The 127,971-nt window shown below is 37.8% G+C and overlaps 3 protein-coding genes across 8 annotated transcripts; all 3 read left to right on the top strand.

The window, feature by feature from the left end:
* The first annotated feature begins 5,351 nt into the window (after window positions 1-5,351).
* On the top strand, window positions 5,352-16,875 carry LOC148867302 (sugar transporter ERD6-like 16). The gene is made up of 19 exons (XM_088979684.1): window positions 5,352-5,549; window positions 6,474-6,575; window positions 7,380-7,395; window positions 8,960-8,997; window positions 9,082-9,141; window positions 9,248-9,313; window positions 9,393-9,458; window positions 14,995-15,068; window positions 15,144-15,210; window positions 15,298-15,390; window positions 15,469-15,549; window positions 15,665-15,749; window positions 15,845-15,884; window positions 15,960-16,026; window positions 16,119-16,178; window positions 16,276-16,329; window positions 16,376-16,435; window positions 16,584-16,698; window positions 16,760-16,875. The coding sequence occupies exons 1-19, from the start codon at window positions 5,352-5,354 to the stop codon at window positions 16,873-16,875; spliced, it is 1,458 nt and encodes a 485-aa protein (XP_088835810.1).
* A 22,582-nt stretch (window positions 16,876-39,457) lies between these two features.
* On the top strand, window positions 39,458-41,979 carry LOC148867301 (gibberellin receptor GID1C-like). Its single transcript, XM_088979185.1, has 2 exons — window positions 39,458-39,857; window positions 40,371-41,979. Exons 1-2 carry the CDS (start codon window positions 39,819-39,821, stop codon window positions 41,370-41,372), a joined length of 1,041 nt encoding a protein of 346 aa, XP_088835311.1. The 5' UTR covers window positions 39,458-39,818; the 3' UTR covers window positions 41,373-41,979.
* Window positions 41,980-57,414: 15,435 nt separating this feature from the next.
* Window positions 57,415-111,746, top strand: LOC148867300 (LEC14B homolog). Of its 6 annotated transcripts, none has more exons than XM_088978868.1 (10): window positions 57,415-57,656; window positions 58,156-58,693; window positions 58,834-58,953; window positions 82,336-82,413; window positions 83,131-83,307; window positions 89,897-89,974; window positions 91,981-92,156; window positions 110,351-110,509; window positions 110,806-110,866; window positions 111,299-111,746. In XM_088978868.1, the coding sequence occupies exons 2-10, from the start codon at window positions 58,283-58,285 to the stop codon at window positions 111,485-111,487; spliced, it is 1,449 nt and encodes a 482-aa protein (XP_088834994.1). In that variant the 5' UTR covers window positions 57,415-57,656; window positions 58,156-58,282; the 3' UTR covers window positions 111,488-111,746. The 6 variants fall into 6 exon arrangements, with proteins under 6 accessions (XP_088834994.1, XP_088834998.1, XP_088834996.1 ...); XM_088978872.1 differs by having other exon boundaries at window positions 57,418-57,656; window positions 110,351-110,415; XM_088978873.1 differs by having other exon boundaries at window positions 57,607-57,727; window positions 110,351-110,415.
* The last annotated feature ends 16,225 nt before the right edge of the window (window positions 111,747-127,971 follow it).

Below are 127,971 nucleotides of genomic sequence, written 5' to 3'. Positions count from 1 at the left end.
CGACCCATGCAGTTTTTATCTATGGTTTCTATTAAATTTTCGCAAGAGTGAATTACATATACTTATAGGTTCCATGGACGTTTATAGATGGACAATTTATTGCTTTAAATGTTTATTTGTACAATTTTAACTAATTCAAACGTTTATTGTTTTTATTGTTTGGTTGGAGGTTACTTTAAATTTTTTACTTTCCACCCATAAAAGTGTCACATAAGCATTTTGTTTAAATTTGACATTTCCCCATATATGGATAATGCATAAAAATCCAAACATTTATGATTTTTAGTATTATTTAATAAACTATAAAATCAAACATTGGTTTCATGCACAATAAATACTAACACCTATGTAACCACGTTTTTTTCATACACAATAATGTGGCTGAGTTTTTTCAATAGACGCTTACGGAACCAAACAACCTCGAAGTGGTTATGGGTCATATGCCACAACCCGCACAGGCATCAATGTTAACGTAAACCATCAAGATTCTCTGAAATTTTCTATGTAAGCGTCTATTGAATAAATAGACGTTGGCAAAAGTCTATTTTGTGAAGTTGGAACTCTAATAGAAAATTTCAGAGAATCTTGATAGTTTACGTTAACTTTGGTTATATTTTGTGAAGTTGATTGTAGATCGAACCGAAAAGCAACAATTGATTTGATGAGGAGGTTATTAAAGGCTCTAGAGAGAGAAAAGACAAAAGTCTTACATTTTGTGAAATTGTTGGCCTAATAAATTTTTGTTTGACTTGAGCGAAAATATTCCTTCAACTTCAAACGCAGATGATGGGGACTGTTTTACATTTTGATTGATGTAATACTGTAATGGTTCGGGGCGGGGATCCCCGACTTCGATTCTGAGATTAACTTTATCTCTGTTTTCGATCCCGTGGAGGATAAAATGTGTTCTCCATTCCTGATTCTCGATGGGGATGGATTCTTAGTGGGGACTTGAATTCTTAAAATATTTTTAGATAATAGTAATTTCTTTAAATAAATTTATTTAAAATAAATAAAAAACTTAAATTATAAATAATATTTAAATATGTTTTGATATATAAAAATAATATAATAACATATATTTAATATAAATAACATTATATATATATATTCCTATTAATCTTTGTCCCCGTCCTCACCCTGCCAATATAATCCCCATCCCCAACCCCATCAGGTCGGGGAAGTTGGGTCCTTGTCGGAAATGGGGAAAATTGCCAACCCTACCTTGGACTAGTGCTTATAACCCGATAATGGTTGGCTGTTTGAAAAAAATATACAGAAGAGTTGATTAGATATATAACAAATTAGATTTTATGCAAAATCTATGATCACACGTGATTGATTGAATGCAAAGGTAATACATGTTGTTAAATGCAAAGTTATACTTTGGCCCTGTTCATTTGTGAGTATCTCGGTAAATTGGTCAACTGGGTAATTGACCCCACACCGCTATAATGGATTTCATGAAAAACGAAGTTTTCAAAGAGTATCGATTACTCTCCTAGAGGTTGGGTAAATTGTTTTATCTATCTGCTGAAAATGTTAATCCTCTCCCACTTCCATTTTTATCTGGATAAGTGAAAACGCAACCAAACACTGGCACCAAAAGTTATTCGACCAACTTTTGCCCGGATATCACTTGTTTGGATAAATATATTATCCAACTACCAATAAACAAACGGAGCCTTTGTAAAATGTCAATAAAAAAAAGGGATAAATAGACTGCAATCCACCTCATAAATCTGAATTGCAGCCCCCTCCTAATGTACTACTAGCCTCCGTATAAACTGCATAATCAATCCATAGGTAAAAATCCTAACTCACCCTAGGGGTGGACTGAACTATAAAAACTCCTAAAAAAATAAAAACACTGGAGTTAACGTGCAATCATATTAGTAAATGTATATAATAATTGAACCCACAAAAGCTAAAGGGATACAAGAACCATCCAAGGATTTATCAAAGTCACTGAACTAATTCATGCCTTGATAGAGATGGTTGTAAGCCAGGTTCCGAAAGCATTAGTTAAAGTCTCAAAACAGCTAATGCATCCAAAATGGAAGCTGTGGCGTCCAAGCTATTGCTATTAGAACCTCCCCACCAAAATCATAAATGAGACAAACAAAGGCTGAGTCATCCACAGCAAGTTGTGCAACTTGAATGATTAATCACTTATTAGGTTTTGTCTTAATCTCCTTTCAAGTCTTGATTGTCTGTTTCTTCAGCCAAAAAGGGTTCAATCTACACTGAGATTTTTATATGTTCTATATATATTCACAATCGACTTGTTTATTCAGAACGGACAACAGATGTGAATCTGTCACTTTGTGAAACTTATTTATTCGGAACGGACAATCAATGTAGCTCTGTCACTTTGTGAAGTGCATGTTTCAATCTACATGGAAGATTCAAATTTTAGTGATAATAATGGATTGATTGATTGATTTTTTCTTCTTCTGATATATATGATATTAGATGACCACATTACTTGGGGATTCAGGCAGGCAGTGTGCTGTTAGGTCGGTCCATTGATCTCAAATCCATTAAATCAAAATTTTGCAACTTATCGGTCCATCAGTGACCCACTGATATGTTATTATAGGGACTGTTTCAGGGTTTGACTTGTTTCAAAGGGTAAATCATAGACAGCCCTTATATCAACCCTCATAAAAATTTAGATCGGATTCATAATGGATATTGAATACCATTAATAAATTAAACTTAGCTAATCAAAATGTTACATAGCATTTAATAAGGCTGCATTTGAAACAATGCAAATGGAGTGTAAATCCCAGTTCAGGGTAAAATTGCACTCTGGTTCATTTTGCCTATGTTTGGCAACATTACATTTATTCATTGATAAATGATAGATCAGTGCATATTTACATTGATAATAAGATGTAAAAGTACATCAATAAAAAAAAGTAAATTTGCATTCAAGTAGGCTTTTGATAAAAAAAAAAAAACAGCACATGCTTTATTGGAATTCATGTTTGCATCCATTACAATTAAAAGTCTGTTTGGTAGCAAAACTAACCCAATTTTACAATTTATATGAACCTTTTTACACTCTACATATTTGCATTCACATTTATTTGCATCATTTCCAAACACAGCTTAAGGGCCATTTACTAGAACATAGTTCTTATAATTTTACAGATTTACTTAAACCTATTCCATACTTTTCATTTTACTAAAGCACCCTCTATAGTTTCAACATATGTACTTAATCGACCTTTCAATAAAAGTGTTCGCTTTGCCATCTAAAAATAGTAACATGATCACCTAAAGAGAGTGGTGAAAATGTTCTAAGTGCAGGTGTTCATAATTGTTTATTCCAAGAGTACCCGTAACTAGACCTGTTCATGGGCCGGGCCGGGCCAGGCTTTGACTCTTTATTAATAGAAAAATGTTAGGCCCGAGCCCAAGCCCGGCCCGACCAACAGGCCTACAACTTGGGCCCGAGACTGGCCCTGATAAAAAGCCCGAAGCCCGACCTAATAAAAGAAATTCGGAATTTTCCCTATTCAAATGGACATTTTATATTTTAATTTAGATGTTTTTCCCCTATTTAAATGAACAATGGGCTTACAAGTGAATCAACAACATTCTCAAACCAAAAGATTTATTCAAATGGACATCACATAGGGTTTTTACTTACGTTTAACTATAGGTTGGGCCAGGTTTACTTAGGTTTAACTATAGGTAGGGTCGGGCCGGGCTTGGGCCGGGCTATTTTGGCAAAGCCCGAGTCCGACTCGAATTTTATGCGGGCCGGGCTTTTTGTCCCGAGGTTAAGCCCGCGGGCCAAAAAGCCTGTTCAAGCCCGTCTAGGGGTCAGGCCGGGCCGGGCCGGCCCGTCGGACCACCTGGCCCATGAACAGGTCTACCCGTAACACTTTTTTATACAAAAAACAAAATTGACCAAATAGAGCCAAATAGAATGGTTGCTTGTATCTTATTAAGGGAAAAATGGTATTTTTATTATTTCTTGATAAAATTTATTCAAATGGACATTATGGTCATTTTCATTGTCTTCTAGACCTGTTCATTGACTGGGCAGCCCAATGGGATAGCTCGACCTGTTAATTATCGGGCATGGACAAAACTTCAGGCCCGTGGGCTCATGCTCAGACTTTAAATACTTGGCTTGACTATTTTTCAGGCTAGGCTTGGACTTTTTCAAATAACTCCGGCTTGATACTATTACGTATAATAAAAACATACATAAATTATATATGTAAGGCTCGAACCTGGACATTTTATGTTGATATAGAGGCAATGTGTGGCTTGTGAATTGTATTCTAATGGAAGGTTGATTAAGTAAACCGATTTCAAGTTATAGGGGTATTTTAGTAAAATGCAAACTATAGGATAAATTTAGTAAATTCATGAAACTATAGAGGTGTTTTAGTAAAATGAATTAAAATAACTATGATATTCATATTACATATTTGAACAAAATGAATTGAAATAACTTTCGGGGTACATTATTGAAACTTCCCCTGATGTTTTTGACTGTTGTTGAAACCTCCCATAAAATTTGGTAATTGCAATCCTCCCCTGAACTTTTTGACATAGTTGCAAGTAGATCCCCTTTGTTAGAATTTGATAATAAGAGGCACAAAAATGTCCAAAAATACCCATACAATTACTATTGAGGCTGGTTTCTACAGAAAAACAATAACAAAGAAAAGAAAAGAGAGAATTTGAAGATTTTAACAAAAGAGGTCTACTGTTCGCAGCTAGTTATTCATATGAAGAGAAATTTTGAAAAATAAACTTTTTGTTAAAAAGTAACGGAATGGGTATTTTGAACATTTTCATACTTTTTTTTTTGAAAATTTTAACAATAGGGATCTACTTGCAACTATATCACAAAGTTGAGGAGAATTATCAATAAATGGAATTCAGATCACCCTTAACCGTTCCCATCATTTAAGGCCTCATCAGATAATTAAGCAAGGTTCACCATCATAGTTCATAGATCCAATTAACAAACGCAATTTAAGTAATGTCTCCACTTACAATTCTTGTATAAACTTACAAATATCTATAGTCAGATTCCTTCCTTGCTTGTTATGAACTTCAACGTTTTCTCCAAATGAAAAGTGATCTTCTGTTTTGTTTTACATTACTGTTATCCAATTAATGGGTTTAGTCAAGATTCCAAAAAAATATCTCATCAAGATATACCCTCTCTTCTATATGAATACCTTCACTTGGATTGCTAGCTAGCTCCACACCACTGAACAACTGTCCTTCTCTTTTTCTTTACATAGACACATACCCCTCTTCATCTTCTTCTTCTTCTCTCTCATAGATACAGATATTTAGGTATATAGATAGAGATGACAATTGAAGAGGACGTCGAAAAAGGTGAAAACAGAGGGCTTGAAGAGCTGAGAGAACCATTCATCCCGCAACAGAAGGTTGTTGCTTATGAAGAAGATGACTCTGCTAAGAAGAGTGGCAATAGAGGAACCATAGGAATGGTTTTGCTTAGTACATTGGTTGTGGTTTGTGGTTCTTTTGAGTTCAGGTCCTGTGTAAGTACTTAAGTAGCTAGAAGACTAGAAGTATAGTTGCTTCTTAGATCCCTCAACTTACACTTCCTCCTCTTACCTAAACCTCTTCCATTATCAAATGTTATAGTTCATGGACATGGACTAAGGACTTTGCTTGCAGAGACTAAACCGCAACAAATAAACCGAAATTAGTGATTTGGTCTGGTCTAGCTTTAAAATTGTTTGACTTGGTCTAAGAATTTCTCAGACTTTTTATTTTTTAATTTTTTATGGTTTGATCTGGTTTTCTAAATTTTAGAAACCAGAAACAGAGTTATTAATAATATATTTAGTAATTTAATGCCCAAGGAACTATTTATGACTGAGAAAGTGTGAATGTAAATTATATAATAATAGTATGTTGCACTTGTTAATGTTACATTTTCATATTTGAATTATATTTGTTATTTATGTAGGTGCATGTTATTTGGGCTTTCTAATTGGGTAAAGCCCAATAGGATGACCCAAACCGTATTAAAAACCAGACCAAACCGTAATAAAACAGTTTGGTCTGGTTTGGTTTCTACATTAAAATGGTTTGATTTGAGAATTTCTCAAACCGTGATTTATTGATTTGGTTTGACATCTTCTTTAAACCGAACCAAACCGGACCATGAATTAATGAATACCCCTAACCACAGTGGTTGCACTCCATGAATTTACCTCCACATAGTGATATAAAATTTCTAGCGAAACTCAGGTTTTAAGTCAAGTGGCAAATAAGATCAAGCAAAGTTTGCGTATCCAACTTGACAAGCACAATGTTTCAAGTTCAAAGTTTCTCAGCCTACAAGGGAAAACCAGTAACGATCGTTGAATTACTCTACACATAATCATTTCATATGCGATTATTGAGTTGTTAATAAAAAAATTGTAGTTGTGCTGAGCTCAAATTGTTGGTTGCAGGTGGGCTATTCGGCACCCACTCAATCTGCCACCAGGGATGATCTTGATCTATCTTTGGTTGAGGTTAATTCATACTTTTTCTTTATTAGTACTAGTAAGAGTGTACATGTTTTGTACGTGGCAATTCTAGATATTAATCGGATGCATATTGTAAAATTCAAATCTGATTACATAAATACCTCATCCAAATAAGTGATAATCGGATCAAGTTATGAAGTTTCAAGTATCATTGATAGGCTTACTTGCTTGGCTAGATTCTTCTTTTTATAATGTTGTATCTTTTTTATTAGAGAGAATTGAATGAGGTGAAAAGTAGTAGTTAAATTTGTAATTTAAACCTCATAATTAAATAGGGATTAATTCAAAAAATGAGCATTTTAGTCAAAAGAAAGTTTCACAATCTCATTCATATTTTTAATAGTAATGTAAATATAGAATTATAGATGTGCTCAATTTTTTATGTAATTTTTTTTGTATTTTTATGTGTAAAAATAATTCTAATATGTCACACTTACTTTTTATTTAATATGATAAATATATGGTATTATACATGTACCTAACTTTTTTTGCAAAATTTATGTATTTTTTATTTTTGTTTTTTATATTTTATTAACTTTTATTATTTATTTATGACATTAAAGGTTAATATGTTTGACCCAAAATTTGAACTATTGATCTTTGCCACACAGTAAAATAATTTCATTTTTCTTCAGTTTTAAATTATGTATTTTATTTTCATTACAATAAAAATATTTTTTGTTTATTACACTATTTTTTTAATTTGATTAATAAAAATATCACAAACGTGTCTAATTTTTTACATTTTTTGTAAGTTTCTATATTTATTTATATTTTAAAAATTTTATAATCTAATTATGACCTCAATGGTTCATCAATTTGATTAAGATGATTGAATTGCTTAGTCACCATTTGGATTAAAAGTTGTTTTTATTTTTGAATCTAATTTAAAATATATTATTTATATTATTAAAAATATTGACACAAATCTAATTTAATAAGAGAAAATGGGAGTTAATAATTTTAATTATAAAACATAACAAGAGGGGATTAAATGATGTGGGAAGTAATAATTAAAGTTACATTTCCAACCCTCACCATTAGAAATGGAGTAAATACACAATTATGTGCATTTTAGTAGCCATTAAAACTGTAATAAAATGGCTTTTATACTCTTTCTCAAACAAAGAATTAGAGGGCATTTTTAATCCAAATACACCAACAGCACTGCTTTTTCATTTTTTTTCAAGTTATGGTTTTTGGTGGAAGGGCACCTGAACCAAAAGCATCTCATTAGTAGTGCAAATTTTTGTATCTGTTTTATACCTATTTGTTTTGTGCCAAGTATTTTGTATCTGTTTGTTTGGACTCCTACTTGATACAAACATTGTCCCTTTTGTCTCAGTTGCACTCATTGGCAGTGCAAATTTTGCATCCCAAAAACTGATGCAAAAATTGCACCACCTTCCTCTTATGTCAATTGACTCAATTCTCTCTCATTTGAAAGTAGGAATCACATCATCATAGTTCTTACCTCATTCCCAAACGAATAAGCTTCCTCTTACCTCCATTCTCTTTCATATAAGGTGGGGGTTACATCATTTTACTTCTCTACAAATAAGAAAAAGTAAAATCAGATAAACCAGAATTTACACCTAATCTATTTGCACTTCCATGCATTTACTTTATTAAACAAACTAATAAACCTTTGTTCACTCTCTCAAACAAACTAATAAGCCTTAATTGACCCTAGACCTATTCATGGGCCGGGTAGTCTCACAGGAATTCAATCTGCACCCCACAACGTCCCACGGCACATCCCCGCCATGTATTGAGAACATCTTCAGAATCAATGATGTTGTCATCAGGAGATGTTCACAATACACAGCAGAAATGTGCTGTGGGACATTGTGGGGCGCCCCCTTGTTGGGTGCAGATCTGAACTCGTCTCACAGACTGGCCCGGTTTGGCCTGTTCTATATCGGACTTGGACATAATTTTAGGCCCGGCGCTGGCTCAGGCTCAGGCTTGGGGCATTGGGCCTGAGCTATGGGCTTTATATAAGGGCAAGGCTTGGACTCAATGACGACTAGACAACTTTCCACGTGCATCACTTACTGAGATATTGGAGAATGATTGAACTTAATGCTGCAATTCTAAGAGAAGGGTTGACAATAATCGGTTTCCTTGTGCACCTCCTTAAAAAGATTTCTCATTTCAACATTACCTTCCACCCCTTTTGTTTAAAAAGTTCTGCAATTCCTTTAACAGACTAAATATGAATAACTATGGGGGAACCCCATTACTTGTTTTTACGATCCAGGCAGATAAGCTGTAATATACTTAAACAAATTTATATCTAGATCACAGAACTAAGATTGTTCAATCAATAATATGTGATCTTGGGTTCTTGGTGAGTTGGTGTTCACATCAAATGCTGCTATCTTTGAATTGTAACATTAATGAAGCCACCACTCGTATTGCAGATTTCATTGGTCGGAAGGGAGTAAGTAAAGAGACAATCTAATAATGTGGTTAAGCTTAGTGTTCCTCCATGTTACTGACCATGTCTGCTTATTCATGGAAACAGGCAATGAGAATGTCAGCTGCTTTCTGCATTACAGGATGGCTTGCTGTTTACTTCTCCAAGGTTCGAATCTGTTTGCAGGGATCTTGAACCTCTCTACATGTAACTGCTAGCATCTAACAGGAACCCACTTGGGCTGTTTATCTATCTGTCTTATGCAAAAACAAAGGGAGCTCTGTCGCTAGATGTGGGAAGGATTTTTACAGGATATGGAATTGGAGTTTTCTCTTATGTGGTAAGCAGAAGAATTTGTGGATCTCTTCATATCTTGGTTCTCTTCACTCAAAAGTTCTAATGACCATATGGATGGATAGGTGCCAGTCTATATTGCAGAAATAGCTCCAAAGGATCTGCGTGGAGGACTCACAACAGTGAATCAGGTAAACAAAAAGGGAAAACAAATGGAGCAGAGATTTTTTGAGGCATTGATGATAATAATGTTAGACTGAATTAAGATCAATAAACACACAATGATCAAAACACTTTAAACATCCAAGATCCATCATGCTATAGTTATTAAGGAAATTCTGATATAAATACCTGTATTCATTGTAGCAATTGAACCTTTGCGGAATGAATGATGAACGAGTGCTTGAATCAACAGGTGTGGTTTTCCTCAGATAAATCCCTTATTTCCTTAGGTTTTTTCAACTCTCTGTCTCTTATGGGTAGAAAATAGAAAGTGGCTGAATGATTTAACGTATTGGAAATCATAACCTAGGAGTCTTTATATTTTGACCTAATAGGATCCCATTAAGCCTATATGGGTCAAAATATGGTATCCACCCATTAAACCCATACCCACTTATTAAAGTCTATGGACTTTATATAAATGAATCACTTAATTAAGCCCACTTATAAAATAGCCCATCAATGCAATTGTTTCATTAAATATGCAAGCCCACATAATAGAGATTAAAACCTAACAATCTCCCACTTGGGCTACATATGAAATCTGAAACAATTATATTGAGCAAATTCCTTATGTGTACACCTTTTATGCTATTTTCTTTAGACTTTTCCTTAGTTTCAATCTGATCCATTTCCTATACCAATATGAGATTATGACAGCTTTTGTCACATACAAGCGTGACTAAACCTTTCATGCTCACCATATCAATACATTCAATGACATAAATCAAATATGGATGAGTAGCATGGAAATTACATGCAATGTGATCTCAAAACATGCCTATTTCCAACTGGTTCTACTTTATTCTTTAGAGAGATCAATTTAAAAATTCACACACATTCAGAGATATAGATGATGAAATTAATCATAAAACTTTATTATGCATAAATATAAACATGTCTTAATCCCTAGAACATCCAAAAGTAAAAAAAAAAAATCCCACTAAATCAAGGTATCTCAAAATATGCCTATGCCCATATGAGCAGTGTGCTCATGAAAGACTTTAGGTGGCAATCCCTTGGTCAATGGATCCACTATTATGGAGTTTGTCCCTATATGCTCTATATAAATCTGACCACTCTAAACTCTCTCCTTAATAGACAAAAACTTGATGTCAATATGTTTTGACTTCATAGAGCTTTTGTTGTTATTGGAATACAAAAATGCAAACTTATTATCACATAATAAATTTAATGGCCTTTCAATGCCATTAACTACACGCAGCATAGTGACAAATACGTGGCCATATCCCATGATTAGATGTCTCAAAACATGCTATGAACTCTGCAACCATGGTTGAAGAAGCTGTGAGTGTCTGTTTGGCACTTTTCCAAGATATAGCTCCTCCAGCCAACATAAAAACATAGCCCAAAGTGGATCGTTTACTATCTTGGCATCCCGCAAAATCAGAATCAGAATACCCAATGATCTCCAAACTGTCTGATTTCCTATAGATTAACATGAAGTCCTTTGTTCTCTGCAAATACCACATAACTCGTTTGGTTGCATTCCAATGATTCAGTCCTGGATTACTTAAATATCTACCCAATAGTCCCACTATAAATGCTATATCGGGACAGGTACAAACTTGAGCATACATTAGACTTCCTATTGCTGAGGCATAGGGAATCTTTTGCATCTCCTTTATTTTAAGGTTTGTTTTGGGGCACTGATTGAGACTGAACTTGTCTCCTTTAGCTATAGGTGTATCGCCCAGCGAACAACCTTTCATGCCAAATCTGCTTAGCACCTTTTCGATATAGCTCTTTTGTGATAACCCAAGAATACCTCGAGAGCGATCTTGTAGTATTTGTATGCCTAGTACAAAAGAGGCACCCCCAAGATCTTTTATCTCAAAATTCTTAGTGAGAAATTTCTTGGTTTTGTGCAATAAGCCTATATCGTTACTCGCCAGCAGTACGTCATCGACATATAACACCAGGAAGATAAACTTACTCCCACGAACTTGTGGTATACACAATCATCAACCACATTTACCTCAAAACCATATGGGGTAATCACTTGATGAAATTTGTGATACCATTGACAAGAAACTTATTTGAGACCATAGATGGATTTCTTTAATTTACAGACCATTGAGAAACGTTGTCTTTACATCCATCTGATTTAGCTCTAAATCAAAATGAGCTACAAGTGCCATTATTGTCTTAAAAGAGTCATTTGATGAAACCGGAGAAAATGTCTCTTTATAGTCAATGCCTTCCTTCTGAGTGAATCCTTTGGTGACCAGACGAGCCTTGTATCTTTCAACATTGCCTTTTGAATCTCTTTTGGTTTTAAATATCCATTTGCAATCAATGAATTTCGAACCTTCAGGCAACTCAACAAGATCCCAAACGTCATTGTCTTTCATGGATTTCATCTCTTCTTCCATGGCATTGATCCAACGTTGAGAATTAGAACTTTGAAGAGCTTCGCGAAGGTTGATTGGATCATCTTCCGCTAAGCCTACAGAATCTTCTTGTTCAAGGAGGAACACGATATAATCATATAGAATCACACTTCTCCTTTCTCTGTTGGATCTCCTTAAAGGAGGAACTTCATTGTTGTTGAGTTTGCTTTAAAGGAGGAACTTCATTGTTGCCTTGAGCCGGAATTGCTTCTTGAACAATGTCAGAAATTATTGTCTGATCACCGTCAATAACAATATCAGGAAGAGAAATGAATTTCTCTTCTTCCAAGACAACTGTTTCGTCAAAAGAGACGTTCCTTAATTCTTCCCCTCCAAACTCTACATCCTCAAGAAATCTCGCATTTCCCGTCTCAAAGAAGGACCGGGTAGTGGGATCATAAAACTTAAATCCTCGAGAGCATTCTACGTATCTAACAAAGTAGCAGCTAACTGTCTTAGAGTCCAATTTCCTTTCGTTAGGCCTATAAGGCCTTGCTTCAGCTGGACATCCCCAAATGTGTAGGTGCCTTATACTGGGCTTTTTTCCAGTCCACAATTCATATGGGATTTTATTTACTGCTTTTCTGGGTACTCTGTTAAGGATATATACTGCAGTTTTTAATGCTTCTCCCCAAAGTGATTCAGGTAAAGAAGAATGACTAATCATACTTCTTACCATGTCCTTAAGCATCCTGTTTCGTCTTTCAGCAACACCATTCATGCTGGGTTTGCCCGACATAGTGTACTATGGGACGATACCACATTTCTTTAGGAAGTTAGCAAAGGGTCCTGGATGTTGTTATCCTGATCCATCATATCTGCCATAGTATTCTCCACCACGGTCAGATTTGACAGCTTTAATTTTCTTACCAAGTTGAAGTTTAACTTCGGCTTTATAAGACTTGAAAACGTCTAGGGATTGAGACTTCTCACTTATTAAATATAGGTACCCATATCTTGGGTAGTCGTCTATGAACGTAATAAAGTATTGTTGACCATTCCATGCTGGTGTATGGAATGGCCCACAGATATCCGTATGTATTAGTTCTAAGACTTCTGTACATCTGTTGGCACCTATTTTCTTTATGTTCGTTAATTTTCCCTTAATGCACTCAACACAGACTTGGAAATCTGTTAAATCAAGGGAATTAAGAATTCCGTCCGACACAAGCCTCTGAATTCTCTGTTTAGAGATGTGGCCTAAACGCTTATGCCATAGGAAAGCAGAATTCTCAGTTAATTTACGCTTTGTACCTTTAGAACTTGTATGCAGGATTTCATTATGGGAAGCAATAGTTTCTAGAATATAAAGACGATCAATTAAAATACCGGTACCAATAACATCTGAATTTAGAGAGATACTAACTTTATTATTTCCAAAACCACAAAAGTATCCACATTTGTCCAAACAGGAAATATAAATTAAATTCCGTTTAAATGACGGAGCTACAAAATTCTCAACTAAATTCAAATAACAACCAGTTTTTAAAGATAATCTAAAATGTCCTAAAGCTTCCACAGGAACTTTATTTTCATTGCCCACATAGATGAATCTTTCAGCATCAGTTGACGGTTGGCTCTAGAAGCAACCCTACATAAACATACTTATGTGAGTAGTAGCACCAGAATCTATCCACCAAGTTTCTATAGGTATAGAAGCTAAATTAGCCTTAGAACAAACTAAAGTGAGAGATTTACCCTTCTTTACACGCCAAGCGGCGTATTTGGAACACTCTTTCTTCATGTGTCCTCCCTTCTTGTAGAAAAAACAGGTGAATTCATCACCTTGCTTCTTCGCCTTTTTCTACGAGGGTGTTCCATTTGTAGTATCCTTAGCCCTCTTCTTTTTATTATTCTGAGAGGTCGATGCTAAGTGAGCATTTTCAGTATTTTCCCTCTGGATCCTTTCTTCTTCTTGCACACATTGAGAAATGAGCTCATTAAGAGTCCATTTATCCTTCTGAGTATTATAACTCACCTTAAATTGACTGAATTGTGTAAGAAGAGAAATGAGAGCTAAATGCACGAGTAAATCATTATTTATCTCTAACTTTAGTGCCTTTAGTTTTCTAGAAAGATTCGACATCTCCAGTATGTACTCCCTTATGTTTCCTTTTCCCTTGTACCTCATAGAAATCAGAGTAGCCAAATGGTTACTTGTTTTTGCTTTCTCATTTTTGGCAAAATACTGATGTATTGCCACAAAGGATTCCTTAGCATTATTTCTCTCAGAAATAGAGCCCCGAAATGCTTCCGGTATAGAACGTTTCATGATCATTAGACTCATGCGATTAGAGCGATCCCATTTCTCAACTTTGGCCTCATTTGAATTATCCTCAGTTGGAACGGGTCGCTCCGTTCTTAGTGCAAGGTCTAAATCCATACAACTGAGAACGATTTCCACATTCTCTTTCCAAGCCTTAAAGCTTTTACCATTTAGCATAGGAATGACACTGATTTGAGTAGAAGCATTATTTGTAGTTGCTGAAACTGAATAGAAAACAAATAAACAACATATAATCAATAATACAAATTACAAAATAAGATACATAGCACAATTTGACATTTAGTGTTTGCACAAAAATATCAATTGTAAATGGTACTCTCAACGCAACAATCAAACATTGATAATAAATCCTGTCGAATAACAGCCTTTCTTTGGACCAACTATTATTCACATGGATAACAACTTTATAATATCAATATTTATCATTACATGTGTGTTCATTTTCTGGCAAACATTAACCTTCCTTTGGGCTGATCAATGTCCGCATAAACAATGAGTACACAAAATCTTTACATTTCAAATCAAATTAATTTTACACAGCAGATGCTACTTTGGTAACATGTTGTTTCAATCAACTTTTTGACCTAATAGGATTCCATTAAGCCAATATGGGTCAAAATATGGTATCCACCCATTAAACCCATACCCACTTATTAAAGTCTATGGACTTTACATAAATGAATCACTTAATTAATCCCAGTTATAAAATAGCCCATCAATGCAATTTTTTCATTAAATATGTAAGCCCACATAATAGAGATTAAAACCTAACAAATAACCCATTGCTCTCTGACTGTTCTGCAGCTCATGATTGTCACTGGATCATCAGTTGCCTTCCTAATAGGGACAGTTGTATCATGGCGAACACTGGCTCTAACTGGTAAATTCTAACACCTAAAGATTAAATTGGTACAGTGACAAGGGACTAATTGATCTGGGGGTGTCTTGTTTGATGGACTTATTCCATGCTTTTTCCTGCTCTTGGGTCTCTTCTTTGTTCCTGAGTCTCCCAGATGGCTGGTAACAGATATAATAGAGAATGTTGATCAGGTTGTATGGAAACAGGGTAAATAATGACAAACTTCATATCCTTGCCTGTGTTTGTAGGCAAAGGTTGGCCTCAAGAAAGAGTTTGAAGTTACACTGCTAAGACTGCGTGGAAATGATGCTGATGTTTCTGATGAAACTTCTGAAATTCAAGTTCGTGGTTTCTATTTTCTATGAACATTTCACAAACCAATTAGGATGATTAAGTACTGACTGGTTTGTTCTTAACAGGATTATATAGACACTCTTCAACACTTGCCCAAATCTAAAATGTTGGATTTATTTCAAAAGAAATATATTCGTTCGGTCACAGTAAGGATCATTTGTCAACATAATATTTCAAGACAATAGCTGCTTCTTTTGATCATTTGACAATATATACCATATATTCAGAACCTTATACTTTAAACGTACTGACTACATCCAGGTTGGAGTTGGATTAATGGTATTCCAGCAACTAGGAGGTATAAATGGAATAGGATTTTATGCAAGTGAAACTTTTGTGGCAGCTGGTAAAGCATATGTTCTTGTTATCTCCCCCTGGATGATCCAAATATCCTTAACGAATTCCATCAACATCTGAACTTTATTTGATTTGGAATTGTAGGTTCATCAGGAAAAATTGGAACCATAGCCTATGCTTGTTTGTCTTCAGGTTTTCATTGCGACCGCAATCCTCAAAAATAGAATACTCTCTCTATCCAATCTCACTCTATTGAGTAACAGGTCCCCATAACTGTTGTGGGTGCAATATTAATGGATAAATCTGGAAGGAGACCCCTTCTAATGGTAAGTAGCATTAAAGTTGTTCTTTATTCTTACCTCTAAAAGTATATAACACAGACACCTATAATGAACAATGGAGATTATCTCAATTTCAGGTTTCAGCAACAGGGACATTCCTGGGCTGTTTTCTGACAGGACTTTCTTTCTATCTCAAGGTAAACATGATTATAATTTCAAAATTCAAACTTGATTTATTATCTTTAACATTTATTATGTTTTTTTTTAGTATCAAGCCTAATATTTTGTTTACAGATCCATGAATTGGTATATGAATGGGTTCCAATGCTAGCTGTGGCAGGAGCACTGGTAACTTAAAATGCTATGAAAATCAGTTTGTTGTTTTAAAATCCAGCAGTTCCAAATTTTCAGGAGCACTGGAATGGGAGCAGTTCCTTGGGTTATGATGTCTGAGGTAACTAAAGATTTTCACAAACTGTCAATCTCCACCAATAACTAACAATCAATGATAGTTCTTTGTATGACAAAGGAAACAGTGATATGGAAATCGCTATAAATTATTAAAGGGAGGTTATGACATATCTGAGTACTGTTTGACACAGATATTTCCAATAAACATCAAGGGAGCTGCTGGAAGCCTGGTGACTCTGGTGAAGTGGCTGGGCGCTTGGGAAGTTTCCTACACTTCCAACTTTTTCATGAACTGGAGCTCCTCAGGTGAAGAATTTTCAGTTCACCTGGTGAACAGCATATTCTATACTTACTGGTTAATTTTCAGGTACATTCTTCTTCTATGCTGGATTTTGTGCATTAACTGTTCTGTTCGTGGCGAAGATTGTGCCAGAAACCAAGGGAAGAACTTTGGAAGAAATTCAATCCTCCATTATTAGATAAAGAAGAAAAGAAACCACCATGAAGCAATACATAACAAGTAGATATATTGTATTTACCAAAAATTGTTCAGTGTGGGTCAGAACCAGTTGTGTAGTTTGCAAAGTTTCCCCCAACTCCCTTCAATTGGAGTAATTCTGTAGCTTTTAGGCACAATTTAGATCTTTACATTATTAAGAGGCTCAAAGATAATATTGTTCTAGTGAACACAAGGTTGAAATACCCGGAGCTCTTCAAAATAGAAGGGTGGGAGTAGATGAATCTAATAAGAAAAGATTAAGCTCCCACCCCCACCCACACACACACACACATAAAAGCCCAGCCCATCCATACCTTGTGGCTTATGCTGAAATTTAACAATAGACTACTTGGATAAATAGGCTCTGATATCATCTAAAAGAACTGTTCAACCTAAAAGCTTAAATTGCTTAGTGAGGTCAATGAATATGTTTTTATTCTCTAACAGAATCCCTCTACCCTACCCATGAAATCTGAAAGCATAAACCTCTCTCTATTAAATGTTTCATATTTCTCTCCTTTTGTATGCATCGGTAGACAGAAGGAAAAAAGGTTCCCAGAAGATCTTCCCTTTCTCATGTGGGCCATATGTTAACGAGGGGAATTTAAACTCCCAGGTATAAGGCTGTCAATGGGTTGAATCTGGGTCGGGTCCAAATGGAACCAAAATCAACCCGACAAGAAATACTAAAGACCTGGAACTGAACTAGTCAATTCTCGGGACAATCGGGGCTGACCCGATGGATCTGATTATAAAAAACATGCTGAAAATATATTATAATATATATACAAACCCTGCTGAAAATATATATATTGTCCCGAGAACCAACCAATTTGGTTATGGGTCTAAAATTACAGACCCTATCGGATTTGGTTCAGTTCCAGGTCCTTAATATTTCTTGTTGGGTCAGTTTCAATTCCACTTGGACTTCACCCAGATCCAACCCATTAATATACTGGGTCAGGTCTGAATCAGTTTGGGACTGCATAGAATCAGTTCCAAAGCAATACTAATCAATTCAATATATCTGAACTTGAAATCAAAACCGACCCAACCAGTTCGAGGATGAACCATTGTTACTAAACAGCCTAATGATAAATGAATTGCCAATGCCACCAGATATTCACAAGGGACGGGACGATATATGAGTTGCATAGGAAGAAAAGATTCTGAAATCATTTTGCCAGGAGATAAGATGATTGATGGTTAGCATCTTATCCAAGTTCAGACTGAACAACCCAAGAGCCTGAACAATAGGGTTAATCATTTATAAGCCCGGCCTGGCCCAGTCCAGAAATTTACGGGCTGGGCCTGGCCTAGCCCGGTCTCGTCTGCACATAAATATAATAGGCCCGGAACCCAGCCCATCCCGATCCATGATCACCCCTACTGTGCTTATTTTCAAATGCAAATTGCCTATTTAAGGTAGATAAAAGCAAGCTGATGTAATAGTGTGGATTTATTTACTTAAATGAATGGAGTATAAGAATTCATGAAAAATCAATATATGGAAAAGCAAAGCAGGTTGCAAATTCTCTTGCTGAGGATGGTAAATCGTCAAGCTTGATACAAAAAATCACTACAATGAAAATCATCCATGCCGATGGGTTTACACGTGCAATGAAAATCATTCATAACATATAAATTTTTTAATAATTTGTGGACTTTTAGTCATTGTTTTTATGTATTCAATGGCATCGTGCTGTTCCACCCATACCATGTGTTCATCTTTTTTTTGGAGCTTTCATGTGTTTAATATAGTTCAAGGTTTTAAAAACCGATCCTGAACCAAAACTGTTCTGGCCATTGGTTTTTAGGTTGATGGTTCGACCATCTATTTTGAATGGATGGCTTATTCCAATTTAATAAATAAAAAGATAAAAATAATAATTAAAATAAAAAACAGTCAAATGAGTCAATGGTTCAACCACCTAGATTAGCAAATCGCTGATCAAATCACCAATTTTTTGGCTAAAAAGTAGATTAAGGGTGAAATGGAACTGACTGTCTAAATGAGTTTTAGGTCCAATGGTCCAACCATCTGAATCAACAGCGGTTCGAAAACACTGATATAGCTTATAGCGAATGTATCATGTCAATTTCATTTGAAAATAAACCAATACTCTTCACACAGAAATATTTTTTTCTTTTTGAAATCAAATGATTAGAATACTACCAAATTCATTCCCACATTCTCCAAAATTAATAGGCTTGGACCATGACTAGTACATATGTTTCTTTATTTGTTTCATGGACCTACACACATCCCCCATATGGCCATACCCCATAACCCCAGACTGGTAAAGGTGGGATTTTATCCCAAGGCTGCCTTTCGAATGAGTGCAAATGCGGAAGTGGAGCTATTTTGCACCCCTGTTCGGTTTTACATAGGGGTGCAACTTGGGTGGGCCGAGCCCGAGCCCAAACCTGCCCAACTCAAAATTTTATATGGGCTGGGCTTGGGTTTACGGTCCTCGGGCTGGGCTCGGGCTCAAGAAGTCGGGTTTTTTTTATTTTTCAGGCTGGGCTCGGGCCTAGCTTTTAGGTAGCTCGAACTCGGCCCGAGCTCAACCCAATTATATACATTTATACATATATGTGTATATATATAAATGTTGCATACATATTTACATACATATATAAATATATGTATATATATTTGAATAAATACATTTATATGTATAATTTTAGAGTGGGTTCATTGACCAAGTGCATCAAATTATAGGGCGGGCTAAACTTGAGTTGAGAAAATTGGGCTTGAGCTCAGGCCTTAAGCCCAAATTTTAGGGTCGGGCCTGGCTTGACCATAAACATGGCCGAACCCGCCCGACTTACACCCCTAGTTTTACATGTGTTTGGTAAGAATACATTTTTGTACTAAGACTAAAAATACATTTCTCTCTTCAACTGTTTTTTGCATTTAAAATGGGGGCTCAATTTGCTTACGAAAATAGAAACAAACTTTGCACTCAAAGTTCATTGATGTAAAATAAATTGATTTCAAGCCTTGCAAATTCATGTTTGCACCAATCACAACCAAATAGGGGTCCCAATGTACATTCAAATGGGTTGCACGGTCCAATAAGACATTAATTGTATTGGACATATTTATGAGATTCAATTGCACCTGGTGTATTGTAGTGGATTTATATTGGATTAGGTCAGGTTAAAGTGTCAAACCAATATCCAGTCAGTCTATTGATAGAAGATAAGAGCAAGGGGGTGTCAATGGACAAAGTTTGGATTGGGCCCAAACTGAATTAAAGCCAATTTGAACGGTCTAATCAGAAACTGAAATTGGACCAATATCCAGTCCATTGATAGCCCTACAACCAAATAAGACACAAGTCTCCCCTACAACCAGCCAAAGACCTTACCAACCGAGCCAGCTGGCAACTTTTACTACTGGTACATACATCATCCAAATTGGTCCTGCCCACTGGATGGAGGCCAACCCACGCCAGAGAAGTCGGGCATGAGTCATGGCCACATTCTGCATCAACTGTTCGTTAGACAAGATAATTAGATTTGTTGGTTGCACCATTGCACGTCTCCAATCAGTGCTCAAACGAGTTCTTGGCCATTTGAATCATCCAGCTAATGCCCACGAAACTTGTTTACTGCATCTCACCTTCTCTGCCGTGTCAAAGCGCAACCAGAGTTACACGTTTCGCCCTTCGTTCTGGTGAAAACCCAAGCCGTAATGATAACTGTGTTTTTCTCCCCTCCCAAGTACATATGGTGTTCTGGGTTTATGCATTTGCTGGTTAACATCATGGACACCATTATGCAAAGTGTAGGCAGTACTCAGTACTGGTCCATCTAATAAAAACATGAGGCCAACCTAATTGAAATGGGCATCAGCAGCAGTGTCCTATCAAGGATGATGGGACCTCACTCCTTTACATTCCGATTGGTGTTCAGTACTCTGTGGATCCATGGTGTTGATCAGAGAGAGGCAGAGAGCACTTCTTGTACAGATCATAGGAAGGGGAGAACTGAAAAGCATCAATTATTAATTGAATTACTAACTATTGTACATTAGTCAACCTATTGGCTATCTTGGTTGATATTTATTGATCCCAATAGCTTTTGGAAGGGTCCTACATAAGAGAAGGTGAGAACTGAGAGAAGAATTAACCATTAGCTCCAAATTTATGAGACAAAGGATGAAGGGAGCTCTTGCCAATGGAGTTGAATCCTGAACCAGAGGGAAAGCTAGGTCTGACTATTAATGTACTTGGACAATAAAGGCACAAATGAAAATTGGCACCAGAACAATCTCATGTTTAGTACATTGGTTGGACTCCTCCTCCCCACTCCCAGAGTTCCCAACTGCCAAGAAACATGGAGATGTGGTTCTTCATTAGGATTTTGGACCCCCTCAAACAGTTTACTAGGTAGATGATGTTGATGGAAGCAAAAGATCAATTCCTGATTAAAATGTCTGTCATGTGCTGAGCTTGATGTTTGGATTGGAGCATCTCAGAGATTCTACTCTTATGGTATTGCTGAACTGGTCAAATTGGTTTTGTCACAGAGCTAGACAGTGGTACTTAATTAGTCTTCTCTCTAATTAGAGTGTGTGGTAAAGGATTTAAGGAGGAAACATGATTCCAAGTTCTGAAATTTTGTGGGGGGAAGGTGATGTACCCAGCTCAGACATACATACAAAAAGCTCATACAATTAACACAAGAGTTTGAGTTTGACAGTAAGGATTGATTAGTAGGTTAAACTGGATGCCAGCACAAATTCGAAAATGACCCATTTTAAATGGGTCGGGTCTGAATTTGATTTCATGTAACCATGTAAAATCCAGACAGTCAGACAGATTTTTTTATTAATCGCCAATGTGTGAGTGAATTGACCAGGATCCGACCTAATAAACTCACTGTCTAGCTGGAGTCCAAATCTAAAAGATGAATCATATCAAATTGGTGGTTACCTAGGGTACGGTTGCAACTTTGGGTGGGTCTAACCCAAGCCTGGGCATATTCAGCTTGCAATTTTATACGGGGTTATGCTTGCATTTTTGGTCCTTGGGCTGGGATGGATCCAAGATTCAGATATATGTTTGTATATACATACATATTTGCATACATAGGTACATAAATATCAAATTTTAGACTTGGTTCAGTGATCAATCCAAGCCCAGCCCTGCCGGAGTCCAACATGAATACATCAAATTTTAGACTAGGCTAAACTTTGCTCCCCTAATAGTTACTAACTAATAATTTCTCAATCCATTTTAAGCAAAATGTGAGGAACTTGGTTTGTGATGAGGGGCATTTTAGTCCTCTCATACAAATAACGACATGTGGATACTATCGACAATACAACACCAAGACAATAGACTAGCTTGATGGGTCAGTCTGGAGCATCTTGCACAGACCGACCAGGAAAACAGTCAAGCTGGGATAAGCTTGGGCAACCAACAAGGCAAGCTTGCCTGGGCTGTTTCGCACACCCACCCTTGAAGGCGCTAATATTGCAGCAGTGAGAACAGCTTGTTAAACCGTGTGTCATAATTCAAGCAAGCGACCTATAACCACCGTACAAATCTAGCAACCAACACATTAACACACCTTATATTGTGGAAACAACTCCGCCAAAGACTCAGAGACGTTGCCCAAGGCACCTGAACCCTTGACAATTATAAAAGGACTCCGAATCCACCCAAAAAGGTATGCGCGCTAATACACTCAAGCATTCTCACACTCTCAAAAGATTTCTATATCACCTTTCTGACTTGAGCATCAGATTGTTCTCTCTGAGTAAATCCTACTTGGGAACTCTCATCCTTCTTTCTCTGTAGCTCGCTTCAGTTCGAACACACAGACACTAGTTTGGCCATACAACTCGGCTATGGAACCTTGTTCGAGCCAAACCACAACACACAAGGGAACGATCAAATTGCGCATCATCAATTTGCATTTGAATTATATTAGGGAGTTGAAAAATGAAAGTGGATCTAATATTGAATCAATTTATAGATTCTACTGTTTGGATGCTGTTAATGAAATCTTCAATATAAGTCATTAGTTCCATTTCGGTTGAGTAGTTTTATATGCGAATGGAAAAATGAGCATTCACATAATATCTGTATAAAATAATTATATTGTAATCAATGTTCTGATTGTAGGACAACATCCATCTGTTGAACCATGAATTGAAAGGCTTTTAGTTCCCAAAAGTGAAGCCCTTGGCTTTAGCTACCAAACTGTTGACTTTGGTTAAAATTGAGCTGACTCATCAACTCTTTTCCCTTTTTAGAGAGAGAGAGCGCACCAACCATTTGAACAACATCTGATAAGAAAAAAATGGACAACTACAAACAGGCTCAATGCAGATTTCTGATTTCCACTGCAGAGCTATAAATATTTAAAATGTTAAAGAACCCTATTTTATAAACCAGTGTCTGCATATGAATTGGCATCAATTCCTAATTAGCATACATCTTAATTGTACTTTAGGCCTAAAAATTCTGACCTCAGGCTAAACTGTCATTCTCCCAAAAAAAATTGCATAATTATTTGATGAGAAATTTTATAATATTTATATATTTAATACAACAAATAGTTTTAAAGTTGGTTAGCTTTCTTTCACTTATTAATTTCTGTTTTTTTTCCTTTTATTTGTTGGATTTTTTATTATCTGTTTACTTGTGACGCCATGGCTAAACTGCTGCAACCAACCATGATTCGTTAGCCTTCCAAATTTAATGCAATCTGGTTGCCAGTCAATAACAGTGATTGTAAATTGTAATTCCTCGCTACTACATACCAACATTCATGTAGGCACAGCTACAAATGGTTAGAATTGGATCGGATATAGGTGGGTATCTAAATTTAATTCATTTATGTTTTAATTAGAAATAAATCTTATCCATCGGATTTATACTAATTTGGATTGAACTTGGATTTTTGAAAAGCATAAGTAAATTAGATTATTAAAAATATAAAATGAAATGAATTAAAAGCACTCTAATGTTGTATTCCATGAACAAAATAATTACAAATACTTGTGTGAATCTTAAACCAATCGAAATTTAGTAAAAACACAACATTTAAACCAATTTTTATTGAATAGATACAAATATATACATTGAATCGAATTGGACTATATTCGATCAGATCACTCTGGATCCGCTACCCATAAATTGTTCCTTCAACCCTACCCACAGAACACCATCATTGTGTATTAAAAACATTTCCAATGAATGACAAGAGAATCAAATAAGGTTAGATTCATATTTGGTCCAATTATGAAGCGATTGAATTAGGGTCAGTCTTAATGAGATTGAATTTGAATTTGATTATAATCCAAATTCAGACATTGAAATATTGTTAATGCCCCATATCTACATGTGGGTCCCAACATATTTTACTTTCTTACATAGGATTCGCTAGGCTCTCCTCTCAACATATCTTAATTAATGCCGTTTTATAAACATAGAAAATGGAATTTGATGGTCTCACTCTCACCTGATAAGTGTGTAAAAAATTTGACACCAACCCTGAAAAGCTGGAAATTTACAATGAAGACCGAGGAGAAGAGAAAATTGGGTGTAAGAAATGAGAATGGAGAGACAGTAGTGTGTGTGTAATATGGATGGAAATGAAGAGGATGTCGGTTGTGTTTGGAATGGATAGGGGGAGGGCGTAATTGGGGTTGTCACATGTGAAGGTTAATGGGCTAGGGCCGGCAGCTGCTGGCGACCAGATTTGTGATTTCTATAATTGAAAACAAAGAGACGAGGAGAAACTTAGCCCAGATGGCAGAAAGACCAAAAGGTAGGTACGGTATAAGAAGAATATAATACTTCGACCATTAAAAGACATGTTTGATTTGACTCCTCAAGCAATTATGGGTCCATTAGCCCTTTTTCCCCTTTGTGTTAACCCGGTACGATACGGATACACCACGGCTCACTAGCTGTTGCTGCCCCAGCATCACTCACTCACTCTTTTTTAAGAAAGAGCCCGTTTGGTTTGCGGGAATAAGGGCTCGGAAATCCGATTTTAACTGTTTGTTTGATTGGGCGGACTTGGAATTTTATTTCCATTCATGATGGAATGATATTTTTATATTTGAGTGAATGGCATCTCTACCTCCTTTGGAAATAAGAATTCATTTTAGTCAATTTTGGTTTTGATTTTGATTCTGGTCTAAACCAAATAGATGAAGGGAATAGACCATTTGATTCCGATTGTAAATTAAACAGACCCTTAATTTAGTGAAGGAAGATGGAAATTTGTTCACCTTGTGACCATTCATGAGTTAATTTAGCAAAAGTGATCACTTACCTTGAGCGAAAGGGTTGGGGTTTAGATTTATCATTTTAGTTCCTGTTTGGTTCATGAGAGTAGGACTAGGCATGGAAATTGGAATGGGCCATTTTAATTCCAACTATTTGGTTTTCTCTCATCCCCCCTGAAGTTTTGGACCATTATTAAAACTTCTCCTAAGGTTTGGTAATTGTAATCACCTCTCAACTTTCTGACATAGTAGCAAATAGACCCCTTATGTTAAAATCCTCTACAAAAAGGCACAAAAATGTCCAAAATACCCATATAATTATTTTGACCAAAATGTTTATTTTCCAAGTTATCTACATAAAATCGCTATCCCAATTCCTTTCAATCTCTCTTTTAAATTGATTTATTTTCCAAATTTTCCCTTCATATCAATCACTCGAATGTAAAGCTGCAACCTTAAATTCTCTTTATTTTGTTTTAATAAAGCCTTTTTTTTGTGTAGAGCCAACCTCAATAATAATTGCATGGGTGTTTTGGACGTTTTCATACCTCTTTTTAGAAGATTTTAATAGAGGGGGTCTACTAGCAAATGTGTCAAAAAAAATTCAGGGGAGGTGATTGCAAGTACCAAAATTTAGGAGAAGTTTTAGCTATGGGTGCAAATGGATCGGATCATGATCCAATCTGATCCTATTTGGTTGAATTCGGATCACCCTAGTCAGATCTTCAGATCGAATTAAATTAGCTCCTATGAACCGATCAAAAATTGGATCGGATTCGGATCACCCCTATCCGATCAAAGAAGATTATATATTTATAAATATATATAATTTATTTATTTATAAATATATTATTTATTTTAAAAAGACATGTATATATGATAAAAATAATTAAAACTACTTGTATTTTTTTGTTTTTCTTTATCTAAATTGGTATATTTTATTTTTTAATAATTTATTAATTTTTAAAGAAAACAAGAGGATCAAATCAGATCCAAAGATCCAAAAGATTTGGTAGGATTCAAATTCAAGTTGAGTTCTATCATATTCGATTGGATTTGATCCAACATGAACAGTGTTATTTCGGATTCGAATATACCCTAATTCAAATTCGATCGGATCCGTTTTCATCCCTAGTTTTAGCAACGGTCCAAAACTTCAAAAGGAGGTTTCAACAATTTACCCTCTAATTTTTAGGGGTTTTTATTGTTCAATCCACCCCATAAATATGAGCCCCATTGTACAAGTGGGATGAATCCTGACCGTGGATTGATGCCAAATCCACGTTAGAATACGGTTTATAGGGGGCTACTAGTAGACTAGAAGGGGGTTGTAATTTCAGATTTTTTGAGGTGAACTGCAGTCTACTTATCCCAATTTTTTATGATCGACAATAAAATATTTTATAAATATTTTATATATATATATAATATTGATGGTGCGCGATTTGGAAGCTCCTAGCTAGAAGGTTACCTGGATGCTGGTCACTTAGCGAGTTGGTTCAAACTACAAGAAAGCGGATCAGAGAACCCAGGGTGGTTAACTCTACTAGGTCGCTCCAATGCTTAAGTTAGTATTGTGTTCTGGTAATGAGCTAAAAACTTGAATGCAAGTAAGTTAGTGAGCAAGTAATCGCGCGTACCTTGTGCTATGGGGGTTAATGCCCTTATATAGTTGAGCTGTCGTAGCTCTCATGAAACACTCTAGAGATCTTCAGCCTGAACCCTAGGAGTCTGTTCGATTCCAGAAGGGGGATAACGAGGTAGCCGATAAGGCTTATTGTGTCCATCTGTTTCGGGCAGGATGACGACATGATCCTGAAGTGTTCGAAGACGGCTGTCAGGCTTCTGGATGTGCGCCACGCGTCACTTTGGCAAGCCGAATCATCCTGAGATGCCTAGACTCTAGGGCTCCAGGGGTGGCCGAGGTGCTCGGAGTGACCCAACCTGCCAAAGTGAAATTATGAGTGTTCATGAGTTGCTCATGAGTGATCCGTATTTACTAGAACACATATTATAGTTTTATGTATTTACTTAAATTACCTTATAGTTTTCATTTTATTAAAACATCCTATATTTTACAACTTATTTACTTAATCAACCTTTCATTAAAGAGTGTTTGTTTTGCCATTAGGCCCATGATTTTTTATTCAAAAAATACCCTTAACACTTTTTTGTATAGAAAACAAAGTTAACTAAATATAATCAATAGAGTGGTTGCTCGTGTCTTATAAAGAGTAAAAATGGTATTTTTATTTTTATTTTCTTTTGATTAACTTTATTTAAATGAACATTAGGGTCAACATTGTCATTTTCCACTGTCATCTAATTGAAGATTGATTAAATCCATTGCAAATTATAAGTGGGGTTTTAGTAAAATTTTAATTATATGATAGATTTTAGTAAATCCATGAAACTATAACGGGTATTTTAGTAAATGACCATTTCTATTATTAAGCTTTCGCTTAATAAATCTCATGCATCGTAGGGTCCTCGCTAGTATATATTAAAACAAGACTTTGAAAAAAATTCTCCTTTTTTGAATTTTTTATTTTTTTATTCCATGTCATTTTCAAAACTACCAATGAGATGCACCTTCCCAATAATCTAAATAATCTCTTCTCCTAAAATTTCTCCTAAACTACCTCCCCCACTATCCCTTACTTTCTCCAAAATTATCTCTAATTCCTATTTATCTTCTAAATTATATCTAATTCCTATTTATCTCCAAAATTATCTCTAATTTCGTAGAGAGTTTCTCTCCTAAATTATCTCTAATTCCTATTTATCCTCTCCCCTACCTTTTATCTATATCTATCTAAAGAAAGTTTGGATTAAAACTTTTATGGATTATTTAAATATTCTAACAAAATTATATAATAACTTTAATAAAAATAAAAATAAAATTATATTTTTACAAAATATATCATGAAATTATGTACTAACAATTTAAATTATGTTTTTTTTAATTATCAATTTAAATGTATTTCAAATATTTAATAATATGTAATAGCTTTAAATAAATAACATTCAAATAACAAAAACTTTTAAATATTTTATAGATTATTTAAATACTTAAATAACTAAGTATTTATCATAACTAGATTTTAAATAGTTAAAATAACAAAATTATGTAATAAATTTAAAAAATTTGTTCAAAGTAGAAAAATAATTATAACATGATATTGAAAATAATAATAATTTAATATATTACAAAATTAATAATGAAAATTTATAGTAATAGTATAAATTATGATTTTTTGGATAATTAAATTCAATAAATAATTAATATTTTAAAATTTAAATATTTTACATATTATTTAAATATTTAAGTAACAAAATATTTAACATAACTAAATTTTAAATAGTTAAAATAAATAAATTATGTAATAAATTTAAAAAAAATCTAAAAAGTAGAAAAATAATTATAACATAATATTGAAATTAATAATAATTTAATATTTTTACATAATATTGTAAATAACTAATTTCACTTATATCAAGTAATAATTCAAAAAAAACTTTTAAAAAAATATTTATTTATAGTAATTTTAAACTCTTAATATGTATTTATTATATAATTATATATACTAAAATTAATTTTTATCATATTTCAATAATTATTTATTGTTTTTTGTGATAAATTATTTTCAATGATTATGTATAAATTTATATTGTTTTGTTATTTAACATAAAACTTTCAATAATTATTGGAGATTAAACTACTATTATTGAAAATTTTAAATTTAATTTATTGTACTAATTGTATTTTTGTTATAACTTATTGATTAATATTTATTAGAGATTAAACTATTTATTGGCTAAGTTAATATATTTTTAGTACTTATTGTGTTTTTTCATTTTCAATATATTTTCAATAATTATGTATTTTTTCTATAAATTTTTAATAATTATTGGAGATTAAACTATTGTTATTTATCAGAGATGAGACTATTAATTTAGTTGAAATTATGAGTGTTCATGAGTTGGTTCAGTTCAGTCATAGGCTATTTGGCCAACCAAATTGACTTGGTAAGGTTAGGGAGCTGGTTAGTTGAAATCGACCCACTCAAGTTGTATCGGTTTGGGTCAATTTTTTGGTTTGGTGAATCGATTCAAAAGATTTAAATTAAATTTTAAAAATTATTGTGTAGTTATTAAAAAAATAAATTTAAAAATTATATTTGTGATATAAAACATTTTAGACTAAGAAATATGGAAAATTTCTCACTTTTCCATATTAAAAATTATATTTAAAATATAAAATATTAACATATATCCATGGTTAGGTCGTTCGATTTTGGTTGGTTTGCAAATGGCCAAAGTGAAACTGACCCAATTTAGTCGAATTGGGAAATTTTTTAACCAAAGTCGAAATTGATCGGGTTGGTCAATTTCATTAGTTTGATGAATAAACCTAACTGAAATTAATTAGTTATTTTTGTATTATAAAAAAATTATTAAAAGTAGTATATAAAACATGAATAATTATTAATTATTTAAAAAGTTGAAAATATAAAATAATTGTATACTCTTATGTTTTACTATTAGGGTCATTTAAAGATTTACACACCTTATAGTTTTACAGATTTACTTGTACCTACCTTATAGTTTCCATTTTACTAAAACATCACATATATTTTACAACTTATTTACTTAATCAACATTTCATTAAGGTGTGCTTGTTTTGCCGTTAAGCTGATTTTTTATTCCAAAAATACCCTTAACAATTTTTTTGTACAAAAAACAAAATTGACCAAATATAGCCAATAGTGTGGTTGCTCGTGATTTATTAAGGGCAAATATAATATTTTTATTTTTATTTTCTTTTGATTAAATTTATTTAGATGAACATTAGGGTCAACGTTGTCATTTTTCATTGTCATCTAATATAAGATTGATTAAATTCATTGCAAATTATAAGTAGTGTTTTAGTAAAATACTAATTATAAGGTAGATTTTAATAAATCCATAAAACTATAAGAGATACTTTAATAAATGACCATTTTTATCATTTATCTTTCACTTAATAAATCTCGTACATCGCATAGGTCTCTGCTAGTATTTATATATAATATGGATAACAAAGTCATGAATCATCATATCTAAAAAATCTTGCAAGAAGCCAACATTTTACCGAGTTTTGATGGGTCAAAACACTTCAAGTGTCATCCGATACATAAAATATACAAAAGTGTGTGTTACAGGCGGTTAGGTTAAAAATTATAACCCTAATCATTGATATAAGTTGCTTGTAAGGGTGCAACTTGGGATGGTTAGATTGGATTATGTGCAAGGTGAATCCAAAGCTGAACCCTAAATTTTCAAACCTAAGGTTTGGACCTTGCCCAAACCTAATGATAAGGCTAAGTCCAAGTTTATCGATCTAGACCCTTAGTTTGACCCAGCTTAACCCAACACAACTAAGGGTGAACTTGGGCTTGGGTAGGATTGGGTTAGAAAGAATTTATTAATATATTTTTCTATAGATGTCTCTTATTATTTTTTATGGTCTAATTTAGGAGTATAATTAATTGAAAATATATACAATTTTAATTTACAATATATACATACATATTTTATATATTTATACATATACATAAATTAAAAAAATATCTTTATATAAATAAAATGTATGTATACATGTATTTGTTCAGGTTAGACCTGGCAAAAAATTGACCCAACCCGCGAATCCGACCCAACCCAACCCGAAAAACAGGGTTAGGGTTTCATATTTAGCTACCTGAATGTGAGAATGACCCAACCTAGAAAAAACTGGGTTGGGTTGGGTCATGGGTCAACCCACTGACCCGATTATCAAGTCTAATTGGGACTATTTATGCATTGTTAGAAGTTTCCACTCTTTAATTTTTTTTTTCTATTTAGTCTTTACTCTTATTGTTTACTCTTTAAATTATTAAATGTTCAAGTTTTTTATTTTACATTTAGAATTTTAAGGTTAATTTCTTTAATTTTGGCATTTTTCATGTAGTTTTTCTTTATTTTTTGGGTTGACCCAAATTGACCCATGGGTCAACCCTAACCCAAACATTTATGGTTAGGGTCTACTATGTGATAACCCGACCCAAAATCCAAACCGACCCGAAATTCAACATGACTCGAAATCAACCCAAAGTATCTTGGCCTAACCCGTACCCGATCCACCCAACCCAATTGCTAGGTCTAGTTCAGGTGGATTTGGATTAGGTTAAGGGGGTCAATTTAGACAACCTCTTTCTCTCTCTCTCTCTCACTCACTCACTCACTCCCTTGCCACTCAACTACTTCTAATTATTAGGGATGACAATGGGGTGGGTTCAGGGTGGGACACCCCTTCCCCCTCCCTGCCCCATAGCCAAGATACTCTACCCATCCTTGGTGGCAGAGGCAAGGCATCAACTCCTTGTCAGGGATAGGGAATCATCGAAATTTCCCCGCACTGAGGCAATCACCAAAAAATACATCTAATTTGAAGATATTATTGAAATAGTATTATGGGAATTTGGGGGTATGTTAGGAATTGAATTATGACAATTTTGGGGTATTTAGAAATGGTATTGTGGGAATTACTTGTTGTTTAGATTTTACATACCTAGAATAACCCTTCCACTTATGCAATTCCCCATAGTGTTTTTTATCTCTTGTTCTTGCTATAAAAATATATTATTTATTATTTACTATTTATTTTCCATCCCATTGTAATCAACTCCTTGTCAGGGATAGGGAATCATCGAAATTTCCCCGCACTGAGGCAATCACCAAAAAATACATCTAATTTGAAGATATTATTGAAATAGTATTATGGGAATTTGGGGGTATGTTAGGAATTGAATTATGACAATTTTGGGGTATTTAGAAATGGTATTGTGGGAATTACTTGTTGTTTAGATTTTACATACCTAGAATAACCCTTCCACTTATGCAATTCCCCATAGTGTTTTTTATCTCTTGTTCTTGCTATAAAAATATATTATTTATTATTTACCATTTATTTTCCATCCCATTGTAATCTATATTCTCTTAATTAACTTATTTTTTTTAATATTTTATATTTACATTATTCTATAAAGTATATCATTTTTAATATATAAGGCAATATCTCAAACTTCACTCAATATTCAAACTTTTATTTGTTTACATTATTCCTCTTATTTATTCAATTTTCAATTCTATCCTTATTATCTCTATTCTTACACGTTTCCACTTAATTATAATATAATAAAGACGAGGAAGAATGAGATTAGGTCAGATTTCAATAAGCCATGTTCCAAGGTTGAGGCAGTCCAAATGGCAGCAATTTAGGTAATGTTTGGCATCGATGTCGATTTCCCCGGCGTCACATCGGATCCATATCAAAATTTGAAGAATTAGTGATTTTTTCTTTGTTTAGATGGCCAATTATGTCGATTTCTAGGAAACCAACAAAAAAATTCGATCCTTGAAACAGGCTTGGGCGAGGGATCACCACATTCATTGACTCCTTGATTTTTAGGTGATTCCAATTTTTGTTCGGTGAGGTGGCATCCTATGTGGCAGGGGTGAGAAGGTGTTCCAGTGCGTTAATGAAAAAATAATTGCTCTTGAAAATCAATATCAAACAATCTCAAAAGTGATTTCTAAAAAATCGGTTGACATTGGAGGAAATGATACCAAATAACAAAAAAGAGTAGTTTTTCAAAAATCACTGATTTTAGTGATCACCGATTTAAAAAAAAAAAGGTGTGAGCAATCATTGTTGATGCCAAACAACACCTTAGCTTTGATGCCTAGGGCTTCCAACACCTTATGCCTTCAGCTTCCCAAATAGAGTAGGGGTTTTAGTTCAACCCAGGCCCAATTCAAAAAATTGGGCTTAATGCCCATGTCTGGCTTTAGCCTGAACTATTTAATTCAAGCCTAACCTACATAAAATTTGATCCAGTTGGGTTGGATCTGGACCCGGGTTTGGTTTGGGTTAACCAATTCACACAAAAAATTGATACATGCATCTATATATAAATACATGTATATATTGGGTCGGGTTTGAATTATCTAAGGATTAGGTCCGAGCCCAGCTAAAAATTAAAAAAGCTGAACTTTTATGCCTTGCTCCAGCTTGGGGATCGAAAATCTAAGCTTAGCTTGTATAAAATTACATGCTGGGTCGGTTTGATTTTGAGTTAGGCTTGTCTCAATTGCACCCCTTGAATAAGCCTGTTTGGAAGGTTTTTTTGCGTTGATTGAGCTGAATTGATTGAATGGCTTTGGAGAAGCTACCTGAAATAACTTCTTCAGGAAGTCAATTTTGTGGTTGTTATAATTTTATTTCTAATTTTTTGGGTTTTTTTTTTAATCAAACACAACTTAACGATATTCTTGGTTTGAAATCTCCCAACAAAAAATATACATATATCCAAAGCTGTGTTTGGAATCAGTGTAAAATGTCATCGGTGTAAAAGTACATTAATGATGTTTTTACACTTAACCATGAAAGTGACCAATTGCTTTTTGAAAAACACAATGGGTGAAGAGTGTAAAACTTTACATTTGATAGGTTTTATATCGATTGTTGACGTAAAACTCTACTCCATCCAAACGTATGCAAAACTGAACCGGAATAGAATTTTATGTCGATCATAATTATACTCTCCTTCCAAATACCGACAAAAAATCAAACCGATAGAAATTTTTACACCGTTCTTGATTTACATCGATTCCAATCGCAACCTAAAAATATTTACTTGCAAATTAGAAATATCTCCCTGAATAAATTTAACACAGTCCTCACAAATGGACCCCAAATAGAATTAGAGACATTCCAGCGTCAATCGTCTAAGAAAAACTTGGATTTACAACATCGAATACTCCTAAAAATTCACTTTCCATGGGATCCATTATAGCGGTGCGAGAACGCAAGGAAGTTGGCCAATTATCCAATTGCCCAACTTACCCCATGAGAATCGATAAACAAATGAGGCCTAAATTTTGAATTCTAAATTTCTGAAAATAAAGTAACAAACAAGAAAATAATAAGGACGGATCCGTAGTTCGTAAAGTAATCGTAGTACCAAATGGAGGTTGGGATCATCATCTACTGATCTACCAAAAGAAATTGGAGGTAGGAATCTGCTACCAACAGCAACACGTTCCCAACGAGCCACTCCAGCCACACGTTGAGAACATCAATAAGATGTTGCCGATGTGCCAATGTAATGACCTATTATTGTAGTAACATGTTGGGAGCAGAAACAGATATCAACTGTTAATAAAATAATAAAATAAAAATAAGGAAAACGATGAAGTGCCCGAATTTGGGCAGGGCAGATTTGGCCCTCCAATAACATTGTGACACATGGCATCACGGAATAATTGGGTAACACCCGGAAGCTAAGTTCTCATCTTCTGAAAGGCTAAGCTCTCTTCTTCTAGAAAGCTAAGTTCTCACTTTTTAGAAAATAAATCTCTCACTTTCTAATTTCTATCTTTTATGAACTCAAAGGCACCTTTGAGCAGCATCAACACCCAAAACAAATACCGATTACTGGGGGGCAAAAACATTAACACCCAGCTCGATGTATTCATGTCGATGCAAAACAGGTAGCAGTAGAATGACCTTGACAACTAGTAGTCCGACGACAGGCATCTCAGTGTAAGGTTGTCCTCGTAGGTTGAGCCAATCATGGTTCCTGCAGGAAGTTGATGGCCAACAGACTAAGCACATTTGCCGACTTTATTTCAACTCAGTTAAAATGTCATCAGTCCTCTTCACGAGGTACCCTCTACAAGATGAGCTCTTCGTGGCTTCTGCAGGAGTTGGTGGCCAACGGACTGCATGGACGCCCTTGCCAGTCGAGCCTTCCAAAGCTCCCGTGCGAAATGGTGACCTAAAGTCAATAGTGCTGCCCCCAATAGGTCGAGCTCCTAGTAGCTTCTTGTAGGAATGGGTGACTAGCATCACTAATGAGGCTGATGTAGCACAACTGTAGCTCTAAGGTGTCGAGCTGGTAAAAGACCTCGGCACCACATAAGACCCAGTTGCCTCTTTGGCATGAGCAAAATCAAGGGTAAGGAGAGTGGACTACGAGTCGCTCCCAGAGCCTAAGGGCTAAAGTGTCGAATTGATAAAAGACCTCGGCGCCACATAAGACCCAATCGCCTCTTCGGCATGGGCAAAATCAAGGGTAATGAGAGTGGATTGCGAGTCGCTCCCAAAGCCTAAGAGCTAAAGTGTCGAACTGATAAAAGACCTCGGAACCACATAAGACCCAGTCGCTTCTTCGGCATGGGCAAAATCAAGGGTAAGGAGATTGGACTGCAGGTCGCTCCCAAAACCTAAGGGCTAAACTGCCGAACTGATAAAAGACCTTGACGCCACATATGACCCAGTCGCCTCTTCAACATGGGCAAAATCAAGGGTAAGGAGATTGGACTGCAGGTCGCTCCCAAAACCTAAGGGCTAAACTGCCGAACTGATAAAAGACCTTGACGCCACATATGACCCAGTCGCCTCTTCAACATGGGCAAAATCAAGGGTAAGGAGAGTTGATTGTGAGTCGCTCCCAGAGCCTAAGGGCTAAGGTGCTGAGCTGATAAAAGACCTCGGCGCCACATAAAACCCAGTCGCCTCTTCGGCATGGGCAAAATCAAGGGTAAGGAGAGTGGACTGCGAGTCCCTCCCAGAGCCTAAGGCTAAAGTGCCGAACTGATAAAAGACCTCGGCACCACATAAGACCCAGCCGCTTCTTCGGCATGGGCAAAATCGAGGGTAAGGAGAGTGGATTGCGAGTCGCTCCTAGAGCCTAAGGGCTAAGGTGCCGAGCTGATAAAAGACCACGACACCACGTGAGACCCAATCGCCTCTTTTGCGTGGACGAAATATAAAGCAGTTTGCATTCTGCACGATAAAACAAAGGAAAGACTAGTTCGCTCTTAGTACCATGATGGATGCAAACTTGATTTCTTCATAGCCGACCTCCACCTTGGTTGCAGGCTCCGCATCAAACTTACTGGCTGGGACCAGCTCGAAGGACGTTGCATCAAAGTCTACTTAGGTGGAGCGACTTGATAAAGTAGTCACACATAACTCCCTCTTAAGAACGGCATGATGAGTTTCACTCTTGAGGTACTTAGTCGGATTGCAGAACCTCTTGATGGTCACATCCCTAATAAGGTAGATGTCCTTGGGGTACCTGCTCCACCTCTCCTCGAGTAGATGAATTCACTATCGGGCCTCGAAAGTAAAGATGGTGAGGTCCTACACAAGGCTACAAACACTTGGACTCTTCCAACCTGAGAAGCAAATTGAATCGATGCTTACGAGCTCATCGAATTAGTCATTGCAGGCCAAAAGGAGCAATCTACTCCCTTCGCCGAGTTACTTTCAGCTCGGGACTAGGGGCAATTGATGAGGGTGGATTTGGCCCTCCAATAACATTGTGACACATGCCATCTCGGAACAACTGGGTGACACCCGGAACTACTTAGGCAACAACTTGCCTTAGCCAAGATGATGGTGTTCTAGCTGGCGACTTGGCATTGACACTGACCTGGTGACTTGGCACTATTGCCGACCTGGCGACTTGGCATTGACGTCGACTTGGCGACCTGGCATTGACGCCGACCTAGCGACCTGCCTTCACCGTTGACCTGGTGACCTGCCTTCACCGTTGACCTGGCTGCCTTTATGTTGACCTAGCAACCTCGACTACAATTCAGGTCGGCTAGAAGCACCTCGTCTAGGGCCGACTTGCAACACCTCATCACTGGCCGAAGTGACCTCGACACAAGGAGCGACCTCCCTCGAGGGCACGCCGGCCTGACTAAGGTCTAGGTGGCAACCTGCGAGACGTGCTCGCCGACAAATTTGCCATGCATATCCCAACACTTCCACGATCCTTGGAAGTTGGCCCACGTACCAAACATTCTAGAGCATGGTCAACGTGCATGGCGGTTGCCTCCGGGAATCTCGGACCACTTAGGCGACCTCTCAAAAATCTCGGATGCGGTGCGTGAATCCCATGCCAAACAATGCCTATATAAAGGCACCAACCCCAATGACATAGGGGGGGGGGGGAGCAAGTAAGCACATTCTAGCTCTCATACTTTGTGATTTTTTAACTCGCAATCTACTATGAGAGTACTAACTTAATCATCGGAGCGACCTTGCCGGGTTAGTCACCCTGGGTCCTCTGACATTGATTCCTTGCAGGTTTTTCTAAAGAACTACATAGTTCAACAATCCATCCAGCTCACCACCAGTTAGTTCGGCACCTAATTTGCCCCCAACTCGGCCTAGTTAGCTCGACACCTAATCTGCCTTCAGCTTGGCCTCGTCAACTCGACACCTAATCTTCCTCCAGTTTGGCCTAGTTAGCTCAACACCTAATTTGCCCCCAATTCGGCCTGTTCAACTCGGCACCTGATCTGCCTCCAGTTCGGTCTAGTCAGTTTGGCCTCCAATTATTCATCCAACAAAAATTCTCCCCTTCGGCTTTAAATCATCGATCACTTAGAAGAATAGCAAATGACGAGGTATTTAACACAAAAAATAAATCCATCAAGGCACATCCGTTCCGTTTTTGACAAAATGGATCACATACCTTTAATAAATAAAAGAAGTTCGTGCATTTAAAACCCGCCCCGTAAACAGACCTCCATCATAATAACACAGGTTTCGTTGTCCTTTCCCCGACGAATTTGCCTCGTTTATCAAAAAATGGTATTTGCCCAATTAAGTAGACGCACAGTAATCTCACCCATCTAGGATTATCGACCCAATTCACACAAGCAGCCAAAAAACTGTTCTTGGTTGTTGACCCAAAGTGGATACTTCCAAAACCGGGGTGGGCCGCGCCATACTTAACACAGTCGAGCGCATCGGATCAGAAAGTGAGCTCCGAATGGCGACAACCGAGAAGCCAGTCTAGTCCCTCTTCTCCTCTCTTATTAGCCAGGGAAAAAGGCAAGAGAGTGGGGAGGGAGAGTTGGGGGTAGTGTATGAAGTTGCCACGTGTCTACCATCTTCCTAATAAGACAATGGATATGTCCAAGCTCACTCGATTTGCTTATCTAAGCACGCTATTAACTATTGACCAATTTAACCTATAGCCCCAACAAGTTGCTATCCGTATCGCGATTGTATTCCTACGACCGACAGAGAATAGATTCCAATTCAATGGTTTTGATGTGAGGGAAAGAAAAAGATTAACATAGAGAAAGAAGAGAAAGAATGGACGACAGAGAATCTTAGGATTACTAAAAATTGGGTTGAACTTTTAAGCCAAAGAGGGTGGCCCAGTCACTGAAGGGTCCTGATTTACTCAGGGGCGGTCCGTGTGCAAAGGGTGGTTTTACTACTACTTCAAGGTTCAAGTACACACAATCTCTTGTACTTTTCAAAAGTACGCACCGCTTTTTTTTTAATACTTTTGTCAAATATGAGAAAACCAACGGTGGATACGTTGCCCACCCTGCTTGCCTTATTCCATTTCCTTCCCTTTTTTCTATTTTTAATAATAACTTGTGTTGTTTTTTTTCAAGTTCGATTTCCTTCTATGTATACATTTTATATCGAAAGACGAAAATACTCATGGGGAGTGTGGTCAACAGCCACATCCATTTGGTTGACACGTGGCAATCGAGGGAGGACACTGGACAGCGGCTACTTTTGCGGGTTTTTTTTTTCTTTGGTGGGCCCTCCACCGTCCAAGAGAAGGACTCGCATTCACTCGATCCGGTTGCATTCACGCGGTGTGAGGCGTGAGGCGTGAGGCGTGAGGCGGAAGGGCCGGAAGGCTGGACAGATATTCCGAGGTGGGACCCATCAGGAGTGGGTCCCAGGTCCCGGCCTCAGTGGTGGGCGACACGTATTAGTAGGGGAGGAGGACGATCAACCGTACGTAGGGGGGGTCCTTTCGATAATAAACAATCAAAAAGAGAACGACAAAATCCAAAGCGAAGACCGAAGAGTCAGCGATGAGTGAGTCGCCCGCGTTACGGATCCTTCCAAAGCATGCCGTCACGCGCTCCCTGTTACGAGACAAAACGGCGTTTTCCGTCGCGGTGGTACGTCGCGTAATTAAGCAACACAGGGTGTCAAATTGGTAACTTCGCAAGGGAGTGTTTGTGGAAAGGAGTCGAGAGTCGAGACGAGCACATTTGTCGTCACGTGTCTTGGCGTCGGCCACACGCTGGAAAACTTTTGTCTCCTTCCCTTTAAAATTTTAACTTTTTTTTTTTTAATTTTTTCCCTCAATTTCTTGCTGGGATTATTTTATTTAAAAATAAAAAAGAACGAGAGGAATATTATTTTAATTAACTAATTATAGATGGCGGGGTCCATAAAACAGTTTATTTCGGCCGCCCGCTTTGTCGTCTCCTTCGTCTCCGTCCACCCCCGTCGTTCCTTTGCGTTTGACTCCACGCCTTCACTCTCGTGCGCTCCTCTTATCCTTAGCATCTCTCTCTCCCTCCCTCTCTCTCTCTCTCTCTGTTATATCTCCGACCTGCTTTTGTCTCGAGACTCTCGACCGTTTTTTAGTGCTGTTATTTCTCCATTTCCTTCGTGCTTAAGCGAGATCTGGGTTGGGGTTTTGTTTGCTCTGGAGCGCGATGGGTAGTAAAGGTCGAATCTTTGAGAGGTTCTCTTCTGTTTTCTAGGGTTGTTTGTATTTGATTCTTTGAGTTTTTGTGATGGCTGGAGGTAACGAAATCACCGTCAATGAGGCCAAGGTAATTCGTTTTCCTTCACTTTAATTTGTTTGCTTTCTGTTTTAAGTCTTTTGTTCCGAGGGAGGGTGACGAGATGGATTGGTTTTTGGGTTCTGTTTGGGTTTTCTTTATCGACTTTTGTCGAGCCTGCTGGCGGTTGAATTTTAATTGGTGTGGGTTTTGGAGCAATTTTAGTTAGGGTTTCGATTTGATTTGATGGGTTCGGGATGAATATTTCGCCGCTTTGGCAAATTTTGCTCTGTAGGGGCCTCTTCTGAAATCGAAATATCAGGTTTCTTCTTAGGTTTCCTTGCTTGTCTGTAGAATTTCTAGGGTTTCTTTCGGCGGGGCATTTACTGCCTTTTCTGCTCCGTCGTGGGTAGTTAGGAGTGTGATTCTTTTACATTTTGCAAACGTTTTTTTTGGTTTCTGATTAGAATGGAAGCATATAAATAGTGTAAATTCATTTAATTGGGATGTTGATGTTCTTATTCTCGAGTAATTCCTAATATCTCTCATCCTGTCACTGTACAGATGGTGGTTCCACTGAACACATGGATTCTCATCTCCAATTTCAAGGTGGCCTACAATCTCCTCCGCCGACCGGACGGTACGTTCAACCGCCACCTGGCGGAGTTCCTCGACCGGAAAGTCACTGCGAACACAACCCCCGTCGATGGAGTGTTCTCTTTCGATGTCATAGTGGACCGCGCAACTAGCCTCCTCAGCCGGATATACCGGCCAGCCCCGGCCGATGAAGCTCAAACTCAGGCGGGTGTCATGGAGCTTGAACGGCCCCTGAGTACAGAGGTCGTCCCCGTCATAATTTTCTTCCACGGAGGTAGCTTCGCACACTCGTCCGCCAACAGTGCCATCTACGACACACTCTGCCGCCGGCTTGTGGGCATCTGCAACGCCGTTGTGGTGTCCGTCAACTATCGTCGCTCGCCGGAGAACCGGTATCCATGTGCTTATGAGGATGGGTGGGCAGCTCTCAAATGGGTTAACTCCAGGCCTTGGCTTCAGAGCGGGAAGGAGTCCAAAGTTCACATTTACTTGGCCGGAGACAGTTCAGGGGGCAACATTGCTCACCACGTCGCACTGAAAGCAGGGGAATCGGGCATCCAAGTAATGGGGAACATACTACTCAATCCGATGTTCGGCGGGCAAGAGAGAACGGAGTCGGAGAAGAGATTGGATGGGAAATACTTCGTGACAATTCAAGATCGAGACTGGTATTGGAGAGCTTTTCTTCCTGCAGGGGCGGACAGAGACCACCCAGCATGTAATCCATTCGGTCCCAACGGCAAGAGCCTCAAAGGGGTGGAGTTCTCGAAGAGTCTGGTGGTGGTGGCCGGTCTGGACCTTGTCCAGGATTGGCAATTGGCCTACGTTGAAGGGCTGAAGAAGGCCGGCCAAGATGTGAATCTCATCTATCTGGAGCAGGCCACCATTGGCTTCTACTTGCTGCCCAACAACAACCACTTCTATACAGTCATGGAGGAGATTAAACGCTTCGTGAATTCTAACTGTTAATACACTTCTTTACCAATAGACAGACAGGCGGCCAAAGCCATAGATGACAGAATAGAAGCTTAACATTTCACTCGGGGTTTTTTCTTCTTCTTCTTCTTCTTCTTCCTTTTCTTTTTCCTTCTCTCGGGTTCGGGGTGTTTGTGTAGTAAGTAAAGTAATTCCACTTAGTGATGCAATGAGGCCTGTAAAGCTCAGTGGTTCAGTCGGATCATAACTCTTGCCACTGAACTTGTGTTATGTGAAGCTTTTAGTAGACTACTAGTTTACTACTAACGGCGGGAGCTTGGTTTGGAAGATCCACCAAATTAAAAGTTACCCCTTCTAACTTCTGGATCACGAAGAAGGTGATGACTGGAGTGTGGGGGTAATGTTTGGTGGGAGCTCGACTGCTGTCGATGTCTGGCTAATTTTAGGGGATATGAGAAAAAAAAAAAGGAAAAAAGAAAGAGAGAGAGAGAGAGAAATGGATGGAGAAAGAAACATCCACTGTACTGTGAAACATGTATGTTATAGTTGTGCTGTAGAATTATATGTTATTTTGCTTACTTTCTTCTTTGTCTAGGTTTGGCTTTGCAATGCAATAGGCTCTGTACCTTTTACTTGTTTCCATTCTGTTTCTGGTTTTGGCAAATGGCAATGAGCAGAAAAAAACTAGAGAATTGACTGCAGCTTAAATCCTTTTCATGGTTACATTATTGAAGTTTTGTGTAGATCCATTCGGGGCACTAGTCTAGTGAAGATCTTGATTTGAACCTTAGTCCAAAAGTTCCTGTTCTACTATAACAGCATTTGACATTTCTTATTTTATGGATTTATTATTTATGGGGGGCATTTTAACTAATAAAGGAGACAAATTCTTAAAATAAAGAATGCTAAATGCAGCCTAAGTTGTTTGTTTCATTCGGGTTTTCTTTCATGCCATCCAAAATGGTGCCTTTGCCCATTTGCAGTGAGTGGGGGTGGGGGGTTTTGGAGTTTGGTTTGTGTCATCAATTCATCATCGCCTCTTCGGGTGTAATAGTCTGTGGAGAGAGAGAGAGAGAGAGAGAGAGAGAGAGAGTAGATTCGAATCCACAATTAATGACATGGTGCACATGAGTCACGAAAGTGTTATTATCGATCATTGATCATATTGTTGGAAATCTGGAATTCATTATACCACATTAACCAAAAAAAATGTTGTGATGGTGAGGGACAACTGTGAAGAAAGCTAGAAAAGTAAAAGGTGGTTGAAGATTTTCTAAGCACTCATTTTTTTGCCTATGCACCATCCTATCTATATGCATATCAAATCAAATATTATCATATCCACAACATAAGATAATTGTTAACATCGTCTTGATTAAGCCAGTTGGGTATATTATCTATTTTTATCACGCGATTCATGCATATACTTGAAAAGCAGAATAAGACTCTTTAATCAAAGATTAAGAAAACAAAAGAAAAAGGAATATAAGGCACAGTTTGGAGTGCTTTTTAAACTATAAGTGCTTGTTCTAATAAGTATTTATGAACATTTGGTGAAAAATCATTTATTTTAAATAGGAATAGTATAGCCATTTTTAAAATGAAATGATGACCCAAGACAGGCCAGTAATGAAATGAGCACTTAAAATAAGTTGAAATTTTGGGCTTTTTGAATAAGTGCTTATTCTCAAGAATAAAGCTTATTTTCCAAATGCAAATAAATGCTTATTAGTATGGTCTTAACCCAAAATAAATATTTATCTAAATAAGCACTTATTATTAATCTAATCACACCCAAACTTGGCTTAAGACTGCCTGGTACAGCTGGCTGAATGCCCAACTATGGAACACGATGTTCCCCAGACGCCCATCTACCACGCATGCGGTCCACCAAAGAGTATCACTATTTAGGGGTGAATGATATATTGATATTGGATGCATGTTGGAATTAGAGACTGTAATTTGTTAATCAATATGTTAATCTAGGGGGTGTTTGGCACAGTGATGTTGCATTGTTGTGTTTTGGGTTTGATCAATACAAATTTGTGAGAAATATGTGTTGTGATATCATATATGATTGTCATTTCAATTAAAAAAATGCATGTAGATGGGAAACATCAATTTTTGGGGTTGTTTAGTACAGTGGCCATTTATTTAAAGAACATTTTGTTTGACATCTAGGTATCACATAACATAAATGGTAAATAAACAACTGGATGTTGGGAGGAAACATTAAGTATGTCTTTGAAACCATGGGCATTTATTCACTAAACGTTTGTACTTGATTTGTTTGTAAAACTGAGAAAAACATAATGAATCCGTTAATTAACACTTAGGCACCACATCAGCAAAACAAGAACTAAACGCCTACACGTTGGGGGAAGTACTAAAATGAAGCTTCCCCCAATGGTAGGCACACACATAAATTAAGGCCTGCTTTTGCAAGTCTCTATGCATATAAATCCACATAATGGGGAAATATTGAAGTAATACCTATGTAGCAACATTTATTTAATAAACACCCATAGTTCCAAACACATGATAAATTATCTCTCACACAAACAAGAAAATATATCAAATAGCATTTTGCAATAAACGCCTATATCACAATAAATGACCAACATACTGTAATTGCGTGTCATCAATGAATTATTTGAAAGCTTATGATGATGGCAATATATATATATTTAAAGGGCTACACCATAACTAATCTAATAGTGGTTGGAGTTGGATGTATGTATGAATTATGAGGGACCACATGATACCAGAGAAACCACATATACTATTATTATTATTTTTTGATGGTGTTAGGGGCACTGTTAGGCTTATGTAAGTGGTGAATTAGGGAGAATTAAATGCTAAAGAACAGCTAAGCTGGGGGAGTAAGACATGGGAGTGGAACCTTGGTTCTTTGACTTTTAGGCCCCATTAATATTGTATTGTCACTTTTTAGCTCTATCACAAAAATCACGTTGCCTCTTTCTTTTGTTTTTTCTTTTCTCTCATTGATTAATTAATCAACCAATGGATTTCAGATTGGTTTATCTTTTCTTTTTCTATGTTTTTGGGTTGATTTTATATTTTGGATTTGTTATTGTGTCTTGCCTGATTTGTCGTTTCTTAAAGTAGCTGGTTAGGTTTTGAATATATTCTCCTATACGACCCAAAGTCATTTTCATTTAAAGAGAGGCTTTCTAGCCTTTTTTTTTTTTCTCTTTCTATTTTTTTTTATTGGTATGATCTCTAGCTCTGGCGTGGTACCCACATTCTCATGACAACCGTGGGAGTGGATGTCTTGTCATCTGGTGCGTGGGTGATGAATGAATGTTTGATCTGATTATTGATGAAATTTAGGGATGGATTGTAGTCGAGCCGAGTTGAATAGTATGAGGTTCGAGTTCGGCTCAAATAAAAAATTCATAAGCTCGAGTTCCATTTTGAGAAAAAATATTTTATAAAATTTAAAAAATATATATATAAAAATATTTTTATTTGATATTTAAAAAATTTATAAGCTCTAGTAAACTTGAGCTTGGCTCATTTAATAATCAAGCTAATGAATTGGGTTCGAGCTTGAGCTTAGTTGAAACTGAGCCGAGCTTTTTACGAACCAAGCTCGAATAGCTCGTGAAAAGCTTGGCTCGTTGCCACTCCTAATGAAATCAGATGAATTCCTGATAAAATGCTTCCCTAAGGCATCTCCATCGTACAAGGAATATCTTCATCATAAAGCGTGCCTTACACTGATCTCACAACCATATCTCACTCTTTATTGAAAATATCTCTTTATAAACAATAAATATAAGTATGAAAAATATTCCTAATGTACGACCCAAACATAGTGTGAGGTTAATGTAAAGAGTAGATGCAGACTCATACTTATCACATAGATATATTCCCAATGCACGATTGGATTTACAAATGGGAAAATGTTCCATACTTGTCAAGTATGAGAATGTACATGAAGAATATCTTTCATAGATTCATACTTATCAAAGGGACATGCACAGATGTACATGTGGGGAGGTTGTGGGACGCGCTCTGGGGAGCCGAATTCCTTACTGATATGCACACAACACATGCATAGCCGTGAGCCTGGAAATACATACATATGTGACAAGGACTAGTTAATTTGATAACATCCATCCATGCACAGTAGGACCTCACTTTCATTTATTTCCAGAGCCTGATACTTTTGACCAAAATTCTTCATAACAAGATATTATGGCCCCATCCTTATTAATTGACGAGTGACACGTGGCAAGATTTTTCATCTGACATGAAACAGCAATACCTGGCGCATAGAGCAGTGCTCCATCAATGAAGGCAGACAGTGGCAAGTGTTGGGACAGGAAGGGGCACTTTCTACCTCTACAGTTCTACCCGAACTAACGTACCTACTTTAATGCATACATTATATACATTTATAATCTGAGTGGTAAAATTATAAAATACACATTTTTTAGAAGCTCAGACCATGGAATAGTTTCACTGTACATTTAGAGCTTTGCAAAAGCATAAGAACAAGATTGACATCATAGCTTTTTCAAAGATTTTTTGTTTTCTTTTGCTTTCAAGAATTTAGAACTCATCTTAGGTGTTGTTTGGTATTATCGTTGTTTTTTTTACAATGGACATGACTTTGCAGAAAAGTTGATTTCACATAATCCAAGGCATTCGATTTTACTTAAAATGATTTAAAAACACTTAATTAAATAACAAAAAGTAAGGAAAAGAGTAAAATGCCTACATGATGCTGATGTGGCAAAAATGCATTGTAGAAACGATTCCAATACCAAAAACAACTTTAGGGTTCTCTTCTTGGGGGGTTACAAGGGGGGGGGGGGGTGGCATAACAATCTTTTGACTGTGGGGTAGTAGTCATGAGGTGCACCAGCCAGGCGACAACTAGTCCACCATTTAGGGGGTGTTGGAAAACATGGTTGGTTTTAGAATTCGTATCTGCACCCCACAGATGACAATTATGAGAAATATTCTCAATGCATGATGAGATGTGCATGTAGGGCATCGGTGGGGTGCAGATGCAAACTCTTGGTTTTGTTAAATAAAACAATTGCCATGTCAGCAAAAACAATGCAATTTTGCTGATGAGTTAGTATAGTACAAAATCAATCATCTTGTCGAGACTAGGGTGGTAATGAATGGGTGGGACCTGGAAATGAATCAGCCTCTTGGTGTGAAATTGGAATCCGCTCCTCACAATGACCTCATAGCCACATCCCACCATGTATTAGGAACATCTCCCATGAATAATAATAATATACAAATACCAGAAATGTTCTCAATGTACAACTGCAAGATGTGAGGCCAATGTGAGGAGCGCTCTATGTGGAGCATATCTGGACTGATCAGAGTGGGGCTTCACTTCACCGGTCAACTGTCACCACTTACCACACAGACGTAGCAAGTAAAATTTTTTTTTTACCATTTTAGGGTGTCACTCACTCACCCACTCAGCGACTGGCATTTTTGTTTTTGTTCTTTTATGGCCAAACAGACCATTTCATCAACTAATTAATGTCAAATATATCAGAGTCTGAAATAGGATTTAACCATTCTTGAGGGGACATAAAACAAATTGAACCGGATTAGTAAACTCTTCAGGCCTGTTAACCAATTCCATTGAAATTGCAGTAGAAGCTCCATTTGAAAGCAATACAAATGCAAATATGTATAGCATAAATACATACAAAATAATATAAAATATAAGGTTTCGCACTCTACATATTTGCATTTGTACTCCTTCCAAAATCAGCCAGAATGGCAAATTCACATATGATTGCACTAGGAACTCTTCTCACATCCCTACCCACAAGACACCACAGGCTCCTATTGGGAATATCTCCCTTGTCATTCATCATAGGGAGATGTTGTTAGGATCTAGGACTGTCAATCGGTCTACCCAATTGTCTGAATTGAAACGAATTGAACATGTTTATTCTAGTTTCATAATTTTGTCCCAATTAATAATTGGATTGGTTTCAATTATTGTCTATCCTGTGATGATTATTTTATTAAATATATAGGATTTTCCTAATTTTCTTATAATTTTATCATATTTTATGTTTGAGACCGGTGATACATCTAATAGATAATATATAAGATATATTAATTAAAAAATTTTCATTTATTAGTATATAAATAATTTTAATATTTTATTGTCATTTTTATTAAGGTTATATTGTCAAAGTTTAAGTTACTATTTAAATAAATAAATATAGTTTTAAGTATAATCGACTCTATCAAGTCAAATAAAATGAGTCTGGATCTCCTGCTCATACAAACTCTGCCCACGTCTACCCACATAACATCACAACCACACATGAAGAACATTTCATCCTCCTACATGGTATTTTGTAGGGGAAGATTTCCCAATTCATGGGGATGGTGTGTTGTGAGTAGGCGTGGATCTCTGGTGGGTAGGTGATTTGGAATCAGATCAAATAGACCCGACTATTAACCAAGATGATTTGAGCATGTGATTTTGTCCCAATTAATAATCAGTTTGAGACTTGTCCTAAACCCAATAGATAGGGTGGTTTTGTTTTGTGGATAGGGATGTGGGAGAAATTTGTTGATATGAGATTTGGAGTGGATCTCTATGGTTGTGTTATGGGTTGTGGATCAAATAAATAATAACATCCTACCTAACATAAAGTGTATATGGTCAACAATCACTCAATCTCTCCAATATCATGGGGTCGATGTTATTATTGATTTATTGGGTCTATAGCCTTCATCAAGTTCGGCCGATGAATTCTCTACTATAACAAAACTTCCCTGTGACTCCAATTAAATACAAATTCCGCTTAGCTAAAGGCTTTAGCTGTATAACAGGCTGTGGAACCAATGATAGTGCTCCATGTCAGTGATAGGATATATTGGCGATTGTAGGCCCCATGCATTTTATAACCCATGTGAAGTGTTATTTTTGGTTCCACAGGGTGCTAAACTGCAAAATCCTTCAGCTAATACTATCTCATTCAATACATGAATGCCAAATTGCCAACATGGAAATTAAAATGTAGTTCGTATGATTTTATGAATTTATTTCTATCACTAATCTGTTGTGTTTGAGATTTGTAACGCCATGTCACCTGGTCACTGTTGCGCCAATATCTCTATGGCTCGAACGTCAGACCTACAATTATTTGCCAACTGGCAACTATAATTATTTAATGAACTTTCCCATTATTTCTAACTCTCTATGGAAATCATCTCTACATAAAATAAAAATGAGAAACAAAGCCATGCTTTTTTTTATTGTACACTCTCTCATCTGGTTGATACAAGTCTCTCCATTTATATTTTTGCAGTCAACCCCTATTATGTTAAAGAGATTAGGGAGAGACCATAAGGATATAAGATGAATAGAACCAACCTTAATCTAAAAATCTAATTGAGATGGTTTGTTTGGTCTTTTGGAATCAAAATCCATTGCAATTGGAATTTGAGTGTTTATACCTAGTGGTGGAGTTAGGAATTTTCTTTGTGGGGGGTAATTTAAACAAAAAAAAATGAGATAAGGAGTAGAGGAGGTAGGGTTTGGAGAAAATGGCCAGAGAAGGTTTGGATCTATTATAGATTTTTTTAAAGATTTTTTTTTTTTTGATTTTAGGAACTTAAGGAATGTGTTAGAGAGTGATCCTTTGTATTTTAGTTCAAGTTTTGGGAGGGTCAAGAACCCACTTTATTACATTTTTTACCTTGCCTCAACTTAGTAACCATATAGATAATGGTTTAAAAAAAAGTTTTGGGGAGGGGGTTGGGGGTTGGGAGGATAGGGGAAGAATCCCCACTGATATACTTTGGCTCCACCATTGTCTATTCCCATATGCATTTGGTTCAGACAGAAATCAAAATGGGGAATTGGAATCAGCGGGAATGAGATTTCATTCCCAAGGGAGAGGGAGGGAATGGCCATTCCCTCAACACCAGGAATGGGATTCCGATTTTGTCCAACCAAATAGTTGGAATTGGAAGCCATTTTGATTCTGATTACAGACCCCTATCTCGAAAACCAAAAGGGCCCCTAGTGTGGTCACGTATATCATATTACAATAATAGTATTCTTTGATGCTCCCCAAACATGGTGATGAAAGACATCTTGAGGTTTGTCTATTTGGTTGTGCTTGACTTTCAATGATATCAGAAAAATTACAACCAATCAACCAACATCATAAAAGTGGTTACCAATTAGGTGGGCTTCCATCAAAATTCATAGGAGGGTTTTGACTTTTGATTGGTCAAATCCTTTATGGTATCATGTCTTTTTGGCATCATAGAATTATCTTGTAAATGAATTAGCTAGGAATCATAAGAAATTATAAATCCTACTTTAGTAATCTCTATATATTCTAATTCGAAGTAGCTGAATGCAATGATCGTGTGGTAGGCTATGGAACCAATGATAACTCCCCACTTAAAATGCTTGGAGCCTACAGTGAGAGGTTGAATGATTCTAGGTTCCATGTATTTAATGAATGATGTGGGGCATTATCATTGGTTTCACAGCCCATTGAACAACTATTGCGTTCAGCCAATCCTATTTTTATATATTTTAGCATGTTTTCTAGGGTTATAACTTGTAAACAATTGATTTGAGAATGGTGAATTTTGCAAGGATCCTGAATAAACATAAGCACATAACTGCTACATCATGTAAATCTTGTGTTTTCTTAATTCAACACTATACAAAGTATTAGCAACCATGCACACATGATAGTTTTTGATGATGATGATGATGATGATAGTAGATAATATGTTTCCAAAATTTTTTACAATTTTATTCTTATTTATCACATTTATTTTTGTTTAACATGATAAATACATGATATTAGAGATTTGTCCAAATGTTTTCTACATTTTTTTTGTTTTTTTTATACTTTTGTTTGTTTTCATCCTTTTTTTTTTAATTTTTATTATTATTTAATTATGACATCAAGGGTATACAGTTTAATCTAAAAGGTTGAATTGTTGATTTGCTACCAAATAGGAAAACAATTCCATGTTGGGTTGATTTTAAATTTGTATTTTATTTTTATCATCAATAAAAACAATTGTTCTTTGACACACTTATTTTTTTTCTAATATGATAATTTAATATAAGAGTCAATGAAAAATGGGAGTTAATACCCTAAATACAAGACTTAATGAGAGGGAATTGAATGAGGAAACATATACTGGATCATATTACGAGAGGGAATTGGAGAGACCAAATTAAAAAGTAAGGATAGTCAAGAATATGTTTCAATGAATGTTACTGGGAGTTAGTACTTTAAATATAAGACTTAATGAGAAGGATTTGAATGAGGAGAAAAGTGGTTGTTCAAATTATATTTTTATCCTTACAATGAAAGAGTGACCAAATTAAAAATTCAGGGCATTTTAGTCATACCAAAAAATCTACACTTTCATTTGCATTTTTAAGAATAGCATAGATAGTCTTAAATTTTCTATTCATAAATGTTGTTCATAAATTTTCTATTCTAGAAAATAAGACCCATTCACACTTTTATAAGTAGTATATATAGTATAGATGGTTTTAAAAATTGGACTAGACTAGAACCGGTGATCAAAGCAGTTCCATTTTCGGATTGGTTTTTAAAAACATGAAACAAAGAAAGATTAATATGAAAGTTTGACTTTGAAGACAACTCACAATTAAAATCTAAATTTTCTTAGTCGATACTAGGTTTCCTTGTGATTATATCTTATTGGAGGATGGAACCTCTTAACTAGTTGTTTGCACTCCCTCAAAAGCCTTTGGCATCTCCAAAAGATATAAGTCTTGTGATTTAATGTGCTTTCTATATTTCTTTTGTTCTTTCTTATTTCCCTTCACGACAACAAATCTCCATAAGAGATTTAAAAAAACAAAACAAAAAAAAAACCCTTGTTTGACAAGAGATAGGTTTATTCAACCAAGAAGAAAGATCATTACAACTTGCTGCTCATTTCTAGGGTTTCTAAGTGGTTGTTGTCAGCACCCAATTTTTGATAAGCTCCTTTGCCTTACATCTTTGTTCTCGCTCCCAAACTTTAAAATCATCGTGATATGTTAATTATCACACCTCATCCCAAAATCACGACAAACAATCAAATCCCTCTTAGTAATTCGAAAACCCTAAATTGACCCACCCATTCAATTTCAACTGTAAATTCCATCATTTCCTTACGAAACTAGCAATATTCCAAGTTGACATCGTAATCTGAACTAAATCTTCCAATCCAAATATCTGATCAAAGATCCATCTTTTCCATCAAATCTGATATGATTAGTATTGCCTACTCACCAAATTTCACATCAAGATTCCCTCATTTGATTCACCATCAAGCTAAGATTTTATTTCAACAAATCTCATTGATTAAAGCACATCATGCCATGGATCTCCATCATCCCGGATTTATTTGACCAACCGAACCTCACCACCATGTGCAGAGACCCAAAAAACCCAAGTACATCAATTTTTACGGCCTAACTCTTCAATCTGACCGTTAAACCAAAATATTCTATTTCAAAAAATCTCATTGATTAAAGCACATCATGCCATGGATCTCCATCATCCTAGATTTATTTTAACAATTGTACCTCACCATCATGTTTAGAGACCCAAAAAAAACCCACCAATTTTTATGACCTAACTCTTCTATTTGACCGTTAAACTAAAAAGATTTTATTTCGGTGCTCCGGATTAATTCGCCCTTAGTTGGCCCTGATCTAGGGTTTTAAGGAGGTAATGACTTTACATAATCCCCTATAGACATTTGGACCAATCAACATGCTCCTAATAGGCCAAATAAACCCAAAACCCCAAAATAACCCTTCTTGGACTTAGGAAGTGACATAAGGGCCATTATGGCTATCTCTAATTTACGTTTTTTTCCATTAGCATGCCTAATTCGAGCCCTTCAAGGTCAGATACGAAAACCACTTCATTAGAGGGTCGGAAACCCTAAAATCTCTTCAATCTTTCATGGGGAACCGCCGAAAAAATGATGATAGGAATCTTTTACAAGAAAAATCTTCAAGATTTCACGCATGGAGAAAGCCTTATGAAGTCTTGGATGTGTGGAAAAGAAGTTGCATGCGTGGTTTTCCTTCTTCCCTATATAAATAACGCATTAAGGGAGAATGGAGGAAAAATGAAGGGAGAATACCCACGGTTCAGAGAAACTCGACCTTGAGCAAAACACATATCCAAACCCTATGTTAATGGGAATCCTAGGACTTTGAAAGGCGTCCAGACCACTCCAGCTCTCCCAATCTCGTCCCTAACTCATAGATAAGTCTAAGAAATTCCAAAATATCCATCTCCTACCATCCAAGAACATTTGAAATCGAACTACCAACGACGATCACCCTCAACGTGCATTTCAGAGTCCATCTTAGCTGTTAAAATTTGTTTGTCAATGCTACACTCAAGAGCACAAGAAAGGGGGGGGGGTAAGTGCCTTTGTTCTCTATGTCATTTGATTACCATGGGTTGTGGACATACTAAGAGAACTATTGCATGTTTAGGTGATGAAAGTTCAGCAAAGCTTAGATTTTGTTTCAAGGTTCTTGAAAGCTAGGAATGTTAGGACAACAATTTGATTGTTTGTAGGATCAAGTAGCAAGCTAAATTATATTGTTTGTATTGAGTTTGAAGTCATTGAATGATGGAAATAATGGTCTTTAGGTTTATATCAATACTGAAATGTACCTTCCATGTTGAAACATGTTCAAAACACTGTTGTAGGAGTAGTGATCATGCTGAAACCTCACTTCTCTTATGAATTCATAGGTTCATGAGGTTAATCTCTAAGCTTAAATGAATAGTAGTTTGTTTGTATGTGAAACATGGATTGACTTGGGAAAATGCACATGCTGTAATTACGCTTTTCATCTTATTTTAAGGAGCAATATGTGAATAACAATGTGTTAGATGACAGATTTAGTTGTTGAAATAATGTATGCAAATTTGTTTTTGAAACATGACATGCTTTAGGGACAATATCTTTGTTGATATGTGTTAAGATGATGAGAAACCGAATTATGTAATCTGTAACATTAGGATTCACATATTCAGGAGAACAAAATTTTAACTTAGAAAAATCAATAAATCATTCTCAGATTAGCAAGTAATTTCTTGTAAATTGTTTTCCATGAACTTTATAGTCCTTCAGCCCTTCCTTGTGTTCTAGTCTTGTTTGTTGATTAAGTAAATCTAGTTTTTTTCCTAGAAGTCAATAAAGATTTCAAACTGGGTTGTGTTTGCAACTAAGGAGAGAGGTGCCTAACCCCTTCCCTCCCCTTACTCAAGGAACTCTTGAATTTATGTTTCTAGGCTGGTGAAGGAGTGGAGTCCCTATTTGTCTAAAAATCTAATCAATTTAACTTGAAAAGAGGACCCATTTCCTCTTAAGCAAAAATGGGTGGCAATTCTATTGTGTTGGCCAAGAGCTTTTTGGAGCTTACAGTTGTAGCTAAGGGTGTTAATTGGATTGGATTTGGTCCAATTTGATATAGCCCAATGTGAGTTCATTACAAATGGACCAGGTTCAATCAAGGTTCAGAATATCGGTATAGGGTGATACGCCGATAGGGCTTATCAGCCTGTATCGGTACTATTTTTTTGTTTATATTTTCATTTTTTTTCCAAATTTGGTCCAGTAGGGCCGGTCTACCCCCTAAACCACTCGCCGACCCGAAACACCCCTTGTAGGGGCGTGTCAGGATGACTTTGATATGATACGTATCTGTCAATACGGGCCGATATGTGATGATATTTTGAACCTTGGGTCCAATCCAATCCAATGAACATTTTGGGCTTGTCCAATTTAATGTCTGGACTGTCCAATCTATTCAGATTTGTTTTATTTTAGATTAATTTTAACCCAAACCTAGTCCATTGACATCTATATTCTTCTATCGATGGACCAGATATTGGCTCAATCCAACCCAATCCAATATAAATTCATTACGAATATTATGGACCAGGTCCAATCTAAATAAATACTCAGGACCATTAAGTTGGACTAGTCCAATTCAATATGTCTTGTTGGTCCATCCAAATTGGTTTTGGTTTGAATGAGATCCAATCCAAAACTGGTCAATTGACACCCCTACTTGTAGTGGAGACTTGGGGTCTAATTTTGCCTTCATTAGGGTGAGTCCAAATTTGTTGTCCATATGGCAGTGTTATACCAAGCTATATATCCAATCATAGGAGTGAATACACCAGTGTTCTTTACACTCGAAGTTCATATAATAGCATATCCCAATGACAACGTCACCCAAGTTTAGAGAATGGGCTTAATATGGACATGCTTGCAATTAATAGATTCAGATGCCACCAAGGCTTTGATGATAAATGGAATCTAAATCTATGCAAAGACAAGTGTGTGAATTTGGATACACGATCAATCATGAATGGATACGCCAATATTCCATTCACCCGGTCACCAACAGGAGCGTGGATATGCTATGCACATGCTATGAACAAAACATCCACAAGCACATTGTGTGGCACCCGCCAAAATTTAATCAAATTAAGATAAATCTTGATGCATCCTGTTCAATAAATGGGATGTGCTCGGCCATTGTTAGAAACTACCTGGATGAGGTTGTAGTCTTATAAATTACAAAGCTTACAACTTGGGCTCTACATCCATTAATTTCTTTGAAGCTTGGGTACTGCTTGGGAGGCCCATAATTTGGTGGTGAATTTCATTAGCAATGCTATTATCATCAATGGTGATTCTTTGGTTATGATTTCCAATGATTGTAGGATTATACCAACCGAGGGTTGGCTCGTTGGTGTGTTAGCTGGTTTGTTTGAACATTGATGCAGAATCAAATTTCACAACCAAAACTTTAGGGAAAAAGGGGTTAGGGGGAAGTTGTTAATGGTGTATAGCACCAAATGCCAAAAAAAAAATCACCATGCCTCTCTTTCCTTCATTACCCCAACCCTGTATTGTCCTTGACTCTCTCTCTCTCTCTCTCTCTCTCTCCCCTAAGAGTGTTCCTCTCCTATTGAGACATCTCCTCACTAAAATCACTATCTTCTACAACCTTACACACTTCTAATTTATTGTTCTTAAAACTCTCTCATACTTCCTAAAACCTCTCCTCATTCCTGAAATATTTCTCATAACCATTTTATACATTTTATATATATGATCTATTTAATTAAAGTGGTGTGGTTTATTGGATCAGAGGGTATGGTTTGGTTTTCCTTAATCCAACCCAGTTATGACCCATTTACTTTGAATGGTATATTATAATTAATAATTTCATTTTATTTAATTATAACTCAAACCAAAATAAAATAATTATTTTTGTGGTAAATTAAAAATTCCCAAACAATATTACTACTTTCAATAATTAATAATTTTCATTTTATTAATAATTTTGGGATTAATTACTAATGTTGTCAACAATTTACTCATAGCTTAGCAAAACTAATTAATTATTTTCAATGATAAATGGAAACTACCAAAATTCACTTAAAATATATTATTTAATCCATGATATAATAAAAATTACCAAAATTTAATACCAAAATATATTATTAATTTTATTAATTAATATTAATTATATATTAATAATTCATGTTTAATTAATTAATGATATATTATAGACAAATTAATTAATTACCAATATTTAATTTTTTATTAGTATTAAAATTTAAAAATTAATTATTCTTTCATGAATAATTAAATTAGATGTTATTACTTTGAATAATAGTAATGTTTTTTTTATAAATTAACAATTATAAAATTTAATAGTTCATAATTAAGAATTATTAACTATAATTATAAATTTATTAATAGTTTTTTTAAGTATTAATTATAAAATTTCAAAATAATTGTATATTTTTTATGAATAATTAAAAAATACCATAAAATATTACCACTTTTAGTTATATTACTAATATTACTATCAATAACTATAAATTAAAATTAGTGATATTAATTACTAGCAAGGACCCTTCCATGCACAGTTTTGTTAAAAGAATTTGAGGCAAAAGGAGCTAGGGTTGTACCTTGGGTTGGGTGGGCCTAGCTCAAGCCTAATCCAGTTGAACCCAAGTTTGGCTTGAGTTTTTAAACTTTAAGTTAGGTTTAGACCGAAAAAGTTAAGGCTAACCTAAACTCAAATTGGGCTTTGGTTGAAGCCTCAAGTAATTTGAGCTTGACCCAACCCAATTTGAGCCCATGCCAAGTTCATGATATACTTATCTACATATTATCAATATGTTCTACCTGGAAATTGGGCTATGGAGCCCAATATGCCCAAACTCATGTCCAGCCCAAGATGTTGGTTAAGGTCGAGTTGGGCCTGAGTTGGTAAACTTGGGCTTAACCTTGGATCGATAAAATCAGGCCAAGGTTAGTAAATTATCAATAATTATTGCCATTTTATTTTTGTTTTATATTACTAAATTTTTAATAATTATTGAAAATACCGGTAAATTTTCTCTTACCAACCTTGCCCTAACCGAAGTTTTATCCCAAATGTTAGGGAGAGGGGGTTCAAATTGATCCATCAGGCTTGAGCTTCACAAGGCATTCAAACTGCATGTCTAACTCCGTTTGCCTCAAGTTATTTTAACAAAACCCATAATGGCACGAGTCCCCGTTAGAGCGTAGATGACTCGAAACTCGTAACAACATAGAGAGTTCGGCTTCAATCAACCATTCGGACAGCTTTTACTGCCTTGCATTGAGAATATCTCCATAGTTGTATACTTTATTTCATGGGATGATATTCTCAATATAAAGTTGCAAAAAGCTGTTAGAATGGTCTAACCACACATTTGCCCTGATAGAAGCCGATCTCCAGCGTAGAGGGGAGATAATCGGAACTCGTAAGCCCATTCAGATAACCAACAGTAATGAGGCTGTAGTAGAGTATAGAGGGTTGAAAAATTAAAAAAATAACTAACCCGTCGCAGATATTGATTTCCATAAAGAAAGAGATGAGGTGGGCTTTTACGTGTCGCACTCACAACCTGCATTTTATTTCTTCTTTGCATGTAAGAAGAAGAAATGGGCCGGCCCAGTTCTCTCAAAACCCACAGTCAAAAACCAGCGCACGCCTCTGTTCTAGACTACTCCAAACGAACCCACGTTCACAGCAGTACACCCGACGAGACTGAGGTTTTGCAGAAAATTAAAACATTCCTGATTCTTCCATCCAAAACGTAAAAATGGAAATCAGTAAAAGTGAAACTTCTCCATTTTCAGATCCTCACAAAACGAGATTGATCGTCTCTAGAATCTCAAAATTTCTTGTCTTTGGTAGAGGTGAAATTATCGATCCTCAGTGATTTTCCTTGCTTCGTAGACTCAATGATCTGTTTGGCTTTAATATTCCGGTCTCCTTCACACACTCTCTCTCTCTCTCTGGTTTATTTTTGTTTGACGGAGAAACGGTTTGTCGTTCTTTACTATTCAAGATCACTCGTCACTGAGTTTTGGGTTGTTGGACTAAAATATAACTTACTTTATGCACTGATGTTTACGATAGATACCTGCATTTGTGTTGTCATCGTTTTTGCAGCTTCATCAAAAGAATATTTGAATAAATTGTAATAAGGAGAGTTTTCAAGTTTCGAGCACAGGACTGGCTCAATTTGTTTTGGTTAATTGTACTGCTTGCCCATCCTCGATTACATGAGTAGAACTGCTTAGTTGTAGTGATTAGAATCTACCTGTTATGCAATTTCACTGGAATCATGGACTGTTGAATGCTAAGCTATGTGATTGCTAAGAATGCCTTTTATCTAATTCATGTCGTTTGCAGGGTTATGTGATGTTGGGGAGATTGGGTGATATGAAAGCTGAATGCTTCCAAGGCCTATCTACTGTAACTTGTCACCAAGGGTATATCAAAACGAATTTTAACAGCCAGTGAGGCTATAAATAATGAAATGGGTCATGCAATGAGCAGGCTTGAACTAGATGCTGAGGCTGAGCTATGTGATGGTGGGAATACCTCCAATATGGCTTGTGAGAGTCATTTTGTTTGTCGGGGAAACAAAGAACCATTATTTCATCTTGATCATGGAATTGCTCATCTCACCAAGCTTAGATCACGACCCCATGAATTCTTGAGTCATGTGGCACCTGGTAGGAAGGAGTTTCCTGTCTCTGTGGTGAAGATGTTAGCTGGTCGAGAAGGTAACTATTCTAGGAGAGGAAGATTCTCTTCAGCTGATTGTTGTCATATGCTCAGCAGATATTTGCCTGCAAAAGGTCCATGGAAAGTGGACAAGATGAATAGCCGAGCTTATGTTTCCCAGTTTTCTGCTGATGGTTCCATTTTTGTTGCTGGGTTTCAGGTATTGTCTTGACTGCCTCTAAGTTGTGATCAGTTCTGGGAAAAGCCGAAAATTAGATAACGTGTTTCTTCTGTGTTAAGTTTTTCTTTAATGGCAATTGGCCAATATAAAATCTGTACATTTTTTCTTTTTCTAAACAGGGAAGCCACATTAGAATATATGACGTGGATAGTGGATGGAAGGTTCAGAAAGATATTCTTGCAAAAAACTTGCAATGGACTATAACTGATACATCTCTTTCCCTGGATCAGCGCTATCTTGTGAGTTAGTGTGAGTTATATTGAGTTGTGCCTTGAATTCTTATTGCAGCCTGTTCCATGACCAACCCGATAGTTGTGGGGAATAACCTGAAGGGAAAGTTCAATTGAGGTCTGTGGTGGATGTATGGGTTCTACCATAACATCTTAGCTCAAATAGCATAAGATGAATATAGAGCAACAAACCCTATCAGCGCTAACACAACATAACGCTTATGTTTGGTAACATGGGCATTTCTTGGGGGCGTTTATCAGATAAATGCCACTTTAAATGTTTTCTGTTATTGTTGTTTGGTTGGGCTTTTTGTGGGCGTTTCAAGAAACAGTCCATAAAGGCACTTTCTGAAGGGATATGATATTCATCACATGGACGCCCAAAGATTGCAGAATAAGGGGCGAATTTCAAAAAAATTCTCTCCCTTCAACTGGGAATCGCTTTCTCTATTTAGAAAATCATATTTTCAAAATCATTCTTGAACCATAAACTGAACCAGATCTGAACCAAAATGAGTAGGAAGGGATTATACCTGATATGGAGAAAAAGTATCTCCCAATGGAGGTGTTCATACCCAAGAAAGGATCCAAAATCTGCTTCCACTGAAGATGGAAAAATGCAGGGTGGAGCAGAATCAGCAGTGTTCTTCCAAAAGAACTTGACCCTTCGCAAAAATCAACTGGATGGCTTGTGAATATAACTCCAACAAATCTTTTCTCCAAAAGATTGGTATCAAGATCAAATCTTAATTTCTCCCAAGAACTGGAGATCGAACTGCTGGAGGCGGTGGCTGCAGGAAGGAGGTGGCAAAAGAGTATTCGCAGGGTGCAGAATTCTCTCTTCTTGTGATTTCAGCTCTGAAGACAAGAATGTGGATTGCATGTCTTAAAGGTTGCCGCCCACTTCTCCTTTTATAATCTTAAGGGGATCAGCTCCTAATCCTATTAGGAGTTGGTGATCCAAATCATATTTGGATAAGAAGTCCCTTTAAGTGATAAGGGATAACCCTTATCTTATCTGCAGATCAGATCAGCCATCTCCTAATCTAATTACGAGACTTCCAGATCTAAATGTTATTTAGATCTTGGACTCTCTAAGTGGATAGGGTATGGGCCCAATCCTATCAACTGATCCATCTTAGAATTCGCCTCTTTAAGTGACTAATCAAATTAGCCCAGTTCGAAATGGGCTTAATGCCCATTTAAGGTTATGTATTCACTTAGCCTTCCAAACTGTTGCCAAGTTGGGCTTCCTTGTATGGCGTGGGACCTAAACATTGATCTACACATCAGCCACATGGGTTCAGCCCAGCCTTTGTTACAAGGCTTTGCCGAATACACTGTTATGGACAGTGCATCCCCTGAAAACCATCTCATGGTCTCTATGGGTCTAACACTTACCCTAAGTGGTCCTTGGGCCAAGCCACCTTGTAACACCCAGGGACTGTGGGCAGATGCAAGATTAGCCCATCAGGCATTATTCTCAATGGTCTAACACTTAACCTCTCAGCCCATAATGATCATACACTACCCGACAAGAGAGGACCTCTCATTCGGCTGCAAGGAACAGTGTTGCACTCTCTGCTTATATGGATCCCGGGAATTAAAACCTTTTGCAAACCTTTTAGAAACCATTAAATATATACTTTTATATCTCATATAAAATATATTTTGTAAAACAAATCTCAACGATTGAAATCGGCTACCGGTAGTCTAGGTTTCCATCAGTGAGAGTGCATCCCCGATCATTACCTTTGTCCGACAAAGGGGTTGATTCTGTCACTATGATCACCAACTCAGATGAATTCTCAGACTGTCCCAACATACATAGGTTTTGACCCCCGCTAAGGATCTCACTGGTTGGTATATCAAAGACAACCCAATCCGATACATAGTGCAGTATCATAATCGAGTCTAAGAGTCGGGTGTAACTTTCCAGTTTTGCCCATCAATCTCCAAGGTCTAGGGCAATATTGGAAATCTGGTCCAGTTCAAAGATTCAATTAATCCTACACTATATGTGCCTAGGGTCTCACCCTGGCAGCTGAGACAGTCCACCCCAACCGACTTGGTGGCACCATAGTGTCAGCCTTGTTAAGATAGGTCTCCCCAGACCGACCCACTGGCTGTGAGCATTCTAAACTAACACGAGTCTCATTAAGTGTCTAGTTTAAGGATATTACACAGAAACATATCAAGGGAACATAAATCAAATATGCACTTTTATTCATTTACAATAAACTCATAAAGTACATCATCTTGATTGAAGATAAGGGCATACAAAACTGTCTAACACTTTCCAACTCAGCAAAGATAGACGTTTCCTCATCTTTTGCTGTTTGAAGGGCATTTCAAGAAATGGCCATATGGGTGATTTGGTGTTGCACCTTTCCTTGATATTTGGGTGCCATTGAATCGATCCAATGGTCCAAGCTACCCTTGCTTGCATATTTTGAGATCTAATAGCTGATTTTGGATGAAAATCACATCCAATGTTCAAAATGATTGGTATAGGGGATGTATGTGTGTGGGGCATTTATTTCTTACATTGAAATAAAAATTGTTCATCGATAATGAAGGCCAACAAAGAATTTTTTATGTCTTAATTCATGCATTTGTGGTTTGTCCGCATAAATCTTGCTTTGTGCATCCAGATCTCAGGGTTGACAACAGGAAGAAGAGCGCAGATGGTCTGTGAACAGGGGAAACTTGTGGGAAGAAGTAATAGATCGACCAAGAAAATGTCAATATGAACTAGCCTACTAGAAGAAAACGGAAAGAGTAGAGGGTCTCAGGGTCGATGGTGGTCTTACCGGTGCCAACGAATAGGAGAATAGTATATCTCAGGGTTGACGGCGGGAAGAAGACCGTAGATGGTTCGTGAACAGGGGAGACTTACGGGAAGAAGTAATAGATCTGCAAAAGAACAAGTCGATATGATTTAGCCTACCAGAAGAAGACGAAAATGGTAGAGGGTCTTAGGGTCAACGACGGTCTTACCGGCATCAACGAATGGGAGAATAGTAGACAACAGCGGTAAATTTTTCTTTAGATGAAATGATGGCGCAGGGTTCTCTTCAAATGCATTAGGGTGTCTGGAAAAAAGGTACAAGTATTCTACTGAGTTTCATGGTCTGCAATGCATCGGATCTGTTGTAATTTGTAGGGGTGTTTCTGGTATTTCCTCTTTTATTTTGTTATAACCTGTTGCCCTAAGTATAAATACAAACTTAGGTGCTGCCAGCCTACTACTTCAGAATAGAATTCTTCTTCTTTTTCTCTCTTCCTTCTCTCCTTCTATTGTTTTTTTCTTTTGTGGACTACATGGTATCAGAGCGCTGATCTAGGCATAAACTTCTCAGATTGTATTCTCCATCTGAAACTTTGTTCTTTGATTGGAAGAGGAAGTGAAGACTCCATTGGACTGAGCTAGCCTTTCAGTCTTCGTTTTTTTTTCCTTTTCTCTCTTGGTCATTGTACCAAGAAGAGGTTTGTGTGGCAGCCGAGTGCAGTAAGCAGTATCTCTAGGGTTTTCTCCTGGTTTTTTATGGATTGTAGGTCGTGGAATTACTATTGTACTCCAGGTATGTACTGTTACATTCGTATTTAAGTGCATGACTGCTGTGAATGTCATAGTTTGGGGTTGTAGGGGCTGGTTGTCTCCTTTTTCCTATAAGCTGAAGTGTTTTGGATGGGGTTTATTGACCTACAGTCCGACTGAACCTGTTTTTTGGAGCCTTCTTAAGCTACAGTGCTGTATCTTGGTTAATGTGTTACTCTCTAGCTGGTTGCCTTCCTTTTGTACCAATAACAGTGCTGTAGAAGTACAGAACTTCTGTCTTATTCCTTTTTTCTTGGAAAATCGACAGTAAAACATTGGGAAAAATGGCTACTAAGGATTCAGCAACCTCTGGTATTACTTCCCATCAAGGAAACCTTAATGGGGGAATGGACGGCATGAATTTCTCTATGTCTACTACCCCCTTTGATGGCCTAAATTATTTGCAATGATCCAAAGGCATCAAACTTTATATCACAGCTAGGGGGAAAGCTGGTTACATAAGTGGAAAGATTAAAGAACCAAAGTCTGATACAGCTGAACATGATAGATGAGATCAAGAAAATAACATGGTTATGTCATGGCTGTTAAGTTCCATGCTGCCTCATGTAAAGAAAAACTTCATATGGGCTGATACGGCTTGTGAGATTTGGAAATAGGCCAAGGCAACCTATTCTGAAGATAGGAAATTTGCCAAGATTTATTAGCTCCAAGAAGAATCATTTACTTGTAAGCGAGGAAACCGTAGCCTATCTACATACTATTCAGCCCTTACCTCTGTATGGAAGGAGCTGGACTATTATCAGACTATTGAGTGGAAGAATGATGAGGATTAAAAGCATATAAAAAACTTGTTCCAACAATGAGTGTATGCTTTTTTGTTGGGGCTGAATCCTGTTTATAAACCTCTTTGGGTACGGATTTTAGGAAGTAGGGAACTTCCTTCAGTTCAAGAGGTATATGCCTTCAGTTCAATATGAAGAGAGCAGAAAAAATCTAATGATTGTTATAAGGGGGAGCAATTTGTTGCCCTGGCTACAAGAGGGGGCAACATTGGAATGAAAAAGGGAGAATCAAGGAAAAATGATGACAAAGACAAACTGTGGTGCACTCACTACCAAAAGCCTAGACACACTCAGGAGACTTGCTGGGAGTTAGTGGGGAAGCCCAAGTGGGCAACCAAGAATCAAGACACTTCAAAGAAGCATTCTCAGAAGAAATTTACTTCTACAAAGATGGCTGCATAAGATTACCAATCAAATACTCTGACTACTGGAATTTCCCAAGAGCATCCTAGTGGTTATGATCCCAAGGAAGACATCATTAACTCATTCAGAGATCATTTGGAACTGTATGGTAGGACTCTTGGACAGATGGATAGGTTGGCTCCTACCCCTTCTACTTCTTTTGCTTCTACATTAGGTAAAGGTGCTTCTTCATTTCATGTGTGTACCTCTGCTCCCGAGTCACATTGGTTCATTGACTCAGGGGCATCAAACCATATGACTGGTAAGTCAAATTTATTTTAGACCTACACTCCTCTCTGGGAGGGATAAAGTGAGACTTTCTGATGGGTCTCTGTCCACTATTGTTGGTCAGGGATCTATATCCCTTCTTGATGGCCTTGTTTTACCCCATGCCCTTCATGTTCCTAAACTTCATAGTAATTTGTTTTTCATAAGTAGTATTACTCAATCCTTAAACTGTTGTGTGACTTTTTTTCGTAATTCTTGTGTTTTCCAGGATTTAGCCTCAGGGAGGACGACTGGTAAAGGAGATATGGTTGATGGCCTCTACATTTTGGAGAAAAAGCTGGTCTTGCGGCACTAGCTCCTGTTTGTCTTATGAGTCAGTCTACAAAAAGCCAACTATGGTTGTTGCATAATCACCTTGGTCATTTGTCCTTTGAGTCTTTGAGAGTTATGTTCATTGAATTTTTTAAATCTATGTCTATCACTAGTTTACAATATCAAACATGCCAATTAAGTAAGCATTGTAGAACAACTTTTCCATCTAATAATAAAATATTTGCTTTGCCTTTCCATGTTGTCTTTTCTGATGTTTGGGGCCTTGTGAACATGCCTACTGAGGGTGGGTACAGATATTTTATCATCTTTATTGATGATTACTCGAGATACACTTGGATATATCCTATGCATTATAGAGAAGAAGTACCCAAAATTGTGAAAGATTTCCACCACATGGTTTTTACTCAATTTCATGTTGAAGTTCAAATTTTCCAATTGGATAATGCAAAGGAATACTTTCGTCATGACTTAACTGAGTTTTTCTCCTCTCATGGATCTCTTTATAGAAGCTCGTGTGCCAGAACACCACAACAGAATGGTGTTGCCGAAAGGAAGAACCAACATCTACTTGAAGTTGCCCGTAGCATGATGCTTCACATGAATGTTCCTAAACGATTTTGGGTTGATACTTTGATGGCCACAACTTATGTTATCAATCGTATGCCATCACGCCTCTTTCAATACAAGGCCCCACATCAACCTTTTTTTCCTCAATCCCCCTTATTTTCTATTCCTTTACGTGTGTTTGGTTACAAGTGTTTTGTTCATGACCTATCTCCAAACCGGGGTATGTTGGACCCCAAGTCGGTTCTGTGTGTTTTTTTTGGGTTATCCATCCTCCCATAAGGGCTACAAATGCTTTAATCCTGTCACACATAAGTATTTTGTATCAATAGATGTGCCTTCTTTTGAATTTGAATCCTTCTTTCAAGCCTCTCCTTAGGGGGGGAATAGTGTGGAGGAGGAGAGGCAAGCTCCACAAGTTTCTCTCTCCTCTATTCCTGACTCCTCTCCATTCCGTGTCTTCTTGAGGCGCCGTAAGGGCCAGCTGAGTTCAAAGGCTGTGGAGCAGCTAGAGACTATACATCCAGCCCCATCTGACTCCTTGAAGGAAAATCCAGGTACTCTTGTTCCCCTTGACATTACTGAACCTATTGCTATTGATGATTCTACCAATGATCTTGATGTCCCAATTGTTCATAGGAAAGGAGTTAGATAATGTACTACTAAGCATCCAATTTACTCATTTATTGTCCTATGAAAACATTGCACCCTCATTTCGTGCTTTTCTAACTGCCATTGATTGCATTTCCATTCTCAAAAGTGTTGTAGAAGCCTTATCTATACCTATAGATGCAATGAAGGATTAAATTTGTGCTGTACACAAAAACAACACCTGAGAGTTGGTGAATCTTTTCGAAGGCAATGAGCCAGAGGGGTGCAAGTGGGTATTCACAGTAAAGCACAAAGTAGATGGGTCGGTTGAGAGGTATAAGGCCAGGTTAGTTGCAAAAGGGTATATACAAGTGTGTGGGGTCGGTTATGCAGAAACGTTTGCCCCAGTTGCTAAAGTGAACACTATTCGGATTATACTATCTTTGGCTGTTAACTTTGATCGGGAATGCCACCAAATGGACATAAAAAATGCATTTTTGAATGGGAATCTAGAAGAAGTATACATGATTCAGCCTCCTGGGTTTGTAGCACATGGGTGTGGAGGGAAAGTTTGCAAATTAAAAAAATCTTTATATGGTTTGAAACAATCCCCAAGGGCTTGGTTCAGTAGATTTCACTTGGTTCTTCAACAAATTGGGTTCAAGCAGTGCGTATTTGACCATAATGTTTGTCAAAAAGAAACCAGAAGAATGTTGTGTTATTGATTGTCTATGTTGATGACATTGTGATTACAGGGAATTGGGACTCTAAGATTCAGAAAGTTAAAGAATCCCTTGCTGTGCAGTTTGAGGTGAAAGATCTAGGACAATTACGTTATTTCTTTGGTATTGAGGTTGCTTGCTGTTAAAAGGGCATCTTCATTTCTCAAAGGAAATATGTCCTAGATCTCTTGCAAGACACAGGAAAGTTAGGAGCAAAGCCTGTAGATTCCCCTATTGGTGAAAACCATTGGCTTGGTGATTGTACTAGAGAACCAATGACAGATGTCAAGAAGTTTCAAAGGTTGGTAGGAAGACTTCCCTACCTATCAATGACTTGGCTAGATATAGCTTATGTTGTTGGTGTCGTTAGTTAGTTTATGCATGCACCAACATCCTCCCATTTAGAGGCAGCTGAGAGAGTACTTAGATTTCTAAAGAAATATCCGGGAACTGGGTTACTATTCAAGAAACATGGACATATGAAAGTGGAAGTCTACACAGATGCAGCTTGGGCTGGAGTAGTTGATGATAGAAAATCAATTAGTGGATATTGTGCCTTTGTTGGTGGAAATTTGGTAACTTGGAGGAGTAAAATACAAATTGTACTGGCTAGATCTAGTGCTGAGGCCGAGTATAGGGCCATGACACTAGAGTTGCTGAAGTGCTATGGGTAAAACATTTGATAGGAGAGTTGAGCTTCTCTATTGATGGTCCAATGTTTCTCTACTATGACAACAAGGCAGCCATTAATATTGCAGCCAACCAAGTTCTTTATGACAGGACCAAGCATATCGAGGTTGACAAGCATTTCGTAAGGGAAAAACTTGAAAAGGGGATAGTTTGTACTCCTTATATCAGTTCCAAGGAACAACTAGTTGATGTCCTTACAAAGGGTCTTCATATTTGTGACATAATGAATTGTGTGACAAGTTGGGCATGATTGACATATATGCTCCAACTTGAGGGGGAGTGTTGTAATATGTTATGTTCTAGCGTGGGGGTGTTTTTGGTATTTTCTCTTTTATTTTGTTATAAGCTTTCATCCTAAGTATACATACAAAATTAGGTGTCGCCAACCTACTACTTCAGAATAGAATTCTTCTTCTTCTTCTTCTTCTTCTCTCTTCCTTCTCTCCTCCTATTCTTTTTATCTTTGTTGGATTATAGGATCTGTAGAGAGACTGGGCCAAATGGGCCTTGGTATCTTTTCTTGTGGTATTTTTTTTATTTATCTGTTAGCTAATGGCTAATGAGCCTATCTTAATGGATCTGTTATTTCTTTTTTGCTAGTTCTCTTTATGGTACTATCTAGTTGGCTACCCACTGAAGGGTATACTTGTAATTATGCTAAGATTGAAGTTTAGTAAAAGGATTAGAGAAGGGAGGGAAGAGATATTCGAACTCTTCTTCTTCTTCCTCTTCTTTCTTTTGTGTTGCCGTTCTCTTCTTCTCTTCCTTTTTTCTCACTAATTTTTCCAAGTTTACATCAGTTTTAGAGGACTGATTTACACCTTGGTATCAGAGCAGGTTTCTTTCTTCCTTCTTTTCTTCTTTCTCTTTTCCCATACACCCTTTGATTAAGAGAATGTATGGAGAGATAGGTTCTCTATAGTTCAGAAGATCTTTTGCCTAGTTGGTAGAGGGTTTGAAGAGTTTAAATCTAGCCGAAAATTGCCAATAAGTGATGTTGTACTATTTTTGCCCAAAACCCTAGCCGATTAGAGATTTTCGAAGTTACAGGTAAAAGTGAAGCTTTGGGTGTGGCGCTCTGTGCTTGGAAGGTGTGTTTTGACTTCTAAAAGAGGGTGGTTCAGTTTTGGAAGAGGTTGGGAAGCTCTGGTAGGAGCGGCTGCATCTTTTCTCTTCTTTCCCAATAGCCGGACATAGTGAAACCCTAGTTTTCAAGCATTTTGGTACTGGTTTGACTTCAAATTAAGTTTTTAAAGACCAAATTTCTGGTTTTTTTATTTTCGTTTGATTAATGGAGCAATACGGAAGTGACTTCAAGCAGGTGCCAGTTTCTGAGCTTGGCTTGGTAGATTCCGTTTTGACTGGTGTGATCACAATTAAGCTAGATGGGACAAATTATCTTGCTTGGGAATAGTCTATAAGGATTTATGTCTATAATAGAGGAAAATTAGGGTACCTCACAGGAAGTAAAGTGAAACCCGAAGAGACAAACCCTGAATTTAAGAAATGGATGCAGGAGAACTATACAATCATAGGATGGTTGGTCAATTTTATGCAACCTCATATAAGTCAGCACTATCTGGATGTCCTTGGCCAAGGAGATCTGGGGCAGTGTTACTGAAACCTATTCACAGAAGTTGTATGTGGTTAGAGTCTACAAGTTGAAAAGTGATGTGAAGAACCTAAGATAGGGGGAGAAGAGTGTGGCAATCTAATATTCTATACTGAAATCCCTATGGTAGGAAATTGATGTTGTGGAGATTGCAAGGGAGAGTAAGAATGATGCAGAAATGTTTAGGAAGTTGGTGGAACAAAACAAGGTTTTTGAATTTCTTATTGGACTCGACCCCGAGTTTGACATCATTAGGCGGAATATTTTGGCCAAAGATGAGGTTACTCTCGCCCAGGCATATGCTATGATAAGCAGTAAGGAGAGTAGGCGACATGTTCAGTTATAGAGTCCACCTATAGAACACTTTGCACATGTTGGAATAAAGCCGAAGGGCCCAACTGAGAAGGAGCAGGTATGTGAATATTGCAAGAAACCGAGGCATACAAAGGACACTTGCTGGAAGCTTCATCTTGATCTTCTACTTGACTGGTTTAAGAATAACAATAATTTTAAGAAGGGCAGTAAGACAGGAAAGCCTAAGACAGCTAATGTTGCCACAGTACCGGAAGGAGGAAGTAAGGAGAGTGAAGAAAAGTCAACCATTGAACAGTTGGTAGTAATGAAGGCAGATTTTGAAAAGTATGGAAGGCTGTTAAATCACTTGGAGGCTACTGTTTCTACATCTCATTCTTTAGGAAACACATCATCATCATCAGCATTTGCTCACTCAAGTATTCGTGCTTCTACAAACCATGCTTTGGTTTCAAGTAATCATAAAATCCCTTGGATCATTGATTCTAGTGCATCATACCATATGACCAGCTTGTCTAATCTTTTCTGTTCATACCACTTTCTCTCTAGTAAAGAGAAAATATCCCTTGCTGATGGGTCTCTTGCTCACATTTCTGGCAAAGGGGATATAAAGACCTCTGACACCCTTTATTTATCTTCTGTCCTTCATGTCCCTAAACTTAATACAAATCTTTTATTTGTTAGCAGCTTAACTAAATCCATCATTCTTTCCCACTCATTGTGTTTTTCAGGACTTGCAATTTTAGAGGATGGTTGGGAGTGGCCATGAGGCCAATGGAATATACTTGCTGGACACACCTGATAGAGCTCTTGGACCACTTCACGGAGTTGCCTTGGAGTCGGTTTTGTCCGAGTCTGTTGACAAAGTCATGCTATGTCACTTTCGGTTTGGTCATTTGTCTTTTTTTGCTTTGAGCCATTTGCTTCCAGATATATTTAAGGGAGTGTCTTTATCAAGTCTTCATTGTGAGTCGTGTGAACTGGAAAAGCATTGTAGACAATCTTATTCAGTAAGCAATAAAAGATCTATTTCTCCTTTTCATATTGTTCACTCTGATGTGTGGGGGCCATATTATTTGCCTATTATGGGGGGTTATAGGTACTTTATCCTTTTTATTGATGATTGCTCTCGTTACACTTGGATTTATCTCTTGAAATCCCAAGATGAAGTACCAACTATTGTGCAAAAATTTCATGAACTCATTCTTACGCAGTTTAACACCTGGATCAAAATATTTCGTTCTAATAATGCTAAGGAGTATTTTGAGAAAACCCTCTCAGCCTATCTTGAAACTTTTGGGGTTATTCATCAAAGTTCTTGTTCCTACACTCCATAACAGAATAGTGGTGGAAATGAAGAATCAACATGTGGTTAGATCCCTCCTTTTTGCATCCCATGTTCCTTTAAAATTTTGGGGAGATGTTGTCCTTACTGCTTGCTACCTTTTTGTTTAACCATATGCCTTCTCGGGTTCTTGGCTTCAAAACCCCCTTTAGCCTTTTCCTTCCAGATGAGGATCTCTTCTCTCTTTCTTTTCGTGTTTTTGGGTGCACCTGCTATGTGCATGTTCACAGCCATCAAAGGCACAAATTTGAACCTAAGGCTCGTAAATGTGTTTTTCCGGGATATGCCCCCACGCAGAAGGGATATTGCTGTTTTGATCCGGTTAGCGGCACCCGCTTTGTATCCTGGGATGTCACATTTGTTGAGTCTACTCCTTTCTTTAGTATTCCTCCCAAGGGGGAGAAATTTGAGGAACCCTTTGATATGCCTCCAATAGTTCCTCTTCCTGTTCCTTTTGAGTCATCTGATGAGGTGTCCACCTCTCCCATTGGACATACCTCCAGTATTCCTGCTCCTTCTCCACCTCATCCTCCTGTAATTCCTCCTCATCCTGTTCTCCAATGGTGGTACCAAAGGCACAGATTCAGACATGGGCAAGTTGTTTCCACTCTTACAGAAGAGCCTCTTTCTCCTCCCATCATTACTGAGGTAACAGATCAGTCTTCCTTTGACCCATCTACTTCTTTCCCAAGCCTTGATCTTCCTATTACTCTTCACAAGGGCAAGTGGAAGTGTACAACCCATTGTATCTCCAAACACCTGTCTTATAGCCTTCTATCTTCTACCTACTACTCTTTTCTTGCTTCTGTTTCTTCCCATGTGGTACCCAAGTCTGCATCAGAAGCCTTATCTAAACTTGAATGGAGGGATGCTATGATGGCTGAATTGGATGATTTGCATAAGAATCATACCTGGGATATTGTTGACTTGCTAGAAGGGAAGGAACCGATGGGTTGTAAATGGGTATTTTCCATTAAATATCATTCTAATGGCTCTATTGAGAGGTTTAAGGCCAGGCTGGTTGCTAAAGGCTACACTCAGATGTATGGCATTGACTATCTTGAGACATTTGCTCCTGTGGATAAGATGACCTCAGTCTGGGTTTTGTTATCTCTAGCTACTATTTTTGATTGGCCTCTCCACCAGTTTGATGTTGAAAATGCCTTCTTGAATGGAGATCTACATGAAGAGGTCTATATGTCTTTGCCTCCGGGGTTGTATGGAAAGGAAATGCAAGGGAGGATGTGTAAACTGCAAAAATCCATTCATGGTCTCAAACAATTTCCTCGGGCTTGGTTTGAGAGGTTCGGGGCTGCTCTTGTCTCATTTGGTTATACACAAACTTAATCTGACCATACCTTGTTCTTGAAAAGAACTCTCTCTGGAGACCTTTTTGATAGTTTATGTTGACGATATTGTGGTCATGGGTAATGACACCCAAGAGGTCAGTAAACTCAAAAGATTTCTTAACTTTGAATTTGAAATCAAGGATTTAGGAGATCTCTGATATTTTTTGGGCATCGAAGTTGCTAGATCTAAGGATGGTATCTTCATTTCTCAGTGCAAATATGTCATTGACCTCTTTGCTGAGACTAGTAAACTTGGTGCTAAACCAGCCTTCACTCCTATTGATCCCAATCATAGGCTTTCTGTTGCAGATGGTGAACTTTTATCCGATAGGGGAGTGTTTCAGAGACTGCTTGGGAAGTTGTTATATCTCTGAATGACTCGGTCAGACATTTCCTATGCAGTGAGTGTTATTAGTCAATTTATGCATTCTCCTAGAGATACTCATTTAGCTACTATAGAAAGAGTTTTGTGTTACTTGAAAGGTACTCCAGGGAAAGGTATTATATTTTCCAAACATGGACACATGAAGCTGGAAGCATACATTGGTGCTGATTGGGCTGGATGTATTGATGATAGGAGATCCACCTCGGGTTATTGTGCTTTGATGGCAGGGAACCTTGTTTCATGGAGGAGTAAGAAACAGTCTATAGTTGCCAGATCCTCTATTGAAGTAGAATACAGGGCAATGGCACATGGTGTGTCAGAATTACTGTGGCTACGATCCCTTTTAGAAGAATTGGGGGTTGACTATGAGAAGCCAATGATAATCTACTACGACAACCAAGCAACTATCAATATTGCACATAATCCTGTTCAACATGATAGAACTAAGCACATTGAGGTTGATAGACATTTTATACAGGAAAGAGTTTCCTCAGGAGAAGTTTGTTTGCCATTCATCACCTCAGAAGAATAGTTGACTAATATTTTGCCAAGGGAGTTTCGAGAGGGAAGCTGACACACTATATAAGCAAGCTGGGCATGATTGACATCTATGCTCAGCTTGAGGGGGAGTGTAAAGAGACTGGGCCGAATGGGCCCTAGTATCTTTTCTTGTAGCACGTTTTTTATTTATTTGTTAGCTAATGGCTAATGGGCCTATCTTAATGGGCCTGTTATTTCTTTTTTGCTAGTTCTCTTTAAGTTATTGCCTAGTTGGCCGCCCACTTAAGGGTATACTTGTAATTATGTTAAGATTGAAGTTTAGTAAAAGGATTAGAGAAGGGAGGGAAGAGATATTCGAACTCTTCTTCTTCCTCTTCTTTTCTCCGTCTTCTTTCTTTTGTGCTGCTGTTCTTTTCTTCTCTTCCTCTTTCTCTCTAATTTTTTCCAAGTTTACATCAGTTTTAGAGGACTGATTTACATCTGAATCAACCAGTTTGGGACGCAACATTGGCATCCATGTCGACACCACGTTGGCTATGTGTTTTGTGAAATGCCAGGCCATTAGGGGAAGTGAGAATTTGTCACTTCCCCCAACGACACCAGGTACAAAAATCTAAGCATATCCGTTTTTTTTCCGTTTTTTCAATAAATTGATGAACCAAACATTGGTTCAAGGCTCAATAAACGCCCATGCCTAGTTGGTGCAGATGTGGCAGCGTTTTTCCAAGAAACACCCATGGAACCAAACATGCATGTACATCTTTGCTTCTTGACCTGACCCATTTTCAGCTTTATGGGTCTGACCTGAATATGTCATGTTATTGGGTTTTCTCTTTTGTGTATCTTTTGGCTTGCGTGTGAAGATAAAGCAAGTTTGGGAGTTAGAGCTCTGGTGTATTGGGGTTTAGGGTTTTCTATGTGAGAGGTTGCTCAACATTGTACACTTCATTGCTGTTTTCTATAGTGGATTTCTGCTCCTACACTTGTGGATATAGGCTATAAGCCAAATCATGCAAATCCCTTTGTGCTTTCTTGAGTTGCTTTGTTTTGCGTTTTCTACTCATTTTCTCTATTTGCCAATTGATTTCAGATCTTGGGTTGGTTTCTTTCTCAACAAGTTATTGAAATGAAATTCATAAACATGCCTTTAAGATGGGACATTTCTTTTAGTTAGTGTGTATTCTAATGCGACAACAAAATATTGAACTGATGTATGTATGGGTTGATCAACATTAGTCTATACATTCCACAAGTGAACTCAAAATGAGTTTTGAGGAGGTAGGTTGTTTCTCACTTCAAAGATGGATTTTCTGATTGTAGATACTATGCGGTATCTTCCCTATAAGTAGGGGTGGCAATTTCTCACCCACTTGCTGAACCCACCCAAAACCCACCCAGCCCTCCCATTTACTTGGTAGGTTGGAAATGGGTTGATCACCCATTGGGTCAATTTAAATGGGTCGGGTCGGGTTGGGTTGTGGATAACCATTGGGTTAACCACTAAAGATACAAGTATTAATTCCTTAGCCATTTTTTTTTAATTTTGTTCATTTGAGTGAAATAATTTATAATTAACGTATTAATTTTCTATTAATTATTGACTAAAATTAGTTTTGCCTAGAATAAACACACTTCATCCAAATCGACATAAATCCAAATCAACCTGACCCGAGTCCGGACTAGTTCAATTTGGTCTAAATATGAACAGACCCGATCGCGTCGGTTCACTTTGTTTGGGTCGGGCAACCCAGTCCGTACCTAACCCGATTAAGAACAGGCGATATGTGTCGACCTGAATCTGAAGCGGAACCGGGCGGGCTGGTTCTAACCAGATGTGGACCATTCTGACCCGATTTACTCACACTGACCCGCTTCGGACCACTCGGTTCGGTCCCAAACCCGTGCACAACCTGATATGGGCTGGTCCAAGTCAATCCGACATTGACTGAACCTGTCTGGTCTAGTCCAACTGGACTGATCCGAATCAAAATGGGGTTCAACCACTCTTGATGTGATTAGCTCGAAGACAATCTAGTTAGAGTTCAAGTTGCTCTGATCGGTTTGAACATAAGTGGTTTGATCAAACTCGAAGCCCGAACATAGTCAAATGACTTTGCCACTTGTGTGAAATGACATGCATGTAATGTGATTTGAACCTTCACCACTTGTGTAAATAACAACTAGTGTTACCACCAAGCTATGACCAACTTATTTGTCAAGTGGGAGTTAGTTATTTGTTTTAAGTACATAAATATAAGATTAATGGGTTTGGGCGGGTTGGATTGGATCAAGTCGGGTTTTGGTTGAACCCAACCCATTTAATTTCATATTATTGGGTCATTAATGGGTTGACGGGTTAGATGGGTTGGGTTGAAGCCCAACCCAAACCAAACCCAACCCAACCCACCTAATTGCCACCGCTACCTATAAGTTGCCACTTGAGGAAGGGGGCGTTTTTTGTTCATTAGACATGTTCTTTTCCTTGAAGTTCCTTCCACACTAAATATAATTGGATTTACAAGTTTATAACTTTATGAATATTCTTTCTTTATGTATTGCACTTTCCTGGAGTTTTATTCTCAAAACGCATTGCACTTTATGAATAGTTGGGATAAGGCATGGATGATGATGTATTGCACTTTCCTGGAGTTTTATTCCTAATATCAATTTCACTAGTGCTGGCTTGTAGAAATTTAAAATCAGATACATAATTTTGAAATTGTGGAAATTTTAGGATTTCTGCTGTCATATGGAATTTTACTTTATGTGACATCTTTTCAAATCTTGATAGCATCCAGGTAGTATCTATGTTATATTCAATTATGGGCAGGCATGGTGGTTTACTGGTTTCTACTGATTAGATGGTAGTTAAGATACATTATACATTGTATATATTGTGTTCTTTCCTCAAAATTTGTTTCTCTATACTTCTTGGAGGAGTTATAAATAAAAAATTAGCCGTTTTGTTTCCACATTTTTGATATTACAATTAAACCAGCACTAAGATGATTAGTAATCATACCGTTTTTTGAAAGGGAGAGTTGTACCCACTTTTGTTGCTCTCCATACATTTCTATCCCAAAACCATGATTCCACTTTTTAATTTTTTTTATGTCCCTCTTTCCTCTTCTCCTTTGTTGTTCTTTCTCTCTTTCACAGCCTGTACCAATGTGTCTTACAATGTTTGGATGGAATTTGTGAACTTCATATTGAGAACTGATTATCTTTAATTCTTTAAAGGTCTGTTCTCATTATATTTTGTGAGGTTGGATGTGGATTTTTTTTTTCTTTTTGGAATTTTTACCAGGAAGATTTGGTCTTCTTGAGCTATGTTCTTTGAGTTGCTGGTGTCTATTTGGTTTGAGGCTTTGGTAGGGGATGTTAGGCTCACAACAACTACCAACAGGGTGAAACCACAAAACATTTTAAATGAAATAGCAATCAAGAGAATCCAATAGAAACAAAATAGAAAAATCCTAGCAAAGACAAGAAAACAAACACCACCAAGTAAACTAAGGATTTATGTTGTTTGGCCATATCACCTATCTCCATGGAAGATATGAAAACCATTCTTCACTATGAAAAAAAATGAGAAACAATACACGGTACCTTGTGGTTTGCAACCCAAACCAATCTTTATACACCCATTCTCCCTTTCTTCTTTGAACCTGAAGATCACTACAAGAGAAAAGAACCCACTCTTACACCAAAAGCACTATTTTTATCCTCTCCCAAAATAAAAAGAGCATTCTTTTAACCTTATATACAAAAGAAGCCTTTTATATGTAAAACCCACCTTAACCTATAGGAGGAACCACACCCACTGTTAGATTACAACCTAACCCAATGGTTGAAAAATAAGATGCAAACCCAACAAGGTATTGAAGAGCTTGGTTTGTTATTCGATCCATTTTTGAGTTTTGTCTTTATTTGGGTTGTATTGATTTCTTGAGAAGGTTCTGATTTGTGTTTGCTTGCATTTCTTGTTTGTGTGTGTATTACTTATCACTTGTTGTATCTCTACCTTTCTCTTTTAATGAATTTTTCTATTTACTATCAAAAACAATAACTAACTGTTAAGATGTGCCGAATAGGGGTAGTTTAGTCTTCTTTTGTTTATTAAGTAACTTGCTTATGTGGCAGTGTTATTAGAGTTACTCTGCCCCACACTTAAGTAAGGGCATTTCTGTCTTTGTAAACATTATTAGAATCTAATATAGATTAAGGGGGTCGACTGGATGGGTTAATCATCAGATTTTCGACAGACCCTTCTTCTTCTCTTCTTCTTCTTCTTCTTCTTCTTCTTCTTCTTCTTCTTCTTCTCCTCTTCCTGTTCGGACTACTGTAGCAGCAGCGAAACGTGGTATCAGAGCCATGCTCCTGATCTACGTCAGTTGGTAAAGCACCTCAGCATTGTTCGTGACTCTTCACCTTCGTTTCTGGTCAGTCAATGGAGAGAACTGGTTCGCCCTAGGTCAGAAACATTACGGCTTGTCTCTCTGCTGCGCATAACCTTCTTCAACAAGGAAAGTGACTTCAGCAGTGAATGGTTGATTGATATTCTCAAAGGAAGGTCGGTTCTCTCTTCTTCTAGTGTTATTTATATTTCTGGGTAGAAGCCCTACAAGAAGCTGTTAGTATTGATTAGAACCTAGAGAACTAGGTTCATTGTTGCCCTAGGAAGGGCTGTGTGTGCAGTAGCCGAATGGTGTAGGGTTGCTGTAAGTTGTTAAGTGGTGTTAGGGCTGCTGTAAGTGGCCGAGTGGTGTAAGGTGGAATGCAGTGACCTTGCCGAACTCCTTGTGATTGTGTAATGCCCTCTTAAGTGTGTTAAACAAGTCTGAACTGGGTGCAGCAGATTTGACTGTGTTGTGGTGCTTGTGATGCACAATTTGTTTTGAGATTTGACTGTGTTGTGGTGCTTGTGATGCACAATTTGTTTTGAGTGGTTGTAAGAGGGCCTACTTGTGATTAGTGAATGGTAAACTAATGCTTATGTGTGACGTAAGTGTGTGAAGTCAGTAGTAGTGTGAATAAGAACAAGTGTGTGCTTCCACTGTTGTGTTTAGAGGCTGCAATAGGTGCTGAAATATCAAACTGTGAACAACATCAATCAGCTTGTAGCTGAGAAGTAAAGTTAGAGGCAACTGTGAAAGAGTACAATGGCAGCAATAGGAGATGGCTACAATGATCAGAAACCTAGTGTAGTAATTTCCTCCGACTACCTAGGGGTACAAATGACCTCAATTAAGCTAAATGGGGAGAACTATGTTCCATGGGCTAAATCAGTGGAAGTTTTTTTCAAGGCAAAGAAGAAAGTAAAGCATGTAAGAGATGAGAAGCCACCAGTTGACTCTCCAGGGTTTGATGATTGGGAACAAGAAGATGTTCAAATCATGACTTGGCTGTGGAATAGTATGGAACCCAAAATCAGTGCCAACTTCATGTTCCTTGATACGGCTAAGGATATATGGGAGCATGCTAAGAAGCTATATTCTGGACAAGATAACACAACAGGAGTATATCAGCTGTATCAGGAGTACTTTGATTAACAACAAGGAACCAAAACACTACAAGAGTACTATGCCTGCATGAAGAATATAAGGAATGAACTCAATGTCTATCATCCCCTTACTCCAGATATTCAAGTTCAGCAACAGCAAAGGGAGCAGCTAGATGTTACAAGGTTTTTAGTGGGGCTGAAGTCGGAATATGAACCGGTTAGAGCTCAAATATTGGGGGGCTCTACTCTTCCTACACTTGTGGAAGTATTCTCAAGACTTCGTAGAATTTCTTTGGGATAGACAGAGAACCCCACACAGTCTGATAGATCAGCACTTGTGATAGCTAGAGGTGATGGACATAGTACAAGAGGGGGAGGTCATGCTCCCAGAGGGGGCCGTGGTAATTCCATGATTAGTCAGGGTGGCCATGACTCAGGGGGAGGCCGTGGCAGAGGAAAAAATAACTCTACAAGGAAGTGTACTCATTGTGGTAGGGAAGGACACACAGTGAATTTCTGTTATGACCTACATGGCCCTCCCTCTAAATGGGCTAATCATGCTGTAGCAGGCGAGGTTGTTATTAGTGACAGTAAACTGGTAGACCGAACACCTCTCACATCTACATCTACTTCTGGGAGGGAGATGGTGAGTGTTCCGCGTGATGAGTATGAACAGTTCCTTTAAACTACTTCACAACATACCACTGCCACATATGCCCAATCACAACATACCACTTCACAACATACCCTGGATTATTGACTCTGGAGCCTCAGATCATATGACCGGGACTCTAGGTGTGTTCTCTTCTCTTTCTGAAACCTCCACATCACAAACTGTTACACTTGCCAATGGGTCCTCATCCCCCATATGTGGTGTTGGTAATGCTGACATGGCTTCTGTGCCCTTATCATCTGTTTTATATGTCCTTAAGTTTCTATTCAATCTTATGTCTGTTAGTAAAATAACCAAAGCTCTTAATTGTTCTGTTACCTTCTTTCCTTCCACTTGTGTTTTTCAGGATCTCAAGACAGGGAAGAAGATTGGTGGGGGGCATGAAGCTGGTGGGTTGTATTATCTTGACGGTGGTGGATCTTCAATTGCTCTTCAGACTTCATTTACTCCTCTACAATGGCATTGCTGACTGGGACATCCATCTCTCAAGGCTCTCAAGATTTTGGTCACGCCATTGAGTCATTTGTCAGTTTTGCAATGTGAGTCAGGTCAGTTTGGGAAACATCGTCGTGTGTCCTTTAGTTCAAGAGTCGAGAGTCGTATGTTGAGTCATTTTTCTTTGGTTCATTCAGATGTTTGGGGTCCAATCAAAATAGTCTTATAATGGGTACAAGTATTTTGTCACCTTTATTGATGATTGTTCAAGAATGACATGGATTTACTTAATGAAAGAAAGAAGCGAATTATTTTCCATTTTTCAAAAATTCCATGCTGAATCACGCTCACAATTTGGTGTTCCAATCAAAGTTTTCCGTTCAAATAATGGTCGTGAATACTTTCTTACTTCAATGCAACAGTATTTAGAACAACATGGCATTATTCATCAGACCTCGTGTGCTTTCACCCCTCAACAAAATGGGATGGCTGAACGGAAGAATCGTCATCTTCTTGAAATTGCTCGGTCTATGCTTCACCGCATGAATGTTCCTAAACGGTTTTGGAGTGATGCTGTACTCACTGCATGTTTTCTCATTAATCGGATGCCCTCCTTTATTCTTCATGGTCGGTCCCCCTTCTCCATCTTGTTTCCCAATTTATCTCCATTTCCATTAACTCCTCATGTCTTTGGTTGTGTGTGTTTTGTTCATAATCTGAGTCCTGGAATAGACAAGCTAGATGCACACTCAATTAAATGTATCTTCCTTGGCTACTCTCGGACTCAAAAAGGGTACAAGTGTTATAATCCCATTGCCCGAAAGTGCTATGTCTGCCCTGATGTCACATTTTTTGGGTTTGTCCCCTTCTTCTCCAGTCATGAAGCACCCTTGTCCTCACCCTTACCTCCTCTTCCTCTTCCTGTCAGTGATTCAGTTCCAGAGGCTGTTGTTGGAGTAGACTCATCATCTCATCCAGTGCAGGTCACCACTGAACGACCGCCGATCCGACAAGTGTATACACGTCGAACGACACCGGCCCTTCCTCCTGCTTCTACCTCATCTACGGATCCTCTCGTGGCTCCTATTGCTGAACCTTCAGACCTTGATCTACCCATTGCCTTACGGAAAGGTAAACGTAGTTCTATCCATCCCATTTCCAATTTTGTTTCATTATCTCGTCTTTCTACCTCACTTCGCCAGTTTGTTTCACTTTTATCTTCTATTTCCATACCTAACAATGTTCAAGAAGCTCTTAGTTCACCTGGATGGTGGTGGGCAATGGAGGAGGATTTTTCTGCTCTTCAACATACTCAAACGTGGGAACTTACTACACTCCCACCTGGCAAGCATGCTATGGGCTGTAAATGGGTGTATACTGTGAAATACTTGCCAGATGGTAGTGTGGAGCATCTAAAGGCCAGACTTGTTGCTAAAGGTTACTCACAGTTGTATGGTGTGGACTACATTGGAGACATTCTCTCTAGTGGCTGAAATTGGTTCCGTTCATATCCTAATTTCCTTGGCAGTTATGTATGATTGGCCTATCCTTCAACTTGACATAAAGAATGCCTTCCTCCATGGTGATCTAGTGGAGGAGGTATATATGGAGCAACCACCTGGGATGCTTAGGGGGAGGGTGGTAAGGTGTGCAAGCTGAAGAAAGCAATTTATGGGTTGAAGCAATCTCCACGTGCTTGGTTTGGGAAGTTCAGTGAAGTGGTGAAGAGTTTTGGAATGAAGCAATGCCAAGTTGATCACTCAGTGTTCTGCCATGACTCAGAAGCTGGGAAGATTTTATTAGTGGTCTATGTGGATGATATTGTCATCACTGGTAGTGATAAATTGGGGATTGGCAAACTAAAGGTATTTCTACAAAATCATTTTCAAACAAAGCACCTTGAAACATTAAAGTATTTCTTGGGAATAGAGGTTGCCAGGTCAAAACAATGTGTGAATCTGTACCAAAGGAAATATGTCCTTGATCTATTGGAAGAAACAGGACTGTTACGTGCAAAACCGGCTGAGACCCCTATGGAACCAAATGTTAAGTTGAGCGGTGATACAGGAGAAGTATTTGAAGATCCTGGAAGGTATGGACGACTAGTGGGAAAGCTGAACTATCTGACTATCACGAGACCCGACATCTCCTTTGCAGTCAGTGTGGTGAGCCAATTCATGCATAATCCCCGTATACCTCACTGGGATGCAGTCCTTAGAATTGTGAGGTATCTGAAAGGAACTCCAGGCCGTGGGCTATTGTATAAACCAGGAGGAAAACTTGAAGTAGTTGGGTATACAGATGCAGACTGGGCAGGCTCAGTGAGTGACAGAAGATCTACTATAGGCTATTGCACATTTTTGGGAGGAAATCTTGTGACATGGAAGAGTAAAAAGCAGACGGTTGTGGCCAGAAGCAGTGCTGAAGCCGAATGTAGGGCCATGGCTCACACTACCAGTGAATTAGTGTGGCTGAGGAATCTCCTACAAGAAATTGGGTTTCACATGGATAAACCTATGAGATTGTACTATGACAACCAAGCTGCACTCCATATCTCATCCAATCCTGTCTTTCATGAGAGAACAAAGCACATAGAGGTTGATTGCCACTTTGTGAGAGAAGGTTCTTGCTGGAGAGATAAGTACAGAACATGTGGGCTCCAATGACCAGTGGGCAGATTTGTTTACAAAAGCTCTAAGCTCAGGGAAAGTGAACTATCTATGCAACAAGCTGGGATTATATGACATATATTCTCCAGCTTGAGGGGGAGTGTTAAGATGTGCCGAATAGGGGTAGTTTAGTCTTCTTTTGTTTATTAATTAAATTGCTTATGTGGCAGTGTTATTAGAGTTACTCTACCCCACACTTAAGTAAGGGCATTTCTGTCTTTGTAAACATTATTATAATCTAATATAGATTAAGGGGGTCGACTGGATGGGTTAACCATCAGATTTTCGACAGACCCTTCTTCTTCTCTTCTTCTTCTTCTTCTTCTTCTTCTTCCTGTTCGGACTACTGTAGCAGCATCGAAACACTAACAATTGATGTTACAATTTAATTCCATTGTTGTTCCATCACAGGATAACTGTCTAATATTTAACTATGATGCATCCATAGATTGTCAGGTTTTTTTTGTCAAGAAGTTAGCATTTGTCAAATAGCGTATATTACAGCTTCATTTGCTTTTGAGTCCTAAATGCTAAAAGAATATGACTTTGCCATAACCTTCTTGTGCTTTATATGTTCTTTTTTTTCACTAATTCTTTGAAACTGATAAAATTTATTTATTGTTAGTTTGCATTTACAGCCTATCAATGACCTGATGATGATTCTTAATTGCAGGTTTATGCCAGTATGTCACCTGTTGTCCATATTGTGAATGTTGGATCTTCTGCAATGGAGTCAGTTGCAAATGTTACTGTATGTCATACAAGTGATTTTAATTCTCATGTAGAAAATAGTCAAGCACCTTTGTAAGTTACTAAAAGAAGTATAATTCCAGCTTAGAAAATATTGTCTTTGACATTAATCATTACTTCCATGAAATATGTATAATCTTTTATATGCATCTACCATGTCATGAAATCTGTGCCAAAAATAATACTACATATCTTTTTCTTGATTAGGAAGTTGGTTGATCTCTAAAGCATTAAAAAAGGAAACGTTTGTACTAGTACTATTATCTTTGGGGAAGGATAGACTATTTGTATGCTCCATGAACACCATATGATACATGCTTGACTTACCTACATGGCTGTTTTTCTTTCCCTAAATGTCATCTAGGGAATCTCCTTGGCCATGACACAAGATATTTAGATTATTCTGACTGTCATGATATTGACTTGCTTTTGAATTGTTAGCAATGTTTTTTTTTTTTTTTTCTATGAGCATCCAAAAGATTGTGTTGCATAGGATGATCAACTTCATCCAAGCAGGTTGTCTTTTTTGGGCTTCAGATATGATAGGTAAGGTCCTTTTGATCGTGGGTTTCGTGTCCCTTGGATCTGAGCCGTGTTCTTTGCCTGTGGTTTACCTACATGTACCCTTTCAGATAGCTATTGAGAGGAAGCACTATCATAAGTGAAGTTGCACCATTCTTGCAAGTATCAAGTGACATTTGGATTCTTACTCATGCAGGAGATTCATGATGGTTTGGATTTCTCTATTGATGATGATGGGGAATACTCTTTTGGGATATTCTCTGTAAAATTTTCAACTGATGGGCGAGAGCTTGTTTCTGGAAGTAATGATGATTCAATATATGTTTATGACCTTTATGCAAATAAGCTTACCCTTAGAATTTCAGCACATAAGGTATCATAGTTTTCTACTATCATAAGATGTCTTCTTTTGTTTTTAAAATATCTCTAAAACTTGTAGAGTAAATTTTTTACCCTTGGGTTTTGACCTATGTAAATAATTCATTTTTCTCTAGAGTATCAATCTTGTATGCATCTTTCACTAATAGAATGTGATAAACCTTTTTGTAGTCTTGGTCCTCTTGGATGGTAAATTTGTTTGTTTCTAAGAGGGTAAATGAATTGTATTAATAATATAGAAATGTGTATGCATAAGACATTCAATATGGAATAACATGTGATTATACAGCCCATTGTCTTAAAAGGCACAACTAGGCTCACAAGCAAGACCCATTTTATGGGGCGTGCCTCGCCTGGTTAGTTTCTATGTTTGATGAATTAACCTTGAATTTACTATAGCTTCTACCTATGATGTTTAGAGTTTAAATGGTTTTCCCATCTAGATTTGTGCACTCATACACATATTGAAATATTTTATTTCTTCCAAAATTTAGATTTGCATATACTTTCATATGAAAGCTGAAATGCTGTAGCCGAAGCAGTAGAAGAGAGGAGAAGACCAAGAGATGCTGAGAATGTCGAACTGAATGACCCAGTCGACAGTACTATTATTTATATTAGAGTACAATACAATGTTACAGGAAATGACTGGAATGCCCCTGATTAGTGATGGGACACCCAGACAACTTAAAAACACTAAACAAACTCAAGCCCATTAACACAAGCCCATTACATAACAACTTAAACTCAAATACAGGCTAATAAGAACTCTTATCAGCCGAACCATCAATACATGAAAACCTTCAACCTAACACTCCCTCTCAAGCTAAGCATGGATGTCAATCATGTTTAGCTTGCCAAGAAGGTCCATGAACTTTGCTGTAGCCAACCCCTTAGTCAATACATCTGCAATTTGCATCTTAGATGGAGTATAAGGAATGCAGAGTTCTCCTGAGACTATTCTCTCTCTAACAAAATGTTGATCAATCTCAATATGTTTGTCCTGTCATGTTGCATAGGGTTATTTGCAATGTTGATGGTAGCCTTGTTGTCACAATACAATTTGAGAGGACCCTCAGCTTTAATGCCAAGCTCATTAAGAAGGGTCCTGAGCCATGGGAGTTCAGCAACCCCATGAGCCATAGCTCAATATTCTGCTTCCGCACTTGATCTAGCAACTACATTCTGCTTCTTACTGTGCCATGTGACCAGGTTCCCTCCCACAAATGTACAATATCTTGAAGTTGATTTTCTGTCTCCAATAGAACCAACCCAATCTGCATCAGTATAAGCTTCAATTTCAATTCTATTGTTTTTCCTGAATAAAATTCCCTTTCCTGGGCAAATCTTCAAGTACCTGAGAATCCTTTCAACTACTTTCATATGAGGGATCTTTGGAGAGTGCATGAATTGACTGACAACATGCACAACATAAGCAATATCTGGCTGAGTGAGAGATAAGTATATCAACTTCCCTACCAATTTTTGGTATCTCTCTCTATCACAGTAGTCCTCCCCTACTGATTCCTGTAGGCCATGATTCTGTTCTATTGGAGTATCTGCTGGCCTACACCCTATCATGCCTATTTCCTCTAGGAGGTCAAGAACATACTTCCGCTGATATATGTAGATTCCTTCTCTTGACCTAGCAACTTCAATCCCAAGAAAATATCTCAAATGGCCCTAGTCTTTGATCTCAAACTCCGAAGCTAAAAACTCCTTCAGTCTTTTTTTCTCTTCCAAGTCATTCCCGGTAATCACCATATCATCCACATAAACAATGAGTGCCGTAATTTTGCTATCCTGTCTCCTTATGAACAAGGTATGGTCTGCACCGCTCTGAGTGTACCCCACTTTCTTCATGGCCCCACAAAGCCTCTCAAACCATGCACGAGGAGGCTGCTTCAAACCATATAATGCTTTCCTCAGTTTACACACCTTTCTACCAAAGTCATAGCCTGGTGGAGGTTCCATAAATACCTCTTCATGAAGGTCACCATTTAGGAAGGCATTCTTCACATCCAACTGATGAAGTTCCCATGAAAAATTTGCTGCTAGTGACAATAGAACTCGAATTGTGTTGAGCTTTGCTACTGGGGCAAAGGTTTTTTTGTAGTCAATTCCTTCTTTTTGAGTAAATCCCTTTGCCACAAGTCTGGCCTTATACCTTTCAATGGACCCGTCCTCCCTGTGCTTTATAATAAACACCCACTTGCACCCAACAGTGCTCTTCCCCTCTGGCAGATCCACTAATTCCCAAGTTCTTGCTTTCATTAGGGCTTTCATCTCTTCATTCATAGCTTCTTTCCACCTTGGATCAGACACAGCATCTGAGTACCTAGAAGGAACACGTACAGAGGAAAGAGCAGACACAAAGGAGTGATAGGCAGGAGATAAATGTGAGTAAGAAACAAAATCAGCAATGGGGTGCAGGGTGGTACGAGAACGGATAGGCTTACGAAGAGCAATAGGATCCAAATCAGAAGTATGTGAGTTGGAATTACCTTGGATTGCAGAGACAGATTGATCCGAGTCCAACTGGTTTCTGTCATGAGGTTGAGGGCCTTTTTTCCTTTTGTTGTATGTGAGTATCTCTTTTTGTTGCCTACTGGTGCCTTCAGGGACATCTGCAGCATCAGGAGAGGTAACCGGCACAGTGGGAGCCTCACTAGATTGACTCGGGATGCCACAACTAGGAGTAGAAGAAGAGGGTGGAAGGCCCGAGGCAGATAGGGGAATAGAAAAGGAGGGAGAATGAGAATCCTATTCCATCCCACTAGTCTCCCCCTTAAGAGGATTCTGAAAAGATTGAAAATAGGGTTGAGACTCAAAAAAGACCACATCTCTGGTGACATACTTTCCTTTGGAGACAGGATCATAACACTTGTACCCCTTTTGTGTAGGAGAGTACCCCAAAAATATTCCCTTCGTAGCCTTAGGATCTAGCTTGGTCTTCTTTGGATCCTTCACATGTATGAAACATATACAACCAAAGACCCGTGGAAGAAGAGGAAAGTCTGGAAGAGTGGGACACAAAACAGAGAAAGGGGTTTTCATACCCAACACCTTAGATGGCATCTGATTTATCAGATATGATGCAGTAAGTACAGCTTGAGACCAGTATTGCTTAGGAACTTTGTACTGGAATAGTAAGGCTCGAGCTGTCTCCAATAGATGTCTATTCTTGCGCTCGACAACCCCATTTTGCTGAGGGGTATTAGCACATGATGATTGATGTTCCATGAATAAGTTCAAGGATTTTTCAAAATATTCAGCAGCATTATCTGATCGGAATTGCTTAATCTTCATATCAAATTGTGTTTCAAACATCTTGCAAAATGCCAAAGTTATCCGTGGTACTTCATCCCGTCCTTTTAACAGGTAGATCCATGTGCATCGAGAATAGTGGTTAATAAAACTGATAAAGTAACGGAAGCCATCAATGGAGACAATGGGTGAAGGGCCCCAAACATCAGAATGAACCAAATCAAAAGGAGCTCGAATTTCATTACTGAAAATTGGATAAACAATTCTACATTGTTTTGACATTTGACATACTTCATAGATTAAACTCTGACCTGAAATGCCCTTAAACAATTTGGGAAACAACATTTCTAATGAAGAGAAAGACAAATGACCTAGCCTAGCATGTCACAGATGCAACCTAGCTATTGACTCCACACTCTCTGAACTACTAGCAATAGATGCTTGTAAGGCTGAACCGATGTCTGCATCAAAATAGTAGAGGCCTCCATACTCATGACCTCTCCCAATCGTTCTCCTCGTCAATCTGTCTTGGAAGACACAATGAGTAGGAAAAATGTTATACTACAGTTCAAATTTTTGGTAAGTTTTGAAATAGACAAAAGATTTGAGGTAAGACTGGGAACATGTAGAATTGATTTAAGAGAGAGGTCCTTGCTTAGGTCAACCACCCCCTTTCCAGAGATGGTGGAGAAAAACCCATCAACAACTTTCATCTTATCCTAACCAGACAACAAATGATATGAAGAGAATAAGGAGGACATATGTGTCATGTGGTCAGTTGCACCGGAATCAATAACCCAAGAAGTAGAGTCAATAGAGCTAGTTGCACTAAAGGCAGAGACTGTACCTAATCTGGCAAGAGAGGTGGAAGCAAAAGAATTATTCCTTAGACGGGCTAATGCCCGGCTAAGGACCTCTACCTCACTAGCAGTGAAGCCCAAAGCACCAGCTCCAGAGGAATCAGCAACCTGCCCCATAGGAGAAGAAGACACTGTTGGTATATTCTGTGAGTTGTCACCATTGTTGTTGGTGACAAGATCCCACTTGCCGCATGACCCTCCTGTTGCTTCTTGTCCTTTCTCAATGCAGCTGGCTTTAGGTGAGGATACAGGATCCAACACTTTTCTTTTACATGTCTCTCACCACCACAATGAGTGCACTTAAGGTGCTTCATGTCTGGATGTCTGTTTCCCTTAGTAGAGACCAGGGCTGAATGTTCTCCAAATTGTTCAATTGGTTGAGTCTGAGAGTCAACTTGCATCTCCTTTCTCCTGACTTCTTCATTCCTCACCAGATAATAAACATGGTGTAACTCGGGCAATTCATCTCTCCCTAGAATTTGTGACCTTATACCCTCATACACTGGGTCCAGGCCAGCCAAGAACTTAAAGGCTCTGCTCTCTTCAATCTACTTATCATGTCTCTCCTTGTCCTTGGCATTTTCCCAATCCAATATCAAGTGATGGTCAAGTTCTTTCCAAAGACCTTCCAGAGTTGCAAAGTATGTTGCAACTGTCATATCCCCTTGCTTTAAGGCAGCAATGTCTTGATTCAATCTGTAGATTCTAGCATTGTCTTTCTTCTGTCCATAGGTCTTAGACACCTTTTCCCAAATCTTGGCTGCTGTAGGAAAGTGATGAACAGTCCTAGCAACTCGAGGAGTCATAGATGCAAGCAACCAGGACATAACTGTGGCATTCTCCTTGCGCCACACGGCATACTTTGCACTGCCAACCTCAGGTTCCTTCTTGTTCCCATCTAAGTAGCCTGTGAGATCACGGGAAGTAATAAAAAACACTGCAGAAACGGACCACTCCCTGAAGTTGTATTCATCCAGCAACAAACTTGTAATCTGCAAGCTGTGCAGATTAGGGTTTTCCAGATTTGAAGACCTTGCATCAGGTCTGTTCTCCCTAGAAGAAACCTCTCCGGATATTGAAGACATCTTCACTGCAGCCTCTGTGTAGATGACACTGTTTAAGACTAGCCGAAGTGATCATAGTGCTGAAAAAGAAACTAGTTGCAGAATTGAAGAAGGTTCTGACAGCTCGCAACACTGTTCCAGACTTGCCGATACTGTCACAGTTCTGAAGCAGTTCAGTTACAACAGCAAATGAGGTGTTCTGGGCTGGTAACCGACCTGAAACTGTGGGCTCTCCACCACTGTGCTATGCAGACTTCACTTGAGCTTCGAGTACTGCAACTGTAAAGAGAGTTCTCCCCCTTACGGCCAATACTAGGACTGCTGAAATCAGTCCTCAACTAGGTCTGTCCTATACAAACCTCTCTTAGTAGCCGAATAGCTACTAACTACTAGAAACAGTCTAGTAGGACATCAACTTCTGGGTCTTACTTCCTTTGCGCCCTACAACCAAGGGAAACCCTAGGTTCGAACCTTGTGTTGTTCTCCTACAACCCTAGGGTTTCATGGCAGCAACCCAGATAAAAAAAGAAAAGAGAGACAGCAAGAGAGAAGAGATGGCGTCGGCTGTAACCAGGAAGGTGCTTAATGCTCTGGTACCATGAAAGCTGAAATGCTGTAGCCGAAGCAGTAGAAGAGAGGAGAAGACCAAGAGATGCCGAGAATGTCGAACTGAATGACCCAGTCGTCAGTACTATTATTTATATTAGAGTACAGTACAATGTTACAAGAAATGACTGGAATGCCCCTGATTAGCGATGGGACACCCAGACAACTTAAAAACACTAAACAAACTTAGGCCCATTAACACAGGCCCAGTACATAACAACTTAAACTCAAATACAGGCTAATAAGAACTCTTATCAGCCGAACCGTCAATACATGAAAACCTTCAACCTAACATCATATATTAAGTTTGCCTTGTTTTTTTCCCCTTCAAAAAGCAGCATATCAATTTATTCTTCCCCAACCCCTTATTAGGTTATGCTTCTCACTTATAAATTATTGATACAAATCCACTCCCTCAAATTCGATTTTATTTATTTTTCTTTTTTATTGATAAATAAAGAATCATATTTTTCTTTGGATTTGCATAACAGTTGTACTGGTTTAAGGTGGTAATTCTTATCCTACTCTAGATTACTATGCTTGCTGTTTGTGTTGTACTGTTGTCTTTCAAGAAAATTTGTGCAGATCCTGAATTTTTTTTAAGTATATGCTATCCTTCATATGGTTGTTTAGAATTATATTGTATTTCTCAATTTTCCTTAGGTGAACTGTTTACTTTGCAATCTTATGGGATTTGTTATTGTGTTTATAATCTCCCTTAACCAGGACTATAAATCTATAGATTTCTGAGATATTGATTATGTTTTTCCTTTTTTCCCTATTGCAGTCTGATGTTAATACAGTATGCTTTGCTGATGAAAGTGGGCATCTCATATATTCTGGTAGTGATGATAACCTTTGTAAGGTAATTTATCATTATGGAATTTTTGTTTTACCTTGGTATGGGGTTTTTGGTCTGGGTTGGGCATGCCTTTGTGTACCTAGTAATTTCTTGATACATGTGCTTTTCCCTTGGTTTCTTTCACCGGTGGGTTTTCTCTATAGGATGGTGGCTTCTATATCTGTAGGTTGGAGGGTTTTTGTGTTATTTTTTTCTCTCCTTTTTTTCTTGTTGGAGTACAGTTATTCATATATTGTTTTTTATATAAAATTCTGACATTTATCCCTCCCAATTTCCTGTAATTATAATGTCATCTATGTACACAATCAAAATAGCAACAAAATCACCCTTCCGTTTCATAAACAATGTGTGATCAGCCTAGCACTGTACAAAACTAACCTGTAGGACTACCTTGTTAATTTTCTAAAACCATGCCCTGGGAGATTGCTTTAAGCCATATAAGGATTTCTTCAGGTGACAAACTTTCCTTTCACTTTCTTGCAACTAGAAACTAGGGGGTTGAACCATATACACCTCTTCATCTAGATTACCATTCAAAAAAGCATTCTTCATATCTAGCTAATGAAGGGACTATGAAAAATTAACAACTAGAGATAAAAGAACCCATATGGAGTTCATCTTGGCCAGTGGCCACTGAAGCAAAAGTTTCATTATAGTCTACACCATACATTTGAGAGAACCCCTTCACCACCAACCTCACCTTATACCTCTCTATAGAGCCATAAGCCTGATGCTTTACAGTGAACACCCATTTCAACCCACTAGTTTCTTTTACTTTGAAAGGTGGGTGATTCTTATGAAGGGAAATAATCTCCTCTCACATAGCTTTCTTCCATTCGGGTAATTCCAAAGCTTCTGCAACATTTTTAGGAATACACACACTACAAGTGGCAGATATAAAAGAACGATAACTAGGGGACGGAAGTGGTGGAAGTAAAGCAGGCAATGGGATATTTGGTACAAAACCTTACACCCTTACTGAGAGCAATAGGAAGGTCAATATCAATATCACTAGTAGTGGGTTTAGAAAGTACCTAAAGGATGAATGACATGAAGATCTGTCATTCTGTCACATGAGAGTCTAATGGCATTGGAGGCACTTTATTCGGTTCCACACCTGTGCCTAGTGGTTGATCTTATGACTGGCCTTTGTGGTGCCCAAGTATGACAAGAGTAGACCTGAAGAGGTTGATGAGACGAACAATGTTGCTGGGAAGAAGGTTGAACCGGAATGGGGAAGAGAGAACATGTCTCACCTCACCACTATTCTCCCCTTGAGGTGAGGCAAGGAAGAAAGGGCAAGATTCAAAGGAGACATCCCTAGAGATACTGACTTTCTTGGACATAGGACCATAGCATGGGATAGCATGGGGATAGCCAATAGGTCCAACTTACCAGAAGTAGGATAACCAAGGAAAACACATGGGATGGCACGGGGGTCCAGCTTACCAGAAGAGCTTTTTTGGTATGTGTACACTTATTTTCCTGTTATTATTCTTGTTTTCCCTGTTTGTCTCATTTGGGGTCTCTTTGCATTTTGTCTCCTTGCTTGGCCACTCATACATTCCTTGGTCTTTGACTTGTTTAAGAAAATATCTTTGTTATTCGTTACAGAAAAATAAATAAGAGAAATGAAAAGAAAAAGCATAAACAAGAAAGGTTATTTTCAAGTTTCCAGCTTTATGAACAAATTTCAGAGAAGTCTTTGTGACTTCTTGCCTTAGAATTTCTCCTGTATTACGTTTCAAGTCAAAATTCATGTTTGTGACTATCCCTTCATCATGAATTCTTAATTTATGAGAACCAAATTAGTTAGTTAGACCTATAAAATAAATGATATATTTTTTCGATAGATCTATAAAATAAATGATATTGATAAATAACTCCAATATGATGTTAATGAACATCAATGTCATCCAAGAAAAGGGAGGTTAGATAGATAGGTTAATTTCTTTCTGGGGCTATGCTTATGGTCCAAGAGTTGTGATATAATTTATGATGTCAACCAGGTTTGGGACAGGCGTTGCTTTATTGCAAAGGGACGTCCAGCAGGGGTCTTGGTGGGACATTTAGAAGGCATTACATTTCTCGACAGTAGAAGAGATGGTTGTTATTTTATTTCAAATGGAAAAGATCAAACAATCAAACTATGGGATATCCGGAAAATGTCTTCAGGTGCTAGCTGGTACATTTACTTTCACCTTATTCCATTCTTTTTTATTTATTTTTTCCTTATTGACAATTAGTGATAAATTCCAAATTTCATTTGGATATGAAATTTCAATTTATGTCCAGCTATATGGGGTTAGCTAAAGTCAAACTCATCTGTGTCGCTAAAATATCTAGATCAAGTGTTAGATTACTTACATTTCTTGATTATAATTGATCAGCTTAGCTGAATACTTGATAAACTCTAGAATTCTCCTAAAGACCAAATTCAGTCCTCCCCATAAAAAATTCTTCCTGCCCTTCTTCCTCATTCCATATTTCTCACTCTTGCCCAATTATGTTTTTTCTAATTAATACTCTCTTCTCCTCTCATATTCAAAAGTTCTAGAAAGTCTCTCCTCTCTAGAGAAACAAACAAAAAGGTTTGCCAACCTTTACCTCCCTATCAACAATTTTCTTCAAGTCCATACTTCATTGCTTTGCCTCCTCCACTTCTGGCAACACCTTGACAGCAACTTCCTTAGCTTGACTTGTGCCCTCCCTATCCTCCTCTGTAACCCCACTTTTTTCCAAGTTCCAACTCACCCTTGGGAAAAGACATTGAAAGGTTCTTTTTGTCGAAGTCTTGCAAGTTTTGACTCTCCCTAGTAGGGTCTTCATGATTTAGAGCTCTGAATTTTACGTCATTTCTTTTGTACAACCTTTTATATTTGTTGGTTGGACTTGCCCTAAAAGCTCCTTCCAACCACAAAAAAACCTTAGTAACATGCGCGATATATGTTTTGCTTGAAACTCTATTTTTCTTTAGAACTGCAAAAGCCATAGCAGTGTCGACTATCAAACTCCTTCCTCTTATGGCCCAAGTCAACACCCAATTCAAATACTACTTGGACAACTAGATGATCTTTACAACTTCCTAAAGAAGTAGGCATATCCATTTTAGGATCATCATAGATATTATCCTGGCAACAACAATTAACTACTATTTGTACACCCTCACCCCTTTCCGTGTCACCCTCTCTGCCTTGTCCTTGACACCGTCCACCACCTTCACATCTAACTCCACCCCATTTTCTATAATATCCTCAATCCCCATCTCCACCTCCTTTGTGCAACCATTAACCAAACCTACAACTTCAGCCCTATTCTCTTGAGCCTGCTCAATAGGAACACAAATTAAACAGGGCCATAGCATTGGAGCATCTAACTCTTGTGATTGAAGTTTAGACCTGACCACATCTGACTCACCTCTAGAATGTCCACTTGACCTTGTCTTAGACTCGCAAATTTCAAGACATTGAGCATTGACGAACTCACCGGAATCTTTGGCTACCTTTGGCCCAGTTTTCCATCGATCTGAACTTTCGTACCTAGAGATCACCTAGATCCACTTAGAGATGGCAATTTGACCCACCCTATTGGGGCTCTGACTCACCCCACCCTGACCACGTCAGGGTTTTTTTAATTGTTGACCGGGTTCAAGGCAGGTTTCGAGGAAACCCGAAACTCTGGTGATTAGCGATGGGGCAAAGGTGGTCTTCTTGCAATGATTTGGTTCTATTGTTCTTTTTTTCCTTCTATAGGTTTTTGATCCGTCAACTCCACGCTTCTTTCTCCCTACCTCCCCCCCTTTCTTTGTCAACAACTTCCCCATTCTCCAAATCCCTAATAGGAACCTTATTCTTCTCAAGAACCCCCACTCTACTCTTTCATCTATTTCATCTACCCCACCATCTAGCTCTCCTTTTCATTCCCCTACAAACAATTCCTTCTTTCGCTATTCTCTTTCATACTCCCTAAACTATTTTTAGATCAACTACTGTACCCATCCTCTTTCCACCTAAGTTCCCTCCCTCCCTTCCCCTCCTCTTTCTTCTACCCTTTCTCCATTTCTTCATTTCCACCTTCACGTTCCCTATCAACCCCTTTAACAATCTCACCACTTGCCTTTGAGCAAATTCTGCTTTCTTGGTATTCTATTGAATCGAGTTCGACCACATAACCTTCCTTGCCATAGTTGCTACTCACGTTAACATCTTTGGTCTCTACCTCTTCTTCCAACAAGATACAATCAACACTTGCTCTTCCAACGTATCGCTTAACAAAATCCTTCTTTCTTAGAATGCAATTTAAAACACCAACCTTTTCTTTTGGATTCCCCTCCTCTTCTCCATATTTGTATTTTGTAATACGCCAAAAATACCCATCCTTGTCTGGTGGCATGATCTCAAAGGTCTTTGTCTAAAGACTCTAAACCTTAATTCTCGTTGTCACATCTCCTTCCTTCTCGACCAGGTTAGAAGAAAATGATGATAGATGTGATTTGTCATCTATTACCATACCCTTCCCCCATGTCACATGACTTTTAAAATTGTCTTGTGCCCTCAACTCCCTAGGCCAGACTTCAACACCTGGCCTATCTTGTTTTTGGCTCACGAATGCCTGGTCCCATCTTGAAGGACTTTAAAATACTCTTTCTAATAGGCTTTGCAATTATCTGGTCAGTCCTCCACTCCTATGTCTTATTATGTTAGGCCCTCCTTTGTCTTTAATTAGAGGCCCCATGTGACCATTTAAGTTGTCATGCAACATGTCTTGTCTCTCCCATCCCAACCCAATGGTTTGAAATTTGGATCATCTTAGGATCTTCTTGGCAACTATTAAAATTCTTGTCAAGATTTCCATCCTAAACCACATGCACCTTGCCATTAATTCCACTAGTCAAAGCGTACACATATGATCTACCACATGTTGACCCACCATTAATTCCAAAGCAAGAAGCCTCTCCACCTTCCCTTTTGCCTTTCTCCTTGCCTCGAGAGTGTCCCTCCATTTCCAAGCAACTTGTAGCCGAATTTGAATCATCCATTCTTAGCTTGCCATGTAGACAATCTTCTTCTGCCCTTTCATCTCCCTCCCTACAAGCTTCCTTCCACATTGTTGCTTTAATGGAGAGTAGCAACCAAGCTAAATTGCACAATCCTGTAAACATCTCCATTTTCTTGGAAATTTCTTCATGTTTGATTCCTCTCAAACTAATTGCAATAGAGTGAAGATCAAAAAGAAAACTCCATCTAGGTGATCCTTACAAAGTATAGAAATCGATTGAAAGACTTATTTCCATAAATGGAGTGGCAACCCCAGAATTCGAACTATAACACCATCCTCTACTCCCAGTCCTTTTGCATTAGATATCTTAGAGAATAAAAACCTATTTAGGGACCTCACCTGAGAACTTAATCTTTTAGTTTGAATGGTTGCTTGACATGGTTTTAGAGGTTGCATTAGATATGTTAGAGAATAAAAGCCTATTTAGGGACTTCACTTGATAACTTAAGCTTTTAGATTGAACGGTTCTTTGACATGGTATTAGAGCTTGTTCAGCACAAGGTATGGGTGGGCCTATGCTTGTCCATGCTGGGCTTTTGTGTGAGGGGGTGTGTTAGGGAATAAAAACCTATTTAAGGACCTCACCTAATAGCTTAACCTTTTAGGTTGAATGGCTCCCTAAATAGGTTTTTGTTCTCTAACAAGATAATGGGCACCATCTTGAAACAGTTACGTTACTAGATTCAAATTGTAGATTTACTACTGTAAGCTCCACCTTGAAATAGGTTTTTGCTACCATTTTAAAACCATCAGTTCCCTTTTCCTCTTTCTATTATTCTAATAGTTCAAAAGAGAGAAAGGCATAGGATTTCAGGGTGTTAATATAATAATTGACCCCCACTTCCAAAGATTCATAGAAATAAGAAATAAAATTATAGTACAATATGGACTATAGTACTACAGTACATCAGGATTCTCCACACTCCCCCTCAAACTGTTGTAGAGACACAAGCATTAGTTTGCCCACGAGAAAGAGATGTTTGGATCTTGTCATAGCCTTAATAAATATATCAACAATTTGCAGATCTGAGGCTACATGTGGAAGAGAGATGGAACCGGCGAGAAAGAAGTTTCTAATAAAGTGACAGTCCTTCTCAATATGCTTAGTCCTCTCATGGAAACCTGGATTAGATGCAATCTTGATGGCATTGGTGTTACCAATATAGAGAGGAATAGGAGTAGCGAGATGAGCACCAAGATTAGCAAGGAGAGATTGAAGCCAAATTGTCTCATTGCACACAGATGACATTGCCCTATACTCGGCTCCTGTAGATGACTCGGAAATTGTTTGTTTGTTTCTTGCATTTCCAGGATATGAGGGAATCACCCATAAAGACACACCACCCCGTAGTAGACCATCTGGTGTCAGGGCAGCTTATCCAATTTGCATCAGCATAGGCCCTCAACTGAATAGGAGAGGAGAAAGAAAAGGATAGTCCCTGTGATAAGGTGCCATGAAATAGTGATCCAATGGACAACAGTCATGTGGGGCTGAGGAAGGGTAGAAACAAACTGACTAGCTACCTGAACTGCATGAGAGACGATAGGATGAGTCATGAGAGACAACTTGACATTTAGCCCTAGAGGTGTATCAACCAGTTTGTTGTCAGTAAGCCCAGCAAGTCTAACAAGATTAGAGGCATATTTGTACTGACAAACAACGTAACTCCAGCCACTACGTTGTACTTCCAGCCCCAAGAAATAAGTGAATCTAAATCTTTCATATGAAAAGAATTGTGGAGAAGAGACTTAAGTTCTCGAATTCCTTCCTTATCATCCCCAACCAACATATCATCAACATACAACAAAAGGATCGTTATACCTTGAGATCTTCGGTGGACAAAGAGAGAGTGATTAGAGGAACTCTGACCATATCTAACAGCAACAACAACATCCTAAAATTTTTCAAGCCAGGCCCGGAGAGGGGAACATAATTAATCAAGAAAACAGTTGTACTAGCAGCCTCGACCCAAAATGAAGATTCTTGAGGAGGGTTTTCACAACACTGAGCACATGTCTATTCTTACACCCAACCACTCATTTCTGCTGAATCTAAGCGGAGAATGCATACATGAAACTGAAATTGAACTCATACCATAGCATGAAATAACTGAAATGTAGGAAAGACTTCCGACTTGTGTTGAAGAAAATAAATCCATGTGTACCTAGTGCAATCATCAATGAACAAAACAAAATACTTGCATCCAAGCCGAGAAACAATAGATAAGGTCCAAACATCACTATGTATAATTTCAAAGGGTAAAGTAGCATGCTTAGATGTGTGAGAAAAGGGTAAAGTACGACTCTTACTCAAACAACTAGAAACACGTCAACTTGTAGAGAAGATGGGATGGCTCATAGCCCACAGTTGTCACTTATCTTTGTATTTCTGTTCTATTTTTGTTAATGGGCTTGCTAAACTCTTTTTTATTTTTGTTTAATTAGCCGGCCGCCCACTTAAGGGCCTACTTGTAATTTCAGAAATTAGTGATTAATTCTTAATGAAAAGATTAGGGAAAGGAGGAGCTGTACAAACAAGTCTTCTCCTCCCCTTCTTCTTCTTCTTCTTGCTACTGCTATCTCCTTTGATTTCTTCCTACTTTTAATCAGTTTTCTTATTCTTTGGGACTGTTTTTCTTCTTGGTATTAGAGCAGACCCTTTTCTTCATTTTTTTTCTTTTTTTCCCATGCACAATGTGTATGGAGAGCTGAATCAAATGATTGATTGAAGAAAGATATTCAGCCCAATTGGTAGTGGTTTCTTGGAGAAAAAAGGAAGATATCCCCCTCATCTTTTTAACAGTTTTTGGTTTTTCCCAAAAACCCTAATCAGCTGGAGAGTTCTGATTGCGGGTCCCACAGGAAGCTTCACCTTGGCGCTCAGTGGTTAAAGTTTGATTACCTTGAAGATCGATCCAAGCTTTGCACAGTTCTGTGAAGCCTACAGGGAGCGGCTGCCTTTTTCCATTTCTCCCGGGTTCCGAGTGAGAGGTAGCTGGCTGTTAGGGATCTGTGAAGGTTGGTACTTTGTGTCTATTATTTGCTATCTTCTTTATTTGTCATCTGAAACTGTTTTAGGAGTTGTTTGAGGAAGATGGATGCTTCTGGAATTGAAAATAAGATAAACTCAGAGTTCGGACATATTCCGGGAGCACCTATAGACTCTTTATTGGTTGTGACCACAATCAAGCTTGATGGGACTAACTATCTAACGTGGTCACAATCATTAAAGATACATATTTGTAGTAGAGTCAAGTGAGGATATATTTCAGGGAGCAAGAAAGCACCAAAAGAAGATGAATTCTGCTATTTGTTGATGAATACCAAAAGAAATGGTTGCTTGGAGAACAGGATGTGAGGGAATTATAGGAGGATGAGGTGGAAGAGGAGGGGGAGCAGGAACACTTGAGGTAGACACAATGGGAGGAGAGGACAACTCAGTAGAGGACTCAAAAAAGAACCAGAAGAAGATGAATTGAAATAAGTTGATGCTAATGCTTGAGAATTCTCGAACTCCAACGCAAATAGATGACCCAACCTACAACCCTTCCCTTTCACCTTCCTAGTGTATCGGTCCTAAATCAAACAACCATCATGAGAAAATGTAAGTATTTGACCTTCATCAACAAGTTGGCCAATAGAAATCAGATTAGTAGTAAGGTTTGGAACAAAAAAGGTTTTGGTATGGGGAAAGGAGGTGGTAGAAGAAAGTTTTAAGGGACAAGTCACTACTACCAATGATATTTAATTTTTCACCATTGTCAGCAAGGTTTTAAAAACTGACCCGGAAACAGAACCGCTTTGGTCACCGGTTTCCGAGTCAGTGGTTTGACTGCTTGGGTCAAAAGGTTCAAACCCATTAGTTGGAATATTAAGGAATGATGGATATAAATGTTATGAGAAGGGGGTTGAGAATGAGAGAGAGAAGAGGGTTCTGACGGCTAAGAAGAGAAAATTTGGAAAAGAAAGAGAGAGAGTGATGGTGGTGGCGACTTGTATCAGTGACAACGATCTACAGTGGTGAGCAACAACAACAACAATAGTAGATCTGAGATCTTTCTCAGATATCTCTCTCTCTGAGAAAGAGAGAGATAATTAACGCATTTTGTTGAGTTCGAAGGATCAATGTAAACAAGTTAATATTCTGCCCATAAGTTGATAAAACTGGCATAGTATTCTTAAATCTTCTTATCTCCTTGGTAATAAGCAAAAATCTCAGACTCAGTTGGATACTGGCATATTTGATTGATGGTATACTTTCTTCAAGTATGCATACATCTCATAGGCAGTTTGCATTCTTCTCATGGGTACAACAATATGAGATACTATTGAACTATGTATCCAAGAAACTATTTTCCCGTTATCCAACTTCCGAATAGGCCTTGGTATCTGTTTCATCAGATTTTGTAACTTTTCCATTCAAATATCCTTCTGGGCCTTTTCCTTTAACAAAAAAGTGAATATGGAGCTTCCACATACTGTAGTTAGTTCCATCAAACTTTACAGAAATGATATCAGCCTTCTCAATCATTCCAATAATAACTAAAGTCCAAAAAGGGAATAACAGTGCTAAAATCGATGCTAAAAGGAGAGGAACTAGTAATTAACAAGACAAACTCGATCAGAAACAGTCCAAACACAACATTTGAGTAACACTCCACTAAACAATCAAATGAAATGCAAAACTACCCAGTGAGTGAATGCTTGTTGAGTGATACATGAACCACCTGCTATCATATGATAAAAATGGGTACTACCTCTAGGATCCACTACCTTACTAAGAAATCAAGAAATATGAAGGTAGCCTAACATGTGGAGCAATGAGTTCACATAATCATAACACAAACTATGGACAAAATGAGATGTCACACAAACTATGCAGGGGTTTGGAATATTATATAAACTAGACTGATGGAAAAAGAAAAAAAAAGGTTGCAGAGACACATGGCTTCACAGAGAAGAAACATACAACAGATGGCCTGAGTAGGGGAAAGGGAACAACAATGATATAAATGTGGCATAGGGAGAGAGAGAGAAGTGGAGAGAAGGGAATTGAAGTGGGGGAAAAAGAAAATAAAATGAAAAGGGAGACAATAGAGATAAAAAACATAGCAACATTAGCAGAAACTCTTTTATGGGGATCACAAGTCTTAAAAAAATTCTACTTTCTTAAAGCAATACAATCTTGGAAAATATTTTCTTAAGAAAGCAAAAAAGTCTTGTACGAGCTTTCTAGACATGAGACCACAATTATTAGCCACCCATGAGGCCCACACCTCTTGGCCCAACTTCAGTAGTATTTTACTGACCTGCCCTTGCAGTTGGTCCATCATATATATCGTAAAGGGGCAATGGAGATTGGGTTCTATCCTTGTAGATCATTAATAAATTGTTTATGAGCATGCTTTATGTTTCTGTGCATTTTTTTGGCTTTTTATGTACTTGTAATTTTAATAATTTCTTGTTAGACTAGATCTAAGGTTTCTCTGTGGTTTGGTATGTTGCCAAGTCTTTGTGTTTATTGCATATGAAACCACTGTTTGGTTTCACTATTTATCAAATAAATACTAAGAAACTGAAATGCTTGGTTCTTTTTTGCATGGGGCATTTGGGGAAACGTCAAAATTTCGTTTTCCCTAATGCCCCAACATTTCTTGAAACGAAATGCTGACGAGGCATGCTTTTATGGGTGTTAATCTGAGGTGGAAAACAATAAATGTTTAAAGTGATGCCCGACCAAACAAAAAAAGCAAGAAATGTTTAAAGTGAAAAACGTTTAAAGTAAGATAGTACAAATAAACGTTTAAAGTAATAAATGGCCTCTCTGTAAACTCCAGCGGAACCAAACATATACTTAATCAGCAAAGGAGAAAAGGTCTTTAGCTCAAGGATTATTTATTTATCCTTTTCTTTTTCAATATTTGGTGGTGGGGGAGGATGAGAGTGGGTAAAGTCTCTTCCAGGGTTGAGTATTTTTAGGCCACATATCAATTAAATAAAACCATATGTCATTTGCAATCGTTCTATCATGTTATATAGTATAAAAGTGCGAATGAGGTGGTGGGCTTTTGGAAAATTTCTTCACTAAACTACCCCTCCTCTTGAATTTGGTTCATCTCCATTGAGAGGGCAAAAAATGTAATTAAAATAATACTATTAAATACATTTAAGTACCTCTCATTAAGTTTTACATTAAAGTCATTAGATAAATCACATTCTCTCATTGAATCCAAATTTATACTTTTATTTATCATCATTAAATTCTACTAAAAAATTCATACACAATAATTATTAGGGTTAATTGCTTACATATACCCTGTACATTTAGGAAACTACTTAAATGTACCTTAAACTTTCAAAACCTACTTATATGTACCTTATAATATGGCCCCAAATAACACAAATAAGCTATCTAATAAAAAAGCACCAAAGCTGTTAGATATTCCATTAATTTTTTATAATTCCATTTTTACCCTTATTCTTCCTTCTTCCCCTCTCCAAACTGAATGAATGGAGGCAATGAAGATGCTAGAATTCTAGTGTGTGTTCGGCTGATAGGGTCTCCTATTAGCCCATTCTTATGTTAATTTAATCTTGTAACTGGGCCTTTGCTAATGGGCCTAATCCTGTTTACGTTTTAAGTATTCTGGTTGTCCCATTACTAATCAGGGGTATACCAGTAATTTTATTGTACTTTGTACTTCACTTATATTTAAATAAAGGCCTGGTCGACTGCTAACACAGTTCGACATTCTCTGCATCTAAGAAGTTCATCCTCTTCTTTACTACTTCGAGTTCAGCTTCTTAGTTTACATGGTATCAGAGCATTTGCTCCTTTCTGGTTTCAACCGGTCCACTATCTTCTCTTGCTGCCTTCCTTCATCTTCTCCTTTCTTTCTGGGTTGCTGCAGTGAAGACCTAGGAGTGTAAGGGAACTCAGCAAGTTCGAACCTAGGGTTTCTCTTGGTTGTAGGACTCAAGGGAAGTAAGACCCAGAAGTAGATGTCCTACTAGTTTTTTTTAGCAAGTAATAGCTATTTGGCTACTAAGAGAGGTCTGTACAAGACAGACCTAGTTGAGGATTGATTCCAGCAGTCCTAGCACTAGCCGAAAGGGGGAGGGCTTCCTCTACAGTTACAACTTTGGTGCTCCAGCCAGATTTGTGCAGAACAGTGGTAAAGGCATAGCCTCCTCCACAGTTGCAGCTTCGGTGCATCAGCAAGACCTTTACAGAACTGTGGCGACTTCAGTTACAGATCATTTCCAGGTTGGTTATCAGCCCTTCTTCTGGTATCCACACTACTTTGCTCTGTGAACTGGTTCAGTTACAAACCTTCATTTGCTACTGTACCCGAACTGGTTTAGTCTTAAGTGAAACCTATCCGGTGTGCTACCAGCACTGTGAACCCTGTGACCACTTCGGCCAGCCCTAACCAGAACCACCTACAGCACTGTGAACAAACTCTTTGACCGAAGTTAGGATGTCATCACTTTCTGGTGAAGTTTCTTCTAGAGATAACAAATCTGTTACAAGGTACTCAAACTTGGAGAACCCTAATCTGCATAGCTTGTAGATTACAAGTGTGCTATTGGATGAGTATAACTTTAGGGAATGGTCAGTCTCAGCAAGACTGTTCATTACCTCTCGTGACCTCACAGGCTATTTGGATGGAGACAAAAAGGAACCAGAAATCAGCAGCCCTGAATACACTGTGTGGCACAAGGAAAATTCCACAGTCATGTCTTGGTTGCTGGCCTCCATGACTCCTCGGGTGGCCAGAACTGTTCATCACTTCCCTATAGCTGCAAAAATCTGGGAGAAAGTATTTAAGACATATGGCCAAAAGAAGAACAATGCCAGAATCTACAGGCTGAACCAAGACATTGCAGCCCTAAGGCAAGGAGACATGTCTGTGGCAACGTACTTTGCAACATTGGAAGGCCTCTGGGAAGAGCTTGACCATCACTTGATATTGGATTGGGAAAATGCAAAGGATAAGGAGAGGCATGACAAGCAGATTGAGGAGGGCAGAGCCTTCAAGTTCCTGGCAGGCTTAGACCCTATATATGAAGGTGTAAGGTCACAGATTCTAGGGAGAGACGAATTACCTGAAATTAATCATGTTTACTATCTGGTGAGGAATGAAGAAGGAGAAAGGAGATGCAAGTTGATTCCCAGACACAAGCAACAGAACTATTTGGAGAACATTCAGCTTTAGTCTCCACTAAGGGAAACAGATTTTTAGACAAGAAGACCCTCAAGTGTACCCATTGTGGTGGTGAGAAACACACAAAGGAGAAATGTTGGGTATTGTACCCTCATTTGAAGCCAGCTACTCTGAGAAAGGATAAAAGGCAACATAAGGGCCATACGGCAAGTGGGAATCTTGCCACCAACAGCAGTAGTGACATCTCACAGAGTACTCAGCCAGTGTCTTCCTCCACCACAAAGCAGGTTGCTAATTCTGCCAGACCAAGTACCTTGGGCTTTACAACTAGTGAGGTAGAGGTTCTCAGCCGGGCATTAGCCCGTCTGAAGAACAATCCTTTAGCTTCCACCTCTCTTGTCAAATCAGGTACAGCCTCTGCATTTAGTGCAACTAGTTCCATTAATTCTAGCTCTTGGGTGATTGACTCAGGGGCCACTAACCATATGACACATGTCCTCATTATTCTCCTCATATCATTTGTTGTCTGGTTAGGATAAGATGAGAGTAGCTGATGGGTCACTCTCCACCATCTTGGGAAAGGGAGTGGTTGACCTAAGCAAGGATCTCTCTCTTAAATAAGTCTTACATGTTCCTAGTCTTACATCAAATCTGTTGTCTGTTTCAAAGCTTACAAGAAACTTGAACTGCAGTATAACTTTTTTTCCCTCTCACTATGTCTTCCAGGACAAATTGATGAGTAGAACGATTGGGAGTGGTCGTGAGTATGAGGGCCTCTACTATTTTGATGCGGATGTCAGCTCAGCACTGCAAGCTTCTGCTACTACTAGTCCAGAAAGTGTGGAGTCAAGAGCTAGGCTGCACTTGTGGCATGCTAGGCTAGGTCACTTGTCCTTTTCTTCTTTAGCTATGTTGTTTCCCGATTTATGTAAGGGAGTTCCGAGTCAAAGTTTAGTTTGTGATGTGTGTCAAATTTCAAAACACTGCAGATCAATGTATCCAATTTCTAGTAATGAAATACAAGCCTCTTTTGATTTGGTCCATTCTGATGTTTGGAGTCCTTCACCCATTGTTTCCATTGATGGCTTCCATTATTTTATCAGTTTTATTGACCATTATTCTTGGTGCACTTGGATTTATCTGTTAAAAGGACGTGAAGAAGTTCCACGGATAACTATGATGTTTTGCAAGATGATTGAAACACAATTCGGGAAGAAGATTAAACAATTCCATTCAGACAATGCAGCTGAATACTTTGAAAGATCCCTGAATTCATTCATGGAAGACGAAGGCATGTTACATCAGTCATCACGTGCTTACACCCCTCAGCAAAATGGAGTTGCTGAGTGCAAGAACAGGCACCTAATGGAAACAGCTCGAGCTTTACTTTTCCAGCACAATGTGCCCAAGCAATATTGGTCTCAAGCTGTCCTCACTGCATCATAACTGATAAATCGGATGCCATCTAAGGTACTGGGTATGAAGACCCCCTTCTCTGTGTTATGTCCCACTCTTCCAGATTTTTCTCTTCCCCCACGGGTTTTTGGATGTACATGCTTCATACATGTGAAGGATCCAAAGAAAACCAAGCTGGATCCTAAGGCTACAAAGGGAATATTTTTGGGGTACTCTCCTACACAAAAGGGGTATAAGTGTTATGATCCTGTCTCCAAGAAAAAATGTCACCAGAGATGTAGTTTTTTTTGAGTCTCAACCATATTTCCAGTCTTCCCAGAATCCTCTTCAGGGGGGGACTAGTGGAATGGAAGAGGATTCTCAGTCTCCCTTCTTTTTTGTTCCCCTTTCATCACCTTCCACTCCCCCTTCATCACCTAGTTGTAACATTCCGGGTCAACCTAGTGATTGCAATAGGCAAGAGAAAGAGATACTCACATACAGTAGAAGGAAGAAGGGCCCTCAGCCTCATGATTGCAACCAGTTGGACTCAGATAAGTCTATCTCAGCAATCCAAGGTATTTCTGACTCTCTCAATTCAGATTTGGATCTTCCTATTGCTCTCCATAAGCTTGTTCGTTCTTGTACCACTCGGCATTCCATAGTTGATTATGTCTCTTACTCACATTTATCACCTGCCTACCATTCCTTTGTGTCTGCTCTTTCCTCTGTATGTGTCCCTTCCAGATATTCAGAGGCAGTATCTGATCCAAGATGGAAAGAAGCCATTATTGAAGAAATGAAAGCCCTAATGAAAGCAAGAACATGGGAATTGGTGGACCTACCAGAAGGGAAAAGCACTGTTGGGTGCAAGTGGGTATTTACAGTAAAGCATAGGGAAGACGGGTCAATTGAAAGATACAAGGCTAGACTTGTGGCAAAGGGATTTACACAAAAGGAAGAAATTGACTACAAGGAAACCTTTGCCCCGGTAGCAAAACTCAACACAATCAGGGTTCTACTATCATTAGCTGCAAAATTCTCTTGGGAACTCCATCAGCTAGATGTGAAGAATGCTTTCCTAAATGGTGATCTACATGAAGAGGTATTCATGGAACCCCCACTTGGATATAATGTTGGAAAGAAGGTGTGTAAATTAAGGAAAGCTTTGATTGGCTTGAAGCAATCTCCCCGGGCATGGTTTGAGAGACTTTGTACAGCCATGAAAAAAGTGGGGTACACTCAGAGCAGCGCGGATCATACATTGTTTACAAGGAGGCAAGATGGAAAACTTACAACTCCTATTGTTTATGTGGATGATATGGTGATTACTGGAAATGATGTGAAAGAGATGAAGAGGCCGAAGGAGTTCTTAGCTTCAGAATTTGAGATCAAGGACCTGGGAAATCTGAGATATTTTCTCGGGATTGAAGTTGCTAGATCAAGAGAAGGAATCTACATATGTCAACGAAAATATGTGCTAGATCTCCTAGAAGAAACAGGCATGATGGGGTGCAGGTCAGCAGACACACCAATAGAACCGAACCATGGATTACAAGAATCAATGGGTGAGGAATACCGTGATAAGGAAAGGTACCAAAAATTGGTAGGAAAACTGATATACTTATCCCTCACTAGGCTAGACATTGCCTATGCAGTGCATGTTGTCAGTCAATTCATGCACTCACCAAAGACTCCTCATATGAGAGCAGTGGAAAGAATTCTCAGATACTTGAAAACTTGCCCAGGGAAAGAAATTCTATTCAAGAAGAACAATAGACTTGAAATTGAAGCCTACGCTGATGCTGATTGGGCTGGGTCTGTTGGAGACAGAAAATCAACCTCCGGTTACTATACATTCTTGGGAGGAAACCTAGTTACATGGCGCAGTAAGAAGCAGAATGTTGTGGCTAGATCAAGTGTAGAAGCTGAATACCGAGCTATGGCACATGGGGTGGCTGAACTCTTATGGCTCAGAACTCTCCTTAATGAGCTTGGTATCAAGACTGAAGGTCCTCTCAAGTTGTATTGTGATAATAAAGCAGCTATCAACATTGCCAACAATCCCGTGCAACATGACAGGACAAAACATATTGAAATTGATTGACACTTTGTCAGAGAGAGAATTGTTTCAGGGGAACTCTGTGTGCCTTATACTCCATCAGAAATGCAGATTGCAGATGTATTAACAAAAGGGCTGGCAACTACAAAGTTCAAGGACATACTTGGCAAGCTGAACATGATTGATATCCATGTTTAGCTTGAGGGGGAGTGTTTGGCTGATAGGGTCTCCTATTAGCCCATTCTTATGTTAATTTAATCTTGTAATTGGGCCTTTGCTAATGGGCCTAATCCTGTTTATGTTTTAAGTATTCTGGTTGTCCCATTACTAATCAGGGGTATACCAGTAATTTTATTGTACTTTGTACTTCACTTATATTTAAATAAAGGCCTGGTCGACTGCAAACACAGTTTGACATTCTCTGCATCTAAGAAGTTCATCATCTTCTTTACTACTTCAAGTTCAGCTTCTTAGTTTACAGAAGATATAGAAATATAGAGGAAGAAAAAGTTAGATTGTCAAAGACAACCAGATTTGACAAGAATAAATCAAAGGATGTAGTCATAGATCTAGAACAAGATGAACTTAAAATAAAAACAAAGTAGATGGAATGTTGAAAGTACTGTTCATTCGTCAAGGAAATGTTATTTGAAGAAAAATAAGAAGAAAAGAGGCAACAGTAAAGAAGGTATTTGAAAAGACAAAGGAACCAAATCTCTAATACATTTGATCATGCTCTGACCTAGAATGGCGATTATATGATCAAATCCCATTGCTTCACTCTTTTCTTAAACATCTCCCAGGAACTATGACTATTCTAACATCCGTACCAGTTAATAAATTCCTTTTGCCTCTAATAAAGACCTTCTCCATCCCAAACCCATTCTAACAAATAAAAATAATAAAGAACCAATTTTATTGGTTACTTCAAAGGTGGAATGCAGTGAGAGTTGAAGTTGTACCATTTTGTTCCCTCATAAAGACTTACAACCAGAATTTCTTGGGTGAGATTCTTGCTGATTTTGCTCGGTTGAAGTTTTTTTTCTACAACCTATACCTCTAATTATGGAGTCTTGGATGAATTAGAGCTTTTTCTAAGGATCAATAATAGACATTGGTTGCCCCTTTTTCTAGGCTAACTCTGCTTTTAACATAATCATGTCAATTAGAAATTGCAGTGGTGATTGACTGGTTGTGCAACAAGTGGGAGAACCATCTATTCATTGTCAAAATCCCTATAAAGAGAAAAAGAGTTCTATGGGTAATGTTCCTACTAAGATTCCACTTTTCTGTAATATTTCAGTTGTTCCAAGTTTCAAGTGGCATTGTACATCAAGACAATAAGGCGCCAAAGAAGCATAAAACAAACGACAGATTGGGTTGGCTTATTGGTTCACTACAATGAAAACCCAAAAATTATCTATTTTCTTTTTATTTACTTAACTTAGTTCTAACAGTGGTGTTTGCAACGTTGAAGAAGAAGAAGATAAAGGAGAGAGAGAGATGTAGAAGAAGAAAAGAAAAAAAAAAAGAATGAAAATGGCATATTTTGAAAATTTAATGAATAGTTAGAAATATTTGTGTCTTTTTTAAATTTAATCTATTAAACTTAACCCTAGAAAAGTCAACAAGGTATATACAAGTTGTTTTTAAAAGTTAGGGTATACATAAGTAGTTTCTCAATATATATATATATATATATATATATATATATATATATATATATATATATATACGCCCTATATATAAGTAATTAACCCTAATTATTAACAGAATGAAATTTTATATTTTTAAAATAAACCTAGAAATGAAATCATATTTTTCATCCAAGTGGTGGGCAAGTAGTTCAACCATTTGGGTCAAATGGATGATTTCATGATGTCATAAATAAATAATACAAATTTAGAAATATAAAAATACAAAAAACAGAGAAAATAAAGAAATTTTGAAAAATTTGGACATGTTTCTACTATTATATATTTGTCATATTAAAAAAATAAGTATGATAAAATAGACAATTTTATTAATGGTGGGCATGGAATATACAACTTAAACCTAATGAGAAATGATTGAGAAAACAAATACAAATCTATATCTATATCTTTACTACTATTAAAAGTGTGAAACTTTTGTTTGACTAACATACCCCAATTTTTGAATTTGGTCCTCTCTCATTATGAGGATAGAAATGTAATTTCAACAACCATTTACTTGCCATTCAAATCTCTCATTTAAGTCTTATATTTAAGGTATTAACTCCCATTAACATTCATTGATTCCTATTCTTGGCTAGAATACCCCTATTTTTGTATTTGGTCCCTCTCTAATTGTGGGGGCACAAAATGTAATTTAAACTACTACATTTCCCTTCAATCAATTCCCTTATATTTATGGTATTAACCCATTCTTTCATTGAATCTTATATTGATCGATTATATTAATATTAATATTAAAAAGTGTTGCAAAGAATAATCATTTCTATAGACCAACCCAAAAATGGAGTTGTTTCATGTTTGGTGGCAAGTCAACAATTCAACCCTTTGGGTCAAATGTGTAAACCCTTGATGTCATAATTAAATAATAATAAAAATTTAAAAAGATGAAAACACATAAAAATATAAAAAATACAAAAAAATTATAGAAAGCATTTGGGCAAATATTATTTGCTATCATCATCATAAAAAATTATCACATGCAAAGCATGTGAACCCTTACTAGTATATAATTATATTTTTATACCAAAGGAGGTAAAAAAATAAAATAAGAAGTTCATGAGATACAACTAAACGAACAATAGTGTCTTAAGCTGTGGATAGTGTACCATAGTGCCTAATGTGATTGGGTACTTGTTCCATTTACTTCTTCCTCTTGCTTTAGGGAAGAGCTTTACCATTTTACTATTTTGTCTTGCTTGCTCATGGTTGGTAAAGGCTAGCTAGGTTTTTATTTCCATCCTTGGGATCATGGGATGAGATACTGCTTTAGCTGATGTAATTATCCCCCAAGAGGAGTATAAAACAAAACTTATTTCTTCTATTTTTGAATATTAGCATTGCAATTGTTGAAGTAGTTTTACTTAATTATTTATCATATTTTAAACAAATATACGTGTATCAATTTTGCACGCTTATACGATCATGCAGACATGCTGAACCCTTTCAATTTGGTGTCCAAAACTGGTTGTGTTCAGGTTTCGTAAATCTGTCACATCCAAACTAAACAAGCTTAATTTCATGATTAAGAGTGATGGATATTTATTGATGAGGCCATGAGCACCAGGACATTCATAATTGTAATTACGTACTTTTGGTTTAACACTCACTTTTGGAGTAAGTTTGATTTACTTTTGCAACCTTGATTTAACATGAAATAGGATAGGCAAATGCTGGATGCCTCGATGCGCCTCTGCAATATATGCCTGCATACGTGATGCATTTTCTGTGCAAATAAATGCTACATGTATTTCATAATTCTTGTTTGATCATATAAACACCCTTTGTTTATGGATTATATCTTAATTTGGATTGTAGAAGGGCTGAATTCTCAGTCAAACTCACCGGATTCATTGACCAATGACTCTGGCTTGGTTGTATCAAAATATGCTTCCAGCAAAAGTTCAAAGATGTGTATCCATTTATTAATATCAAACGTGCTTATGAGCCTAATTCTGATTTTCTCTCTTTTTGTTCACTGCAGCAGCACAACATTTAGAAATAATGAGTGGGATTACAGATGGATGGATTACCCAGACCAGGCAAGAGGTTTGAAACATCCAAATGATCAATCGTTGGCTACATATAGTGGTCATTCAGTACTGCAAACTCTTATACGCTGTTACTTTTCCCCATCTTATAGGTAATCTACTAATAGTAGCTTCTATATCACCAAGGTCCATGGATTCCTAAGGCTATTTGTATTCTCCCTATCAAACGTTTCAGCCTAATCAGTAAAGATCAGCTTGGTTTGTGTAATTCACAATGACTAAAGTAACTTGGTTCAAACCAGATTTTCGGCAGGCTGAGTCAATCTTGTGCATTATGGTTTCTGCATCTCAATTTTCATCAAATTAGACTGTCTACACCAATTTCACTAACGAAATTGATTGCAGGCTTTCATATATGTGCTACTGATCTCTTTATTGCTTGTTGCAGCACTGGCCAAAAATACATCTACACTGGATCTAGTGACGGTTATGTTTATGTTTATGATTTGGTACTTCCATAATCTCTCTCTTGCTGAAATTTCAAGTTTCTTATATCCCGCAATTATTTAATAGTGAGCTATGAAGGATTACTACTCGAAGCTGTCCATGTCATAATAAGGAGCACAAAAACGAGTGTTGTCATTTGATGGGTTTCATAGGGAGATCTGGTTAGTAATTAATGTAAATACCCTAGTGAATAATATATTCTGAATGATCACAAGCGTCCAATGGTGCTAATTGGGCAATAGTGATCATATTGTGGCATAGCTTCCTAAACTGTTTTAAAAGCAGATATCAAGTGGAGGATCTCCCTGTACCAACCTGTTAAAGTGAGTTCATCTGCATGAATGTTTGTCGTGCATAGGGAATGGTAATTTTCAGGGATTCCGCATCAATCTGTTTCTAATATTGATCCTAATGAGCTCTGCAAATTTCTGCAGGTAAGTGGAGCCCAAGTTGCAAAGCTAGACTACCATGCATCAACTGTTAGAGACTGTAGTTGGCATCCTTCCTACCCAATGCTTGTCAGCTCTTCATGGGATGGGGTGATAGCCAGATGGGAATTCCCTAGTACCGGGAAAGCGTCACAGCCATTGGTTAAGACAAGAAAGTGGAGAGGTTTATATTGAGTTACATCTATTGGGTGTCTCAAGTATATTGTACAAGTGTTTTATATGTATATGGGCGTTTGGTGTTTCAATTTAGTTATTTCGTGGCCAGATGAAAGAGAAATATTTTAATCTTTCTTTTCAATCCAGTAACTTGGCTGCAGTCTGCAAGCTTACAGCCAACTTTGTAGAAATTAGAAACAACTAGATTCTTGCCGCTTCTTGTAAAAAGCTTCATGAGAACAAAAAGTTCAAATATATTATGCGATACTGAGCCAAATTCTCGGACTCCATAATATTACTAATATGTGCTCATGTTGCCTAAAATGGAATGCCCTCATTGTTTAATTCTATTGCACAATGGTGTCACTGTTTTCTCAGAAAACAATAATGTTCTTTGGTTGGTTCCATTGTTGCCACCCAGGGTTTTTGAATCGTTGACCTGGACGGTTGGACTGTTCCCAGGCAACCAGTTCTGTTTCACCCTTAACCCGGGTGGTCAAACTGTCAACTCATTCAATCTGAACAACGGTTTGTGGCTGTTTTTTATTTTAATTATTCTTTTAATTTTTTTTTTTTAAGTTGGAATGGACCATCCATTTGAATCAGATAGTTGAACTGCTGACCCATAAATCACTCGCCAAAGGGGTTCTGGTTCCAGGTCGGTTTTTAAAACTGTGTTGCCACCTAACCATTTTCATCAGAAAACCATTGCTAGCTATGATATGAAAAAATGGAAAAACACGCTTTTTGACATTTTTCCAAACAATGCCTTCCCAATTTTCTAAGCATATCATTTTTTTTTGGTGTTTTTCGGAAAAAAATGTCCAACTAAGCAAAATACATCACTTCAAACATGAAATGCCCATGTGGCGATGATGTGCCGAGTTCGGCTTCTGTCAAGGAAACTCGATGCGAGCACCGTTCCGGCAGCCCCTTGCAAACTTGCATTGGGAATCTCTCATGATATAAATCACATATGTACGGAGATATTCCCAACGTAAGGTTATAAAAGTTCTTGAAATGGGCTTTGCCCTGACGGAAGCCGGACTGATGTGCCACCGTTTTTCCAGAAAACGGCATTGGTTCCAAACACTGCCTAAAATGGTGTCCCATTTCTGATTTCAGACTAAAAGATATTTATTTCTTTTTTCATTGTTATTATATTTATTTGTTTATGTGAACAATTTCATTAAAAAGTACAGAAAATTACAGATACAGATGCCACTCCTGCAAAATCCTCAACTTATTCCTGGAGGTGATCCCTAAGATATGAAAGACCATTGGCATCGTATGGCCCTGATAGTGGTTTCATGGTTTGCCTAATGCCTTGTGATTATGCGGGCTGTGCTGGGCTGGGGGTTTCAGGTCCATGGGCCAGCACTGTGCTGCCATCCCGCCTGCTGGCCTGGCCCATATATATATATATATTATAATTATATAATAATATATAGTATATAATATATTAATAAAATAAATAATTATATACATCAAAATTCATATAAAAAAAAAATTTAATTTTTTTTTAAATGAACCTTTTATAGAATTGGCCCGATCTAGCCCAAGGATCAACCCGTCCATGACATGACATGGCACAGCACAGGCCCGCAAGGGCTCAGGCCATGGGCCATGCCAGGCCGATCCCTCAAAATATCCAAAGGGAAGGAGGCACATCACGGCACGGCCCACACGACCCGTTTTACAGCTCTAGTAAAAAGTGAACCAAAATGGTGAGAGGAAATAAAGACTGCTTTTGAATAAAAAACTAGGGTTGAAACTGTTCTGACATTTGCTACATTAGGAAGCATTTAGTCCCCATTCTGTACACTCTTCCATCCCTACTCATGGACTCTGATCGATGATGTTGAAATACTCAATTATTATTAGTTTCTTAAACAATGTTTAAATAATTAACTGTATACAATAAAATATGAAATCTCTATTAAAGAAGCAGTAAGAACCATGCATATGATATCAACTAAAGATGATGCATTACCTGCAGCAGCTTGAAAAAGATAAAAAAGCAGGCACTCTTCTTAGTTGGAAGAGTCGGTACTTGATTCCTGATTGTTAGACATCAAATAGAAACCAACTAGCTTTGCAAAAATTAGATCCTAGGAAGTTGCTACAAAAACCTTGCAAGAAAGAAGATATCCATCAGCTAGTGTCTTCTCGCAGCAAATGCCATAGATAATGCAGCCAAAATTGTCGTTGCAGAGCATAACCAATTCCTGAAGCTCCTCTTTCACAGTGTTCTGCGGGAGCTCCAGCTGCCAGGTCATGTCCTCCACTTTCCCCTCCGTTTCTGAAGTCCCTCTTGATGGCTTCCAGCTCTTGACACCAGAATCTCCCTTTCCATCTATCTCTTCGCCTTCAGAACCACACACCATCCTTGCAGTATTCTTTAAAATGGATAAGGTTCACTCAGAGAACACTTCTGCAGATTTCAGCTTTTCTTGCAATTCCTCCAGTCATTGTTGAGCTTCCGCCACTGTCCTCCCCATCAAAGTCTTGTCCTCCATCAGTGATTCAATGCAGACTTTACTTCTCTTTCTTTTCTTCAACTAGGCCATCACGTTCCATTTTCATATATACACGTTTGAACACTTCCTGCGGCCCCTCTGTGTTCTTCTCCAGTTCCAGAATTTTAACCCTCAAGTTTGATGCCCCCTTGATAATAACATTTTCCAACCTGAACTCCAAATCGTAACTGTTCTTGCTTTTGCATAGCATCGGCCTTCTTCTTCCCTAACTCAGAAACTTCCGGTTGCGGTCTGCCTTCCTGCCTTTTCAGACTGGATATTGTAGCACCAGTTGATCAACTTCTTTCTGCAATTCGGTGGTCTTAGTCGCCTGCTTAGCGTTTTCTCGCTCCGTCCGTTGCGTGTCTGCAGCAAGTTCTCTGATTTCTCTCCTCAAATCTTCAATTAATTGTGATGACTCCAATAGCCTTCTCTGCAAAGAATCCTTGTCGCTTAGCAGCGAATCAAAGTTTCGTTCTCTCTCCATGTTTTGTTCCAATAGTCCGTGGCGCTCCGTCCGTAATTTCTGAAGCTCACCTTGAGTCTCTGAATTGCTCTCTCCAGCTCAACAAGCTTTCCTCTCAACTGTTCTACCAACCTTATCTGCCTATCTGGATATCAAGATCCTTCCGAACCGTATCCTTGTAATGAAAAAAGTGATCGGAAGCTTCTCTCTCTCTCTCTCTCTCTCTCTGGGCGAAGATTTCCACCGATTGCTTCTGAGGATTCAATCTGGCGGTCTCCATCATTAATCAATCCTCGCCTGTTCAATCCGATCCTTCTCTCTAACAACATCGGCTATCTCTCTCTTCAGATCCTCAAGTCTTCTTCTGCTCTTCTCCTCCAATACTCCATGGCGCTCCATTTGTATATTTCCAATCTCATGGTGAGCCTCTGCATTGTTCTTCTCCATCTTTACCACAAACAATTTAAAATGCTGGGAACTGGGAAGGAAGGAGCTCAACGTTCGAGGAATTCTCGAGACAACGTGGAGCCCAACGGTTCGTCTGCATTTTTCCCACGTGGCCACGTGGGGTCTTCTAATCGGACGAACCAGGTCCAGGCTACCTAACAGTCAACCAGACCGTGGTAGAGATAAATGGTCTTGATTTGCTGGGTTTGGCCGTTTGGGTCCCATTTAGACGTGGCAATCGGGCCGGGTCACCTTTTGAGCGGGGCCGACAAAGTTAAAGGCTAAAACCCTAATCCTAAATACTCAGGTTAGCCACAGGTCAGATGGGTTAATGGTTGAACCGCTCTCATTAATCGGTCTTTAATCAAGTCAATAAATTTTAACCAAAAATACAGATCAGGTAATTTCGCCTTCTAGCTTTGGCCACTAGATAGATAAGGAACCCTAACCCGTTTATCAAATTGGGTCGGGTCGGGTTCGTGGATTGGATAAACTTTTTGGCACATTGGGATGGGCTTGGGCTTGAAGAAAGATCTAGCATGTGTGAAAAATGAGCATCAGCCATCGAACCGACCGGAGCATTACGTTCTGAATCTCTGATGTATGCCATCCAAATATTTTGAGGGAACGACTCTGTTTCAGTGGCATCGTATCATGATCAGATTTTGGGCCCAAAATGAGTGTGGGCCTGTGGTGGTACTGGGTGGGCAATCGCCAATCGACCTACTAAGAATTTGGCAGGGGGTGGGCCAGGTTGCAAGTTTTGTGATTGTCCAGTGTCGGGACCCGGGATAAAGTTTAGTTTCTCCAAGTCCCAAGTAAAAGGAGTAAATGGGAGTAATAAGTGATTAATTATTTAAGCAAGAAAAGACGAACAAGAGATATGACAACACATCTATATTTGGAGCTTTCGCTAGGAATAGGATACACACACTAGTTTCGGAAAATTTGAATATGCTATTTGCAAGTGGAGGCTGGCGCGTCCAATCCATTGGGCTTGGGGCCCATAAAACGGGTCAAGGAGCCAGGGAATTCAGTGGATCGGGTTTAGTACGGATTCCATTAGATTCAAATGGAACCCGACACAAGTGAAGTTGATATTACCTCTATTGCAAGTGACTAGTGAGGGTTATATTCACCGTACAGTCAAGATATTGTTTTGGTTTTATTGACGTCAGGGGTGGGTTCGAGTGGAGTCAAGCGGAATAGTATGAGGCTTGAGCTTGGCTCGCCAAGGTAGTATAAGGCTTGAGCTCAAGCTTGGCTTGAGTTAGAACCTTGAGCTCAATTCGTTTATTAATCGAGCCAGTAAATTGGGCTTGAACTCGGCTTGAAGCTCGATTAAAATTGAGCCGAGTCGAGCTCAAATAGTTCATGAAGAGCTCAGCTCGTGGCCACCCCTACTCAAATATTTTAATAGTATTGTATAATGTTAATGTTTTTAATATTGATATTGTTTAAATATTTTGACTTTTAAATCCGATGAATGAGTTAAGGAAGTTCTTCTCAAATTAATGTGTCACCCCAAACAATACCAATGGCAAATATGGCATGTGCCCTTTCATTAATATATCAAGTTTTCAAATTCATTGTGGTTTGATGTTTTCTAATACACCCCCTCATATGAGGGCCCATTGAGCTTGAAGTGTGAACAAACACAAGCCCACTCATACTTAATTAATTATATAATAGGGGTAATGAGTATCGAATAGTAGATCACTTGGTCAAAGTGGCTCTCAGAACCATTCAACCTAAAAGCTTAAGTTGTTAGGTGGAATCTTTGAATAGTTTGATATTCTCTTACAAACACAGGGATGGTAATTTTAGACCCAACCCACTCATAATTCCTCCAAATTATTATTGAGTGGGTTGGATAACCCATTGGGTCAAATTAGATGGACTGGATTGGGTTACATACATACATTGTGCGCTGCATTAGGTTAATCGTATATGAATGATATAATTATCTATATCTATATCCATTAAGAATGATTTATTACGGATTTTGGGCTTTTTTTATTAAAATACCCTTCATTTTTAAATTGGTCCATCTCTATTGAGACGGAAGAAATTATAATTTGAGTATTACCATTCAGTCTATTCTATTACTTCTCTCTAAGCCCCTTGTGTAGCATTGGCTCTCATTCTCTTTCATTAAATCACAAATGTTGTTGGGTTCACCACTTACCCACTATCTGGACGGATAAAAATAGTGCACAAGCTTAGCAGATACTTGGTAAGATGTGAGCCCAGCTTAAACTTCTCATCTCAATCCCGTCACACTGAACCTAGACTCTCTCTTAAGAAAGTAGAATGTCTAGTAAGGTAGGGCCTTTACACCTCAGCCCTGTTCACTATTGGAGAAGTTATTTATCTAGGTAAATGCACTTATCCTAGTAAGTGTTTTCTAAGTAAATGCACTTACCTGTATTCTTTTATTTTCTAGGTAATTAGACAATGACCATTTTAGATAAGTGATACCCATGAAAAATAAATTTCTCATCATCTACCACATTGACCAACTCCCCCCCCCCCTCCCTCTCAAAATAAAAAAAACAAACAGGCCCTAGTGTATGTATATCTTGGAGAGCTTTTGCTTTGCAGAACTCGACCACCTTGACAGCATGGTTACATGGACAAGCTTAACCATCACAAGGCTCGGTTTGGTTGCGATGCAAATTTCATTTGCATTGGTGTAAGTGCATGGGAGTGTAAATATGCTTAGTGTAAATTTTGGTCTACTTTTTCTTTCAATTTGACTTTATTTAATTTGTTTGTAAGGCTGAGTTTGGAAAGAATACAAATATAAATATGTAGAGTGTAAAGCTTTGTATTTTGTATGTATTTACACTGTACATATTTGTATTTATACTATTTCCAAACTGAGCCTAAGAAGTAAAAGGACACAAGATGATGTTATCCCCACCTCACAATGCAAAAGAATGGAGGTAGGAGGGTTAATTGTTTAGAATCCAGTTAGGAAGCTAGATAATGACTTTATGTGAGAGCAAATTGAGATTAGTGAAAGATGGTCCAAATTTTGTATCAGCTTTTGAGATGCAAAATTTGCACAGTCAATGAGTAGAGAAGAAAAACTGAAGTTAAAGCAGTATAAAATTTGTATTCAGTTCAGATTTACATTGCAACCAAATATAGGGTGATCATGGGCCCAGGATCCAACATACTCGTCTCTCAACTACAAATCTCCAGCCCCATCATACCTTGGTGCTAAGGGTGACCATGGGCCGAGCCTGGGCAGGGCTTAGCACCTATAATATGGGCCATGGGCAAGGCCCGGGTTGCTTGCCTGAAACATAAGCAGTCCAGGCTGGGGTTGATTCCAGGCCTATGAATTTTATCTATAAAATGTTAAACATATATAATATTTTATATTATATGTCATATAATGTGTACAAAATTAATATTATACATATAATAATATATATGTTTCATCCCTACTTGGTGCTCTCACAAGTTGCGTTGGTCTAGTAGGGATGACAATGCATCTGATTAGAATAATGTACGCATATATAATACATCTAACACTAGATGGTGTTGACAAGGCACCGAGCTCTCTAGCTCTAGGAGGAAAGGAGTTTGGCTTCGTCCGTGCAAGTTTCTTGCAATCTTGCATTGAGAATATCTCTCCATAAAATAAAGCATATAAATAGGGAGATATTCTCAGTGCAAGGCTGTAAAGCCTGTTCAAACGGGCATTGCACTGACCAAAGCCGAACTTGAAGGGGAGGCTTCCAAGAATGGGGCAGGCAGCTGGTTTAAGTGACAAGTGGACAATGGAAAGCTCTATTGGTCTGTTTGGAAGGGCTGAGCTGAAGATTCAGTTAAGCTGGTTCAACTGTCTTAAGTGATCTAATTAAATTATTCAAAAGGCTGAAGTGGACAACCTTCAAATGATTGATTGACAGTTCATTTGGGATATCTGGATTTTTCATCAATCAGAGCTGGAACAAGCTGCCTGGCCGCTGACCAGCAAAGGTGGAGCCACATAATGAGGTGGACAATTGTAAATACAAAGCTCTCTCTCTCTCTCGCTTGAATATGATGAATTCCGATCAACCTAACGGATTATTTCAGTCGGTTGAGCATGGTGTTTTGAATAATCATGGCAATGCTCTCTCTCTCTCTCTCTCCAACGCCCAAACCACTGGTCAAATATAAAACTACTCTCAATAGCTTCTCCAAAACACCATGCTCAACCCCCACGGCTACCAAACGGATTTCTGTATATATTGGGTATAGGCTATGGCTAACATGTAAATCAGGCCCACAAGAGAAATTTCCTGACTCTGTTGTCATTGAAGAAGGGTAATGATCAGAAACGTCTATTTACATGACAAAAAGACACTGACCCAACTTAATCAATAAGAGGTTTGGTAGAGTGTAAGCATTGCCATGGGAGTTCAAAAGTTACTGCAATGCTTGGAGAACAATTTGAGAGTCAGAGCATATCAATAAATCATGGGTCTGAAGACTCTAAACTCTGAATTCTGAGACTAATATGGGTGAGCAAGAAAAATTGGACCAATGTCCTTTGGCTTCACGACTAGTATACCAATGTCCTTTGGCTTCACGGAGAAATTGGAGAAGAGGTTTTCTAGAATGCCAAACATGACCTGCTCGGCTTCCTCCCTAGCGTTATCCATCATTGGCCGTGGAGAAATGTAGCACATCGCGTCTGCGACGTGCGTCTCCTCGTCGAGTTCGGAGCGCTCGAGGATCTTGCGTTAGAACTTGAGCGAAGAAGTCCCTTGAGTGTTCCATGAAATCCTTGAAGTTAACCCTCAGGTCTAAGGGAGGGAGGTAGCAGGAAAAGTCCACCAGATACATGGGGCGTGGTCGCGTCATGAAATAGATGGTAGCACCCAATACAAGCAGTGCAAAGCAAATGGCGATACTCACCAAAAAGCTGATGTGAATCATGTGATAGCTCAAGAATATCCTCCGAGCTCAACTGCGACGCCTGGACCAGGGTCATAGCCATCACCGGAACAAGAGATAAAGTGACGAGATATTTCATCAAGTAATGATACTCCAACTTCACATATTTAACGTTCACGCTTTGTAAGAAATCAGCCAATCTCCGACTCTGTCGGGCTTGAACGCCGCTTCCTACACCGGCACCACCATTTTCGGTGGCTTTAACTCCCACTCCTTCCATGGCGAATTGGTGACTGAGGCTAGTGGTTCTAAACACTAATTGAGCGGTGAAATCATTAAAATAAATGCATTTTTATGTAGGTAGCAAACCAAGTTTCAAAACAGCTCACCGAAAAATTATTAAAAAACCAGTCAGAGAGACCTTTAGTTCTTTACCGAGTGAATAAAAAATAAGGTACGCAACACACACATAGATTTGGAAGCCTCTTTGAGGGTTTCCGTGCGTATCCTGGGCTCCTCAGCTTATAATTCAGTCCAAGCTTCCAACCATCAAATTAATTGTGGACAAAGGAATTATTAATGCAAACACAAAGTAGATCATTAAGATGGTAGAAAACAGGGAGAGAATGGCGGAAAGGGAGAGGTTTCGCATGAAGCACCGCCGCTGCTGAGAGTTGCAATGACGGTGGTAAAAAATAGGGGCGATGGAAGGGGACAAGGAGAGGAAGAAGAAGAAGTCCAAGAGAGGTTTCGCATGAAGCACCGCCGCTGCCGAGAGTTGCAATGGCGGTGGTAAAAAATAGGGGCGATGGAAGAAGAACAAGCAGAGGAAGAAGAAAAAGAAGAAAAGAAGGAGAAGAAGAAGAAGAACGGAAAAGAACAAGAAGTCCAAGAAGATGAGAGAAGAGGAAGAGATCGGATTTAGAGGGGTGTTGCCGCTACCTCTGCTTCTGGGTTTGAACGGGAAGAAGACGAACAGTGTTCGAGAAAGGGTAAAATAAGTATTTTGAAAAAAAAAAAATCTCTTCAATGCTTTCCGTCTGGGTCATTGACGGAAGAGAGGTATTTGTTAATTTTGTTAAAAATAGGAGGTTTTTGTTAAAATAAAAGTATAAGGGAGGCTTTTATGATTGTCAGAAATTTGAGAGGAGGTTTTTCCGTTTTACCCTATTATTTATTAGGACAATTAGTAAAATACCTATTTCTGTCTAAATTCTATTACGGGTTTCCTACCCACATGACATCGCAGCCACGCATAGGGGAACATTTCATGCTCTTACATGTTATTACATATGGGGAGATGTTCCCAATACACGTATAGATGTTGTGTTTTGTGGGTAGGAGATTTAGAGTGTCTTAATTCAATCTCTTCCATTAACAAGCTAACTCCCTACCAACATGACACAGCACATCTCACTTGAGATTGGTGCCCATTGTGTATGATATGTACAATGTCAGATAATGTTGGAAGGGTGTTGGGATGTCTTTTATTGTCAAGAAATCTACATTTAGATTCATATATAATTGATTGATAGAAAACTCAATCAACATTATGAGATGAATTCAAAAGCACTCTTAACAGTGTCCCAACAAGCCATTACAGTCGTATGTCGGGAACATCTCCCCATAAGTCCCCAATCACTTTTCGATAAGTTATTTACCCGAAAAAACTTATTTGGGTAAGTGCATTTACCCATGTTTTTTTATTCCTCATTTAAATAAGGCAATAACCATTTTAGCCATAAAAATCAATTATTAAAATGGGCATTTTTGTCCCATTCAAGTGTTGGCAACTTTTCCCCCAAGTGGGAAAGTTATTTATCCACCTAAGAGATAGGTATCAGTTAGTAAGTGATACTTAGAAAAATAAACTTTCTCTCGTCCCCACATAAATATGAAAAATGAACATGGGTTTTGTTGCTGCCAAATATGGAGCTGATGGCAACAACGTATTTTTTGGTGTTCGAGGCCGACAGGTCCAACTTGCTAAGAGAAAGAAGACGTCTGAGGCCCTAGGAAATACCCTAAGGGCAAAGACTCCAAAGGTCAATTTAGCCGAGAGCTATAGGGAATTAGTCCAAACAAGAGAGGAAACTTGAAACTTAAGTCTATTTGTGTTTACCTCAATGTGGGAACCCCTTTTATATCCAAAATTGACTTAAAAGAAGGGTAGTTAGGAGCAAGTGGCGACAGTTGGCAATGGTTGATGATGGATGGCTAAGATGCATCCGACCGATGCCACGTGTCAAGATCCATGGGTCGGCCAGAAATCTCTACATCAGATTTCTTAGCCAATGATAATCAAAATCTTAAATTCCCATTAACCAATTTCTCCTCTTTCAAAATAAAAAAATAAAAATAAAAATACACACCCGCATACACCCGCATACACCCTAAATGATTAGATTTTCCCAACGTACAGCTAGCCTTATATAGAACGGGTTGAAAGCATTTTGCTAGTAGCAGAACCCTACCCATGTGAGACACCGAGGAGTTAGAGTGCTAACTGCTATAGACTATGCTTTCCAGCTTAATTTCAGGTGGAATAATTTAGTTAACGCCCATGGCCCGTTATCCAATTTCAAGCTTGTAAGAAAATCTCACCTATATCTCTGGAATCATCGCTATTCATTTAGCTGCATCCTCATGGATTAATTCCATGGCTATTAATTAAAAAAATCCTAGTCCTTGGTAGCCTTGGAGAGGAGTCATAGCTCATGATTCACAGTAACCCGACATCCATTCTCTGTGGATTGGTTTGCAAGTTGAATTTGTTTGATGCTTCAACCATACGGGATTATATAATAATTACAATTATTTAAATCTAAAAATATATAGGGTCCGTTTGGTTTATAGGAATAAGGATCTGAACCATAATTTCTTATTTGGGAAAATAATTATTCTCTCCCCCTCCTTTAAGAATGAAATTCCATTCCAATTGATTCCAATTTCAATTTTGATTTTAAATACAAACCAAACCGATCCATAATTCAGTAGAGGCAATTTTATGCATAAGATTAAAAAATTTAGAAAAATTGCATTATTATACTGTCACTAGTCTGATTTTGAAAGATTATATATAATGACAGGTTGATGCAGGGATAGCGTATATTAAACACCTCGATCAATTTCTGTTTCTAGACTAATGATTATTGTAGAAGGTGACACTCCCATTATGGCTATGATTCTGCCTGCAGAGAAGCTGCAAATTTGTACAATTAGGTTAAATAAACTATGGCTGAAATAGACCCCATTGGCTTCATGGGTTCATCAACCTCTGCTTATACAGTATTATTCATCTCACTTACTAAAGCTTTATGAAAGGGGTATCATTGTTCATGCAAGTCCAAATGAAGCTGAGCTGCCCTTAGATTTGTCTAATCAAAGAAGGGTAAATAATCTATTTATTCGGTTAAAAATTAAACTGAATAAATCGAAATTTATAAAATCAAAGTTTTAAATGAAAATTCAAAATTTTTTGTTTGATTTGCAGTTATTTTGGTTAAAATCAAATTCCATTAATATATTAATATATATTATACAATATATAATATAATATAATAAATATTATAGATAATATATATATATATATATAAAATAAATTTTGGTTAATTCAATTTTTTTCAGATAATTGAATTTTCGAACCTGAAAATAAAAACTGAAACCAAACTTTCAACAAAACCGAGTTAACCAAACCAAAGTAACAAAAAATCAAAATAATTGAAATGAAAAAAACGAAATCAAAAGTTTCAATTCGACTTTTCGATTTTGACCGAATAATGCTTATCCCTATTGATCAAATGGATCAAACCAGAGTTGGGAGACACTTATCCAACTGTAATACCAGAGCTCTATCTTTTACCAATTACCAGTTTTAACAATCGCACTGTAATACCAGAGCTCTATCTTCTAGATGATGCTCACATTCTTGTGTAGTTGCCATTGTAATAAATGCATACTCCCGTCACAGAAGACACTTATCCAACATACCAGTACTCAATTAGGGCTAAAAGCTAGAAAGTGGTTCAGATGAACCAGAACCAGAGATTGATCTTTGTTGTGAGTCTTGTGACCATCAAGTGTGCTGGTAGCCAACTAACCAAAAGAGTTGGGTAACCTCCCAAATAAAGGTGGGCCCTTGCCATTAAAGTCCTCAGCTCACAGAACCAATCTACAACTTCATCCTATCCAATCTTCTTCCAAAAGCAATCTTCTTGTAAAAAAGAGGAATCAATTAAATTATGATATGCTGCATATTAATGATTTAAAAAAGTTGGGGGCCACATGTTTAGTTGGTATATCTGATGCATGTGGAAAATTTTGTGGGTTCATGTGAAAAATAATAACAAGATCATAAATGAATAGAGAGAGATTTTAGGAGAGAGAAAAAGGGGTGAAATTTGTAAGAGGAGTTACTATTGATTTGATTACATTTATCTTATTGCTCAAAATTTTAAAGTTTAGGGTTTGACTATGATGCCCAAAAGACATGATACCGAAAAAATCATAATCAATCTGGAATTATAAAAATGGTTACCAATTACGTGTTTACCGTTAATTACATCGATTATCGATGTATTTATTACATCACTCTCTCTCTCTTCTTCTTCTTCTCTCTCGTTCTCTCTCTCTCTTCTCCTTCTCTCTTCTTCTTCTTCTCCTCTCTCGCTCGCTTTCTCTCTCTCTTCTCCTTCTCTCTTCTTCTTCTCCTCTCTCGTTCGCTCGCTCTCTCTCTCTTCTCCTTCTCTCTTCTTCTTCTTCTCCTTTTCTCTCGCTCACTCACTCTCTATCTCTCTTCTCCTTCTTCTTCTTCTTCTTCTTCTTCTTCTTCTCTCTCTCTCTCTCCTAGCTGCAGGTGGGTGTCTATCGGTGGCATCAGAGCAAATTCAGATGGGCATTCTCCTTCACTGCTACCACCTCTGACGGGGTTTGATTGGGGGAACTTGGAGGTCGATTCAGATGGGTGCTCTCCTTCACCACTACCACCTCCGATGGGGTTTGATTGGGGGAACTTGGAGGCCAATTCAGATGGGCGTTCTCTGCTTCTGGGCATTTTGCTCCTCCATGGCTGCAGCATCTCATCATTCCTAGGCGTTTTGCTCCCGTTGGTGGTTTTGTCTTTTTGCCCATTCTCTCTTCTGAGCTTCTAAGAAGGGGGATCTTTACACCCTGGTTCCACCATTCTCTCTTTCTCTCTGATAAATCTCCCGCTGCAACAAGATATAACCAAATAGGACGAGTATAAATGGGCACAATGGCCAGTCCATATTTTACACTCTCACCGAACCATCGTTTTTCAACTCCATCGGTGTAAAAGTGCATTTACACCGGAAACAAATGCAGCCTAAAGTTTAATATTTTTAAATAGATATTATTAAATGTTACTAATATGGTTTAAAGCTTCTATATAGTAAAGAAAGAAAAACAAGTTCAGCAAATTACTTCCATAATGACTTTTCTTTTCACAAGTTCAGGAAATTGATTATAGTGAAGAACATTTAGGGGGTGTAATTCAAATGTGAACCGTTTTTCTTGTTTAGTTCCAACAGCAAATTAAAACCCTCAAAACAAATGCGGTTCTTTAAAAAAACACAGATTGGTTGAATCCTGATTCAGTCCTTACAAAATTTGTACTCACACCGTATTCACAACACTTGCAGTCCTACATTGGGAACATCTCCCCATAAAAAATTTAGGGAAAATTCCTGATTAGTACCATGTACTTTGGGCCTAATGCCACTTTGGTCCCCCGAACTTTAAAATGCGACAATTCAATACCCGAACTTTCAAAATGTGTCAATCCATTACCTGTCATTAAACAATCCGTTAACCAGCCATTAAATGACATTTGAAAAGACACAAATACCTTTTGAGTTGTCATCTAATTTTCTTTATCAACGATCCACACGTTGATAAAAGTGAACAGTCTCAAATCTTTGCCTCTTCTATTCAAGAAATTTGGGGTTATGTCTCAGTGGGCATTTTGATGATCCCAACTTTCTTGAACAAAAGAGGCAAGGATTTGAGACTATTCATTTTTTGTTGACGTCTGGATGGTTGATAAGAGAATTAGATGACACTCAAAGGGTATTTTTGTTTTTTCAAATGGCACTTAATGGCTGATTAACGGGTTGGTTAATGGCAGGTACTAGGTTGACACGTTTTGAAAGTTCGGGTATTAAATTATCACGTTTTAAAGTTTGAGGACCAAAGTGGCACTACAAAAGTACGGGATACTAACCTAGAATATTCCCATACATATAAGTATGGAGATGTTCCAAATCCAAGGCTGTAAGTATTGTAAACACAGTGTGAGTACAAATTCTGTTATTTAGGGGTACTCTACAATGTGAATAGTTTTTCTTGTTGTTAAAACCATCTGGTTATAAAACAAATTGTTTCTCAAAACAAAAAGCACAGAAATCACATTCCTGGTTGTGTATGCGTTTTTTGTTTCCATAACTAAAACAAAAAACATGTTTTTATTTAATTATTTAATATGATGCTCCATAATTCATATAATTTCTGCACTACAAAATTTGTTTTAAAAAATATAGATAATTCCAAAAATATGTATTGGTTTTTAAAATAAAACCTAACTTATTTTTGCTTAGAAAACAAAAATAAAAATCAAGAACATGTTTCTTTTTTTCCTGATGTAGTCATTTCAAAAACAAATCAAAACAAAAATATTTATATTGCAGAAAACCCACTTAATATCATGTTTCAGAATGTCCTTCTTGCAAAATTTGCTTTCACTGATGTGACAATGCAAAAACAAATGAAAACAGAAAACATTAATTCATGGTGCAGGGCAGCCCGCTATTCATACTCACATAAAATGAAAACGACTTATACTTTTTGTCAACCCAAATGGCCCAAGCCGAAGTACCAGACAAAAAGTACTCACACATTTACTTGATTAATTAAGTGATTTCTCTAACCAAAAACCTCGAACAGACAACAGAGAGGGCCCCCTCTTAGGGAGTAGTTAACAAGGATTATTTTGAGTTTGGGGATTGACCTTACCCACACACCCTAGTGTAGTGATAGATGGGCTCTGGCAATATGTGTTATGGGTTTTAACCTTATCTTATTCTCCGATTAACTCAAACTATCCTCTAATTAAGGCAAATAAAATAACCATTGGGGGCAGCCGGGCAGGCTCTGTTTATGATTAATGGAACATATGTTCAGTATTGACAAGCTCGATACTGATTCTTCATGTATCAACCATGTCAGAGCATCGATACTCCCTTATTTCAAAATATAAGGGATTAGAAAATATTGAAGTCTGAAAATGTCAGAGCAACTTATCACCTGCCAACAAAACACATTCCAATACCCTCTTAACATAATCTGACACCACATATATTATCATTAAATTGAGACTCACCCTAAAGTGAGATTCCTTATTTACGAGATGTGCAGTGTTATAATCATGTTGGGAGGGTGTTGGAATGTCTATTGTTGGTAGATGATCCGGATTCATTTTTTCCTCACGCACATGGTGCTTGTGTTGGATCTACACCTTATGCACAGTTTCATACACGGGACTTATGTGAGATTCACAGCTTATGCATAGCCTACGTAGGACTAGGGCTGTTCATGGGTCGGGTTGGATCGGTTTACTAGTGTATTTTTAACCGACCTGATCAGCTGGTCAGGTTACCTATAGTTAAACCGAAACCTTCCTTCTATTAAGTAAAACCAACCTGATTGGTTTGACTCGGTTTGAGTTGGTTTGGGTTTCAACCAACTCCAAGCTTGCACAATGCACATAAACTCAAAGTGCTAATATTATATATAATATTTCAGTATATGTTTTCTGGAAATATATTGAAAACTGAAATATACATTTAAAACCAAAACATATATACAAATATATCGGAATATATATTTTCTAATTTCTGGAAATATGTATCTGATATATTTCAGAACATATATCTTTTCAGATGAATATATTTATTATTTAAAACTAAAATATCTATATTTAACAGATATTTTTTTCTGATAACTCGATTTGGTTCGATTCGATTTTGGTTTTTACACATGAAAACTAAAACCGAATCGAATTATTGGTATACTCATCTTTGCAATCTGAAACCGACCGATAGTGAAAAAAAAAACCGGCCGACTGAGGTTGGGTCGGGCCGAATTGATCGGTTTGA

This window comes from Nelumbo lutea, chromosome 3 (assembly GCF_056320005.1).
Source record: "Nelumbo lutea isolate HS-2025 chromosome 3, American lotus-T2T, whole genome shotgun sequence".
Classification (NCBI taxonomy): domain Eukaryota; kingdom Viridiplantae; phylum Streptophyta; class Magnoliopsida; order Proteales; family Nelumbonaceae; genus Nelumbo; species Nelumbo lutea.
Note: the sequence above shows the minus strand (reverse complement) of the source record. Positions and strands in the feature narration are given on the sequence as shown.

Bases quoted from the DNA above. Each gene is read 5' to 3' on its own strand.
- LOC148867302 (XM_088979684.1), top strand. From the start codon at position 5,352: ATGACAATTGAAGAGGACGTCGAAAAAGGTGAAAACAGAGGGCTTGAA. The intron at 9,142-9,247 runs GTTCGAATCTGT...GCAAAAACAAAG, and splicing joins TTGCTGTTTACTTCTCCAAG to GGAGCTCTGTCGCTAGATGT. The intron at 16,027-16,118 runs GTAAGTAGCATT...TCTCAATTTCAG, and splicing joins GAAGGAGACCCCTTCTAATG to GTTTCAGCAACAGGGACATT.
- LOC148867301 (XM_088979185.1), top strand. From the start codon at position 39,819: ATGGCTGGAGGTAACGAAATCACCGTCAATGAGGCCAAG. The intron at 39,858-40,370 runs GTAATTCGTTTT...GTCACTGTACAG, and splicing joins TCACCGTCAATGAGGCCAAG to ATGGTGGTTCCACTGAACAC.
- LOC148867300 (XM_088978868.1), top strand. From the start codon at position 58,283: ATGGGTCATGCAATGAGCAGGCTTGAACTAGATGCTGAGGCTGAGCTA. The intron at 82,414-83,130 runs GTATGTCATACA...TTACTCATGCAG, and splicing joins AGTCAGTTGCAAATGTTACT to GAGATTCATGATGGTTTGGA. The intron at 110,867-111,298 runs GTACTTCCATAA...AAATTTCTGCAG, and splicing joins ATGTTTATGTTTATGATTTG to GTAAGTGGAGCCCAAGTTGC.